Here is a 119,136-nt window from a genome sequence, read left to right as displayed (position 1 = left end):
AAACAACTGCAGCAAAAACAACACCAACAACAAACACAGCAGCAAATACAACAACAACCTAAGTCCGCTCCCAAAAACACAGGAGCGGAGCAAAAGAAAAAGAAGCCAGCAGCAGTGACAGGCCCAATGGCTTAGGGCCCATCGACTTCAGCTAAGGCCAAACAGCAGCAACAGCTACAACAAAGGCAGCAGAAATAGCAGCAGCAGCAGCATAAGCAGCAACAACAGCAGCAGCACCAGAAACAACCACAGCCCAAGATGGAGAAGATGCCCCAATGAGGACCTACCGGGTTGACATGCAGGACTTGAAACAGGTATGTCAGTCGTTCACTAATGGCAATTTTGTTATAAATATTTTGAACGAAAAAGATAAGCGGTATTCGGTACAGTGGCACTCGGATAACTATAGAGGTTGCCGTAAGGTCCAACAAATAAAACAAAAAACAGGCCACTCAAAAACCCGAAAGAAGTCGAACAGTTCGACAGGCTCCAACACAAAAATTCGTGGATGCAAAATTCTCTTACGCCCAAATGGTGTCAGGGAATAGGAACACGAGACAGGCTCCACCAACGGTTTCCGCCAAGGCCCCAAGGCAGGGATGCAGCCTGACATTCTAGCCTTGTTGTTGAGCATTCAATGTCAACTAAAAGGCCTGCAAAGTCAGATAAACGAGCAAGGCGAAAGGGATCATCTATTTTCTTTGTTGCCTGGTCTGGCGCAATTTAGACCATAATGGGCGCACTGCCGGAGACGCGCCTTAAAGTCCTAGCTGTGAATGTAAATTCACTGAAAAGGATTGAACGAAGAGTAAATATGTTCCAATAGTTGAAAGACTACAGTTCCGATGTGTTTATGTCTTGCGAAACTAAGCTAAGCCACAAACACAAATTGACTCATACAAATTATAATATCGTAAGAAGAGACCGGCTCGACTCCACTCAAGCACTCAAGGCTGCGGTGTCACTCTCTTTATACGAAAAGGCATAAATTATAAAGTCATATGTATACAACAATGAATTTCGAAAGCTCAAGACGCAAGAAGTATGCGGCTGGAGCTTACTCACTTTGCTTCAGAACTCGAAATTTTTTTTAAGGGAACTTAAACTGAGCTTGGAAGAAAACTGTTTCATCTTGGCCGGTGATTTGCCCGCAAAATATATCGTATCCAAGAAGCGGCTCCTTTCTGGATCTTTTGCTGTACGACACTAGAGTGACAGTAACAGACTTCGACTAACTTCGAAACTGCTTACAGACTGGCTGCTGTAATGCAGATTCCGAATGAACGCGTGGAGTTGTAGGAATACGTTGCAACGCACTATTAAAATTACAGTCAGATATGAGGGCTTCGTTTCACCAACTCCCTTGTGAGATAACTTCGTTCGAGTGAATAGTCCCACCAAACATCAGGCATGTACAGAAATTGATTAACATTTACAACAGATGGACGATACAAAAAAACGAACGGCCCAAATGGACGCTTACAGAAACGCGACTATTGACGCACTACGTAAGCACAAGAGTCGCTTACTGAATAGATCCAGAAGAAGCCATCTTCGACGATGACTTCTATATCATTGAAGATCCGAAAGAAAAAGTTGAGGCGGTGGGATCTGCCTTCCAGCAAGTGTACAAGGTGAATATTAGCATTCGCCCCAACCACGACCTGGAAAACAGAGCCCTACTTTATCACTTTTACTTTCGAACTGATATGACACAATGGCGAACTGAGAACCGCGGTTTCATGCGGTTCAATGACGATTCCTTGGCAAATGCCATAATCGCCGAGCAAAAGGGAGCAAGGTCCTTGTTAGTGACTAAGGTTGAGCTTCAGCTCAGCTTCAATTCAATAAAAAATAAAAAGTCAGCAGGTGTCGATGGTATATCCAACGTTGTACAAAGACATTTACCGATGGAAACAATTGACATTTACACCACACTCTTCAACAATGCACTGAATAATGCATATTATCCAGTGCATTGAAAAACCGCTGTGGTTCATCTTCTACCGAAAAAGGGAAAGGACAACTCCAACCTGTCAAATCTTCGGTCGATAAGTCTTCTTCCGAGCATCAGCAAAGTTTTCGAAAAAATCATTAATAGAGCTCTGACTTAGTTGGCTGCCGACAACAAAATAATTTCGGATAAACAGTTCCTGTTCAAGTCGAGTAATGACAAAACGACAATGCACAAGTGCTGTTCTGGTTGATTTGGAAAAGGCCTTTGACACCGTATGGTTAGATGGTCTTTACCTTAAACTGAGTAGGCTTGGCTTCTGCCAAAACATTCTCAATTAAAAATGGTCAAGAACAGGCAGCTGTAAAGTCATCGATTCTCTTCAGCATTTACACCAGTGAGTTGGAGGTAGTTTTGCAAAGGCAATTGCGTACGCCGACGATCTTATTGCGTACCGGCCCGATCAACAATCAAGAGGGATACGTGGAAGATGGTCATCGTTGATCTTCACGGGCAGCAATTAGCTTTCTTTCTGACGAAACGGCTGTTTTTTAGCAGTCGGCTTGACCCCAGACTGAAGGTAATTTGCTACATTGCCTCATATGGCCGATGATCGTTTATGGTTGTCCTGTGTGGTTCCACGTTGAAGTTTCCCGGATAGAGAGAAGTTTCGGGTGTTCGAGCGGCAGTGTTTACGACGCTGTTTCGGCTTATATCGAACAGCCAAATCCTTTTATGTGCATTGCTATTCCAACGAGGTCGTATACAACTGGGCTTTAATCAACAGAATTGACAATTTCGTGATAAATCTCGTTCGAGGTCACATTGCAAGAGCTATGTCTTCGATCAACGATTTAATTTTCGGGGCCGTCCTATCAGAACAACGAGTATTTTAAAAGTGCACGCTTGAGCAGCTTCATTCTATCAGAGGCATTCCCCTTTTTAGTTAGATGCGGTCTCATAAAGGATATTTTGGCAGTTCCGCTATTCTACCGCGTCAGACTACGAACTGTTAATAGGCGACTCTTGTACAATCGCGACGTCATGACACAAGGCGGACCAGAGCTCTTTCGGTTCAGTAGGGCTGTGTCCGAACGAAACCGAACTGATAGGGTGAAGCAGGAGAACTAGTTTTGGTGGCTTCAATCGGCACTTGATGGTTGGTAGTCGGGATGGGGTTTTAAGCCTTGGCTGGCTTACATACTTCTTTTATAGTTTTAGGGCTTAGTTTTAAGTAGAAGAGGCCTTGTGGCACAAAAAGAAATAGGGAAAAAAAAATACAAAAACAAAATAAAAAACATTAAACAAAAATGAAATAAAAAAAAATTATAAAGAAAAAGATACCAAAATATGAAAAACAAAAATATTAGATAGTTAGATTTGCTGCTGTGGTTGTTCTAGTTTTAAGTAGTTTATAGGTAAAAAAGGTAGTTTTAGTTTGCTTTAAGTTTTATATTAAGGGCCTTATTGAAAAAAATGGCGTCTGCAGACGAATCCAGAGGTCGTGGGTTCGAATCCCGTGTGGAGTCGACGAAGAATATTATTGCTTTTTTTCACTATCGAGCAATTTTTGATTTCATCGATTGGGAAGTGAAGCAAATGGTTAAGGGGAAGGAAGCGTGGGCTACGAAAGATACCTCTGCCAACACATCAGGCGATATTACAGTGTTGCCAGTAGCAGAACCACAGGTAGCGGCGGACCTCCAAGGTGAAAGAGAACTGGTGCAGGCCCTGCAAGACAAACAGGCAGCCATCAGCCAGTTGGAGCAAACCCTTAATAAGTTCAAGGAGGAAATAGAGCCCTTTCTCAGTGCACTTAAGCTTAAATAAGAGGCGCACCGACAGGAAGAGGCAGCGCTAAAGCAACTGCAACAAAAACAACAGCAGCAAAAACAACCACAACCCAAGCCCGCTCCCAAAAACACATTAACGGAGCAAAATAAAAAGAAGCCAGCGGTAGTAACCTGCCCAATTGTTAAGGGCCCATCGACTTCAGCTAAGGCCAATTAACAGCAACAAGAACAGCTACAACCGAGGCAGTAGGAGTAGTAGAAACAGCAACAGGAGCAGCAGCAGAAGCAACAGAAGCAGAAGCAGCAAAATCATCAGCAACACCAGAAACAACCACAGCCCAAGATCAGAAGGTGCCACCAATTTAAGATATGTTTAAGATTGAAGTAATAAAAATGAATTAAAATAAAGTGGTGTCCGAAGATAGTTGCAAGGTTCGTGGGTTCAAGTCCCAGGCGGAATCGACAAGAAATAATATCACTTTTTTTCATAACAGAGTAATAGTCGATTTTATTTACTGGGAAGAAAGGAAAATGGAGAACTATAAGAAAGCAGGGGTATCGAAAGATAAAAAACTGATTCCATTGAGTATAGGAGGAAGCCTCAAGATTAACGTGGTATCACAATGAGCCATTAAACTGGCCTTAGTGTGTCCGTTTCCATATTGGACAGCCACTTTAACCTAACCTAAACTAAGGCATGATATTGAAAACGAAGTTTTATATAAGCGGTTCCAATATTTTGTTTTTTGTTTATATTACTAAAGCTAAAAACCGATTCCCTTCAATTTCTTGATATTTGTGTAGATTTTCTTGTTTTGTAAACAAAATTTCAATTTTATTGAATGTTCAAAATAAGATTTAATAGTGAATTAATTCGACGCTAATATCTTAAATTTTTAAAACGATATTTGATCCTGAAATCCAATTTACAAACAGTTATCAGTGTTTTTTATTTTTTTTATACACAAAATTATCAATAATAATCAATTCAATTGTATATGGCATTTATTAAACGTTATTTAAATAAAAGTTGATGTCAATACTAAAGTAATAGTTATAAATTATATTCATATTTCTACATGGAATCGGTTTTTGTGATCTCTGATATGGATAGTTACACTTTGATAGTCAAATGTGACCACCACCAAGCTTTCCGGATTTGTAAAGTGATTTCAATTCAAATTGATTAAACAATTCTTAATTAGTGTTGGTTGTCAAGTTAAATTTTTTAATTGGTTCTAACAAAATATTGAAATAAAAATACCAAATTTTCTGCAATGGGATTATACTTTTTCTTATTTTTTTTTTAAAGTCAAACATTAGAAAAAACGAAAAAAGCAAAGTTTAAGTATCACTAACATAATATATAAGTTATCCAACCCCTTTTCTTTCAACTACAGTTCACACAGTGTTACCATTAAAATACATAATAGCCATCTACCTGTCATAATGAAAACGATAAGGTTTAGATTTAAAACATATATTAATTAGGTATTAAACAAATTACACAGAAATACGAACTGCAAACTTCGAACTGTGGATGTTCGCATATTTTGTCTTTTCTTTCACTTGAGATTTATTTCTATTCGCAGACAGCGAGGAATCGTCAATTTATAATTACCCTTTTTAACAAACAATACAAGAGTGTTATAAATTTAAGGTTAAGCGCGAAAAATTTATTCGTTGCAGTGTGGATGGTATGTGGAATGCGAATAGAGCTTGACAGTTCGCAGCAACCTCACGGCAATTCGTTACTACCAAATTGTTTTTACAAAACAAAATGCAAATTTTATTATCATAACGTAAGTGTCAATTGGTTTCTTATAATTTAAATATGTTTTTGTTTGAAATTGACTTTTTGAAAAGTGTAAAATCACGTTTGTTCGTCCATTCGTTCATTCGTTGTTTGTTCTCATGTGCAATTCCCTTTACACAGCTTGTAATAACAAATATCAATCTCTCATGTTCAGGAAATTTGAACGAGAGCTTCTGTTTGGAGTCACATTACGTAACATTACGTTATTTCCTTACGATTGACAAACGAATCGTGAGGTTGAAACTTCATTGTGATAGCATGCATTGAATTCATTGAACGTCTGGCGAATCCGAAGCAGAAGCGGGTTTGTGTTTCAGCCATTATAAACTAGATGTTCGTTTTACTTGTTAACAAACCAAGATGGCTACCGAGTGTTTATGTCTTAATTAGAATGTTTTTGGTCATGAGTATCTGTGTTATGTCGTACATTTTGTTGGAACATTGCAATGTTATAAATTTGTGACGGTTTTGTAGATTGAAAATTGTTAAAAGATTATTTTATTTTTCCTTATCAAGCCAAAAAAACTTCTAATTGTTATATATAAGTTTGGAACATTAAATTTCACTGACAATGCAGATATCTACTTTTTTTCTGTCAACTATAACATTTGCGGTAGCCAGTATAGTTACGGGAAATGCATTTTGTAAAAAAAAACAATTTTACCCATCGGTTGTGTACATTACCAAGTCCAATACTTCGATGGCAGTAAGTATTTTTGTCAGGTCATCGAAATTATGCACAGTGCCGAACCTGGCACACCAAGTATTGAAACTTTAAACCTATGTACTTCTTAAGTATTTACAAACATGTTGTTTTTCCTTCGAGTCGGTGGTATATATTTAAATATTATCGTATACATTTCATTTCGTCGGGGAGCCTGTAGTACCCGTGGCATGATGGTTAGTGCGTTGGACTGTCATGCAAGAGGTCTGGGTTTAATCCCTGCCTGTGCCACCTTAATTTAAAAAATATTTTTCGCGGGTACTGCCTCTGCGAAGAATTGACAATTCCTTCAAGAGTAATTCTTGTCATGAAGAAGTGCTTCCTCAAATTAGTCGTTCGGAGTTGGCCTAAAATTGTAGGTCCCTTCCATTCCTGACAACAGTACTCGCACACAGGAATGGTTGCGAGTTGTAAGTCACTAGGCGCTGGTTCACAACGGACTGTTGCGCCAACCAATTTAATTTCGCCAACTTCTATTTGAATATAATTAACTCAAAACTACAGGTTTATTTTTTCGCAGACAATTATGAAAGTATCAAGGGTATTAAAATGCCCTGAAAACTAACAGTTCTGTCAAAAACGGGAATATTAGTTTCATAAGAAAAATAGTTTAAAAATAAAAATGCATGGAAATTACCCTAATAAAAGAAACCACTAAATCCAATCGAAAAGCAATTTGAATGCAGAGATTAGTAGAACAATGAATAGATTCGGAACTCAAGCCAGTTCGTCCTCGGATCTTAGATGCTCGTGAAAGAAAAAAAAAGTTCGACAAGTCAAACCAAATCAAAAAATTACATTAACGCAATTTTCTGCTAAAGAAAGAATTAATAATTTTTGAAAAAGTTCTCATAACGGTAAAGAGATTACAAGACGAAAGCCTATGATTTCGAAAGTGAATTTAAAAAATCAATAATTAGAGTACGTGATGAACAAGTCAAAGAGTTTCTGGGATGACGTTGTCTTTTCTGTAAAGAGAAGATTGAATGTTTTTCAAAGTAATGTCCCTATACACTTGTGCAAGAAAATAACCTGGCACCTATAGCACAAGAAGGTGTCGGAGAAGCTATTGTAGGGGGCTGCATTACTGCTGCAGATGTGGATCAGTTGGCTTTCATTAAATTCATCACGGACAAACAAATTTGTATTAAAATTCAAAGAAAATTATAAAAAGAGCTTTACAAAGATAAACAATTCAGGATTGTCCAAATTCCATTACAACAATGACTTCAAACATACGGCTTAAGATTGAAAACAAGGTTAGCATAAAACTCCACAACCACTTTCAGACTCACTACAGTATCCGGGTTTAAATCAAATCGTACTTTTTTTTTTTGTATAATTCAATTAAGAATGTCTATTGTGACTATAACTATACTAACAATTAAGATTGTGATATAATTATTATTTTCATAATACATACTTGAATTTTAACTTTTCTATTTGATACATTTTTAATACGGTTTCAAAGTTTAATTTATCTTTTATTACAATGATTTGGTCTGATTCATATACAAATGTATGTATACATTCCAAATTTAAGGCATATATTGGAATATTTCTAACGTTTATTGTACAATTAATAATATTAATCATAAAATTTCCACTTAAAACTAGATTTCTATCATATTAACCATTATTTACTTTTTTTTGTTTTAAGTCTTGCAAACTAAAAATTGTATTCCATGTTTAAAATTTCAGTTTTATTATTTATTTTTAAAACCATCAGTTACACAAATATTAAATTCGCTAGCTTAAATATCTATTTCTTTAAAATCATTAGTGGGCATTGGCATTATCATGTTCAATTGACTTTGAAAATAACTTTTTGGTAATTTAAAAGATCTATGTTTATTTTGAAAAAAAAAAAAAAAAAATTAGAACCTACAATTTCTATTCCACTGTATGTATGTCTGGTTGTAAAATACTTTGTTTTGCTATTATCTATTTATCTTCTAACTTATTAAGTTTCGAAAGTTGGTCTGTTTTAAAAAGATAAATTTGATTGGATATCATCAACGTTGTTGTAAGAATTTGTTGTGAATTTTCTTCTTTTATGACTTCATTGAAATTTTTGACGTCTTCCATTATTTTTTGATTAGATTTTATTTGTTGAAATTTTATATTACATTCTTATTGTTGATGTCAATTATCTTTAAATATTCGACAATATCCTGTCTATCTTAATCATCCATTGTTACAAATAACCATTTCTGACCTGTTGCTATAGCATTTTCTTTTTTCTAAAGTTTGAAACTAGAGCTTTCACTTTTGACTTGGTGTTTATAATTTCTATTTTGGTTTAATTTCAATGTGTGTAAGTTAACTTCGAACCCTTCGATCGTTTTAACAATTTCTTAAGGATCTATAACATCAACAATTGGTTGTGTTTGGTCATTTTTTTATATATATTTGAATAGTACCATCATGAAGAGAAATTAATGGCATGACGCCTGCTGGTGGAAGGCTAAAATAATTTGGAATCTACGTGGAATGCGACCCACAGTGATAACTTTCTATGCTGTCTGTCGATTTATTGTGCTTAACACTTTAACAAAATATTCAAAACAATATTTTGTGTGCCATAAATAATTTGAAGTCAATATCTTCCTTCCTTATCCTTATACTAAAGTCGAAAACAATTTTTTATCAGTTTTTTACTGTTTTTTTTTTTTCACTTACTTACTTTTGTGTGTTTTAATTTGTATATTTAAAAAAACTGACTTGAGTTTTTATAAAAAAATTGATGAATATCTAAATTTTCAATTCGATAAATGTCACCCATTACAACAACTTCCTATGGGAAAATAAAAATAATTTAATAATTACTCAAGTTAGTTTGAATGTAGGTTTTTGTAAAAATTTAAATTTTACTTAAATTTACAGAATATTACGTTTTAACTGCTTGTTCCATTTACAGTCATTATTATCAGAAGTTTTAATTCTGAATTTTTTACAAACAATGAATTTTAATTTTAGTTATGAAAATCAAAATGTTATTTTAGTTTACGTTAACATTTAAATTCAGATGACAGCCAATATTTTAAAATAATTAAAAACTGAAAGGAATGAAATGTTAACTGAACAACGTGAAAATTATGATTTCACCTTTTATTTTTACGTTTATTTGGTGTATATGTACTTGTACATATGTACATGTTATAGGAAAAACTTCTTGTCGTTTCAACAATATACAAATTTGGAAGGAATTTCATTTTAACCTAAGTTAATAAATGAGCATTATTATTATTAGAAATTTTATTTCTGTCTAAGTTAACTTTAGAACGTCAGTTGTGACAAACTTCAAAATCATTTCAAAAAATATAAGCAAACAATTAAAATGACATAAAAATATGTAAATTGAAATTTACGTGTTTAAGTGCAGTGTCGATATTCGATATTTTTGACATTTTACATATTTTTGTTGCACAAGTTATTTTCTAGTTATATCATGATCTACAAGGTCTAGCTAAAAACTTTATTGTTGTGTATACCATATAAAAGTAACAGCCTATAAACACGAATTTGCCACAAAAAACACGTAATTTGTATGTTCACTTGGGTTTTTTGGTTTGCAATTCAAAACGTTCAGTATTACCTTGAGCCTCATTATAACTTCTGAATTGACTTCAGTTATTCGAGCGGTTGAATCTGACTTGTAAAAAGATCTTTTCCGTCTCTCATAGTTGAAAAGAACTCGTGATTATAGTTGTTTTATCGTTAAGTTTATATATTATTGGTTTAATATCTGCTATTTGAATTTTAATATTATTGACTGTGGTATTTATGATGTCAGTAGTCTCTTTAACAGAATGGACCCACAGAAATGAACTGATGATAGGCGCGGGTTCCTTCAATATCCACCATTTGTAGTACTATTGAGTCTCTCTGTCTACCTTTATACTAACATATTCCAAAATAGTTTTATCGTTAAATTAATAAATTCTTAATCCTTATCGATAAAAATAACTGAGCATAATTCAATCGTACCTGTAAACAAATGCGTTATTTAAAATTGTGTTACAGGATTTAAAAAAATAGCTCTAAAACTCTTCAACATCTTAGGTACTGCAGCTTATGATTAATAGGGTATATGCAAAATCTAATATAATGGTATTCCAAATGGTGCAGGTTGGACCGCAAAAGGAGAAACCTGGAAATATGGAGTAGAATTGGGAGTAGTCAGGGATTATGTTTATCTGGAATGGCTCTCACGTTTAATTTGAATATGGATAAACACCTCAAAGCCAAGGCTGATGCTGCTAGAACGGCTATTCGCTCGACCTGGAAGGATGTTTTCAATAATAACAACATATCAACAAACGCCAAATATGAAGTTTTTAACGCAACTGTAAAAGCAGTTCTGTTTTATGGAGCACAAATCTAGGGGAAAATTTGATTCGATTCTTTCTTAGAAAAGTATTTCTCCTCCTTCTAAGTACGCCTAAGTATATGTATAATTTGGAAACAGGGCTTTCGACACTCTTTGAATCAACATTGAAGCTGAGCGCAGACTATTTGATACAGGTGATTAATATGGATCGAAACCGATTGCCAAATATTATGTTGAGAAGTGTCATGCGTCAAAAACTAGATTCGACAAGGATTGGATTGATCTTGCTGCAAATTGTGGTATTATTCTAGAACGGAATGGATACACTGGTCTCCAGATGAAAAAAGCACTGTACGAGGTTATCCAATCGATCGATAAAAATGAAAGGAACACATTCATAGAAAATTCGAGAACATCTACGGAAAGTGACATTTATTCGAAACTTAACTATATTCTAAATGAATATAATTACTTTAGGCTCAATTTTTCAAGAAAAAGTGTTGAAACTATTTTTAAAGTAAGAAGTGAACTTCTCAACCTAAATTGTATGCCACACTGAAACGATTTGGTTAATATTTGCTCCTTATGCAATATGGGAGAGAACGAAAACACTATCCACTTCATCGGTGTATGTCCAATATTAAAAGAGCTAAGGAGACTCTTTTTTCGAAAAAAGCTATCGAAGCGACAATGAAATAGTAAGTTACCTATTGCTGATTTAAAAATATACCACCGAGGCGTTGATCTATAGAAGAAGATGAACATTTTTAAACTACCTTTTGTTTTGTTTTTGTATCTACAAAGTCATGTTTTTCTTTGGATTTTATAAATAAAGTTAAAGTAAGCAATTTTCATTTCCAGTAAAGCAAGTCACAACTAATCTCCCTTTTGTTATTTAATTGAATTAAATGTAATTTTTTTTCTATACAATTTGAAGTAGATAAAGTGTGCAAAAAGTAGTGTTTCCAAAAACATTAAATTAAACAATTAAAAAATATTTTTTTTATCATCGATCCAAAAAAAAAACAAATTTACAAAATCAAGATACTCTATAAATAATTCGTTTGAATTTAGTGAAAAAGCAAAAAATGTAGAACTAAGTCCAAATGATGTTTTAGTTTTGTTTGATGCAGTTTCATTGTTCACTAACATCCCCGTTTAACTGGCTATCACCATTGCCAAAAAGAAATGGAATATGATAAATAAAAGCACAAAGATCACACAAAATTTATTGAGATTCTGGACTTGTCTATGGCTATCACCATTGCCAAAAAGAAATGGAATATGATAAATAAAAGCACAAAGATCACACAAAATTTGTTGAGATTCTAGACTTGTCTTAAAGAAAACAATTTTCTTAAATACAAAGACACTATCTACAACCCACTATCTCCGACTAATGCAGATCTGGTTTTATACCACGTTTTAGATGAATGTTTAAATAACATTGAAGAAAAACCGGCGTTCATAGCAAAATATATTGACGACATATTTGCAATAATGGATAAAAAAGAAACATTGACAAAGTACTAAAAATTCTGAACGGATTCGACCCAAAAATTAAATTCACTATTGAAAATGAGTTAAACAAAACAATATCGTTCTTATATATAAAAATCTACCGTGAAGAAAATCGTTTGCTTTTCGACTGGTATAAAAAACCAACAGCATCTGGAAGACTAGTTAATTTGCGATCAAACTAAGCATGGCATAATATCATCAATACTGCGTCCAACCTCGTAAATAAAATTATCAAATTAAGTTATGTACGATTTCACGTCGTCAACGAGAAAAAAGTCATCATAATCTTAAGTGATAATAGTTATCCTTCTACCATAATTCGAAGTCTACTTTGAAAACACAAAATGCAAATTCCACGAGAAAATATTGATGAACTCGTTAGAACGCACCACAAAACCTAGGTTTACCTCCCAAATTTATCCGTCAACTTCAAAAAATCCATTTCCAAAAAATTGGCAGAGGTTCGCCTTGCTTTCAAATCAAACAAAACACTTGACCAATGTTTTACTAAACATAAGACCAAACCTGACAAAGACGAACAAACAGATGTGATCTACAAAATTAACTGCAATGGTAAATCAAATGAACCGTGCAACCTGTGGTATATTGGGACCAGAAAACAACTTCTTAGACAACGCATCTCGAATCATAAGTCCGACATAAATCTAAAAAAATCTGAGAAGACAGCCCTGGCCAGTCACAGCACTGAAAGCGGTAATTCTCCAAACTTTGAAGGCGTGGAAGTTCTACAGACAGAGAAACAAGTTCCGAAACGATACACGTTAGAAACATTACATATTCTCAATAACAAAAACAACATGAACCGAAAACAAGACACACAAAACATCTCTGCTGTATATTGCTCTCTTCTTTCTTCTAAAATGTAATTTGTGCTTTATTAAATTTAGACTTAATTTCATTTTATTTTGAATTGTTATTAATTAATACAATTAATATAAAATTTTATTTTTTTTCCTATTTTTCTTGAGTGAGTAAACTTAATTGTATTTGTATTCCATTGATCTAACTAAGATTATTTGTATAATTTGTTTGTGTTAAGAAAGTTCCCCTGAAGAAGGCACCAATCCCTGCCGAAACGTTGGGAACGTTCATGTAACTTTATTGTTTCATTGCAAAAACTACAGCGACCAAAAAAGCCAACCGTTAAATCCTTTTTTCCACCTCTGCCTCAGTACTTACAAAAGACCTATTAACATCACGCTGAGTTCTTTCGATTATGTCAATGTCATTAGCATATGTAAGTAATTGGACAGACTTTTGAAAAGTAGTGCCTCTAGTGTTGACGTGAAGCTCTGCACCATTCTTTCAAGTACGATGCTAAAGAAATCTTATTGACATCGAAATGTTCTGTTAAGTTGTTTCCAAACTTTCTTGGGTTTTTCCAGAATCTGCTTTAATGTGAATATTTGATCGACTGTAGAATTTCCTGGTCTAAAAAACCCCCTGTTACCAGGTTGTTGACGATGGGCTTTAGAAGTTCACATACTACGTCAGAGAATACTCATGCCTCTATAGTTTGTGCAGTTTAGAGGGTATCCTTTTTATAGAATCGGGTAAACAATACTGAGATTGTATTCATCGGGCATGCTTTCTTTCGACCATAGCCTTTGAATTCACATCTAATGTGAGCCAAACGACTTATATTGTAACTTAAAACTATATATCAGTGCATTCATTTTCCTATGTCTTTAGGATATTTCCATAGGAAAACATGTGTTGACACTTTTTTTTTGTAACGAATAATATTTTAACTTAAAACTGGGACAGTGAATTTATTGTACAATGGTAATTGGGCTTTGAATATTCCCATGGTAAAACAAGACGCCACTGCCAATTCATCTGAACTCAAGCAGGCGTTTAAAGAAGAATGGACAAAAATTGTATGCGAAGTCACCAACTAATTGATATAATCTTCAATAAAATACATTATTTTATGTTGCTCTCTGCTGTGCTACGGTTGGTTGTTGTTTGTTTTGCTCCATTAAAAGAATCTTGGTTTCTTCTCGAAACAATTGTGAATTAACTTTAAATTACTTTAAAAGTGTGACAAAAATACACAAACCACCCGCAATCCTCCAGCAACGTCGTCGCTACATACACTCATCTTAATGTCTTCTTGCACCATATGCCATCAAACTACGGACTACTTGATTGATTCAATAATATGTCATGGCAACTGTCGACTTTCATATCACATGAAATGTATTGACGCCCCTTATAATACTATTATAGCTTTTCAAGGAAAGGAAATCTTTTTACTATTTCTGTGACGAGTGCGATCCGTTTGCACAGATTAACATTACTCGCGACATAATACAAAATAAATATAATCTAGAAAAGCTGCATAACCAATTACTTCTTACCGAAAAAGTTGACAAAATAACCACTTTGTCACCAGTACAAAATATTGAGTCTCATAATAACGAAGTCGAAATGACTAATAGTGGATCGCTAAATGACACCTCATCTTTAAACCAAATAACTGACGAAACTGACACAATTCACAACATGGATTCTCATAGTGTCGAAAATGAAATGACTCATAGCCAATCGCTAAACGATGCAGCATCATTAAAGCGGAAAATTGACGAAAGTGACGCCGAATATAGTGAATCTAATCCCTCAACGAAGAAGCCTGCCAAGGCCGCTTCTCCCTCTGCATCTGAACTCCCTTCTCAACATCTTCAATCAACTCTAACCTTATCAACATCTTCTGTCCCGATCAAAGCAAAAGCAACTTCAATATCATGTTACCTACAAGCTCATTTTCAAAATAACCGAAACCGGGTATCCCTAAAGTATGCAACAAAAAGAAGGCAACACTTAATAGCTGGTAGCAATCGTTGCAGATACGGAGGCGGTAAAGTGGAAATGTTGGTTAGGAAGCTTAGGTGGAGTAGATTTTCTAAGAAGCAACATTTCCACTTTACAAAAAGAGACCAATCCGCGCTGATTCAGAAGCGTGAGATAAAAACTGGGAATCGTGTGTTGGTGAAGTGGAGAACCATCAACGGGATAGGAGCTTTTCTCTATTATATGAAAACGGGTAGTCCGCAGGTTGGCTAGGAAGCCTAGACCTTTTCCAATTTTAAAAGCCGAAGAGAAACATCAGAAACATAAAGAGCAGTCTTATATGACAAAAATTAAAGTTGTTACCAATATTAGTTTCATATTCTAATTATTTTAACTAATAAACGTTAAAGTTTTTTTTTACGTGAATTTGGTTTCTTTTTAAAAAAAAAATTACATTTGGTGTGCAAGAAATTGAAAAGGAATTAATTATCCACCCATCAAGGTAAATGGCGACATTATTTGCAATTTATATATATATGTAATATATGTATGCACGTAGATGCATACACAGAACTACATGCATATAAGAATCTGCATTTTGTGCTTAAATTTAAAAGAAATCATTTTTTTTATCAAGCTCCCGAAAGGTATCCTGAAGGATAAAATACCTATATAAATGTTGAATGACAAAGAATCAACAGGATTGCATGGCCAGATTTAAAATCAGCATTCAGCACACCCCAAGCTATAGAAGCCCGGTAGCCTAGAGTGTCTAGGCGCCGACAAAAACCCCACCGTTAAACATAAGGCAGTTCGAAGCCGATTAATATAATACATATAGTGTTTTTTTAAAGTTAAATTTTTTTTTGTTTTAAAATTAAAAAAATTTCTTAACGAGTAAATTAAATTTGTGGTAACATCATTATCATTAATCAATTACGAAAATCTTTTGATTTGATACGTTCCGCGAAACGTAATATAAATTTTTTTTTGAAGTTAATAAAAGTGAACAATATATGTATATACGTACATATATGCACCTTAATTACCATTCGTCGACCCAGCCTTCCAGCAGCAGTGGCCACTACAGCAGAAGAACGGGGTAGGTCGATTATGTTTCCTTTTTACATACTATATACGAATTAAAATAAAAAAAAAGAAGATATACGTTCCTATATATAACTTCAAACAAAAGGGGGGTTCCGCATAAAGGGGAGTTGAAATAGAGTTTGAAAGAACAAGAAGTAAAAGAGATCTTGAAGATCCAATTTTTGTAATAAAATCGAAGACGATTCTTATCGAATCAAGGATAGATTTTGTTTGATTTTCGTATGATTGCCACTTAATTTATTTTGTTATGTAAAATTAAATACAAGATTTAAAGTAATAAATTAATTTTTGTGTTAAATAAAAATTTAAATTTTGCTCCATGCATATAAATATATATAAATACAGTTTATAGATTAAAGCCTTTAAAAATTTAAATTTCTAAATAAAATAATTTGTTATTTAAAAAGGAAAGCTATGGAATTTTTATGAAGCCTAAAAACATGAAGATGATGGCTTAAATTTTGTTCTAAAGGGATGAGAGAGTAAGGGGAAAATGGGGAAGAAGTGTTAAGGAAAAGAAGCCGAGGAATGGGGTTGTTCTTAGCGAGGAAGACAACCAGGTAGGGAGGGTTAAGGTAAATATCTCGCGCATCACTACCACCGGGATGCTAGACTGGTATTATTTTTTTGTGATGAGTCCTGGGTCGAAGAACCTTCGAAACCGCTGAGCTACGGGTTCTATTAAGCCAGTCACGACCCCAAACAGGCAAAGCGGCTCGTTACAATCATCAATAGAGCCATTACTCGCAAATGCAAACCCATCATCATCAACGTTAGCAAACTCATTGTTATTTTCATCCCTTCCAAAGAAAACTCATCTTAACTCACCTATCTCATGTGGTTTGAAAGTAGTAGAAGGTCATCGAACTTTATTTTTATCTAAACTTGCCCCTTCAACAAACGCCCTCGATATTAAAAACTTTATTTCGAACAAGACTGATACGTCGCTATTAAAAGTTGAGAAAATGATTCATCGAAACCACTCGAAATATGCATCTTTAAAGATAAGAGTTCCAGACTCAATCTTCCACCTTCTAAACTCAACATCGCTTTGGCCGAAAGGGATCATAATACACGAAATCGAGAATAAACAAAATAATAATATAAAGTCGTCATCCTTTAACCCTTTTCAAGAGATCCGGACAATGCATTATTATCGAAGAGGCAGATTAAACAAGTTTTGATTTATTACCAAAACGTCAATGGCATAAGGACAAAGATCAATACGATCTATAAAAATATTAACAATCTACAACATGACATAATTACTCTTACAGAAACATGGCTAAATAATTCCTTCATAGATACCGAACTCTTTGACTCAACTTACCAAGTTTTTAGACGAGATAGGCACCACTCGTGGAATACTATTCGCGGTAAAAAACTACCTTATATGCACTTTGGTTGATACTTTTGATTTTTCTGACGTCGAAATGCTATGTATTAAGATCAAATTGGAAACAGGTTATCTCTTTATCATCTCAGTATACATACCTCCAAGATCTACCAGTTTTGTCTATGAAAATTGCATGCATTTAACTGAGAAGATCCACGACCAAATGGAACGTAATGATGAACTGCTCATCGTAGGTGATTTCAATCTTCCGAACCTCAACTGGACAAAATCATCAGATTTCAACTATTTTACACCTATCAGTCCAACGAGCACCAATGAATTCACAATTATTGATGGTTTAGCTTCTTGTGGACTTGTTCAATTTAATGGAGTTGCCAATCAATACAACAAATATTTGGACCTAATATTTTTCTCCGACACGATAAATACTGACGTAGCTGTATTTCCAGCCGATGTTAAACTAGTAGAAGAAGACCGTCACCATCCAGCTTTAAATATATCACTGAATATAAATGTGTGCAATATCCCTAATACATCAAATGAAAAACTTGAATTCAATTTTAAAAAATGTAACTTTAATGAACTAACAAACTTATTGTGTAATGCTGACTGGAATCAACTGCTCCTAAATCGTAATATTGATGACATGTGTCTAAATTTTTATAGTATTATTTTTAACTATTTTTATAAAACTACTCCATTACGGAAATCTCGCTATAAATCTATAACTCCACCATGGTTTGACACTCAATTAAAAAACTTAAAAAATAAAAGAAATAATGCATGGCTAAAATTTAGTAAAACTAGAGCAGAAGAAGACTTCAGGATTTACTCCGAACTTAAAAATATTTTCATTGACTACTCCAATATTCTTTACTCTGACTATATTATAAAAATTGAAAATAAATTGAAACAGACCCCAAAAAACTTCTGGGATTTCGTGAAAAGTAAAAGAAAAACTGACGGTTACCCAAACTCTATGTCTTTTAATAACACAACAAGTCATGATTCCCAAATAATTTCAAATATGTTTGCTAATTTCTTCAAAGATGCTTTCGACGTACCTCCTTCTTTTCGAATTCCCGATTCGTTTTTTCCAGCCCAAAATTATCCTCACCTTAACTCACTTGACTTGACAATATGTGAGGATTCAATTGTTCGTTGTGTCTCAGAACTTGATGACTGTTTTCACCCTGGCCCTAATGGAGTACCATCATGTGTTTTAAAAAAATGTGTGTCTCATTTATCGTACCCTCTGTTTGTTTTGTTCAATGAATCTCTTAGAAGCTCAGTTTTCCCACTATTATGGAAAAGTGCATTTATAACTCCAATTCATAAAAAAGGGTCTAAGAATGAAATAACGAATTACCGGCCGATCGCCAAACTTTCCGTTATTTCCAAACTATTTGAGTCCATTATCTGTAAGATGTTATCCTTTAATTGTAATTCAATTGTATGTGAAAATCAACATGGTTTCGTCCAGAATAAATCAACAATTACAAACCTACTTCACTTCACTTCTTTCTGCCTTGACTCTTTCGAAGATCGTAAACAAGTAGATTGCGTATTCACAGATTTCAGCAAAGCCTTTGACAAATTGTGTCACAAGACTTTAGTCCATAAACTTAAGGCCTTAGGGTTTAACGACAAATTCTTGACGTGGATCGCGTCTTATCTCAAGAACAGAAGTTATAGCGTTATATTCAGAAATGAATTCTCCGACCAATTTTACGTCAACTCTGGTGTTCCACAGGGTAGCCATTTAGGTCCTTTATTATTTTTCTTGTATATAAATGACATCCGTAATAAAAAACTCCTCCGTTTTAATATACGCTGATGACATTAAAATTTTCAAATCTATTAGTTCAATTAATGACTGCTCACAGCTTCAAGAAGATCTTCATAGTTTTAGGGAATGGTGCAATACAAACCGACTTTTATTGAATATTGACAAATGTAAAACTATGTGCTTTACACGCAAGAAAACAATTATAGATTATAACTATTTATTAGATTCTTCCTCCCTTTGTAAGCTTTCCGTTTTCTCTGATTTAGGTGCTATTCTTGACAGTTAATTAACGTTCTGTGACCATTATAACTTTATAGTTAAAAAAGCTAACAAAATTCTAGGTTTTATTAAACGTTTTTCTCGTGACTTTCGTGACCCATACGTCTTAAAACTTCTATATGTATCATTTGTAAGGCCAATACTTGAATACGGCTGTGTTATATGGGCACCATACTATTCAGTCCATATTGACAGATTTGAAAGTATCCAAAAAAGATTTATGCGTTTTTGTCTTCGTTTTCTTCCGTTTTCCCAAATATTTACACCACCTCCTTATTCTCAGAGACTTTTGCTAATAAACCTCCCTACACTTTCACAACATAGACAATAGCCGCGTTTTATTATCACCATGATCTGATCCGGATCTTGGACTTACATGCATTACAACAACAACACAAGATCCTGCTTTGTGTTTGGATCTCAATTTGAGATCCAAAATTTAATTCTTTTTTCACAACAAGGAGCGCTCTATCATTGTGATTTCACATGTAAATGTTGGTATCATTGCAAAAAAATTAAATAAAACCTGTATTGCCATATAAACATTTCAATTTGACTAAAATAAAATATTTTTTCTAAATAAAAAGCGAGAAGCTTTATATTTATTTATTTGGTATATAATCCATGAAATAATTAGATATTTTAACGAAACTAATTAAGTGGTGAAATTCAAATAATTAAGTCCAAAAAAATGTATATTTGACATAATTTATGGGTATTATTTTCCCCAAAAAAAAGGAACACAAAAAAAATCATTGAGCAAAATGTTCTATTACCAACCCTGCTTTAAATGTCAAAAAACATAAATAAAATCGAGAAAGCTGCAGCAGAAAAAAATGTTGAAAATACTTTTACATGGGAATTTTTTGAAATCATTCTTTAAATTGAAAATGAACTCAGAACCGTCTGAGTTCTAATTTATGTCACCTAAGTGTTTCTTACAACCATTTTTAATTTAAAGAATGATTTCAAAAAATTCCCATGTAAAAGTATTTTCAACATTTTTTGATTTTTGTGATTTGCACATTTTCAGAAGTTGTGGAGCTACAACTGCAACTTGAATCATCATCGATAAGATTCAATAGGGATAAAATTGAATTGTTTGATTCTTCGCTTTCATCGCTTTCAAATAAAAACTGCAAATTATAAAAGTTTTTAATAGAGAAAAGAAATAAAAATTAAAATGAATACTTCGATCAACCACAGCAGCTTCCATTTTGGGTATTTGTTTATATTTGTTTTGCTTCGAAATGTCACTTTTGAAAGAACGAATTTGACACTGCTACCAAACTTTAAATAATAAAAAATATGATGATCCAATGTTTTATTATCATGATCTGATCCGGATCAGATCACGGTGATAATAAAACGCGGCTAATATCTCCAAATTTGTTTTATTTTTAAATTAATTAATGGTTCTATTATATCCGCAACAGCTCTGAATCGTCTAAATTTTAGCTATAGCCAAACTAGCATAAGAAGACAGATACCTTTATGTCCGATCTTTAGCAGAACTAACTATGGTATGAATAGCCCTTTAAATAAATTGATTTCAGTCTTCAATAAATTTTATAATTTAATTTCATCTGTTAATGACAATGTTAAAAGTAAACAATTTAAAGAAAGATTTTTTAATTTGTTATAATATTTATTTATTTCTATATTAATTAAAATTTTAAATTAAAAATTATGTAAACAGCTATAAGTTTATATTAACGTTAGATAATTAACGGATTAAATAAATAAATAAATAAATATTTTTGTTCTGTACAAAAAGTACATAATTAAAACTGTCTTAATCATTATGAATAACTTCCATAAAAAATCAATAGAATCACCAAACAAGCACTAAATCACCACAGTTAGCTCGTGGTGTATCAATTGATATTGACTTATTTTGTCTAAATATTTTTGGTAAAATTTCCGTAAGAAAACCAATTGAACAAGCAGTTAATATAGTCGTGGTAATCTAAATAACATACAAATAAGGTGGAGTAACAGTACGTTGCGAACTAGGGCCTAGTGACATACAACTCTCAACTGATCCTGTATGCGAGTATAGAGGTGACCTACAATTGTAATTCTAATCCGAACGGCTAATTTGAGAAAGCACTTTTCATGATAAGAATTACTCTTGGGGGATTTGTCACTTCCTCGCAATAAGCATTACCCGTGAAAAAATACTTTAGATAAAACATACTAATTTCAGTAATATCGTCATGTATGGTTTGGTCACCGAACAACCCAAGTTTATTTAATAACTCTTGTCAATAAAATAGACTTCAAAACATGGCTCAGCTCAACCAATGAACGATGTACTAATAATACTATTTTATAATCCATTTTAATTCTTACCCAAATCCCTTCGAATATCGAAATATATGTAATATTCTTAAAATCAAATATTTATTAAAACAAAATTCTTCTGCTTTAAACAGGTTATCTATGTGCAGTTTTTTGTTATGGTCTTTGTGTTTGGCAAATTGTTGAGAAAGGTAAATATAAGTTTTATTGTTAATGCTATTTTTATTTATATTTTAATTATTATTTTTATATTTCGGGAGTCGAATTTAATATCTATTTTTGGTAAAACTATTCAACTAATATTTTTCATAATTCTTCATAATAAAAATATACAATTGAAACTTGTAGATCATTCAAAAAAAACATTACTTATGTTTCTAAACTTTTCGAATGAAGATTTTCCTAACTCAAAAAAAAAAAAAAACAGATATTAAATTGGACACCTGATTTATTGTAGATATGTAAAGTTTTCTTCTTCTTCTTCTTAGAATAGTTTGTAGATTTGTTTTGCTTAATTTTACAAGCTTGCGTTCCTATTTTACTTACTTTTATTATTATTATTTATATTATTATTACTATAACTATTTATATTGCTATTATTACTATTTATATTATTATTGTTTTTACATACATTACTAATTTTTTTTTTAATAATTTTTTTTTTATTTAAAGATATTTTTGGGAACATTAAGGTCAACGGAATTTGAACACTTATTAGAAAGATTTTGGTATGCCTTAACGGAAACATGTTTGGCATTTACTGTATTTCGAGATGATTTCAACCCACGCTTTGTAGCCTTATTTACGGTATTACTATTTCTCAAATCTTTTCATTGGCTAGCTGAAGAAAGAGTTGACTTTGTAAGTACAGACTGAATCAAATTTAAATATATAAATTAATTTACATTATAATTTAAAATTTAAGAGCGCAAGCTACCAAGAGTAGACTTTGCGTTCATATGTATAAAGTAAAAAATAACTATGATTAAATGAGTGTATGCGTCAAACATATTTTTGATCATATATTAGATTCAATTTTTAGGGGAGTACAGATATTGACAGAGGTGAGTCCCTTTTTGATTATATCCTTGGTACTAACCTCTTAGTAAGTAAGTAAGTTAATACCAATATGGATGAAAACTCTACTCAATTGATATTTCGAAATTATTGGAAAACTTATAAAGGAACATACTAAAAAGAAAATTCAATCAACTAATCCAGTGATGCAAAGTTTAAAAATACAGATAGCTCGTTTACAATTTCAAGTGAAGTATCGCTGAACTTAATACTGGATACTCACTGTCCACTAGGTCTGAACACAAAAGACAAGCTGCAATAGGCTCTCAACAGCTTCGAACCATTTAAATCTGCAGTATCAGATGGCATAATACCAGACGAATTACAAAATGTAACATACATAATTGCACCAATCCTTGAGGAAATTTTTACAGCTCTCTATATGTGGTCCATATTCCCTTGGCATGGAGAAAAGTCGAAGTTGATGTCGAAAGCGCTTTTAAAAACGTGGACACATATGCACTAAAATCTCTGAACGTTGAGAGTTAGCTTGGGAGTTTAGTTGCCTGGATGCGGAGGGTTTCAGTGTGATTTTGTATATTTTAAGCATCTAAACGCTTTTGAACATTTTAAGGTACAAAGCTTGAAAGTTAAATTGTTGGTAATTGATATTCATCAAATTGAAAACAAATCATACTCCGAAATATCTCCGTTCAAAACGTTGAGCATTGAGCATTTGTGGGATATTCTCGCAAAAAAAAAAAATACGAGCCAATGTTATTCGTAACAAGATTGCGGGCTCCAACAGAAGATGAAGGGGAAATTGCTAGCCTGAAACCACAATTGGCCCTTTGTTACAGACGCTTAAGGCTAAACAAGAGGCCCGCAGACTTAAAAAAGATCAAGAGCGGGCGCAGAAAATGTAGCTCCAGGTTGTTAAAACGTGCCTAGGGGTGCAAAAAAGGAAAAAAGCACCCCCATCAACCTATAATATATAAGGAGTGGAGTTACGGTACAGACTACACCAAAGGCAGCCCAACCAACCGTAGTGCCCACCCCTCCGTTTTACCGAGCCAGCTTTACGCAATTTTAAGGTTAATGGCGCGCTACCGGAGAGGCCCTTAAGATTCCTTAGTGTGAATGTAATTTCACTAATTAGGGTCCAACGTAGAGCTTACTTGTTCCAATTGCTTAAAGACCAAAATCGTTATGTGTTTTTGGCCAGTGAAACTAAGCTGAACCGGAAACATAAATTGACGCACAACAATTACAATATCGTACGAAGGGACCGGCCGAACGTACGAAAAGTCATTAGTTGTAAAGTTATATACAAAAGTGAAGTACGCAGATTTCAGCTGTTTGAGGCATGTATCGTGTGTATTTCTCTCCATCAGGGAAAGCCTATGTATATCGCGTCTTATGTACCGGAATCACCTCAGTCAGCTGAATTTATAACAGAGGTCGGAAACAGTGCTTGCAACTGAACTCGGAAGAGAACTGTTATCTCATGGCCGGTGATTTGAATGCTAAACCTGCAGATTTTGGAAATCAAATATTAAGTTATATATAAAATAAAAAATAATGATAAAGATACCAATTTTGTTTTATTTTCTTCTTTTTAGATTAAGTTATTGTTATTTAGTATTAAAATTGTTTTTTAGGCCGAAAGGCAGTAGTTATAAGATAAAGGATTAACCTAGAGCGCCCTCATAGGGCCGGTAAGATATTTTTAAGTTTTTGATATATACGATAGTTTTTTAAGAATTTTTGTCTAGCTTTAGGTTAGGTTAGCTTTAAGATTGTTTTAAAATTTTGATAAATTGAGAAAAGAAGAAAAAAAGGTACTATCATTAAGAGGAACAAACGGCCTGGCGCCTGCTGGTAAGAGGCTAAAAGAATTTTGTAATCTATACGGAATGTATTGTGGTATGGTATGAATTATAGAGAATATGAAAACAATTAATTAAAATAAAATAGAACGAATGCGTACAAATTTATCGAGAACTTGAAGGAGAAAATGGAAAAAAGGACTTTTATTGGAATTTCTTATTTATTTTCTGTATAATGTTTATTTTGCTTTGTAGGGAGTAGGCAAAACAAACAAACAGAACGCTGCTAGGAAAAAATATATTATAGGAACAAATATTTATATAGCACTTCAATACTCTGGCACAGTATAAAAATGTAATTACATTTTTTCTAATCATACAGTTGTTATAATGGACGTGCATCTCAGAACTTATTTAAGTTGATATTAATAATTTATTTGTTACTTAAGTTAGTTTTATAAGTTTTTGTGAAAATTAAAATTGTACTTAAATTCACATGATATAATGGTAACTAATTCAATTCAATTTGAAGTAATTAATTTAAGTAATTTTTATCATAACACTTAATTTATTTTTTTATTATTAAACTATAATTTTAGTTCACGTGTATATTAAATTTCTTGAAAAATTAAAAAGCCTATTTTTAACCAATTTACGTTATAAACATAAAAATGTTATTTCAGTTCACGTGAACAATCAAATTTAAGCTAAAAGCAATATTTTGAAAGAATTAAAAACTGAAATAAATTAAATGTTAAGTGAACATCGTGAAAACTATAATTTCGCCTATTATTTAGTTTATATGTACATATATTTAATAGGAGAAACTTCATTTAGTTAAACCCACCCAAACCCACGGCAAAAGATAACACCTTGGTGGAATACAGAGCTTGCAGAGCTACGAAAAGAAAAAATGGCAGCTTGGTAATACTTTAAAAGACATCAAAACCAGAGCAATCTCATAGTTTTCAAAAAGGCAAATGCCAAATTACATAGGCAACTCAAAATAGCTAAAGCAAAAAGCTTTGAAGAGTTTACTTCTACCATCAATCCTAATCAGTTGAAAATACCAAATGTATCAATTTCAGGTCCAACTGAAATCGGGAACTACATAGCCCACTGTTGGCCTAGTTATTCAAACGACTGCAATTTTACAAGTGAATTCAAAATTTTGAAAAACAACTTCATTTCCAACCAATTTGACAACCGGACAAGCGATCCCAAAGCTCTAATAATTGAGAGAGATATCTCATTAACAGAACTTGAATCTTCCCAATGGAAGCTAAAATAACATATTAAGTACAAGTGTCATTCCCCAAAGCTGGAAAATAGCTTCTATACTTTCGATCCAATATTCCGGAAAGGCCAAACAATTGTTTTGGTATGCAATGTCGAAGCAACTTTTAAATATACACCAAGTAGCATTCAAATCAAGGGTGTACAGACGCTCTTCTATATATAGATAACTACATTTCCAGAGCATTAAGCTCCAAAAACCATGTGTCTGTACTTGCTTTAGACTTCGAAAAAGTGTTTGACAGAATTGGTATACATGTTTTCTTATATAAGCTCAAAGAATGGGACGTTGGTCCCAAGATGTTTAATTATGTAAAATAATTCCTCAGTAACAGACTATATTGCATCAAATCCAATAATACCTACTCCCCCACATATCGACTTAAAAACGGAATCCCCCAAGGATTTCCTTTATCAGTCGTTTTCTTCTCAATTGCTTTTCAATATATATGCGATATTTTATTAAAACAAAAACTTTTAAATTACTGCCTATATGCAGACGACGTTCATATAATGTGTAAAAGCAACAAACTAAATGATATGAAGACTTTGTTTACTAATGCTCTTTAAGACATTTTAGATTGGGGAATTTCCTCTGGTGCTAAACTCGCATTGCCTAAATGTAATATTCTGCACGTATGCCGAAAACATTCCTGTGATCCTCCACCTTTTTTTCCTTTTTTCCGCAAACACAATTACTACTCATTTTAAAAGTTAGAAGTTTTACTACTCCAAAATAAAATTGTATATTTAAATTGCATGGATTCCTTTTATTTGACTATAAGAATAGTTGATTAAGTTTGGCTAGACAATTTTCCGACGCTAGCGCAAGTCACAAAACTCACGAGAGTGTTTGAACGGGACCAAACCGAAACAAAAAATGTTAGATAGTTAGATTTGTCGCTGTGGTTCTTCCAGTTTTAAGTAGTTTATAGGTAGAATAGGTAGTTTATATTAGTTTTATGTTTTATATTAAAGACTTTATAAAGAAGGATAATTTTCTAATAAATACAAAAGTAAATAAATTTTGATGAAAGGCATTAGAATTAAGTATTATTGTTTAACTTAGAGTGTCCGTAATGGAACCTGTAAGTTAGTTGTAAGTTATGGTTAATTAGGCTAGTTTTATGAATTTTTGTTTACTTTAAGATATGTTTTTGACTGAAGTTATAAAAATGAATTTAAAAAAAAGAGTGCGTTGGACTGTCATGCCAGAGGTCGTTTGGATTTGGCTTATAACTGTAGATTGTAGGTCCCCTCCATCCCTGACAACAGTACTCGAACACAGAAATGGTTAAGAGTTGTAAGACACTAGGCCCTAGTTCTTTGAACAGTGCGTTGAATATCGATCACCACTACACCTGATGCTCATCGACTTCGAGAAGGCCTTTGATAGCGTTAACATGGAGTATAGGTGGTTAGCTTTGCGGAGGAAAGGCATCCCAGAAAAACTAATTGGTATTATTAAAGCAATATATAATAGATCTAAGTATCACGTTCTGCACGATGGTAGCGGAGTCAGACAGGGCTGTATTCTGTCGCCAATACTGTTTTTGTTGGTGATATGCGATGTACTGCGCGCAGCTTTGTCAGGTAGGATCAAATGGACTTTGACATCATTTTAAAGCACTTGCATTACGCTTACAATGTTGCTTACTCTCTCATAGGACCATGGATCTCCATCAAATGATAATCGAAGGCGGAACCTAACAAGACGTCATCTGCCGCATCAGCAAAGCAAAAGCGGCGTTCGGTATGTTGTGGAAAATTTTTAGGAATAACAATCAGCTTAAGAACAAAGCTACGACTGTTTCGCACAAATGTCAAATCTGTGCCCCTTTATGGGTACATCACTCGGAAGGTTACTTCAGCCATTACAAGAAAGCTGCAAACCGGTTTTTGGCCAAACCGTATATCAATAAGGTCCTTTATAGAAAGACAGGTCATGAACCTGTTAAGTACGTTCCCAACGGATGGTCTGAAAGTAAGTAAGCCCTAGTTCTCAATGTACTGTTACGCCACCTAATTGATTAATTGTTATGTCAGATGGCTAAGAGTGGTATTGTAATTACAAATTTGTTAAAAAGCTATTAAATTAATATGATGAAGAATGAATTTGAGACATTGCCGCTTGGGAATGAAATTGAGGCCGTTATGTTTGGTACACCGTCAATCTACAGTAATGACGATCGATTATCCATAACTAAAGTTAGTTAGCTTTGTTGCTTATCAAAACTATTGAAAGGTGGTCGCGCGGCATGTACTTACCGTACTGATTTAGACGAAATTTTTGAACTCATTTCAATTAATTTTTATGACAAAATTTAATGATGAACTCCTGGCAAGTAACTCGACAAAAGTCTTATGTAGAACCTACATCGTTCAACTTAAAAATGAAACCGTTTTAATTAATAACAAAACGATTACGAGCTCAAAACCCACGGTCCTACAAGCTCTCTTACCTATTATGAAGAACATCACAAACGAAGAACATACAAATGTTGTTGATGTTCAGTTCGTTCATAGCCTTAGTCTTTTTAATAAAGAACGTCTTCGCAATCAAACTAAGAAAATCCACAACTCCACAGTTTCGGATGCTGTGAATCTGCTAGTGAAAAAGGATACTCTGATTGTTTGGGAGCTTAGTACGAGTATTAATTTGATAGAATCAAAATAATAAAGAAATAGCCAAATTCGAGCTTACCAACATCTCAAAACCATCCGTTTTATATCCAAATAAGAAATAGTGTATACTACTACCTCAGGAACCCAGAGTGGTCTAAACAAAAAACACAAAGGAAGAGTCAAGAAAGCCAGAGCTGCTTCAAATTCAAAACTTTTTATTTGTAAAATCAAGGTAGAAGATGGGGTAAATGGTAGTAGATTGAAAGGAGGCCTGTAATAGTATGGGGAGCAATCACCTTTTATCCATATTCTCCTGACCTAAACAAAAAATTCTACGAAGTAGGACAGTAATAACGAAAAACCGAAGAGATTATTGAAGCCATAAAACGATCCTGGTCCCAAACTGACAGCACTCTATGAATCCATACACTACAGGCTTCTTGATATAATTAACAAATCATTAGGCAGCACACATTACTAAAAATATATTTAATCCAGTATTTTCCTAAACCATCAGATTTTTTGTTATTTTCTTTACTAAAATGTGACACAAAACAAAGGTACTTTTGTTATTATTGTTAAAAATTTTGGATGACCCCCGATATTTCACGAACCAATTACGCAAGCGACTTTAATGAAATTGAAATATTTTTCGAACAAGATATGATAATTACTAAAAAATAATTGTACAGTTAGTTAGTAAGTTTTATTGACTTTAAAATATACAAGAACAAAACATTATGTTCTTTATTGTAAGATTACACAAGTCTTTAAATGGTTTGGCCGAAGGCCTTTCACCAAACGGACATTTTTTTTTAAATTTATATATACGATTAAAGTTAATTAGATACAATTCAATGAAATAATTTTATAATTTTTTAAGCTGTAAAACCTTAAACATTTTCCTCAATTATTCTGGTTCTATAGCGAAGAGCGTTCAATGAGTATTCATACAGAACCAACCTAACTTATCGTACATCATGTTGCCGACTTTTTTCAGCAAGTCATCAAAATTCAATATAAGCACCTCTATACTTTCTTCTGCTGATATTGAAAAAGTAGTTGAGCATTCAATTTCCAGTTTCTTAAACTCTTTAACACACGAAACTTGAGAATTGATAGCTTGTGTGTGTACTATTCGCGGAATTCTTTCTTCACCCATCGCCAAAACTCTTGACACGTAGTTAAAATGTAATTTAAGTGTGTTTAAAAAGAAGGGTCCTATTCCTGTTTCAAGATGTAACTTATAGTTGGGCGTCGTACTTGGCAACTTGAAAGTACTTTTAATAAAAAAACGGAGGAACTTTTCCACAGCTTCAAACGATCGATATCCCCATAGCGCTCCGTAAAACAGTATTGCAATTGGGGTAGCTCGAAATACTTTGTGGTTAGCTATGTGCGAAAAGCTATAACTTACAGTGCAACTTCTCCACACAGAACACATAGCATGCCTTGCTTCCGATAGTTTGGATTGTAAATGTTTTTCTAGATTCAAGTTAGATGCAATCAAAACTCCCAGATACTTGTATTCCTTTACTATTTCTATCGGTTCCTTGTCACACGTTCACTTCTCCATGTTTTGCAATAAATTTGAAGGCTATTCATCATTAGCTGCATCCTGTCTATAGTTTTAGCTAGGAAAACTATATCGTCCGCGAACATTAATCCTAGAATATTCTTTCCTCTTATATCTATACCACCTTTCACTGTAATTTATGTATAAGATAAAGAGAAGAGTACTTAAAACGCAACCTTGCTTAACGCCCATTGACGTACCAAACTGTGAAAGACACTCTCTTCGTACATGGCTGTAAAGACAGACAGTTTAGTTGAGATTCCATATTTATAAAACTTGTAAAAAAGTGCTTCCCGGGGAATTGAATCAAAGGCTGCTCGAAAATCCACAAAAAAGCGTCTGTTATATAATACCGAGCCTAGGATCTTTACTGCTGTATTTAAAAATGAGATGCCTCTATAATTTGCTGGATCTTCAAAAATACCTTTTTATTGTAGCGGAAAAATAATTGCCTTTCGAAAACTCTCGGGGATATCAGCGGTGTCGAAAATTCTGTTGTACTCCAAAGTTAGAAGCCGTAATATATCTGGTGTAATTTTTTAAAATATTCATACGGTTTCTATCTTCCCCTGGTGTTTTATCCTTTTTTGCTTTTACAATAACTATTTTTATCTCATTTTGGGATATAGGCGCATAAAGAAACTCATCAATTATTAAAGGTGGTGCATATTGAAGCGTTGTGTGAAGTGTTGAGCAAACTTGTAAAATTGATTTTCAATTGTTCAATATGCAGTACTGTAGCCGTTGGAATCTTTTTTCCACTCAAGTCTAATTGCTCCATTAAGTTTTTCGCGCTGTTTACCATTTCGATGTTTTTTCATCAAAATTTCGCTTTTTGCTTTAAAAAGATATTTGAAATTTTTGTTCGCTGTCGCATAGAGGATTCTAAAATTGATGTTATTGGTCGTTCTGAACAATTTCAAGTACGCTCTCATGCAACCACTTTTGCTTTTTTGCCAAAACCTACTTTTTTCCCGATGTTTTTTGGGGCGCTGCTTTCTTGGCAATTATTGTTAACATGTGCATGTCTAGATTAGATAGAACATTCAAAGTTATTTGAATTTCGAGCTGTCTGTTTAGGTTTCTTTGAAATAGCTCTCTGTAGCTGTCTTTCCTTTGAAGCTTTGGAAGAAGAGTAATGGCAGGTTCAGTTGTCTCCATACAAGGTGTTTTTATTCTAAAAGATACCTCTAACTACTATAAAATTATCAAAAAAGAGGAACCAATTTTCAGACAAAAAATAATAATCGATCACAGAAACAGCTGTTCCGCAAATGAAAGTGAGTTCACCATTGCGATCACCTTCACAGCTTCCATTCAGAACTCAACAGTCCACAGCATCTGCCAGCTCAAGAATGTTGGTCCCTTTTGAATCGCACACCTTTGATTTACGGTCGCAATGGATATGGGTTGTGTCTACTTCACTATTAAAATTATTTTGCGATATGCCTATTCTTTCGTTAAAATCACCAATTAACATAAGATTTGCTGGTCCCAGCACATTTATAAGGTCTCGTAATTTGTCAAAATCGCAATGCCAATGGCTGCAGTTCAAGTAGATTAGAACAACCTAAAAAATACTCTCTTCTATTTTGATTTCATATAATCGGGATTGCTCAATATTTTTGAAATTGATTGCAGCGTCTTTAAGTCTCTTTTTATACCCGAATAATTCACCACCACTTCCTCTACCAAATATGTTACTTTGCACAGCTGGTATGAATTCAATTTCGTAGCTCATATAAATATTCTTAAAACTAGTTTCGTCAAAAAAAAATAATATGTGTTTCTTATAATATAAATAAATCAAATTGCTTAATATAACTAAAAAATTCAGTAAATAAACTTTTGTTTCTAAGCGCCGCGACATTATAGCTTATGATTTTAAGTGTTGAAACATTTAAGTTTGCCTTGCAGACGGATTCTTCTCAGTTGGATGAAGTACTGTGTGAACATGCACTCACAATTTGTCCATTAAAATGGAGAACAAACAAAAGGGAAAAAACTTATCGCACGCACAAGCAAAACCTCACACACCAATAACTCGATTTCCCGATTCAGGTTTACAAACAAATTTTTGATTCAATTCACCTCTTTCAGTGGGATTGGATCGAGTAATCCTATTTCGATCTGATATACATAGGTCTATACGGCGCTAAATCCTGATTCAATTCGGATTCAATTCTCCTGGTAAACGCGGTAATACTGTTAAAGAATGAGGAATCTCCCCCATCAAATGTTTTATTACAGCCAAACTGTCTTTATTGCTCCTATTCTTGAGCCCAAGCGATTCATCCCATGTAAAAACAGCGTCTTCTAGATACAGCCTACCGTCTCTTACGAAGATTTTCATTTTAGGTTTTGACTCGCAGAGTACCTTTATTATGGATACCATCTTACTTCTTTATCTGGCATTATGTGTTGAATCTTCGTTGATACTTATTTTTGTTCCTTTAAGTTTCTCCGCGTTTCGTAAAACATTTAAAGCTGTTTCTCGTGACTTCAATTTGATAACAATTACTACAGTGGGTGCGTTTTGGTGGTTTATCTGTGCGCGGATTCAATTTCAGTGTTGTTTTCATTTCCGTCGAGTAGTCCAGCGCATACGGTTTTGGCTTTTTCAACTGGGTCGATGTGAAGATCAGTAAGCAAATGTACTACTAAATTGTCTTCGACACGTTTTTGTAAAGTCGTTCAATTTGTGTCTCAAGTAGTCAGTAAGCACATTGATTCCATAAAGCTGGTTTGACGAAGAAGTAGAACCACTAGACGAAGAAAATAATTTTCAGATAGCTATTATATATGAAATTGATTATCTTGTAAATATATCTATAATTTTTAAATAAAACGCGATAGTTTCATTTTTTTTCTAAGATTTCTTTATTCAATAAGAACTCCTCGTGAGCTAAAAGAATAGTTATGTATGTTTAAGGATAACTCTTAATAAATAACTGGACTGAATAACATCCAGTCGTATTTATAATCTTAATTCTTATGTTCTATTAATAAGTCCTAATCTTTTAATGCAAGTATATTGTGACTGCTGATAATGATGTCCGTTTGGTCCCGTATTGGATATAAGATTGTGTGGATCGAGAACATGTGGTCGTTATCTTTGTTTGGTCACGTATCTCCAAAATATTGACACTTTGGATTTGGGTGTTGGCTGCAAGAGCGATAGCGATCTTTTATCATCAGTTGTTGTTGTTTTGTGTTGAAGTGGTATGGCATTCTTCCCTTATATAAGGATCGCACATGTTTTGGTGACATGACAGATGAGGACAATGAATGAGACTGCACTAAAATTCGAAGAGCTTGATGCTAATAGATCTGCATCTGAAAATCATTTATATGTGGAAATTTTTGTAATTTCAGAAACCTATAATCAAAAAAGCTTGTAAATCTCAGGGTTCCTAAGCAATTAAGATAAACCGAACATAAAATGATGAATTTCCATTTTAAGCCCTTTTCACAGACAAAAATGTATGACTTTTTTACAAAGTGGGATTATTTTTTTCTTTATAGAACTAACAATATTGTATTTACGTACAATTAAATCTTTGCTATGCACAATGTCAAGTCAATTAAAGAATAAAAACTAATATGTGATTAAAAATAATTTATTTAAATGAAATATGCATGTAGTACTACCTATGAACTCCTATATTCAATTCATTCCACATACATGACTAGTTTTTGTTATTGTATAAATAATTTTGTGTTACTTGATCGTTGTTGGTCAAACATTTTTTTTAATTTTTCCAGGTAGCTCCAAAAGATAAATACAATTGTTTCTAGCATATATATTTTTACTTAATGATATTTTTTGATCCGCTTAGGTGACATTTTTTCAATTATGTGAACCCCACACTATGTGGTAATGTGAAAAACCGGCTTTGACTGTGACGTTTTGTAGTTTCTCTTACACGGGTTTTACTATATTTTTTATCTTAAATCATTGCAATATTTAATTTATTACAATTTTGTGATTTAAAAAATTGGTTTTCCATTTTTGTTTGCAGATGGAACGCAGTCCAGTTTTAGGATTGGTATTTCATGTGCGAGTTTTAAGCTTACTAGTGATTTTGGGTTTTATGGACTATTGGCTTCTTCAACATGCATACACTTCAACAATAAATCGTGGACCGACTGTACAGCTGGTGTTTGGATTTGAATATGGGATACTATTGACAGTAATAGCAAACATAGGAATTAAATATTTGCTACATGCTGCTGAAATGCAAACAGAAAATTCTTGGGAAAACAAGGCTGTATTTCTTTTGTATACAGAACTTATAATTGGACTTATTAAAGTTCTCTTATATGTGTTTTTCGTAGTTATTATGGCTAAAATATACGCTTTGCCAATGTTCGTATTTCGGCCAATGTTCTTTACAATCAGGTGAGTGTTTGTTGTTTTTTATTTTGTTATAGATATAAGTTGTTTTAAGAGGAATGGTGAAATGAATTTGATAATATTAATGAACAAACCAGAAGACTCACATTTGTTATCACACACTTTTATTAAATGTTAAAGTTTGTTACATAGCATGCTTTTCAAAATCATATTTTATTGGAAAGTTTGTCCACAATCGGCATTATCTGATTTTATGTCAATCAACCCGCTTACGGTAATTTGGTAAGCCAACCGATAAAAACTAGTCGCTACAATACGAAAGAGAAAACCTATTAAGAAATCGACTATCCGCAAACTATACGTAGGTATAACTAGCGTGGGTTGTGTCGATCTTATGAATGTAAACATGGGTAAAACAAAACTACCACAAGAATTTGGTTATGGTTAAAACCATTTCGTTACTTTACAAAGACAAAAGGCTTAAAAAACGACGTAAAGAAGAAGATGAGCGAAAAACTGTCTATAGACGGTTTTCCATTATTTTCACATCACACTTCCAGGTGAAATTGTTTGGACAAACAAACTTCATGTTTGTATTTTCCAGCCTAAAATCATTTAAGTTACAACATTCTTGTAAGAGAAAATCTTGTTAGTTTTTCATTTGTGTTTATTATTACAAGTATTTTAAAGCAATTAGCAGCTATTGCAAAAGAATTACTCAATACATTTTAAAATCAATTAATTTGTATCTATTTCCAGGAGCTTTAAAAAAGCCCTAAGTGATGTCATTATGTCAAGAAGAGCTATACGAAATATGAACACTCTCTATCCAAATGCTACTCCCGAAGAACTACAACTATCAGATAATATATGTATAATTTGCAGGTAAGTAAATACATTTTCCTTAAATGCTAAATTCAACACAAAATTTATATTATTATATAAGATTCTGTAAACACTTCAAAGATATTTTGTTTTTGGATAGAAATCTGGGAGCGCAACAATGTTTTTACGAATTTAATTGACCTTTAAATAGGTGTTTGTTTAGGTGTTTGAACGTTTGTTCCTATTTTGTTTTCGAAACATTATAAAATTGTATTCTAATCGAAAACCCTGTACATCACATAAAATATCTTCTTCGTTAAGTTCTTCATCATCTTCTTCATGGTCAATATGAATATTAGCGTCTGTTTAAATGACAATAATTTACAACAAGTGTATGGAAGGAAGAGAGAAAATTTGTGTATTTACCTGACTCATTAATGTTTGAATGATTCTTAATTAAAACTTCGCTGACCGAAGTTGGTAACTGGTCTCCTTCAACCAATCTTAACTTTAGTTCGTTGCTAATTTTTTTACCATCCACCACTAGAAGAAGAGAGTTGCAACGAGCCGATTGCCTGTGTGGGGTCGTGGCTGGCATAATTGAACCCGTTGCTCAGCGGTTGCGTAGGTTTTTCGACCCTGGACTCAACACAAAGAGAAACTAAAGCCATCAGTCTAGCATCCCGATGGTAGTGATGCACGAGATATTTACTTTACCCTCCCTACCTGGTTTTCTTTCTCGCTGAGAACAACCCTATACCTTGGCTTCTTCTCGTTGCCCTTTTTTTCTTCAATTTTCCCCTCACTCTCTCATCCCTTTATGCAACAAAAACTTAAACCATCATCTTTGTGGTTTTAAGTTTCATTCAAATTCCATTTTGTTCTTTTAATAAATAACATCTCTTAGGATTTAATAATGATGACTTAAAATCACTTAGTAACAATTAAAAATAATTATTAATATGAAATACTGGAAGAGAATACTATATCAGTTTTCAAAAAAGAGTTTTGACATTTAACGTAACGTTATTCACTTATCTTTTAGTACTTTCACACAGTTTTACTAAATATTTCTAAGTAATCAAGAAAAAATATACACAAAATCTCAAAATATTCATCTTTAAAGTACTAATGATCATGAAATGAAGAACAATAACAATATACCTGACACAGGACTGACGAAGAAGACGAAATTTGAGATTATAATCAGGACTTATGTTTTTTTGTTGGTAATTTCGAATATCAACAAACTACATTTTAACGAATTAAAGTCTAATATAAATAAATATAAATAAACTTAAGATTAACAAAAAAAATAACGAATCACCATAGGACTGACGTGTTAACTGGCTTAGCTTAGGACTGACGTTTTAAAAACTTATTGTCTTTTTTTTAATAACTTGTATTCAAAATGAAGAACTGAAGTTGGGTGTCTTAATAAAGGTCTTTCCATTGTTTTAAAATAAATTGAAATCTGAATAAAATATAATAAGACATTTGTATATATTGGTTGATGACATCGCGTTACACAACTTTTGTTTAACCACCCATAAATATTTGTATTTTTTTTTTGTATGCCTATTCTACTTTAAACTAAACCTTAAAACTATAAAACAAGTATGTAAGCTAGCCAAGGCTTAAAACCCCATCCCGACTACGCACTGTCAAGTGCCGATTGAAGCCACCAAATCTGGTTCTCCTGCTTCACCCTATCAATTCGACCCCGTTCGGGCACAGCCCTACTGAACCGAAGGAGCTCTGGTACAGGAGTCATCTACCCACGGTTCGTCGTCTGACGTGGTAGATTAGCGGAACTGCCAATCTATCCTGTATCAGACCGCATCTGCTTAAATATAAGCCTGTACAGTGTCGTAAACTCTGGCGCTCGAACACACGAAACTTCTTCATCTGGGAAGGGGCAACGTTGAATCACACAGGACAACCATAAACGATCATCGGCCGTATGAGGGCCATGTAACAAATTACCTTCACTCCGGGGTCAAGCCGACTGCTGTAAAACAACTGTTTCGTCAGAGCGAAGGTTTACGTTCCCAGAACACCCTAACATCACATTATAATTATACAAAACACCATACAAAACTGTAATGCTAACACAAGATACACATCAAAGTGCATATCAGCATATTTAAGTATAAACAATTTGTGTCAGCAATAATAAGGCAAAAGAAATATAAAACTAAGACAAAAGAAACATAAAGCTGTATAAAGCATAAAGGATTTGAATGGGACTTCATCCCAAAGTAAATTCTATATATCTGGTGTCAACAAAAATAAGACAAAGGAACTATGATCTTCAGTCAAATAGATTTGCTGACTTAACATTTAAATAATATAAAAAGGGGTTGATCAGTTCAATGCGTTGGCATTCATTCATTCAATTGAGTTCAGTTCAGTCATATTGATCTTCCCCCGACCCAGGGTAAGGCATTTGAAGATTTTATTTTTTTTACATTGTGTAATGTGTACTTTATTAAAAGTTTAATTCGAGATCGTCCTTACAACTAAATAGTTAATACCGGAAATGAATGAACAAATTCAAACCATACAGTGTACCAGCATCATTGAAAGCCGATATAAAGTCAACACAACCAGAAGAAAATTTCAACCAAGAAGGGGAATTAGAAAATAAGCTAAAAAAGGCAACTATAAATATTGAACCATTAAAACTCAATAAAAATTAGCCAAATTTTAACGGCAGAGTATGCAACATTATTGTATTTATAAAAAAGGTAGACTTTATAATGAATGTAGTAAGCAAATATAATGAAGCAACGAAAGAATTCAAAATGAACGAAATTAAAGGTAAAATCACAAATAGTGCACTAGAGGTATTATTACGGGGTGGTGACCCAAATAGCTGGCAGGAAATAAAAAAATTATTATCAAGAAATTTTGGTGAAAAAGAGTCCTTTGTAAAATTAAAGGAATTAGCTGAAAAAGTCTATACCAAAAATATAACTCAGTTATATAATAATTCTATTAATAACGAAGCGTCATTATTAGCAACATTTTGTGAGAAAATTCCATCAAATGCTAGTTCGATTATTATTAATCATGGAATACAAACTTTAAGTGAAGCCTTTTATAAATTAGAATCTTGTCATTGGACAAAAGAAGGGAATGAAAATAATTATGAAAAAAATATTAGAAATCAAAGAAATGAAAGTTACACAACTAATTCTAGAAATTATAATTACAGAAATAATAATCAGAATCGGAGTCAGAACCTTAACAGAAATAATAATCAGAATCAGAGTCTGAACTTTTATAGAACTAATAATCAGAATCAGAACTTTAATACAAAAAATAATCAGGGTCAGAACTTTTATAGAAATAATAATCAGAATCAAAACTTAAATAGTAATAATTATCAAAATCGAAACCATCAATATAATGGGCAACCAAAAGAAATTTGTCCAATCAAAATCGAAATCCCTTTGCTATACAATTCCAGAACCAATGGAAGTAGATCATATTACTCAGTATACACCAAATTTTCGAATAAAAGCCTTAACAGACCTTTACTCTGCATAGATATTCATATTCTCAGTAAAAACCTTAGATTACTTGTAGACACAGGAGCAGCGAATTCTATCTTAAGTGAAAATATATTTCGAAAGCATTTTGAAACTAAACTAGACAAACCACATAACATTAAAACATTATACTCAGACAACTTAATACATACCAAAACAATTGTGCCATTACCAGGTTAATTTACTAAAAATGAATCATAAATGGAATTTTAAATTGCTCCAATAACGAAAAGTACATTTGGTATTTTAAGAAATAATATTCTTAAACCATTAAAAGCCGAATTTTATTTCCCCCATACTGTGAAAATAAAAAATATAAAAAACCGTTGCTCTCTAAACCCAAAGATTATCCTTTAGATAGTTAGATTGAAGATTTATCATGCAGGCAAATAAATTTATGTAGAACTGATGTAAATTCAGAAAGTTTTTTTGACAAATTAATTGAACTTTATTTAAACGCAGAAGAAAAGAAAGCTTTAACTCAAATAATCAAGAATAATAAACATTTATTTTATAAAGAAGGAGATATTTTAACTAATGTAAAAGAAATTACTCATAAAATTGAAACGAAGGATAATAAACCAATATATACACGATTATATAGATATCCAGAAGTGCATAAAGAATAAATAGAAAGGCAAATAAATGAAGTGCTAGAACAGCCTTTTTTACAGCCAATGGACATTACGAATTTAGTCGGATGCCATTCGGACTTAAAAACGCACCGGCAACTTTTCAGCGAATGATAAATCACGTCTTAGAAGGACTAATAGAAAAAATATGTGTTGTTTATTTAGATGACATTCTAATATTTAGCACACCATTAGAAGGACATACTTCTTCAATAAATAAGGTATTTCAGAAACTTAAGGATAATTTAAAAATACAGATATATAAATGCAAATTTTTCAGTAAAAGTACAGAATACTTGGGACATGTCACAACCACAAATGGTATAAAACCAAATCCAGACAAAATGAAAGCTATCGATAAAATACCTATTCCATGCGCAACTAAACAAATAAAATCATTTTTGGGACTTACGGACTATTATAGAAAATGTATCAAAGATTATTCAAAAGTAGCATTGTCTATGACAAAATACTTGAAGAAAGGTACAAGGATAAATATTAAAGACCCATAATATATAACAGCTTTTAAAGAATTAAAACTACTCATTTCTAGCCACCCAGTTTTAAAATATCCAGATTATAATAAAGAATTCGTTTTATCAACCGACGACGCTTCAAATTGTGCGAGTGGATCAGTTCTTTCACAATCAAACCACCCATTACGCGATGCATCTCGAACCCTCAATGAACATCAGAGTAGATTTAGCACCATTGAAAAAGAATAATTAAGTATTGTATTGTCAGTAAAATATTTTCGACCATATCTTTACGGACGCAAATTTAAGATAGAAACAGATCACAGACCTTTAATTTGGTTAAGCAACCTTAAAGAACCTAACTCAGAGATGGAAAATAAGTTTAAACGAATATGACTTTGACCTAGGAAAAGAAAATCGTGTAGCAGATTACCTAAGTAGATTAGAAGTAAACGCAGTTAATAAAATTGAAGATACGTCGTTAACAACAAATCATAGTGGAATAGAAGAAAGAAATGATCATATAGGAATTTTAGAATTACCTACAAACATGTTTAAGCATCAGATAGAAGTTATAGAATCAGATTAATAATTAAATTAAAAGATGTAGGCGATCATTTTACTGAAGCATTAAAGGAATTTTTGCCCAATCACGGAAAAGTGGCAATTTATTTTCCAAGTGATAATTTATTTTGCAAAATTCAGAAAAAATATGTTGAACTCTACAGCAATCAAGGTAAATTAATATTACTAGGATGCATTGCGCTTTTAAATGATTTAAAAATACAGACGATGCATTGAATCTAATTGGAAAAATTCATGAGAAATTTAATCATAGAGGAATACAAGAAACATACCTTGAATTCAAAAATGAATTCTATTTTCCGAAATTAAGGGAATTAAAAAGAAGATACATTAATAACATGTCAGACAGCGAAACATGATAGAAGCCCGGAGAAAATAATGAGGTTTTACATATGAATATATATATTCCAAGTAAAGATGTTTACTTTTTAACAATTAGAACATATTAAACTTAAAAGAAAAAGTAATAACAGCAGGTAGTGTATATTAGGGTGGGCCGAAAAAACAATTTTTTTTTTATTTGATTCGCAATACCTCACAAAAGTTGTTAATTACCTATCTGAGTAAAACTCTGAAAAAAATTTTCTAAATAAAAAAATATCTTCCGTTCGCGCATTCCATTCAAACTTTTGAAAAGTTGCGAAAATTTGCTAGTCTTTGACTTTTTTTTTTAATAACTAAATTCACTATTATCAAAACGCAATAGGTCCTAATGTTGAATTTAGCGTATAAGAAACCTATAAAAAAAATTGAAATCAGTAGTTTTTCAACATTAACTGACCGCGCAAATCGTGTAAAACATGGTATTTTTACAACTTTTTGCTTAATTTTGATCAAAACTAGTTATGATAAGTACCGCTTATTTCAATCTCCCACCGAAGCTGCGGTTTGAACAGTTCATATGGTCGTATTATAAAGTAATCATCGAATGTAAAAAATCATGCAAAACCGGTTTTCGCTCGGGCAAAATTTACTTTACGCTGGTTACTCTAGATCATATTATGATCTGTTGGGGAAAACCGGTTCTTCCCAACTCTCCCCACTCTTCACCTGAGTGTTTCTCTTTCTCGTTTAAACTTCCTTCCTCAATTATCTACCGTTAACCGAAGTCATATTTGTAAACTGTTTCAAGTTCGTTTTCAACATTTAGTGAATTTTGGTAAAAAATGTCGTCTAAAAAAGTCACTACAAGAAAGGATTTTGAATGCCCGATTCTTGGTAATCCTCGAGATTTTCCAAAACATAAGCTCCCCAATTACGAAGATGTCTTATTGTGCTGCTTCCAAGTAAGGTATGAGATGTCACTCTACACCAACAACAAAAAAGTGAGCTTTAGTGAAGTAGCTAATACGGTTGATACAAAGATAATGAATTTGTATTCAAAAGCTTCCATTCCTTCGGTGACCAAAGAAAGAATAGTGCAACTTATTAATAAGTACCATGATAAGTACTACAAAATCAGAAAATCTTACCATCGTGACATTAAAAAAGCCGATTTCAAAACAAAGATTGACGATTTCAAACATGATTCTGCCTTGCTTTTTGATATGGCTGCGTGTAAATGTCCAATTGTCGTGAACTGCACTTGTAAGAAAACTAAGTTGAGTGAGTGCAAGTGCACGATTTCAATAAACTGTCATTGTGAGAAAGCCAACAAAATTCCAGCTATTGAATTACGATTTATTTATCTACAAAGAAGGTATGGTTTGGGAAAGATTGGGTCGTTGGACTTGCAGAAAACACACAAATTAGCAAAACGGCTTGACAGAAAAACCAAGAACATAGAGCAACAGCCAAGTACGTCGAGAGGAATAATTAAGGAATCTGACGAAAACGTACAGTTTATAAATGTGGAAAAAGATTCTGATAGTGATGATGACTTTGACTCATACGACCCTCCAGTGTGGCACCAAGCTATCAAAAAGAAAAAACCATGGCAGATGAGGATCAATCTTAAATCAAAATGTCTAGCTAGTGATCGTTTTGGAGTCTCTGATCGAGCCACGGCCGCGATCGCGTCATCTTTCCTTCAAGATTTTGGTATCATTAATGACACAGACACTTCCCAAGTTATTGACAAAAATAAAATACGCAGAGGAAAAACTCAAAACAGAAATTTTTTGCAGTGTCAATCGATTGAGAAAGCATTACATGGATTGTACTTTGATGGGAGAAAAGATGAAACAATAGTAATAAAAGAAATTAATTCAAAACGCTTTCGAAAAACTGAGAAAGAAGACCACTATTCTCTCATTCAGGAACCTGGATCAAAATATATTGGCCATGTTTCTCCCACTTCAGGACTCTCCAAAGACATAACTTCTTCTATAGTTGCCTATTTGGCTAAGCAAGGGATTTTCCTTGAAGAACTTGATGTGATTGGGAGTGATGGAACGGTGATTAATACAGGTTGGAAAAAAGGTGTCATTCATCAGATTGAATTGCACGTTGGGAGACCAGTGCAGTGGGCTATTTGTCTGCTGCACTTCAATGAGCTACCGTTCCGCCACCTTTTTCACCACTTGGATGGAGTTACCACAGGGCCAAAATCTTTCAGTGGACCAATTGGGAAAAAACTGGTTTGCTGTGAAAAACTACCGCCGGTTCAATTTGAGTCTGTGGATTGCCCCATACCTTTTATAGACAGAAAGGTCCTGAGTAAGGATCAAATGTACCTACTTGACATTTCTGTTGCCATCAATACTGGTACTATTTCAGAAGATTTGGCGGCCCGTGATCCTGGCCCCCTTTCACATTCAAGTTGGTTGACTGCGGCTAATCGAGTACTTCGATTTTATGTAAGCATGGAAATACCTTCTAAAGAAGTTAAGCAGTTAATACATTTTATTTTAAAATGCTATATGCCTCTGTGGTTCAAAATTAAAAACAGCAAAAAGTTTACAGATGGTCCGAAAATTGTTTTTGAAACCATCAGAACATCACGGTATCTATCTCAAAACTTGCTGCAAGTCATTGACCCTGTGATTGAGCGGAACGCATTTTTCGCTCACCCCGAAAATTTGCTTCTTGCAATGATAGTTGATGAAAATAGATACATCAGAGAACTAGGGTTGCGCCGAATTTGCAAGGCACGATCGCTTATGAAGGGAAAGCCAATTCGAAACTTCAACACTCCGAGGATAAGTTTTGTTGCTACAGACTACACCGACATGATTTGTTGGGACACATTTAAACTTTCTCCTCCTCCCCTTTTAAGAAGGATCACGGATGAAGAAATTAAACAACTGATACACTCTGGCACACCTCTGGCTACTGATTTTGACGATTTTCCTTGTCACACACAAGCAGTAGAAAGGTGTGTAAAGCTCGTTTCTGAAGCTTCAAAAAAAGTGTGTGGAGTAGACGCAAGAGATGGCGTGATAAGAACCACTCTCCTGTCACGGTCCATTATGCCTGAATTTTTAAAAAAATCAGACTTTAAAGTGCAAACTATTTAATGAATTTTTTTTGTTGTTTTATTATTTTATTTTGTTCTAATCATAGTTATTTGAGTAAGCAAATGTGATATACAAAAAATTGGAAAATCGCTCATTTTTGTGAAAAATTGTAACATTTAACTGCTTTGCGCGAACGTTTAACAATAAACATTTATTAAATTCGTTGTTTTTTTGTTTTCTTCATGCCTTAAACTCATCATTAGGACCTATTGCGTTTTTATAATAGTACATTTTGTATTTTTTTTTAAATTAAAGAAAACAGCAAATTTTCACAACTTTTCAAAAGTTTGAATGGAATGCGCGAACGGAAGATATTTTTTTATTTAGAAAATTTTTTCAGAGTTTTACTCAGATAGGTAATTAACAACTTTTGTGAGGTATTGCGAATCAAATAAAAAAAAAATTGTTTTTTCGGCCCACCCTAGTGTATATAACTGTACAATACATTCAACGACATTAAGAAAACCAATAGATTTTATTCAAAACAGAATAATGGTAGAAGATTTAGAAGGGATAGGAAAAAGAATCCAAAAAGTTAAAGAAGATAATATTAATAAGAGCAATCAAAACAAAACAGATTTTGTTGAACCAATTCTAAGTAAAGACTTATACATTAAAGCAGATGTAGTTATAACAGCAAAGAAAATATCCGCAAAATATAAGAAGGAAAAAGTAGAAAAAATTGATAATAAATATTATGTGAATAATAAGAAAATACATAAAACAGATTTCAAGAGAAAGTATAAATATCAAAACATTGATAATATTAATTTAATCTCTTTACAGCCAATATGAAAATCGTAACCTTAATTATATTGTTCGCATTAACTATAGTGGAGTTAATGACTATTCTCATTAAGTGCTTTTTTTTCTATCTTGCGGCCTTGTAGCTTAATCGATGCTTTGCAGTGTTGTTTCCTGCATCACAAGTGCTGCAGAAAGAAAGAAAGACTAAAGTTCGAGACAAAAAAATTTCTGTAAAATGATTCCTTTATCAAAAAACTATGTTCTTTGTTGTAAGGTCACATTTTTCAATACACAGCTTGTGCATTTTGGATACGCTCAGAAGAGGAGAGAGATGTTTTTTAAATGCGTTTTTATTTCTGGAATAATGCTACTCTTCCACAGGAAACTCCCCTATGTGTTCGCATATGTAGGCCCTCACTTTGTCCGAAACTTTAGTTGCCCGAACAAGATGTTTTCCTCTTTTGTCTGGTGAGGGAACTGGCTTTCCAGATCTGACCTTTTGCTGAATTATTCTCAATTTTCTTAAACCTATTCGGAAAAGAGAACAAAGAGCAAACTAACACTCCCCAACTGATTTTTCAGGAAGATTAATGTGATATTCATAGGTTACGTTTCTTTTGCTTCGTTTTGGAGATTTCAGTTGAATGCTCCTAAACAACATTGCATTTTTCGAGTTAACATCTTACTTATAAAACTCACAAGCATTTCTTTTCTTGCGCTCAAATCGATATTTTGTGAACAGTGATAGCGACAGCCCCAAAGCAAAAATCCCTAAAACATTTGGCGCCAAACATAATTTCTTAGATATACTCGAAATATGGTGAATCCATGCTTAAAGACTTGAGATGAGTAGAATGAGCAGGGTTCGGACTTCTGATTAAAAATTTTGAAAAAAACCGTAGCAAAAATTAGTTTTCAAAGAATAGCTAATCATTACTCAATCATTTAATTGAAAATACAATTTAATCCGAATTTGGCAGTTTCTCGTAAGAGGCAGTACCCGTGAGAAAAACTTTAGATAAGCAGGGATCGAATCCAAGACCTCTGGCATGACAGTGCAACGCACTAACCATCATGCCACTGGCACAATATGTAAGTTAAGTTAAGGTGGCGCTACAGTCCTGTGTGAACTAGGGCCTCACCCAACAAACTTCTCCATCTAGCTCGGTCCCTAGCTAGAGGTCTCCAGTTTCGCGCTCCAAGTTGGATGAGGTCACTTTCCACTTGTGCGCGCCACCTGATCCGCAATCTTCCTCTACTGCGCTGTCCTGTGGGTGTGGATTCCAAGACTTTCCAGGCCGGAGCATTGGTTTCCATGCTCTCTACGTGACCCAGCCATCTTAGTCGTTGGACTTTTACCCTTCTGGTTAAGGCTACGTCGCTGTACAGCCCGTACAGCTCGTCGTTCCATCTTCTCCTCCACTCCCCTTCGATGCATACGGGGCCGTAGATCACACGAAGAACTTTTCTCTCTAACCGACCCAAGGTGCTTTCATCCGCTTTTGTCATAGCCCATGCTTCTGCACTGTATAGCAGAACGGGGATGATAAGGGTCTTATATAGCAACACTTTGGTCCCTCGAGAGAGGACTTTAACACTCAATTGCTTTCTTAGCCCAAAGAAACAGCGGTTAGCAAGAGTTGTTCTGCGTTTGATCTCAGCGCTGGTGTTGTTTTCTGCGTTTACAGAGGAGCCTAGGTAGACGAAGTCCTTGACTACCTCAAGGTTACGTCTGTCTGGTTACATTTTGACCAAGACGTCGGTGTTGTATGTCCTTTCTAGACGACAGCATGTATTTTGTTTTGCCCTCATTAACCGTTAAACCATTTTTGGCGCCTCTGCCTCAATACTCACAAAAGCCCCATTGACATCACGCTGTGTTCTTCTGGTTATGTCAATGTCATGAGCATATGCTAGTAATTGGACAGTTTTTTGAATGATAGTGCCTCCAGTGTTGACGTGTGAGCTCTGTACTATTCTTTTAAGCTCGATGTTAAAAAATCACATGACAGCGCATCAGTTGTTTCCAACCTTTATATTGAGCAGCGTAAATTCTCCATGGTCATCCTGCACAAACGGATCAGGTTGTTGACGATGGGCTTTAGACGTTCACATATTACGTCAGAGAATATTTTATAGGCGATGTTAAGTATACTGATTCCTCTATAGTTGGTGCAGTTTAAAGGCTCTTCTTTTTTACAACATGTATTGGTTTACTATTTTTTTCAATATAAAAAGGAAGTAGAACTTGAAAAGCGAAGAAGATTCTATACCGAAGTAATCTACTTCTTTAAAATTAAAATCATTTTGAAGAAAATGCACCGCATTGTATCAAGACCTACACATAAATGATGAAAACCAACAGTCATTTATGGCGATTTAGATTTTAGGGATTTCGTTTGTGGATTCTGGGGATTTTGTTTTTGGAGATTTTGTACTTGGGGATAACGAATTTGTGGATTTTTTAATGTGTGGAGATTTTGGTTTTTGGACATTTTCAACTTGAGTATAATGTCGGTATCCCATAGCGATAGTTTATGCTAGGTTCACACAAGTTTCCATTATTGACTATTTTTTGTTCATAACAACACCTTTTTGAGAAATATATTTCTTACCTTGTGCTTTTATCAAGTCAGCTTTTCGTTTTTTCCATTGGGTATGATGTCACAGTGGTACCCGTGGCATGATGGTTAGTGCGTTGGACTGTCATGCTAGAGGTCTTGGGTTCGATCCCTGCCTATGCCATCTAAAGTCTTTTCACGGGTACTGCCTCTTGCGAGGAATTGACAAATTCTCCAAGAGTAACTATTGTCATGAAAAAGTGCTTTCTCAAAATTAGCCGTTCGGAGTCGGCATATAAACTGTAGGTCCCCTCCATTCCTGGCAACATTACTCGCACACAGGAATGGTTGAGAGTTGTAAGTCACTAGGCCTTGGTTCTCAACGGACTGTCGCGCCACCCAATTTATTTTATTTTTATTTTTATGATGTCACAGAAGGGGCATCAGTTTCAGTACCTCTGTATTAAAATTTAAGTACCTATACCTAGGAACTGTACACAGGGATGTTTTCATATTACTTTGACATTCTTTCTTATGAGTTGTATTTGAAAATTTACGAATTGGCGATTTTTCTTCGGGGCTTTCCGTTAAAAGTATTGGGTATGGTTTTTTTTTAATAACAAACAACTGAGAATAAGTTTTTCTCTCCGGTAGCTTCTTGATTCGTTTTGAACATCTGCATCATTTTAAACGAATACGTTACACGTTAAGTAAAAGTCAATTAAATTCACTGATTTAGTTCAATAAATTGAAATAAATACCGGGTGACTTGTTTGAGAAGATTGTAAATTTGACAATTCGCAAATTAAAAATTCCTTACTGCTGGTGGGGGGAAGTATAAAATAACGAACTGGTATGTTGCCGTTTTAATAGCAAGTGAAGTTTATTATTATGAATTTCCTACTTTTATACAAAATAAATGCTTACTGAACTATTTTCAAATAAATTCAATGATTTTCAATGGTGTATGCTGTTGCGTCGCGGCGACGACGCGTTCGGTGCTTTTTGTTAGTGGTGTCATATTGGTTGGAATATTGCTGTTGTTGTTACAACGCAGTGCTGTTTGTGGGTGGTGTCATCTTTGTTGCATTGTTTCTGTTGTTGTCACAACATGCCGGGCCACTCAGACTGGAGACACAGAGAAATCGATATCATCAAAGGTAGCATCAGTGATTGATGGTTTCTTTCTTACTGTCTCAGTTCCTTTTGTTCGCTTAGGTAGTTCAGGTCTTCTTCGAACTATGATAACCACAATAATGAGGCAGATTATAACCAGGAACCCAGCAGATCCAAATAGTGAATACTGATGAATTCAGTGGGTCCTGATTTCTTTCAAAATATTTTCTTGACTTCTTTGAAGCTCTTTTGCCTGTTTCATGCAGGAATATTTGACTTTCGTAAGATCGGTTGTTGTTACTCCATTTAAAAAATCAGCGAACTTAACTGCTCAGAGAGGTTGAATGATGGCAAAACTGAAGATTTAAATCTGCTTGTTATGTATCAAGCAGTTTGATGGCAGCTTCATTATCCCACAAACTCTTAATATAGTAGGTATTGAATCTAAGTCGCAATTGGTGTTAACTGTTGTAGAATTTGGGACACTATAAATCCAAGTGTTCTGTTGATGCATATCAATCATGTATAGTGGAATATATTTTACAGACATGAATCTATTGGTTGTCGATTGTTTTGAATTATTTTCATTTCATATAAACTGTCTGAGTATCCACCTGTGTATAGCGGGTGTTGGAGAGTCCACCAGTAAGTTTCAAATGGCTATTCCTTGCAAACGCGAAAATTCTTCTTTGTTAATTGGATGTAGTGGTTTCTTTGTAAATTTACCAGCAAATAGTTTGATAATGGAACGATGCAAGTGAAATTTCCATTGTTGAAGTTTAGGACTGCGAGCACCTTATATAACTTAAATTCTTCGTTGTATAGCAAAGGTAAGGTAATTTCCATTATAATATTGCTACCATTTGCCCTTCTTCTCAAACTTAAGGTTTTATATAGTTGTAGGATTGATTCGTGATGCCTCTCTCCAGGAATCATCAATGTCCGGGGGATATTTTCATGAATTTTCGTTAGTTCGTTTTTAAATTGTTGCACTGTAAGGATAAGTGGATGTATCCCTCCAGAATGTGTTGAGAGCAACATCTCGAGTAATATGTTTTGAGTCGATTTATAATTTATCATTATAAGGATGGCATTTAGAGCTGCTGAGAAAAACAATTTCAGGTTTTCGTACCTTTTTGTTTCGTTTGTAAGTTTAGAAACAATTGTACTTAATAGCTGAATTTCTCGCTGATTTTCTAATTGTTCCTTTTTAAAAATGTTAACAGTTGACTCAATAATTGTCGTCTGATTTTTCAGTAGGTCTATTATCTGTTTTTCATTTTCGTTTGCCGTTGCAATTGTCTCCTCATACTTGTCAGCGAATCTTTGATCAAGTATTCCAAAAAGTTCGTTGGTCACCGTTCCAATAAAATCAAATGGTGACCGTTTTTGTCTTCTTGCCGAGTCCTCATTAACATGAAGAAGGATTTCGTTGTTGAAGTTGATGTTTGAATTGAATCAACGTTTTGTCACATAATGTAATTTGACTTCAACAAGTTCTGTTGATCCGCAAAATAATTCCATTGAGTAAGTTAATTTTGTGAAAGTTTCGTACTCGTTCCAATAGTTTCTCATGTTGAAAAACAAAATCATTTTCCAAGAACTAGAAATTAAATTGGCTTGTCCCACATCTTCAAAATAAATTCTTGGCTGACTTTGAAATGGTGTGATTTCGACCTCAAGCTGACGGGTTGGGGGAAGGAAGTAGTCAAGCTCAGCATTCCGAATAGTATGAATAGCCAAAAGAATGGCTGAGCTATATTCGTTTATAAGTTGACTTGTTGGACTTGTGTTTCTTGTTGTTCATTTTAGTGATGGTTTTAGTTAAGTGATGGGCCTTTAAAAGTTCGAACGAATTTTTCGGTGCCAGATCTTCCAAAAATCTTGAGTAATTTTTTTTGCCATGGAGATCGGAATGTTTTATTTTCGTCTATAATCGTTTCGGGCACTGCATTATAAGCAGTTCCTATCAACAAATGTCCAGGAGTTAGAATTGTGGTGTCATCAACATCGTTTTCGGTTGCCGTAAGTGGTCGAGAGTTTAAACAACTTTCTATTTGTGTCAGTTCTTTAAATGTAAGCATGGTTTCGCCAATTACTCTTTTAAGATGATAATTGGTCGACTTGACACTTGATTCCCACAGTCCTCCAAAGTGGGCTGATGCGGGTGGTATAACGTGCCATTCAATTTCGTCTTTCACTCTTGATGATGCATCTTCTTCATGACGCTTGTTGATTGGATATTGTTTCCGTTTAAAAGTGGGTTTTAGGATAGTAAATTATGGCTATTAAGAATAAGGTTTTTCGTTTTGTGCGCACGGTATCCACGCTTGTGTCCAAGCTGACCTTAAACTGGAAAGTGTCACTTAAAGGATTCCAGTGGATTCCCAAAGTTTTTATTGTCTCTTCCTTCATGACGTCTATTTTCTGTTGATTTTGAAATTCGATTGGTATATGCTTAAGCAGTTTTTTGTTGTTAGCAGCCCATTTCGGAGATGAAAACCTGCACCACTTGACCATTTAATTGCTCTTGAGCTTTGCACTCTGCCGTCGGGACATTACATCATCGACATAAAAGTCATATTTGACTATTTCTGCAGCGATAAGGAACTTCTGTTCCTATTGTCAGGTATGGAGCAGATGCCGTTCCATAAGTGATAGTAGTGAGTTTATACTCTTTAATGGGTCGATCATTAGAACTTCTCCACAAAATTCTCTGATAGTCTTGGTGGTCTTCGTGTAGTTCGATTTGGCAGTACATCTTTTCTATGTCTGAAGTAAACACGTACTTATGTTTCCTCTATCTTGTCAGAATTGTTGTAATGTCGTCTTGTTGTTTTGGGCCAACTAACATTAGTTGGTTTAGACTTTAGACTCACTTCTGTGGTCGATTTTGCCGACACATCAAATACAAATCTTAGTTTTGTTGTTATACTTGTAGGTTGAATGACGGCATGTGCCCCACCTCTAGTAACTCATTTATTACTTGTGTATATTCAAGTTAAAGATTCTGGTTCTTGTTTAGTTGAGTTTCTAATTGATTTAATCCCGCCATTGATCGATTTTTGGATACGCCTAGTTGCATTGTTTCTTGGTTGAATGGGATTTGCTATTGTGATTGCTTGTCATGCCGTAAGCATTTCAAGCAGAGCTTAGCTTGTTTGGAAAGCTTCCATCTTTCTTTTGTTGTTGCACTTAAGAATTTTCGACATATGTATATCAAATGTTCGGCTTTGCAAATGGGGCATTGGAGATGTTTTGTATCGATGTAGAAGTTTCGAAGTGTATGCTTCGGTTCATCAAACGATTTGTTTTTCATCTTTGTGGAAGCAAGGACATTAAGAGCTTGGTAACGTCTTCCTAGAAAGTCCAAAAGTGTCTTCAGAATTGGAATTTTGTTTGGTTCTGCTAGTCCCATGATGTTGTGGCGAAACCCATGTTCTTAAGTGCTGCCAGTACTTGCATTAAGTTCCCCAAAAACGTTGCTTGTCCAAATAAAATATTATTTTAATTGCTTTATTTCTTTTTTATATTTGATTTAAGTTCTAGTAGTTCTACAGATAATGTGGAATTGCTTCCAAGTTATGACCTGTTGTTTATGATTTTCTTATTAGACTAACTATGTATACAGAAATTTTAAAATCAGAGACAAATTCGTATACAAAACTAAATTATCTTTTTGGAAAAATAAATTGATGACAAAGATGCTCGGATGATAGAGAATATCACGCTTTGCATTCAATGCAATAAGATATCTTGTTTATCCCAAAGTTTTGAGGAGAAGAAAGAATAATCTATACGTTGCAATAATACAATACAACGAGATATGTATATCTAGTTATTTTATTAAATTAAAGATACTGTTATGGATATGGGGTGGTAAGGTTCATAACATTTGATGGCATCAAAAATGTTTTTGATCGACGTTGCTTATGGTATGTTATTTGACTGTCCAGCCTTAAACATCTTTTCTAGATGAATAGATACAATTTTTCTTTCGTTATTGTAACAGATTTTTAAAATTTCCCACGCACAATTGTAGTTTTCACTTGCATAGGTTAGATGTTTGATTAGATGGAGCGCCTCTCCCTCTAGATGTGTCTTCAAATATTCTATTTTTTCTGATGTGGTGAGGCTACTTCTATTGTGTATGATTGTGGAGAAAAGATCACAAACTGGTTGCCATTCTAATAAATTTCCTTTGAAGGTCGGAATTTTCAGCCTCGGAAGCATTGATTCTGGCTTCGCTTCTTTCGGCTTGTTTTAATTGTTGCCATTGACTTAATTTGATGTCATTTGGTGAGGGAATCTATTAATGTCCTGTTTAACACCCTTATACTCCTTTTTTGACACGTCCGGTACCTTCAGATCTTCCTCTTATGCATTTGATCTTCATGCAGCTCGGTAATGTTTCGAAATTGCTCAAGTAAAATTTTTTGTAGGTACTCATGTATTTACTTAGAGTAGTCATAGAAAGTTTGCTTAAATCCTTCCAGGTTTTCAACTATGGCGGTGACTTTAAGTCTTAGATTTTTCAACTATTGCGTCTGCACTGTCTTTGGGCTTCCTTCACTTTCATTCCTTTTTTCCAGTTCTGGGATAATTCCATGTAATTTTTTCTTAAGTCCTGTGAACATCGATTTCACTAGGTTATATGTATCCCTTTGCATGTAAGGAGTGTCTTTCTTTACTGTTGACACTATTTTTTGATGGTTTGAGTCAAACTCAGGCCATAGTGCACTCAGACGTTGGAGTCTTTCTTCTTTGTACCTGAGGGTTTTCCTTGACGCTCTGTCCGTATCAACATTTCTATTCAATGTTTCGATATCTTCAGCCAAGGTTTTTTGCTTGGCTACAATGATAAAAACTTCAGCTTCGTCCAACATTTTTATTTTGTATGTATGTATTGTTTTTATTTATTTAATTTATTTGTATTGTAGTTTTATTTTGTATAATAGCTTACCTTGTATTTATTCGTAATTTGTAAGTATTTTTTCTTGATTTAGATAACTTTTTGTAGATTTAAAATATATACCAATGTCAGGTAACGCTTCACTGTTTCTTCTTCTCGAAGAGCAAGTGTAAATTTGACAATTCGCAAATAAAAAATTAAAAAATAACGAACTGGTAAATTGCCGTTTTAATAGCAAGTGAAGTTTATTATTATGAATTTCCTACTTTTATAAAAAATAGATGCTTAGTGAACTATTTTCAAATAAAAGAATGCCAAAATTATTTTAATATAAAAATTTATATGATACAATTCAATGAAATATGAATATGTTCTTGTTAAAAGTGCATGCCGTTGCGTCGCGACGACGACGCGTGCAGTCCTTTTTGTTAGTAATGTCATATTGGTTGATATATTGCTGTTGTTTTTACAACGCAGTGCCGTCTGTGGGTGGTGTCATCCTTGTTAGATTATATTTCTGTTGTTATCACAACATAGATTTTTCGATTCGATTTCGAAGATTTAATGGCACAACAATGAATTAAAATTAATTATGTCGTCTACAAGAATTTAATAGTAATAATCTATTTCACTTATCAACCAATATTCAAAATAAGATACATCATCATAGCAAGTGCAGGAAAATATCCCTTATGAATTCACTACTATCACACATGTGTAAAATATAATGGTTTCAAATTGTGTGTAAAACTATACAAAATATAGAGCCATCATTAAGTCATCTGCGCAGCAATATCCAAATTAGAAGTTGTCTGTTTTAATAATATGTGTCTTACCAATATTGTCGCAAACTACAGTGCATTCATAGTTTGATGAATTTTTCATAAATAAACGAAAATAAATTTTGAATAAAGGTGTTAACTACGCACATAACACCTTTATTCACAAAATTAATAATTCAGATATCATTATTTTTGTGTAAAAAGGGCTCAAACGCATTAAACACATTCATCCACACAGATTATTACCGAAGTATTTATATTTAACGCCTTCATCTTTGGCTGAATACGAATCTATAGGTGATTTAAAATAAAAATAACACTTAACATTGGTAAATTAAAATGCTTGTTTCCAGTTTGTCCCTTAATTGTATGAATTTACGAGTAAAAACCCATTCTAAAAATTGTGTCCTCTTTCTATTAGTTGGTAGTGTATGATCAATTATTCCTTTGCATTTATGCTTGGATCTTAGAGAATGAATGCATGCAGAGCTTGCGAAAGGCAGCCAAATAGAAAAATTGGACCCAATTAAACCGTGTTTGTGTTAAAAAAAACTAAGTGATACCATTATCGTTCCGGTTTATTGCTGTTTTTAAGGACTTGTGTTTACGCCGACGTTTTTTTTTTTTTATTTTTTTTTATTTATTTATCTACAAGCGATTTGCTTAACAGATGCAATTACAAAAAATGTTTACTTATTTATTTAAAATATAAACTTACACAATAATTCAATTTTAAATGTATCTCGAGATAAATGAAAATCAAAAATAACACATACTTCATTGAACGAGGAATATTGGTTCGTGATATTGGTTCATTTTTTCAATAATTTGTTTTATGCAGTTTTTCAAAAAGGAAACAACTTGTTCTTTACTGTCTAGATGGTACATAAATGGAAATCTTAGAAAGCAAAAACGGACTTTTTATATGATAGCAAAGTATATCTCTCACAAACATTACATCATGAATTTTTCTTCTAGATTCTAGAGATTTTATCCCGAGCAATTGGCACCTAGCTTTATAGTCTGGACTAAAATTCCAACGCATTTTACGAAACACAAATTTAGTAAACCGCCTTTATACCTGTTCAATTCTATCAGAATGAACTCTATAGCATGGGTTCCAATTCACATCAGCATATTCGATTGTTGACCTAACTAGTGAGGTATAAAGGGTTAGTTAAACATATGGATTCGTAAAATCCTTACTATTCCTTTTAATGAAACCAACAAGGGTGTTCGCCTTATCCACAATGAAATCTGTATGCTTTTTTGGAGACAAAGTATTATTAAAAATAACGCCTAGAACTTTGATATTGTTAACTTAAGTCAAAAGATTCGATTCGATTTTATATGGAAAATTAGGAGCTAATGCAGATTTAGAAAATTATATAGCTTTGCATTTTAAAATATTAAGTTTCAAACTGTTCAAAGAACACCTCGTAGAAATATGGTCCAAATCTTGTTGAATTCTTACACAATCATCAATGGTTTTAATTTTAAAGTACAGTTTTAAATCATCAGCATATAATAGATAATTACAATTTTGTATTATTTCAAATATATCATTAATATATATTAGGAAAAGTAAGGGGCCAAGATGACTCCCTTGCGGAACGCCGGAGGTACATTTTATACTTCTCGAAAATTTGTGGTCAATAATTACTCGTTGAGTTCTGGTTTCTAAATACGAAGAGATCCATTGAAGCATCTAAGAATGAAAACCAAAATATTGAAGCTTTTTCAGTAAAATAATATGATCTACCGAATCAAAAGCTTTACGAAAATCGGTGTAAATAGCATCTACTTGACATTTATTCTCCATTGCATTTAGGACATATGAAGAGAAAACAGCCAAATTAGTCACAGTAGACCGACCTGATACGAAGCCATTTTGTGACTCAGATAAGCATTCCTTTATCATAAATTGTATTTTATCTTTAACCAAACTTTCGAAAAGTTTGGGGATGGCTGAGAGCTTGCAGATTCTCTATAATAGATTTTTAGAACCTGCCTTGAATATAGGAACAATAAATGCTTCTTTCCATTCTGGTAAAAAGAACCCCATGGACAATAGGTTAGGTTATAGTGGCTGTCCAAGATGGAAACGGACACACTTAGGCCAGTTTAATGGCCCATTGTGATACCACATGAATCTTGAGGCTTCCTCCTAAGATCAATGGAACCAGTTAGAGTCCCTTACGAAACGTGAGAGGCTGATTATACTGATATGCTTTAGATCGTTTAGATCGTTAAAGAAGAATTCTCCTAGGTAATTATTGCGTTTTCGAGCTAGAGCAGGGCATGTGCAGAGAAGATGAAGAACCGTTTCTTCCTCTTCCTCGTCCAAACAGCTTCTGCAAAAGTCATTTGAGAATACGCCTAGTCTCGTGGCGTGCTTTTCTATTAGACAGTGTCCGGTTATGACACCTATTATAGCTTATATGCGATCTGCTTAGAGAGAGCAAGCACCTTGAACGTTTTAAATCCAGTGTTGGCCAGATGTTTTTTGTGGCTTGACACGTGGTGATGTTGGTCCACCTGGTGCCTGCCCTCCTCGCAGCGTCTTGCATTAGTAGCAGTTTACAAGTAGCGATTGATATGCCAGTACTTGCCAAACGTGGTAGGATGGGCTGTACTGTACCGTTCCTGGCGAGTTCATCTGCCTTACAGTTACCTGGAATGTCTCTATGGCCCGGCACCCAGCAAAGGTGAATATTAAACTGTTGCGCCATCTCCATTAGAGATGCTCGACAATTATGGACTGTTATAGAGTTTGTAGAGACAGAGTCCAGAGATTTGATAGCGGCCTGGCTGTCGGAGAAAATACGGATATCAGATGTTGATATCACGTTTTCTTTGAGCCAAGACAAGACTTCCTTAATCGCCAAAAGTTCCGCCTGGAACACGCTACAATGATTGGGAAGGCGGAATGAGAGACTTAATTTCAGTCGTTCAGAGTACACACCACCACCAACCCCTTCTTTGGTTTTTGAGCCATCTGTGTAAAAGTGGATTGACTCATCCTCTAAGAATGTCCTATCCTCCCAAAAAGATCTTGTAGGTATAGAAATCTGGAAATTCCTGTAAAATTGTAGTTGGGGGATGGTGTAGTCTGTGTGCTTTGGAATTGATTCTAAGAACCTTACAATTACGGAGTTGCCAATGTTGTTGTTAGTCCACTGCGACGAAGCATTGGGGCGAATAGCCGAGCTTGCAGCTATTTGTTTGCTAAACATGTCAAGAGGTGTAAGGTAGAGCAAGGTGTCCAGTGCCGCAGACGGGGTCGTGCGAAGCGATCCTCTTATACATAGGCAGGCTGAACGTTGGACTTTATTTAACTTATCCCTGTTTATACCTTTCTCTAAAGCAGGCCACCATACTGCCACACCGTACGTTAAAATCGGTCTGATTACCGATGTGTATAGCCAATGCGTGATTCTGGGCTGTAAACTCCATTTATTACCAATAGCTTTTTTGCAAGAAAAGAGAGCTACAGTAGCTTTTTGACTCTTTCCTGTACGTTTCCAATTTAGTTTTTTGTCTAAGACAAGACCTAGGTATTTAGCCTCGTCTGAGAATTTTAATTGGATTCCTTTAATATAAGGAGGGTTGACAAATGGAATTTTGTATCTCCTCGAAAATAAGACCAGATCGGTTTTGTGTGGGTTAACACCCATTCCACACCGATCAGCCCAAAGTATTAGTCTGTCTAAGGCATTTTGTAAGAGTAGCAACGTCGTCCGCATAAGCTATCACTCTGAAACCCTCCGCATCGAGACTAGTTATTATTTCATTCACCACTAGGTTCCAGAGGAGAGGGGATAGAACACCACCTTGCGGTGTCCCTCTACTAACGAATCGTCTGCAAGAAGAGTTGCCCAGTTTTGAGTTAATTATTCTGCTAGTAAGCATTAAATGAATTAACTCCCGAAGCGAACTATCTACGTTTAGAGATGTCAGTGCAGATGTGATTGCAGATGTGTCCACGTTGTTAAAAGCACCTTCGATGTCAAGGAAAGCAACCAAAGTGAACTCTTTATGATGGAGGGAATATTCGACGGTGCTTACCAAAGTGTGTAACGCTGTTTCCACCGATTTACCTTTACAGTAGGCATGTTGAGACGAAGACCGAAGTCTTGTATCGATGCGTGTCCTTAAATGGATATCAATCAATCTTTCCGGGGTCTTAAGAAGGAATGATGATAGACTTATAGGTCGTAGATCTTTAGGATTGACTTGGGAGCATTTACCTGCTTTAGGTATAAAAACAACTTTAACTTCTCTCCATGCCGAGGGAACATGGACCAGGTAAAGACATCTGGTAAAAATTGCCTCTAGGATTGGTGCAATTATATCAGAAGCCTTTTGTAAATCGACTGGTATTATACCATCTGGTCCAGCAGCTTTAAATGGTTTGAAGCTGTTGAGAGCCCATTGTAGCTTATCCTTTGTGATTAGACTTTGTGGATATGTTGAATTTGTACTTGAACGTATAAAACGGTTGCAAGTTTCGGTAAGAGAACTACCAGGAAAGTGAGTGTCCAATAATAAGTTCAGCGATTCATTACTTGAATTTGTCCAGGAGCGGTCTGTATTTTTCAAGCAGCTTGGCATAGCTGGATTAGTTGAAAGAATTTTCCGTAACCTAGAGGCTTCAGAAGTTTCTTCTATCATGCCACAGAAGGATCGCCAAGAAGATCGCTTGGATTTCTCTAGTGCCTTCTTGTAGATTCTTAGGGATTCTTTGTAGGAGTCCCAATGAGAGGCTAGTCTTGCAGCTTTGGCCCGGTTGAAAAGTTTCCTGCATTCCTTTCTGTCAAGTCAAGCTCTGAGGCCCACCATTGTGGTTTCCTCTTTCCTCTTATGTGTATAAGTGGACAAGCAATTTCTAGCGATCTGTTCATAGCTGAGGTAAGGTCATTGACTTTGTTGTCAAGTTCGTTAGCGTTAGAGGAAGGACTAGATAGTCCAGGTTCTAGTAAACTCTGTAATGAGTTTCTGTATAAAGCCCAGTCAGTTTTCCGATAGTTTCGAAAAGTCAATGGACTCGGGTTATCATCCACATTTATATTGAACTGGATATATCTATAATCAGAGAACGAGTGTTCTTTGGATACTTTCCAGTCCAAGATCATATGGTGTATACTATCTCAGACAAGAGTTATGTTTAAGACTTCTTGTCGAGTTTTAGTTATGAAGGTTGGTTCATTACCAACATTACTTACTAAGAGGTTAGTACCAAGAATATAATCAAAAAGAGACTCACCTCTGTCGTTGATATTCGTACTGCCCCATACAGTATGATGAGCGTTAGCATCGCTCCCAATAATTAGGCGGATCCTTTGCCTTTCCGCTTCAGCGACGACTTTCTCCAGAGTTTTTCCAGGGAGAGGGCCAAGGTGGTCATGCCCAAGATACGCTGATACCAGCCAGAAACTTCCTTTGGTTGTTTCCAGCCTGGCTACGGTGGTATCTTTGTCACTGAAACGATGGAGTAAAAATACATTAATGCTACGTTTCACTAGTATGCAAGATCTCCATGGACAATAAGTTGTTGAACAATTTCAACAGAGGCAAACAAAGAGAATCACTACAATTTTTACAAATGCTAGATGGTATTCCATCGGCACCGCAACTATTATTTATTTTAAGGGTATGAAGCGCTACTGAAACCTCATCGAAAGTCAATTCCATTTAACCAATGTAAACTTTTTCTTCCAAGTTTGAAACAAAAGTGTTAATTGGGGAGCAGTAAACAGACTCAAAAAAGTTCCAAATAAGTATCAACATTTGATGAATTGACTCCTTTATAACTAACATTGTGAGGAATCCTAGATGACTTTCTTTTAGAGTTTATGAAAGACCAAAACTAATGCGAACAGCAATTATTATGCCACCAAGCTCAAGTGAAGTTTTGCACCGATCAACACGAAAGACATTGTTAAAAATATTTCTGTGGATAAAATTCTCATAATCGGAATGTCCGCACTCAGAACTCATTTCGCAAAAATAAAAGCAATAAAATAGAATTAAATACGCGTCTGACTTGAACTAGCATCAGAATCGAAAATTAATAAAATTGTACGTTTTTAGGCTGCGTTGTTGCATGTTTTTTCTGTAATTTTTATAAGTAAGAATAAAATTGATTAAGACTCTGGCCAATTTTAAAAGTATTTTACGTACGGTCCGACATTGGTCTCTAAGCAAAAAATTTTAGATTTTTGAATACTGTCAAGGCATGTACCGTACCCATTTTTACTGACAACACTGCATTTTGGTGTATTTCTAAAGTCTGAATATTTTTCTTTTAAGGCTATAAAAAACTTGTACCAACTGTTTCTAAAAAAATAAGCAAAAACTAAATTTAAAATATGAAATGATTATGAAATGTATATTTTAAGACTATGTCATATATATTTTTGTCGAAATTTAATTAAATAAATGTTACTTTACAATATGTTTTCTTGAAACTGAATACGAACTTAACTTGGTGAATATATTTTTAGGGAAGACATGATCGTCAATTCTAAGAAATTACCATGCGGGCATATTTTCCACACAAGTTGTCTTCGTTCATGGTTCCAACGTCAGCAAACATGTCCAACATGCAGACTCAACATTCTCCACAACAACAACATAAGTGCATCTACCCAAAGAGAAAATCCAGCAGGTTTTATCAATTCACAACTTATTGATCATTTAAGAAGAAATGAATCAAGTCGTATGTTACTTTTAAATTCAAAACATATTGTTTCTTTTACATAGTTTATAATTTTCAGATAATACAGCTGTTCCCACTGTTGACAGAGCAGCAATGCAAATTCCGCAAACCCCTGTGGTCATTCCCACACCCGTACCGTTTCTTACTAATTTTTCAGATCCACCTCCAACAATGCCAACAAATTTAAGTTTGTTATCTGATGAAGAGTTGAGAACTTTGGAGGGTTCCGAAAGATGCCATATTGAAGAGCGCTTAAAGGTACTTTTAAAATTGATGTTATTTTACCTTGCTAATGTGTAATACGACCAACTGCTGAAAATGTATCTCATTTTACTTAGCGCACGGTGACATAAAATAATACTGATTTTCATATTGAATCCTTATTGCACCATTACAAAGGGAAATAACTTTAATTGGGAATTACAATGTATCAATTTTGTTTTAATGACGTTTCTTGTCTAGCTTATCATTTACCTAGTCTGCTTTAGGCGTTTTTCTTTTGTAGTTCAGACAGAGCCCGCACTTTCAAACAACAAATTGTGTTTCTTTTTTACCTCTGAACGTTCAGATCTTCAATATATGTTTTTTTTCTTCGTTCTGATCGTGTTCATGGCTTGTTCAGAGCGTGCTTTATGAGCTTTAGAATAAAATAACTGAGCAGACCGAGTTGAATGCTGAACACAAGCATTTGACAGGTAAAATTAAAGAAAAAAAAAATCTAACAATTAAAATCGAGTTAGTGCAGAAGGAAATTTTATAGCATATGTGTTTCAAAAATAATTCTGAACGCGCAGAACAAACTTTGTTCAGAGCATGCTTGATTTGCTTAGGCAACAAGGGTGCAAAATCGAAAACATGAGACGGAAGGAAATCGACCCTGTTTCGCGTGGGTAAAATTATCGGTACAACTATTTGACATTTTTCTTTTCTCTTTTCCGTTTTTTTACTATTCTGCTTCATAAAGTTTCGTTTTTCGAGAAGGAAACATCTTTGTTTGCATTTTTTATAAATCAATTTCGTTGTTTTTCTTGCAACGATTATGTAAGAAAAGCATTAAATACATTTCAAAAGAAAAAATTAAGACATACCAAACAAAAACAAGCCGTCAAGTACCCTGGTTAAAAAAGGAGATCGAGGAATCGAATCGAATTTGTACTGAGATTTCGATCCATGTATACGGCGTCAGTTTATTAAAGAATCCAATCGAAATGCAATCGAAATAACATTTGGTTTTATTTCTACGAGTACTGTGTTGTGATTAACTTCTATCTTTATAGATACAAAATAAAATATTTAGTTTTATAATTCGCATAAGGAAAAAGAAAGACACACGCACACAAGCAAAAACGATTCCCCCATTCCTGTTTAAAAAACAATTTTCGATTCGATTCACCTCGTTTTGTGAGATCGGAGCGAGTAATCCTATTTCGATCCGATCCCGGTATACCTGGATACGGCTAAAAATACCCCATTGAACAAGAATCTCAGATTTGCCTACAAGCTACTGAGAACTGAATGTTAGAAAGTGCGCGTGAAAAACCAAACACATTCTCACATTTAGTCTTCAGGCCCATCAAAATGCTTCATTTTAAGTCCTCAGGCCTATCTAAATACATCATTTTGGATATTTCATGGCCTTTGTTCAAAAACGAAACGATCCTAACTAACAGAATCTAAAGTGCTGTCATGGTCTTAAATTGGAAGATTTGTATAGCTTTCTAATTTCCATCCAAATAAATGTTGTAAATGCATATTAAATAAAATAAAATTGACCAAATACATATTTAATGATTTGTTAGTGCTGTATTTTGTTTACTTATAGTAAGTGCGGCAAATGTGGCCGATAACGGTATTTCCCAAACCGGAAGCCAGAGCGAAAAAAAAGTTGCATTACGAACACGTTCAAACCGGTTTAGCCTCAGTCTTTCATGCTTAATGTGGCGCGAAGGTTGTGAAAGATATACGGGGCGCTTTGTTTTTTTTACTTTGGTTGTAGTTTTTTGGTAATTTTTCTAAAGGTTTTTAATTGGTAGAAGATTTGTACAGAAAATACTACGAGAAGCAAATTTGTGAAGTTCCATTGCCAACTTTATCTAGTTCAGATTCCTTAATTAGATTAGTATTTTCATCATTTAAGTAGTTCGATAATTGCAAGGCCAAATTTTAGTTTTATTTATTGCAAGAATATTCCTGATTTTTTTTTTCTTTGAGGGACTATGTTAGAGTTAGAATTTTGTTTGTAGTTACATTTTGTAATACAAATTTGAGGGAACCATGTATTAAAATTAAGTTGATTTGTTTATAGAATCTTTAAGGAATGAAATAGGCAATATGGTTACACACAATACCAAATTACTAACTAAACTAGTGCAATAAATAGATTTAAGTAACTTATTTCATTCCAGTATGGGGAAACCCAATAGCGAAAATATCGGTAAACGCGTCAAAATTCATATTTCTTCACTAAATAATGTTATCTTCTTACGCATACAATTTTTGTATGTGAACATTTCTAGACTTTTTACAATGTTAACAATTAAATATGTTATGCAATAATTGGCTGTTATTATTGCTAAAAGTAAGAAAAACAGAAACATGTACGTAAGACTCATTAATTTTGTTCATTATTAGCAGCACTTTTACTAAACATACCCTTCAAACAATAATAAATGAACTTGAACTTTTTTAAGGAATGAATGAAAATTTTATTTTGCGTTAAACTATGGGAATTCATAAAAAAAATGTTTGTACGTCTACATGTCGATTACATGATCTATTGAATGAGTTGTGCATGAATTCAGAACGATTTTAAGACGTTTTCATTTTGTGATATATGTCAAAATTTGCATTTTATTTGCTCTGCATTTATTCAATAGGTTCGGTATAATCGTTCTGATTATTTTTAATAACTTTTTTTTTAATTAAATATTTATTAATCAAAATTTCAAGCTTAAATCATTTAAAACAAACTGTAAATATACTTGGATTAATTAAATTGATACAGATTTCAATTACTTGCAAACAAACATTTGGGCCGTTCATTTACGAAAACTTATTTGAATTCAATAAATTGCGCTTAACGAACGCATTTTTGATACAATACTCCGAGGTAAAATATGAAATTTAAAGAATTTCGTAGTGATTACTTTAAATTATTGAATTAATTATATTAAACTGATGTTGAACATGATTTTTTCAAGACAAAAATGTACATTGGTTCGCTATCAACAAAATTACTGCAAATTTAAAGCTTAAAACTGAGTTTTTCATCGAAAAAAGTAAAAAGAAAAATCTGAAAAAAAAACTTATTAACCTACCCATTTTTTTTTTGCTTTGCAAAGTGCCGCTATCCCAACGCATCGTTTTTTTTTTTGTTTCTTTTCACATCTATTCATGCACTAATTGTCAACATTACAAATACAACAATGTAAACAAACGGTTTAAAGAGTAAAACGTACGAAAGATTCCCTAATTCCCTTCGCTAAATTCTGATTCAATTCCGATTCAATTCTACATAGACCAACACGAAAATGAAAAATAAAGAGAGCTTTCAAATTGGATTCATGACTTTGTGCCTGTCTATGCGTGTTGTGTCCACAACGTTGTGACAACGCTGTTGCACAGTATACACTGTTGTCAGATTGGTCATCTGTGATCAAATTTGGTCATTATTTTTCCACTTGGTCAGATGGTAATTTTTTATTCCATTTGGTCATATTTTTCGAAAACGAAAAAAGATGTTCGACAATTTGAGTAACGAAAACGTTTTTTTAACGTACTTACTTGGCTAAATAAAAATAACTGTTAAACTCATTGAAGCAACTTTGTGTAAATAATAACTTTATTAAAAATATAAACTCTTGATCTGAATTGGACTTAGGGAACAGAGAGAATTAATTACGCATTACACAAGGCGTACAAATTTTCGAAATCGAAATTAATGTAAAAACTTATATACTGTGATCTCATGTTAAAACGCTTTGTTTTTATATATGTCGTCATCTATATTTGGGTTAATCTAATTTAATAAAGTATGTAAGGGATTTTGTGAGTTTATTTGTACGTAATAAAAAATAAATGTCATCTGCATAATATGGAAAATATGTTAAACAAAATATGATGAATTCAGTAATCTGTGTATACAAATTTTCCGGATTTGAATTATGTTGGTCATTTTTAAATTTGAACACAAACTTTTTTCAAGTGGCAACCGTGATAGTATATAAATGCATTTCGGTCGGTAGTATTCTCAAAATTTCGAACACAATTTTTTCAAGTTTGTCGTTCCACAACACAAAATGGAAAAGGGGTCATCAGTAGCCACAACACATGTAGACAGGCACTTTGGTTTTAACGTGTAATAGCGTTTACAACAGCGGACGAGATAACATAGAAGAATTCGAGGAATGCGCATGCATCTACATATATTCATCGTGTAATAGCAGATCTACCGAAACACACAGCGTTTTTGTTGAAGAAGCTACTGTGTACTCTCGCCTTTCTTTCTAAAATATGGACGAAGCTGCTGTAGATGTCAAACGAACAAGTTGCACCATCGCGGCGACTTCCTCATAGCGTTGTGCACTCGTTCGGTCTCGCTAAGAACAAAGCTTTTAATCATTGCAAATTATTAAAGTTGTTTTCCCATTTAAAGTATATTTTACTATGAGCGAAGCTGAAGATAATATCAGTGATGACGAGCGTTTCAGAAAGAGGAGCAGAAAGTGAAGACATTGGTTTACGTTTCTTCTATGGATCAACGGATAAATGATCTAACAGACCAGGTTTGTCAAATTTCAAACTTTCTATTCTAGACGAACTGAGTTGGAAATTAAATTTCAAAAGATCATTCCTTATTTCAAATCAAGAATTGACATCTTCATTGACTAATTTTAAAGGCAGTAGAACAAACGTCCGAGACAAAAACTCATCATCCCACGGGGGGCTCTTAACGAGATTATTGTGCCTGCAAGCGTTAATGAAGGTCGAGATAATATACAAAATAAAAGTGACACATTTTCTGGCAACAGAAGCTTCAGATGCAGGGTAGGTTGCTCAACTGAGTGAAATAGTGTTATCAGGTCAGAAAAAATGGTACTGCAATTTAAAGCAGGTTTTAGTTCCAAAAGACGCACATATTCTTTTGCAGTCAGACAATTGAGCTCTGATTGCTTATATACGGAATGAAGGATCGCTAAATCATTGAACCTTCTAAGCACATCAACTCTTTCATCTTTTCTATCCGCTCAATGTAACAACATCTGCTTTTTACCATCCATCTTCCAGAGTTAACAGACTGTCATGAGTTCGTTCGACAGTCTTCTTCTTCCCCAAGCAACAGTGGAAGTTAAAAAAAAAAACCGGATTACCAGAGATAGGTCTTTTTGCTTTAAAAGAGGCAACAGTTCTCGACAATTATGTATCGATAGACTGCAAAGATCAGGCCGCAGCATACAAAAATGCTTTCAGCCGGAATTGGGATTATTACCTATGTTGTATTTTTTCCCTCCGCCCAACATAATGCCAAGGGTTCCAGCACACTTATACAAATCTCGGGGAAAGTATTTAATTTTGTCATCAGAATAGGACCAAGCCTTTTGGATGTCTGACCTTAAAGCTCGGGCGCTGGAGCCCCCATCAAAGGTCGGATTCACTCTATCTTAGAAAATAAGGGCATTGGTGCTTTACCACAAACAACTATTAGATGACATGTAGAAAACTGGAGTGCAAAGAATACATTCCGAAAATAATACTAATACAAAAATACAAACGCTAACCTAAATTCAACTTTTCTTTTTTTAAACTTTGAGCTAATATAATTATAAAATGTTAAGTTATGTTAAATTATAGTCTCGGAGATGTTATTTGTTCTAAGTTGAATTATTAAAAAAAATTCATAATAACGTCTGGGCAAGTACCTTGCTGGTGAAGACGCTACGAGGAAATGACGGCTATGGCGCGGCTGATATGTTTGACATCTACAGAAGCTCCGTGTTTACTCCACATATTGCATCAAAATGGATTTGATTCTTAGAAATTTAAAAGCCAGTGCGCATCAGCTTCTTTAAAAACGACGCTGTGTGTTTTTCGGAAAATAATATGGGTTTTATTATTTTCTAAAACTAACACTTATCACTTTTTTCTGATGGTATTTATTTTGACTTTATTCTTGAATCAGAATTCGATATTATTTCACTTTCACAGAGTTTAAGAAGGCAGAAATATGAAAATTGACTGTATTTCGCTGTTTTAAAATTAAATTTAGACGAATTTTGAAAAACGGAGTTATTTTTTCAGCGTTATTTTAATTTATTTCATGAAACCAACGAATAATAAAAAATCTGACTTCTACCAAATGGATCGTTTAACTATTGCACAATGCATACAAATTGTTAAAACCTTATGCACAAATTGTGATTCTTTAACAGTCACATATCGTGCTTTAAGAGGAGATTATGGTTTACATAATCGTCCAACTATGCAAGTTATTGGCAACATTTTGAAGAAACTGGACTGCCACACAATTTGAGCGAATATGGCTTTATTGCAAGAGACAATTCCTGTCTGCGAATTTTCTCATCGTGCCGATACCAACTGGCCATCAAGATTATACGATTTGACACCACTTTAGTTTTTATTTCTATGGCTAAAAAGAAATAACATATTTACGTTTACTCCTGAAACCGCAAATGGATAACCCTGTATTTATAGATTTCTATGATCTAAGCATTAAAAGGCTTTTCATGAAAACTAATATGCGACTTGCTAGAAAATCTCTATATATATTATTAAAGAAGTACCTGATAAAGAATTTATTTCTAGGCTGATAAAGTGCTGGTCAGCGGCATAAGAAGTGGGCAGCCTTCGCACATGTCATCGGTGGTAAGCCGCATTTTCTTTTTATGGTAACACAATAGATTGTCACCTTTTAGTATGCCTTCCATTTTTCATTGGTTTCTTGTTACCAACGATTCACAGAATGGTATGCATATAGTTGAGTCTAAACTGGATTGGTTAAGTGTTTTACCTATTCTCGCCAGCTCATCAGCTCTCCCGCTTCCAAGTATATCGCTGTCACCTGGTACCGAGCAGAGTCTTATGTTATACTGTGAACTTAGAACCGTAAGTTCTTATCGACAGTAATTGACAAGCTTCGATATGGTTGTTGTGGTAAAATGGGTTTTAATGCAGCTTGGCTATCAATAAATATATATAGATATCAGCCTGTGATACTTTGAGATACTTACCTTGAAAGTCGCTGCTTTAATCAGAAAGTCTAAAACAGTTCGCAAGATTGAGTGTCTCAGAAAAGAAACCTGCTCCTACTCCACTATTCGTTTATTGTAAGAAGGTTTATTGAAGTACAGACAGGGTATCATGTACTCTGTGCTTACATTGTTCCCTATTCAATCCTGTAGCATCTGCGTGTGTGCACCAGCAACTATTCTATCTCAGGTAATAAAAATTCAATTTTTGTTTTTTAAAATGATACCACAAGTTTTTAGCAAAACTGAATTACGTCCTAAGGTTCCTCTATTCGAAAGCATAAATGCCCTTTCAATTGTATATTCCGTATTATGAAACAAACAAAATTAATTTACTGGATAAGTAAGAAAAGATCGTTCTTAGGTTTTAACAAATCCCTGCTTTCATACAAATTTGTCAACAGTTAAGACATGAAATTCTAGCTTTCCGTTTCTGAATTCGTGGCTTCTGCCACCAGCTTTATGCATCTAACGACTGCTTGAGTGCGTAATTGGTATTTGGATAGCTCTTTTCAGAAACATTTTCTACTAAAGCGCGTAAATTTTCATCTGATATCTGATATTATTATATTATGAAACCCATATTATTAGATCTATGCAACCATCGGCACTGAAATGAATAATTAGGGTCTTAAACTGTGGGACGTCATTCATTTTCCGGCCTTCTATTTCCGTTCTGTTTTTCAAAATCCTTCCATGGCTCAATTCTCGAACACATCTTTGACTATCAGCTAACATAGAAAGTAAAATATTTTCTAACGTTTTTGGTTGATAAGCATCAAATACTTTTTAATTTAGAAAAATAATTATAAAAGGTACTTTTTTTTCATTCTCTTCATAAAAAATATGTAAATATAAAAAAACAGCAATTTAATTTGCTTGCTATAGGTATATTTTCGGATGCAAACAAAAAACTTATATTTCAATATTTTCAAAGGCAAAACAAAAAATTTAAGGACTTATGACTTCGACGGAATTGTTTTTTGAAGGGAGTTATGATGAAGTTAATGCAAGTCAGCAACTCAATATACGCAGAGCGTTACGTGAATCTTCAAACCTTTAATTCTTGCATTGGGTGATGAAACTTTATTGCAGATTCATTCAAAACTTCAGGCTTAAGCGATATTGAGGAAAAACTTAAACCGATCAGCAATCAATTCCAAATGTAAATTAAAATTCTTTTTTTTTTGCACAAAGAAATTTTTTCTTTAGTGGCAAAAAAAAACAACGAATACTTTACAAGTAAAACGTCAAAAAAAAAATAAATTAACTTTTGATAAATAGTCACAATCAGCCTAAAATTACCAGTTGATACCCATAATACCAACATATCAAATAATTGATAGAAATTATCGACTATCAAATTGAAACTCCTTATAAGGCTGTTATCCAGTAAGAAACAATATCTTAGGTGGTAGTGCAAGCTTAAGTGTATGTGTGAATTTAAGTCAAAGTATAAGCCTATTTTATAGTAGAGGAAATTCCCATAAAACCATTACAACTGTCTGTGCACAACTCATAACTCATCGATTACAACCTGGTAGTACGTTTCATTTTTGTATCCAAAATGATCTGTCAAACCAAAATTAAGGCATTTTTAACATTTATGTATCACCTTGAAAGATTATACATTTTTGATTGCGCAATAAAAAATAGAGAATCTTTCCAAGCCGCGTGGAAGAATTTTAAGTGCGGCAGAAAGGTCAAAAATCACTTCATCGAAGATGCGTGAAATCGCTAGAAAAATAGGGAGATCCAATAAAATTATTATTCCTAACTTTTTCAAGTTAGGTGAAAGTTATGGAAAATTGCCAACCACGCGCAAAATAACAAGCTTACAACACGTCAAGTTCGAATGATCTCGCGTGAAGCCATGCCGTAAGTGAGCATTGGAGGGGATACTACTACCCGTATTCTACAGAGGCACAGTGTGAGCACTAGGAAGACTAGAGAGGGTTTAAGGGGAAGAATGCAGCTGGCTATTTCACTAGAGCATAAACCGTTATAATAACGGTAAAAAAAGGTGAGACTAGAAACCTTACGACGATGTTTAAGCGAAGTAAATGAACTTGTGATGATATTATTACCTATCAATTTAAATGCTCTACGTTCAATACTATCCAAAAGAGTTATACCCAAGCATTGGAGGAATATAAGTCTTGTAGATAACAGCCAGATCAGAAGATGTAAAACATTTCTTGCATTGCCTAAGGAAACCCAAACATCTTTGCTGCATTTTTTGGCGATATCGCTTATGTGATCGTTCCACAAGAGCTGGTTGGTGACACACATACCGAGAATATCGACATGTTCAGTCTCATTTATGCAAGTGCCACCCATGGATGCTGGCAAGGGGGGTATATCTCGCTTTAACGATGCAAAACAGCATTGGGTTTTCAAAGCATTAAATTCCACGCTGTTTTTTAATCCCCATTGGACAATGCTGATTAGGTCGGAATTGAATGAGCTTATCATATTTTGTCGTTGGAGTTCCCCATCCGAAGAAGAGGGATGTGAGTCTGAAAACGAATAAGAACAACTAAGAGTATTATTGTCAGCGACACAATATATTAGATTATAAGTTAAAGACCGGAGATCATTTTTAAAAATAAGAAAGAGTAATGGAGATAAAACAGAGCCCTCGGGCACACCAGCATTTATATTAAGGATTTCAGACTTGAATCCATACAATACTACTTGTATTGAACGATCCGAAAGGTAATTACTAATCTAATGAAGATGGAATTCATGAAAACCGAAAGCACGTATTTTCGATAAGGGAGTCTGATACCAAACCCTATCAAATGGTTTTGAAATATGAAGTGCAATAATCTTACTTTCTCCGAAGCGATGTAAAGATTTGCTCCATTGGTTGGTGAGATGAACCATGAGATCACCAGTGGACCTATTGCTTCGAAAGCCGTACTAACAGTCATTAAGAAGCTTTCGATATTCGATATATTTCTTGGGCTGATAATTAATCTGCGTTTCCATGACCTTGGAAAGAAGGGAGGTAAGCGCAATCGGTCGGTAGTTAGAAGGTGATTAAAATTTGCCTTTTTTGGGAATGGGCTGGACAAATGTAGTTTTCCATCCTCTCGGGACGAGACCTGATAAAAAAGCTTACGCCAGCGTTGAAGAACACCTCTTCGGAACAATAGTGGGGATACCATCCGGACCAGCGGATTTATGTGTGTTTAGATCTTCAAGGACTTATGTACGAGTGCGGGTGTCATTGACAACGAGTGCAAAAACCGAGGAAGAGGAAGAATTCCTCATGTTTTTTACAAATGACCAACAATTTTGACTGCCTTTGGGACATTGCAGTATTTTTTGCCCTAATTTTTGGTCAGCGAAGATCTCAATACATTTACTAACAAAATTGACAAATCCACTAAGCTGAAAATGTGCATCATAACATAAGATTATTTTTTGTTAAAAATTGAACATCCATTGTTGCCATTTCTTCCCACCATTCTGACCATTGACGACGCACAGTGGCCCGTTTATGCAAAACTGCTTGCAATATTCATTTTTCGAGTGGGTCTATAATGCAAAACTTTTTAGTTCACTGAATTCAAAAATTATTCAATTTTTGTTATAAGTGTGCCTTATAGAGCAGACCAAAATTAAAGCAGGATCATAATGTTCAAAGATTTTCCTTAAGCTATAAGACAAAAGTGAAACCAGCTTCTGAGGATAAAAAAGAAACTCAGTAAATTGAACTCAGAGATAAGAGTTGTTATAAAAGACGACAAGATGGTTATAAATTAAAAAAAAAAACCTTTAATGGAGCCAAGCTTTGTGGCATTCAAGTGATAATAAAATAATTGAATGCTCGGATTAATAAGGTAGCGGGAAGAGAGAACATGTTTGCTAGTAACCTCACGCAATAAAAATTAACACTAAACAGTCAGTGGTTTGACGATGATTGCGAAACAGCTTTGCGAAACAGCTCGGGTGGCTGAGAGCGTTTCAGAGACATACCTAATATCTTAAAAGGCCTTACATCGAAACGAAAAAAAATCACAAACTTATCTGCCAAAAGAAAAAACTTTGTTTCTGAAGGCGAAAATTTACGAATCAGCGTTACACTATCTTAACTATCTTTCAATGTGTTAACAGATCTATTTCAATAACTTTAGCAAAACAAACGATGCTCCAATGTTCATTATGCTTTGCCCTTTTTTGTGAACAATATCCAAGATGCTGATATTTTTGAAGAAGAAGTACGTCCAGCAATAAATAAGCTCAAAGATGGAAAAGTCGATAAGATCACGGTTGTGGTTTTAAATATAGAACTATTGAACTCATTCTAAAACTCACCGTTATATACAAAAATACACGACAAACCGAATCAGTTCAAGGAGGCGATTATGTTTCGAATTCATAAAAAAGGCGATATTTTTGATTCAGAAAACTGAATCATAACAAAATACTACAATAATAGCAGGCGGTTACTCTACAAACGATAATATATTAATTTTGAGAAGCATTGCGTGTACTCTTTCATAGCAGAAACCTTATGCCCTTTTTTTTCGATTTCAAGGCTGCATTCGATACAATTGATACGGTTATAGAAAGCTTCAATGACTTTTTTGTGATACTATATTATAAAAATTCACCATAAGCTAGCTTAGAGCTTACTTTGAAATATGCATTCAACTTGAACTGTTATGTTTCTGATCTTTGGTTCATCAAACCTTTATAGCATTAAACTTTAAAACATAGGCGTGTGGCACAGTTTGAAAATTGCAGGTTATTTATATTATAATAAAATATAAAATTGTAACGTCCCGGGAGTTAAATAACATTTGACATGAATTTGCATATTTGCAATTGCGGACCGCACGTTTAATTTTTCTCTTGTAAAAAATGTATTTATTTAACATTAGGCATTTATAAACTAACAACCTTATTATGAGTATCAATTTGATTGTCGATAATTTCTATAAATTATTTGATAAGTTGGATAAGGGGTATCAACTGGTAATTTTAGACCGATTGTTAATATTTATCAAAGGTTCGTTGCGCATGAGTTTTATTTATTTTATTTGACGTTTCAAATGTGAAATATTCATTGTTTTTTTTTTGGCCACTAAATGAAAAATTTTTTGTTCGAAAATGTAGTTGCTCTTATAAAAAATGACTTTGTTTCTTTATGTGGTATTTTTGTATTTAAGAGCAGGATAGTAAGCAATGTTTTCTACACTCAATTGGTACCTTCCTTGGGCAAAGAGTTTTAAAACCGCTGGATTACTAACTTTTGAACGGTTTACGTTTTTCATCAATATCGTTTAACAACTCCAGGAAGTCTTGTTTGGAAAGCCAAAGTTTTGAACGAATCTGCAATGAATTTTTATCAGCCAATGCAAGAATTAAAAAAAGTATCTTATAACATTCGTTCGTCAAAATCTATTGGTTGGAATGCATGCGAAAATATATCTATAGCAACCGAATTAAACATCGTTTTTCGCTGTTTCTGTATACATATTTGTAATGGTAGCAAACCCCAGGTATATATTTTATTCTATGAAGAGAATGAAAAAAACGTACCTTTTATATTTATTTTTCTAAATTAAAAAGTATTTGATGCTTTTCAACCAAGAATTTGTGGATAGTATAAAAATTGATGTGTATCCACTTTTTTTTGATATCCGTTATACCAAGTATGTCAAAAAATCAATCACAATAATGATAAAATTCACAGTTCATCAACAAAGTTGATGGCCATAATGCATCAAAAATATTGCTATATATCAAGTATCTAATTGATAGTTGATATATATAAATATATTGAAAAAATGCAGGAAAATGCTAAATGTATGAAACAACCAATTAAAAACCTTTACCTTAAGTCGGTTTTTTATTCTCCATGTTTAAAAATAATTTTTTTGTATAAGTTTTTTTCTAAGCTCAATGAAGCCAGTTTGGGTCCCCTACGAAACGTGAATGAATGATTATGTTAAAATGATTGAGATCGTTTAGATCCTTATAACCGAGCTAGAGCAGGGCATGTAAAGGGGAGGTGAAGAACTGTTCCTCCTCCCCTTCATCCATAAATATCCTGCAGAAGTCATTTGAAAATTCTCCTAGCCGCATGGCGTGCTTCCCTATTAGACAGTGCCCAGTTATGATTCCGATTATCGAACTTATATGCGATGTGCTTAGAGATAGCAACCACCTTAAGCGCTTTGAATCAAGTGTAAGCCACATATGTTCCAGGCCTTACACGTGGTGATGTTCCTGATCTTTGCCTTTTTTATAGCGTCTTGCAATAGTTTACATGTAGCGATTGGTATGGCCAGCATTAGCCAAACGTGGTAGAATGGGTTATTCTTTGCCATTTCTGGAGAGTTTATCTGCCTTACAATTTCCTGGAATGTCTGTTTGAACCGGCTACAAGCAATGGTTTCCCGTTTAGTTTTTTATTTAAAATAAGACCCAAATACTTAGCCTCGTCTGAGAATTTGTATTGGATACCTTTGATACAGGGAGGGTTAACATTAAAATTTGTAATTTCCTCAAAAATAGAAGTAAATCGGTTTTGTATGGGTTGACACCCAGTTCAAACAGATCAGCCCAAAGTATTAGTTTGTCTAAGGTGTTTTGTAAAAGCTCTTATACGGTGTTAAGATTCTTTCCTGAAATCGCTATAACAACGTCATCCGCATTGCAGTGAAGCACTATCTGCTAGTCAGATATTAGTGTAAATGGTTATAACTCCATTCTTACGTAGGAATTATGGTAGACTTATAGGTCGTAGATCTTTATTGGTGACTTGTGAACATTTTTCTTCTTTGGGTATGAAAACAACATTAATTTCTCTCCATGCCGATGAAATATAAACCAGATATAGAAAGCTGTTGAAAATTCTGAGGCCTTTTGTAGTTCAACTGGTATTATCACATCGGAGATTAGTATTAATTTGAGCGCATTTGATTGTTAAAGCTGCGGTGAGTAGCAACTAGGGAATTGCGTATCTAGTAACAAGTTCAGTGATTCTTCACTTGAAATTGTCCAGGAACTATCTGCATTTACAGACAGCTTGGCATTGCTGGATAAGTTTAAAGTTAATTTTCATAGCCTAGAGGTCTCGGATGTTTCTTCTATTGTACTACAAAAGGACCGCCAAGAAGATCCTTTAGATATTCTTAGTGCCTTTTTATAACTTATAAGGGATTCCTTATAAGAATCCCAGCGAGAAGCTGTTTGTGTAGCTTGGCTGGGTTAAAGAGCTTTCTATAAATTTTCTCCTATGCGAGTCTAGCTCTAGGAAGCACCATTGTGAATTCCTTTTCCTCTTTTTTCTGGACGCCCGAAATTTCAAATGAAATGAAGCCTGAGCAGTAAACTCAATGGACCATCTAAATTTGGAAATTCCCAGTCTTCGCAATGCTCTCACTTCATCTGCGCAAAGATTTTGTAGACAAGAGAGCGATTTGCCCTAATTGCCTTAAGCATAAGCACAAGGACGACCATTGCTTTATTGGAGGCTGTTTTAGATGCGTAGATACCCCACGGCACAATATCCCTTTACCTTACGAAAGAAGTGCTGAAGCCAACCAACGCAGCGTTCTCATGGAAACATGGGGTTTCCGAGCTTTCCAAAACCAAATACATTAGTTAAGTAAGAAGAAGAAAGTTTTGTTAACGATCGATATCGTAAAATTTTATATACAAGCTATCACCTGAATTTGATCTCAGATAAAATTTGAAAGTACTAGGTCTTCACCGAACAAACTTTTTCATCTAGCTCGGTCCCTAGCTAGATGTGCAGCCGCTCTTCACTTGTGCATGCCACATAATCCGCGGTATTCATCTATTGCGCCGTCATATGGGCGTGGATTCGTACACTTTCCACATCGGAGCATTGTTTTCCATGCGTGCTACGTGACCCAACCATCTCAGTCGTTGTATTTTTATCCTTCTGGGTAGGTGTATGTCGCTGTACAGGCTGTACATTTTAACGTTCCATCTTCTCCTACACTCTCTTTCAATGCATTTGGGATCGTAGATCACGCGAAAAGCTTTTATCTAGAAACGACCCTAAATGCTTTCTTTCTGCACCGTACAGCAGGATGGAAATGATAAGTCGTTTCTAACCTTTATGGGGCAACCCGAATTATCCATGGCCATACTGCACAAACCGACAAGTTTGGCAGGGGTTCTCTATATAGTTTGTCCCTGTAGGTACTGTCATATGGGGCCTTGAAATCGAATAAGAGATGGCGAGTGTCGATTCGATGTTCTTGAGATTTTTCCAGAATCAGCCGTAGTCTGAATATGTGATCGACTTTCCTTGTCTAAAATCACACTGATAAGAACCTATAGAGTGAGCTTTACACGTTTACATATTACGACAATGAGTATTTTAAAAGCGATGTAAAGAATACTGAATCATCTATAGTTGGTGCAATTTTGAAAACCTCCTTATTTAAGTAACAGGCAAACAATACTTCAATTCCGTTGGTGCATGCTCCTAACCGAACTATCAAGTAATTAAAGCGGCATTTATCCTCAGCTCTATTGTGATGTTTCTACTTTCGTCCTTGCAGCCTTCTGTTCGAGGTTTATGCATTTTAAAGAGCTACTGACACTGGTGAACAAAACAAAAACTTGAACTAGTATCTCGTGCTCTTTTTCCGCTCTTTTTCCAACTTAAGTTTTTTATGATCACATTAACGAACGTTCGTTTTGCTTTGTATACATTTTTTTTGTATTCTTGGCATTTTCAATAAAATTTGTCTTTATTTTATTCTCTGATGCTATTGCTAAAAAAATAAGAGCAAGTTGTGGTGTGGAAGTGTGTGTGTAGAACGTGTTATGCTTTCCGTACCTTCACTTATTTTGGTACGCCACAATGATTCCATCATCGGTTACTTATTTTCGATTAAGCTCTTGAAGTTTCTCACGGTATCGTTTATTTACTGTATTAGCACTCATTTTCAATTTGAATATTATTTATGTACAATGTTGTTTCACTTTTTTTTGTTTTTTTTTTCATACACAGTCAAAACCTATCTTTTGTATATAGGGATGTGAGCAAACTCAATTTTAACTAAAATATCACAAAAATGTAAAACTAAAAAAAAATAATGGTCTGATATTATCCAAAAGGAGTTTAGCCAAAAGCGATTAAAGTAAATGTTTATGAAATTGGCCATTAGTCTAATAAAATTTCTGGCTTCTGATATAATTCCACCAATCCTTGAGACAATTCTTACCAGCTATCTTTACCTGGTCCATATTCCCTCGGCATGGAAAGAAGTTAAAGTTGTTTTTATACCTAAAGCAGGTAAATGCTCCCAAGTCAATCCTAAAGATCTACGACCTATAAGTCTATCATCATACCTTCTTAAGACCCTAGAAAGATTGATTGATATCCATTCAAGGGCACGTATCGATACAAGACTTCTGTCTTCGTCTCAACATGCCTACTGTAAAGGTAAATCGTTGGAAACAGCGTTACACACTTTAGTACGCACCATCGAATATTCCCTCCATCATAAAGAGTATACTATGGTTGCTTTCCTTGACATCGAAGGTGCGTTTAACAACGTGGACACATCTGCAATCACATCTGCACTGACATCTCTAAATGTAGAGAGTTCGCTTCGGGAGTTAATTCATTAAATGCTTACTAGCATAATAATTAACTCAAAACTGGGCAACTCTTCTAGCAGACGATTCGTTAGTAGAGGGACACCACAAGGTGGTGTTCTATCCCCTCTCCTCTGGAACCTAGTGGTGAATGAAATCCTAACTAGTCTGGATGCGGAGGGTTTCAGAGTGATAGCCTATGCGGACGACGTTGCTATAGCAGAATTACCTAAGAGAATTCTTCTTTAACGATCTAAACGATCTAAATCATATCGGTATAATCAGCCTCTCACGTTTCGTAAGGGACTCAAGCTTGTTCCATTGAGCTTAGGAGGAAGCCTCAAGATTCATGTGGTATCACAATGGGCCATTAAACTGGCCTAAGTGTGTCCGTTTCCATCTTGAACAGCCACTATAACCTAACCTAACCTAATAAAATTTAATTTTTACTTGCAATCCAAAATAAATTTTAAAATTTATAAATTAAATAGATAGGAAAAACAGACAGTTTTATTTTTTTAGTTCTTTTTCATAAAATCAGAAAACCAAATCAGTTTAACGTAATTGTTCATGCAACTAAACTCTGAACTTAATGGCTCAGGGGGCGGCGCGGCGGCTGTCATAAAAAGAGGAAATGTTTAATTTTGTAAATTGTATACTGAATAAAAAAAATGAATATCATATTGATATCATTAAGAAGAAATTATTACTTTATTGGATAGCTCCATACTTTCTTTATATGCTTTTTAAATAAATACCATCGTGTTTTTCTATTTTCCCTTTGGTATGTTAACTTCCAATGGTTATGAAAAGGAGATTCAAATTTTCACTAATTAATGTGAACTTATCAGCTACATCCAATAAAATAAATCATAAATTTACTTTCTTTATTTGATAATCTGTTACTTTATAATTTTCTCACCCAAACTAAAAAAAATACAATTTTAAAATATTTCCACTTTTGTATCCCTTTTTTAGGTTTTAGGAAATATCAAACTATTACTGGAAACTTCCGTCGTTCTTATGAACCAATATACTTCGGTAAGTGATTACAACTCTACCGCAGAGCTGGAAAAAAAAATTGACCTAGATGATGTAACATTAAACATCAAAGTACGGACGGATTCGAATGATTCCAAAACTTCTGAAAATAAAAATGATTTAGTTTTATCGAATGCAAGCGTAAGTGATGTGAAAATTGAAGACATTGATGGGGATGATCTAAATATAGTTAGTACTGATGCAGATGAAATTAATTCCCCAGCCTTAATTGAATTGCGGAATAAAAGAATGAAGTTTTTGGACGGCACAACACATATACAATCTGATATTTAAAATTTATATGAATAAATAAAATTATTACCAAATTTTTGCTTCAGCTAATTAAGGTCTTATTTGTTATTCACATTAAAATAATTCCCCTGTGTAAGTATTTCATGTAATACCTTTTCCTTGCTTAATTAGAATGTTCTAAATTTGGGTAAAATTGAATTTAAGTATTTCATCCGTAGAAGATTAATAAATTAAATATTTTATTAAAAAAACAACAGATTTCCCATAAGCAGAGGTAAGGTTTCTGATGCTCATATTTTTATATTTAAAAGTGTTATAAGTGTTATAATAAACTTCTGGTGTGGATAGCGGCACTGCGCCCCGAAAGTTGCAGGCATGCACCGAGTACCACCAAATACGGAATCACATCTTGATGGATTCTTTTGTATGGATATCAACGAAGTATATAAGTAATAACCAAATAATCCTAAAAACTTAGAAAAATTAGAGATACTTGATCTCACTTCATATTTGAATTCTCTTCCATCAATCGCACATAATAATATAATACATATGCTTGCGTTCATACGAGTACATAATGACATATATATTTAATGTCATACGTAGTGAAAGTCACCGGACCGCTCCTCTAATTTGCCGGATCGCTTTGATTGTACTTTAATTTGCTCAATGCAAAAATCTATAAATGTATTATCATTATTATATTTCGTGTTTTTTGTTCATAAACGTACTTAATTAATACGTTTGATGGGTATAAGCCTCCCCACGTCATCTTAGACCTTCTTTTTTTCCGTACATAAAAATGCTCCACTAGGATGAGTAATGACTATGTCCTTCATTGTTGGATATAACCTCTATAAAACGGAAAGTAAACAATAATTTTTGTTTTAATAATCGCAGCATATTTGGATCCAGAATTACCGAAAAGCTTCGATTAAAGTGTCCTTGTCAGTAGAATGTGCGGCTGTTGAGCATGGTAATTTTTTGTATAGCTTTTTTAATGGGTTTTTAATTGGTGCGGTATTGTGTTTGATATATTGTTTCCCGCGGCACAGTGGTGCGAGAGCGGAAAAAAGTCTTTTTAAGAAGTTACATATATTTATCCTTTTAAATTTTATGTTTAAGTACTCTTATATAACCCGAGCGTATGATTTAAAAGTATTTTTCAACATATATATTGTATGTTCTGATTTACAAGCCCTCAAAGTTGAAAAATAATTTTACTCAAATCGCGAAACGTATTTTCAACAAATTTTGAGATGTTTTTTTCCGAAGTTCCTTTAAATAAATTCTCTAGCTTCTTAAATAATTTAATTGGTCTATTTTCGATTATCTAAAATAAAAAAAAATGATTATTTATAAAAGATACCTTCTATAAGTAGTCTGAAGCTTTTTTTTAAACTTTTTGATTTCAAAAAAAACTCCAAAAGACTCCAAGAAAGTAAGTATGCCAGCATATGCTCCATGCATTTATGTAAAAGCACAGAAAAAATCAGCTGTAGATACGTGCAGATGTGGAAGTTATGATCAAAAATGTTTCACTGAATCAGATTTCAAAAAAACTCCGTTTTGACGGTGGTGTTTACCAAAAAGTTTGATTTCTTCGTTATTAATTGTCAGAATGAACTGGTTAAGCCCATTATTTTAAGAAAAAATGTCAAACTTTATTTTAAAAATAAAACAAAATTAATACATTGACACAGGTCTGAGAATTTCGATTTTTGCGAAACCATTTATTTCTGCCCGGAAAATTTTTTCAACTTTGAACTCAATTTTCTTGGAAAGAACACACGAAAAAAAAAGGATTAGGGATAATCCTTTATTTTTTTAGTTTTTTGCTAAAAGTAGGCCAGGTAGAAATAAAAAAGGTGTTATTTTTAAAGTTTTATTGCTTTGTTTTTGTTGTGTATTGCGTAATTTTGTATTACCTGTTAGAATAAAATCTCTTACTTAAATCTATATATATAAAGGATTAAATTAAAAAAAAGTCAGTATTGAGTTATTGACCATTTGTGCAAGGTGTTTAAGAAAAATGTTTACTCTGATCAATCAATAAGTGAAAGTGAAGTGAAATATAATAACAAATATACATATAGTGAATAGTGAATTCAATACATTAAAATGCATTCAATCGAAATTCCTTATTCGGTGTTGTGTAGTGAACTTATCACTAATGGACATGATGTTCAAAATCTTCTACCATATTTTAAAAGGGAATACCCCAACTTAATTTCTGAGCAAATAGAAACTGTGCTGTCAAAATTAAATAAACGTTTTGTGCCTCATTTTTTGAGTCGATGGAACGCAGTTCATAGAAAAAAAAGTCATTTTGAAAAAAAATACACTCATTGGCTCGAAGGAGTTTTCGAAGTAGAACTAACCCAAAGTGTATTGGCTGAAACGTCAACTAATATGGGAAGACCACGAAAGAGTTTTGACGAATGCTGTGATCGAGCTAAAAGGTATAAGAGGGACGAAATTAGAAATATATTTCCTCAAGAAGAGATAAACTATGCAGCAACATCAGAGAGCTTTTCCTGCTCACAATTTGATCCGGATAAGGCTCTTGCATTATTTATACAAGCAGAATTGTCGAAACGCCAATATGAAGTATTAAGACATGCCCTAAAAGATGAAGGACATGATGTTTTTCCACCTTATATTAAATTACTGGAAGCAAAAAAAAAGTGCTATCCTTTAGATATAAGCATTACGGAAAGCTCAGCAAGTGTGCCACTACAAAAATTGTTAGACCACACTGCAACAAGGTTATTAGAAGGAAAGACATCAGAGGAGATATCCAGAATTGAAGGACAGTCTTTAACATTGTACACTAAATAGGGATGTGATGGTGCCTCTGGACAACCACAATACAGTCAAACATTTGACAATGAAGAAACTTCGGACGCTAATATGTTTATGACATCTTTGGTACCAATGCAAATGGCTATGGAGGATAACAGGGATATTATTGTGTGGAACAACGATCGACCATCCTCTACAAGATACTGCAGAGCCATCCAATTTTCTTTTGTTAAAGAAACTGCAGAAATCATACGAAACGAGAAACAAAGAATAGATACGGAAATCAGTAATTTAACTCAGACGATAATTCAAATAGGCGAACGTCAGTTTACAATCAAACACGAACTCATGTTCACAATGCTGGACGGGAAGACAGCTCAATCTATAACAGAAACTCCTGCAGCTTCTTCCTGTTTAATATGTAATAATATTTTGTTCAAAATAAAAAGTTAAGATTTTACTAAAAAAAAAACTTTTATTTAAATATAACATCAAAAGCCTCAAATTTTAGAAAAATGTCAATAACTTTTTTTCTAATAATTTTTTCTTGACCAAATATATATAAGACTAATCTTAACATGTATGCCAAATTTTATTTAAATCCGTTGAACCGTTCAGATTTTACAGACTTTTTTCCGCTCTCCCATACAAACCGAACCACTGTGCGGCGCCGCATGCGGAAGTAATGATCATGAAGGGTTGGTTAGTGATGTTGAGGATCGTAAATGTTTTCTTGGATTATAATAGAAGTGAGGAACAGGCGGCGGCGGGGTATGTTAGGGTAGTTTATCTGTCGGTGTTGATGATGTAAATACAATAATTAATACAAATATGTGTTTGGTGTTTGGGGGAGTGTGAGGGATGATGAGGGATTTACCGTTGGATTGGGAAGAGTTTAAGGAAGATGTGTGTGAAGTAGTTTTGGATATTTGGAGAATTTGCGGTGAATGCATCGTGATGATTGTGGGGGGTGTGTATAATGTGTTTGGTGGTGGTTGCTACCTTCGGTCGGTCGCGTCGTCGTGGTGGTCGCCGTCATGGTCGTGGCCGTCTTTTTTGTATGTAGTTGCGAAGGATAGGATAAGAATGTATTTTAGAAAAAAAATAATAATTGTCAATAAATCAATTTTTTAGAATGAAGTGATCCGATGTATTGGATTTGTTTGTTTAATTTTCTGGCATAAACTATAGACAAAGAACAATTAATATTTTATAACTCTATCCCTAACCACTCGCTGAACCTGGAATAATAAAAGCATTGCGTTGCGTACCTAGCCTAGCTCTCGTTTCAAATGAAATCAACACGATTAGATTTGTTCTAATGTTTTTTTAAAAGAAAAAAAATGAATTCCGTAACGGGCCAAATTGTTATTAAATTTAAATTGATATCTGAAGACAAACGATTTTTTAGGATGAAGCGATCCGATGTATTGGATTTGAAGAGAAGTAATACAAAATTCTACAACATTAAGAATAATGATTATGTTGATATTAAATGCCTGTGTTTGCATTTGTCAAATGGACAATAGATGGGAATATGTATTTATATGGCGTGAGCTTATACATAAATGGGTGTTTCTGTTCATAATTTTTCTTTTGGTGTATGGAAGATTTTTAAAAAAGGATTGGTTAGTTAAACTGTGAATTTTGTAGTGATCAGTAGAAAAATGAAATAAGAATCCAAAATAGGTTGAATAAATTTGGTATGGTTAAACCATTAAAAAGTATAAACGATCTTCAATCCATTACCTACTTGATAAAAAATGGAAAGAAAACTCTTACGAAACACGGTCCAAAAATTCTTTTGGAAATGGTGAGTTTTAAGGTATTTTTACCTTTTTTCACTTTCAGGTAGGTAATCAGGGTATTTTTTGAAGGTTTCTGAAGCATCAATTCCAGGAGGGCAAACAAAACTTGAATTCCTCCCACCCGTTGAAGAAAAAGTAAATTATAGAAAATTTGTTTTAAAAAACAAAGAAAATATAGATAATTTTGTTTTTATTCAATAGCGTTATATGAGGTAGTTTCATCCACTGAAACAAAAGTAAAGTGGTTCAACCTGAAGGCCAACGAAATAGAGTTTAGGATTAGTCCTATCCAGAGCCGACAACATGGGTAAGAATTGCAGTTGAAGAGGCACTTAAATTTGCATTTCAAGGTGAGGGGGCCATGGACAATGTTGGAGTGACGTTTAATTGAAAAGGATTTTCCAAGGAGAGTGGAAGTGGTTGGGTGTATTTTAAGAACGCATCAGAATTTAAAATCGAGGATTTATGGGAAATGATGCCTAAAATATTTCACAGTAACTCGGAAGGATTCTGCACAGCTACTTTCGAATTAACGTTTACTTCCATAAAACTACCTTCAGGTAGAGGGAATACCCGCAAATCTCATTCCAATTCATATGGGGAAGAATGCCTTAAAAAACGTGGAATCATATCCATCAAAAACAAGGACAACTTGTGTTTTCCCCGAGCCTTAGCAACAAGAACGGAAATATTGGTTAATAATGCCAATTTCATTGTACCATTAGTTGGCTGAAGTATAAAAGAAGGATTTCAGAGATATCTAGCCGATTATATAATTAAGGTTTATGAATATGCAACAAAAGGAAGGACAGTGGGGATAGCAACAGATGAACCAAAAAGAATTAATTAACTTCACTACAAAAATCATTTTAATGTAATAATTTTATTATCTGCTGCATTCTGTTGTTCCAACTATTGCGAGACATGCCATAAGCCGTATGATAATAGAAAAGCACACAGATGTATTAAATCTTGTCCACAATGCCACAAAAAAACTGGTAATGAGATTCTCTGTAATCGAAATTTTCGAGGTAAAATATGTTTCGACTACCACAAATCTTCAGGACAACAATCTATGTGTGATAAAGTCAAAAGATGTCTAAATTGCCTGAAAACTACTGAAAAAAGTGATCATGTGTGCGGTGAATATTTTTGTCATACATGCAAGATATAATATGTCCCGCAAAATCACTAATGCTATATGATACCAAATACAAGAAAACCAAATTTCCACAAATGTTCTTACATTTCTTATGATTTTGAGAGCTGCGAAGAAAAAGAATCAGATTTCTCTCCATTCAAATTACATAAGCCTAATTTGTGTCTTCCAGAAAAGATGTAATTTATGTATTGCCATATATAATCTGCATTTCTACCAGCAGTGTAGTTAAAGAAATAAAGAAACAGTTGTTGCCGGAGTCAAAGTTGATATATTTTGCGAGGAAACTAAACAAATATTTGAAATTTTTGGGTGTTATTATCATGGTCATCGTGAATGTCAAAAGTATAATAGGAATGAACCTCTCACTGTTAATAAATTTGATACTTTAAATCGAAGGTTTGAAAGGACGTTAGCAAAAACAGCTCGTTTAAAGTCATTGAAGTATGATGACATCGAAGAATGGGAATGCCATTTCAAAAATAAGTTATCTCTGTTTAAGGACACGGACCTTGAATTTTTAAGAACACATAATCTCGTTAAAAAATCTCCGCTCGATCCTCGTGAAGCTTTTTATGTCGGACGAACTGATAACACATCTAGCTACTATCAATGTACGGAAGGAGAACAAATAAAATATATTTATTTATTTGTTCCTTATATCCTTGGGTTTGTAAATATGGAAAATTTCCCATTGGACACCCAAAAATACACACAGATTCTTTCGAATGTTCATATTTAAAACTTGAACAAAACAGTAGTTTAATCAAGTGCAAAATACTACCTCCGAATCAACTATTTCATCCTGTTCTTTCTATCAAACAAATAACTGATGTTAACCTTGTGCAGTTCTTGCAGCGATAAAGTGTGTAGTGATGATATCTTACAATTTTCAAAATATGGGAATATGATATTATACAGTATGATAAAAATACAAATTTAAGAGGCTTATTTGACGCTATGATAGATACATTTTCAAAAATTAAACAAGAAGCGTCGGGGTGGCCTGCGGCCTGCAGCTTGTATAACGGAAGAAGATAAGCCTAACTACATTACTAATTTAATCAAAATTGAAAATATCGAGCTTGATTATTCCGAAATAATGAAATAATAAAATGAAGGTAAAAGCTTTTCGGCAAAACTTATTCTTAATTCATTTTGGAGTAAATTTGATCAAAGAGAAAACCAACCCCAAAAATCCATTATAAATAATTCTGCTGAATTGTATGAATTAATCGGCCCTATCGAGGTAATCGAGCGGAATTCTCTCCGATTTCCTCCGAATCGGAGACATTTTGCTTCAAGGTGGTTGTCCCATCAGCTGATCGGACATTCTCTCCGACAAAATTCAACGCATGCAATTTGCATGCGATGCTTTGCGATGAAGTACTTGTTTTGTTTTATTCTTGACAGATACAAACAAACAATTTTCCGAAGTCCTCCGACAAGTTCTTGTTGCGGAAAGTGTTTTCTTTTTTTAAAATATAGTTTTAAGAACCAAACAAACACCATGAAGGCTTGTGATATTTTTGTTTTCAAATATATAAATTTATTTTCAATAAATGTTTATGCATCAAAGTTGAGTTGAATTATTTCATTTCAAATTGTAGCTACTTGGCTTCGAAGCAAATTAGTCTGAATTTCATGAATTTCTTTTTCCGTATTGTTTAAATCTTCATGCTCGAAAATTTCATAACTTGAATTAAAATGTAAACATATGTTGTGTAAAGCGCAACAAACGTTAACGATTTGTGCAGATTTCAAAGGTGCAAAGTGCAACTGTCTTGCACCTAACAAGCAACGAAATCTGCTTTTCGATAATCCTATTGAACGTTCAACTGAATTACTAGCTCTTCTGTGACATATATTAAAACGGCTCTCTGCGCTTTGCGGTGTAGGAGTCCTGAATGGTGTCATAAGCCAGGGCTCCAATGAATATCCTGAATCGCCTACAAAAAGAAACAAATTCAGATGGTCTGTATCGTTGTAAAAAAAATGTTTAACCAGCAACCAGCTATTTCTTGTACTTAAATGATTTCTTGAGAAATAACATCGTTCAAGACTCAAAGAAAAAACATGAGAGTCGTGGTTTGCTCCCTGGTAGTTAGCATTAACGGCTCTTATTCGACTGGCCAACTGAACATTGAAAATCTTTTCCAAAACCATGTTAGTAGTTTCCCTCGGCAAAAAATCTGAGGCAAGCTTCTAATTTATGTTCCGGAGTGACACATCAGACCGATGATTTGTTTTGTATTTGTGTTGAATCTGCTCCAAAACAAAAGCAAACGCATTTTTATTCAGGCGAAAGTTTTTCTTGAATCTGGAAGAGAATCTTAGAATTATTAGAAGATACGAATTAGATTAGAAAATAAGTTTACTTACGCCGCGTCAGATAGTTTACTTATATACATACATAGCTTTCATTTCGCAATGTTCTCCTATTTTCTCTATTTTGCGCCCTAATCTCATTTGATTCAGCGTCCAAAAATAAACCAACACTATCCGTTGCTTATTATTATTGCTTGTATTGCTTGTAAATAAATAAAACTTATGTTTCAACAGTTTTTTTTTCAAATTATTCTTTTTCTTTGACTCTTCAAATGGGAACAAGTTCCGCTCCGACGGTTACCTCGATAGGGCCGAATAACAAATCCTTCCGTGAACGTCTGTTCAATATTTGCTGTGAATGAAACAAATTTGATATTGAACAATCAATACAAAAAAAATCTGCTTAGCTACTGAACACAGCTGAAATGAAACCAGAGAGAAAAAACTAAACGAGAGAACCAACTTCGACGGTTGCTCTCTTTTTGCCAACAAGCTGCGATTTGCACATAAACTTGCATATGTATTAACTCCATGTAAAAAAAATGTGAGGAACGAATACTTATGCAAGAAGATGTGCATACTCCCCACATTAAAAGAAAAATGGCGGATGCAGTCAGCTGTTCAGAGGTGTTGAAAGAAGCTGTGACTGCTGCACCACCACGTTGAAGCACCATCTCTATTCCCAGCATCACTAGCCGCTGTTTCAACAATCTTCCACACTTGATTCTTAAATCGTTTTGGCATTTTGTTTCTTATTTTATATACACAATGAAAAAATTTGTGTTTTCCTTATTTTATTACATTCAATTATAATTAAATAATGGGTTGAAATAAAATATAAGAGAAATTGTTTTGTTTTCTAATTCTAATTCCACGAGAAATGTCAAATGTCTGAAGTTTTTTCTCTCAAATTTCCTCGTCTCCGTCCCTTTGAAACCACTTACTCTAATTTTTTTTAGCGTGTTGAATTCGTATCGGTGTATACGTGTTTTCACCTCGAAGAGCAGAGAGAATTGAGACATTTGAAATTTCTTTCTCTCTCTGGTTTTTACAAATTAATTCTAGCAAACAATTTTCGTTTGTCAATAAATTACGGTAAACGTTATAATTGTAGATCGTAGTGAATTTGTTTTCCTTTTCTCTTTCTTTGAGTAACAGAAATAACAAATTGACGGTCTTTTTATTAAGTCTTTACTTAAATCACTAAGTTTCAGAATTTTGGAAATGTCATGAGTAATGTAATGAAAATAAACAACGAGTACACACAAATAAAATAGGAATGGATAAAAGAGATGAGTAAATAAAAATGTTTTTAATGTTCCTGCGTTGTTTTATTTTCATGATCCATGTTTACATTCTGTAATTCTCATGCATAATTATTCGTTGCCCACATTTTTTTTATATGGAGTTAATACATATGCAAGTTTATGTGCAAATCGCATCTTGTTGGCAAAAAGAGAGCAACCGTCGGATTTGGTTCTCTCGTTTAGTTTTTTTTCTCTGGATATGACTGACGATGACGAACTAGAATGCTTCGGTGAAGGATGTTTCATAACAGAAAATGTAAGCGGGGGACCTGAGAATTATGCCTACAAAGTCTTAAGCAGAAAGAAAAACCTAATCGAGAGAGTAAAATTTCCTCGTCTCCGTCCCTTTGAAACCTTTTACACTCATTTTTTATAGGGTGTTGAATTCGTATCGGTGTATACACGTTTTCACCTCCAGAGCAGAGAGAGAGAAAAAACTTCAAAACTTTAGTTGAGGGATTGAGACATTTGACTTTTCTTTCTCTCTCTGATTTTCACAAATTCATTCTATAGTCTGTCCGATAAAATTGGCAGTACAGGCCTTATGGGAGAGCTTTTTAAAAATCAGTGGCGCGCTATTTTCTACACCATACCCAATTGAAGGAAACTCCTTTAAAAAGTTTAATAAAACACCCATGAATTTTCGATGGCATCCAACGTAGATCCCACAACGACCTACCTGGCACACACTTGAGCATGCACTGATTTTGATAAATGTGCTGCTTTTCAACCCTCATTAAATCACACACATTCAGAGTTGCCTTTTTCAATTTCTTAACTCATTTCGTATTTTTTTCTTACATTTTCGATGGGTTTCTGTTGAGGAGCTTTTGCTTTGAGAGCTTTTTTAAAAGTTCTTAACGATGAGTGTTATCGTGTTGTGTTTTGACTTTTGTATTTCTTTTAAAGTTCTGGAAATCAGTTAAAATGCAGTTATAAAAATCAAAGCCATTTTATTTGAGGAAGTATATTATTTGCGTAGATTCTTGTGCCGGGCGGTAGGTTTGTTCATTTTGCGAGTTATTTTTGTGCATTATTGTAATAATTTAGTTGTGCTGTTGTTGTTCTATTGTTGTGTGGTTTGTTTTTTAGTGTTGTGCCTTTGTTGTTTTGTTTGTATATTATCTTTATGATTTTGTGGTGTTGTTTGTATTTTATTGTTGTGTTTTTGTTGTGTTGTGCAAATTAAAAATGGCTTCAACATCAACAGGCTCAAAGGACTTGAGTGCCAACAAAAAAAAAGATATAGTTGAGGCGACAAAAGCTATTTGTAAGAACCTGCAAAGCAAAACCGAGGCTGTAAAGCAGGTTGTTGATATTTTTTCTGTATCTGAACGAACAGTATACAGACTTCTGAAGGAAAACAGCACCAAAGGCCACAACTCACCACCAAAAAAGAAAAACCAATCTGGTCGCAAAATTAAAATTTGATGATTTTGATAAATGTGCAATTAGACAAATAGTTCACCAATTTTTTTCAAATAATGAATTACCGACGCTTGACAAAATCCTGAATGAGGTAAAACTTAATGTCAACATCAACAAAATCAGCAGGTCTTACTTGCACACGATTTTGACAAAAAATCTTGGCTTTAAGTTTGCCAGTCGCCAGCGAAAAAATGTATTATTAGAAAGAAATGACATTATCGCCTAGAGAAGGCGATACTTGCGTGAAATAAAAAAACTTAGGGAACAAAACCGCAAAATATATTACACTGATGAAACTTGGCTAAACGAAGGGCACACAAAAGAAAAAGTTTGGCAAGATCCGTCCATATTAACACCTCGGCAAGCTTTCACGGAAGGTTCATCAACAGGTTTGCGTGCACCATCGGGAAAAGGGAAGAGGCTTATAATAACGCACATAGGAAGCTCCACAGGTTTCGTAGATGGCGGACTCCTATGTTTCGTTTCTGGAAGCAGTGGTGATTATCACGAAGATATGAACGCCGACGTTTATGAAAAGTGGTTTAAGGAAACACTTACGTGCCTGGATCCCAACTCAGTTATTGTCCTGGATAACGCATCATATCATTCACGAAAGAAAAACAAAGCTCCAACTACAGCAACAAAAAAAAAACGACATAAAGATTTGGCTCCGGTCAAACGATATTTCTTTCGAGGATGATATGGTGAAGGCAGAGTTGTTGAGCATTGTTAAGCACCATAAAACCAGGTATGAAACATACGTCGTTGACGATATGACCCAAGCTGCAGGACACGAAGTGCTTCGCTTGCCTCCTTACCACTGTTAGCTGAATCCAATAGAATTTTTTTGGGCTCAAGTAAAAGGATTCGTGGCAAGTCGAAACAAGTCGTTTAAGATGACAGAACTAAAAGGCCTTTTCGAAAGTGCAATACAAAACGTGGACGCTGAAAAATGGCATTGGTGTGTCCAACACGTTGAGCAGGTGGTTGAGCCAAAAATGTGGGAAATGGACGTTTTTTCGGAAGATGCTGTGGAAAGCTTCATCATAAATTTAGATGAAGAGAGCAGCAGCAGTAACTACTCTTCGGATTAAAATGTATATATTTATATGTAAATATTATAAAACATGAATTGTTATTTATTTTTGTTATGCTTGTTTATTTTATTTTTTTGTTATCTTAATATTTATGAATACATTTTTTTTTGTTTGTTTTTTATCAAAAAGGGATTAGGCCTACAGGGGGTACCCTTCAAAAACGCGCCATTTATCTTACCTCTTGGTGGTGTGGAAAACGATAATTTTTATTTCATTTTCATATATAATTATGAACAAAATGAAATTTCAATGTAAAAAATAAGAATGGTAACCCTGCAGTTATTTTTTTTAGCTTTTTCAAATTCAAAATGCGCATTACGGCAACCCTGTAAGAGCTTTTTTGAGAAAGGTACTTATGCGTAGGAAAAGAGTGCGAACGAGATGCAGATATCCCTATCTTCCCTGTACTGCCAATTTTTATCGGACAGACTATAGCAAACAATTTTCGTTGGTCAATAAATTACGGTAAACGTTACAACGGTAGATCGTGGTGAATTTGTTTTTCCCTTCTCTTTCTCTGAGTTGGAGATAGATGGCATTAACAACCAAAACAAGAAAAGATGTGTTCAGAAAGAGTGTAACAAGGTTAAGGTTATTTATTTGTATATAATTCATTCTAGCAAACAATTTTCTTTGGTCAATAAATTACGGTAACCGTTATAACGGTAAATCGTGGTGAATTTGTTTTTCTCTTTCTCTGAGTTGGAGATAGATGGCATTAACAACCAAAACAAGAAAAGATGTGTTCAGAAAGACTGTAACAAGGTTAAGGTTATTAAGACTAGACTTTATTTGTATATATGAAATGTATGTAGCGTAACATTTATTTGTCATGAATTAGCTTCTAACCAATTCACAAATCTTATGCAATTAAAATTGGCAACAGAAGTAACAAGTTGATGGTCATTTTATTTAGTCTCTTCTTAAATCACTTATTTTCAGAAATTTGCAAATGTCGTGAGTTATGTAAAGAAAATAAACAATGAGTACACACAAATAAAATAGGAATGTAAAAAAGAGATGAGTGTTATTTTCATGATCCATGTTTACATTCTGTAACTCTCGTTTTCAATGTTCCTGCAACTATCGTATCGATAAAATTAAGTCGATGAACTCTGAAAATTGAAACAAATCTTGAGTTTTTTTTTTGCATTTTTCAACGGTATGAGCGAAAATTAAACGCAGCTAATAATAAAAAAATAATTGTTGCTGCAAGCACAACAAAACTCTGTCCAAGAATAAATATCGTAGAACAACTCAAATGTATTTTATTTGGTTCGATTTTATTTTCTAGAGAAAAATATATAATATTAGAAATATTTCTTAACAAAAAATACAAAACTTACAATTGGTCAGATTTTAACTTCAATTTTAAACTTGCTTTTAGCAACTAACCAAAAATTCGTCTTTCTTTTAGTTCTAACCTTAAAATTTCGTCGAGAAGAGATCATGCGCGCCCAATGTTTCATAATTGTTTTTCTCTTTCGTTCGAAAGGGAGACAATTATACTTGACATGACAAATTAGAATGTTGCCATTCACAAATTTTATTTTTAAAAATAAGACTCGATGACATTCCGGGGCCCGTCTGAGAACTAGGTCCTAGGATGAAGACTCCAAGTCCAACACAGCGAGTCTCCCAATAGAACGCTTATATTTTATAACTCCGTTAGATAGTTTCACGTCAGCCATTCGTGCAACTCCATCTGGTCCCGGATAAATCTCAATGACACGACCTAAATGCCAGGCTGAACGTATTTCGTTGGGTTCGATTACGATTACGATGTCTCCCATCTGAACGTGTTTCGTGTCTTTAAACCACTTTGACCGTCTGGTGATAACAGGCAGATATTCGCGGTACCAGCGCCTTACTAGCTGAGCCATCAAGTGCTGGCATCGGCGACTATAAAGTTTGCTGCAAAAATCTGCTTCCGAGAATATTCCAGGGGCCGTAACGTCTCGATCATCTTCCCCGAAGAGCATAGAGTTCGGAGTAAGAGGTTTCGGGTCTTCAGGATCAACCGGAATGTGTGTTAGCGGGCGTCGGTTTATCTGGCCCTGAGCCTCCATGAGGGCGTTCCGCAAAACATCTTCTCTAGGAACGAGACCTTTAAGGACGAAATCGATGCTCCTTTTGATAGACTGGATAAGACGTTCCCAAGCCCCGCCCATCCATGGAGAATAGGCCGGGATAAAGCGCCATAAAACACCCTCCTGCCTTGACGAATATTCACAGAGGGAGACTTCCATCTCTTTAGCATCCTTATCCAATAAATTTTTTGTACCCACAAAGTTAAGACCGTTGTCACTATAGAAATATCTGGTGACAACTCGGTTAATAAGGAAACGTCTAACAGCCATCGTACATTGGTCCAAACTTAGGTCGTTCAACAACTCTATCTGCACTGCTCTGAATGTAAGGCAGGTGAAAATCATACCGTAGCGTTTCACAGTACCTCGACCAAATTTTACCAACAAAGGGCCGAAACAATCTACTCCAACATGAGTAAAAGGTCTGGAGTCAAAGGCTAAGCGAGCTTTGGGAAGCTGCCCCATTAGCGGCACAGCCGCTCTTGCCTTGAGGCGTTTGCACATAAAACATGCCTTTCGCACTCTCTCAACGGCTCCTCGAATGCTGATTATCCAGGCGCTTTCACGAATGTCAGAAATAACAGTGGCAGTTCCCATATGACAGTTCTTTTGATGATGATAATCGATGAACAAGTTGACCAGTGGATGTCTGCTGGGTAGTATTGCTGGATTTCGGGATGAATACGAAGAATTTGCCTTTTGAGCCCTCGAACTAAGTCGTAATGTACCATCCTCGTCAAGAAACGGCGACAAACTCAGGATAGAGCTTGAAGAGCCGACCTTACCACTTGACCTAAGAAAAGTGATATCACTAGAGAAAGACTCTTCTTGGATCTTCCTAAATAACCAGTCTTCGGCTTGACGAAACTCACTAGGCGTAACAAAAACTTCTCTATCGGTTTTCTTTCTCTGAAGGATTCGTTTGAACCGTAGCAAAAATGCAATGACTCTGACGGAGGAAGACCATCTGGCTTGAAATCTGGCGGATAACAAATTATATGCACCATAGTAACTTTTTCGATTATAAACGTGGAGCAATAATAAGGTGCCTTTACTATTATTTCTCACAGAATTGCACGCAGTTATGCAAGGTGTGATGGGCCATTCCTTGAATGAGAGTTTTAGGAAATCTGGACCTTGGAACCATCTTGTATTTTGATCTCCCATTGATGCCTCGAATCGTTTTGTCCCATCATTGGCCACGTTATCTTTAGAGCCGATATGAAACCACTGACGCGAAGAAGTGGACTCTAGAATTTCACCTACTCGAGATGCAACGAAGGAGGGTAATTTACTGGTGCAATTGATCCATGCAAGCACAGTCTTCGAATCAGATAAAAACAACAACTCGTCAATTCTAATAGTATGTGACTCCTGAATGGTGGCTGCCAATCGAACACCCAGCACAGCAGCCTGTAACTCCAAACGAGGTATCGATAATTGTTTTACAGGTGCAACTTTGGCCTTCGCCATGACCTGTGCAACTTTAACATCATCATTGCGAGCAAAACGAAAGTAGGCCACTGCGGCAAAAGCCTTTTCTGACGCATCGACGAAAACTATGAGACTTACTTTACAATCGTCAGGGTTCCACATTACGTAGCGTCGAGGAATTCTGATATTTTCGATTTGCTTTAGATCATTTATAAAGCTCAACCACAAGCTTCGCAAATGAAGTGACACTGGCTCGTCCCAATCATACCCTTCTCTCCATACTTCTTGAAGTATAATCCGTCCACGGATGATGAACAATGATACAATACAAAGAGGATCGAAAATCTTCATTATGGTCTTAAGCATCTGTCGTTTTGAAATAACAGCATCCTCGGCTAACATTTCTTTCATTGTCTCCTCATCCGAAAGTTTGTATGAGAAGTGATCAGTGGATGGATGCCAAAACATACCTAGAACTTTAGAAAAGAAACAATCGCTTTCGTTAGGATCAATGCTTACCAACTTAGAATTGACATAACCCTTCGGCATCTGGTCCAAAAGGCCACGACTATTTGATTGTATGCCAACGAGATCAAAATTCATAGTGTGGCAAATACGAATAGCATCTCTCGTAACAGAAATAGCTTCTTCAACTGAGTTATGGCTATTGAAATAGTCATCGACGTACGTGCGTTTAGTCAATCCATCCACGGCTTCTGGGCACTCAAGTTTGAAAAGGTTGGCATGGTGATTTTTAACATACTGCGCGCATGTTGGAGAACATCTAGGGCCAAACATCATGACCTCCATGATGTAAACAGTCGGTTGCCTAGAGGTGTCTCCTTCCCGCCATAGAATGCGTTGGCACTGCTGGTCTTCAGACTTTATTCGGATTCTGTGGAACATCTCACGCACATCGGCGTTCACAGCTACTTGCCGTTCCCTGAATTTGAAAAGTCCAGCATGTAATGGGACTAGGTTGTCTGGGCCCTTCATCAAGTGGGTATTTAACGATATACCATTGACTTTTGCAGCCACATCTGCCACACATCTGGGTTTTGGTGGAAACTTATTTGGATTTACAATTATAAAGGTTGGCGCGTACCAAACCCGAGGCCAATCCTTCTCCAGGTCTTCCTTCGAGGCTATTCTAGCATAACCCTTAGAGATCAAATCACGAAAATAATTGTTTTGCCATTCCAGTAGATGAGGCTTCTTCCTTAAGGACTTCTCCAACCCAATAAGACGTTTAAAAGCCATATCGTAACTGTCAGGCAGTTTTACGTCATTAGAGTCCCACAAAAGGCCGATCTCATATTGCCGGTCTACCAATTTTAATGACCGTTCCATTATATCAAAGGAACGACTGACTTCTCGACTTCGCAATTCACCCTTTGGAGGCATGACACCAAACTCCTCGGTGGTAAAATGGAGCTGAACAAGATCGTGAAGGTCAACTTCCTCCCTAATAGCATAATGGAACATGAGGTTCATAGATGGTTTCGAAACCGGATTCAAACTAGACAAATTCATCGATGGAACTGATTTGCCGTACACGATCCAGCCTAAGAGAGTCTTTAAGGCGTGAGGTTCTTCATCCTTGCCATGACGCTGACCATGGCCTAGTAAGAATTTTGCTTGATCCAAGCCAAGCAATATTTTCGGACGAGCATTCACCAGATCAGAAAGTGGGAGACCTCGAAGATGGGGATATTTGCTTTGTAAACTGGTAACATCAATAGACTGACTAGCAAGTCCTAAATCCTTGATGGTGTAAACATTCTCTAATACATACCGCTTACGACTCTTAATGCCAGACACAGACAAAGAAGTACGTATAGAATCTTCAATCCGAGACATCCCTTTCATCCACTGCAACGTTAGTTGTTCGGGATGTCCATCCAGCCCAAGTTCAACAAAGAGATCCTGCTCAATCATCGACAATGATGATCCATCATCTAGAAAAGCGTAAGTATCCGCAAACAAGTCTCCATTACCATAAATCCTTATTGGGACTATCTTGAACATGATTGAGACATTGGTTCCAACATGGGATGAGTGGAAATGCGGTTGTGGATTGAACGGAACTGCAGCTGAATTTAACTCGAAGTTGCTGCCACTTGATGTCATGTGCAGCAGCGGGTGGTGACGTCGGTTGCAACCGTCAGTACCACACGATCTTTTTTTCCCACATGCTTTCCACTGGTGTTTCGATGGGTCCAGGCATGTGAAACATACAAAGTTCTCCTTAGCGAATTTCTGCCTCTGATCTGGGGACAAAGCTAAAAACTCTTCGCACTGAAGCAAAGAATGTTGTTTGTGGCACTTACAACATGGGCTGGTTGACGCAGATGAAGAAACAGGTTGATGTAAAAGGACTCGAGAAGATTTCGTGATAACAGCTGACTGTGATTTTTTTTGCTCTGAAGTTCTACCAGGTTTCATCAGATCAGGAGGTAAATCGAGAACCCTTTCCGTGATAAACTCAGCAAAATGTTGAAAATTAACTCTTGACAATACTGATTTTCTCTTTTGCCATTCTTGGTAAAGCCCTGCACCTAACCTAGAAGCTAGGTTAGTGAGAACATATCCATTTGTGAGGTCTTCTTCTCTATTCATCGCTTTGATATCTGCGACAAATCCGTTGAGCTTTACTGCCCATAAACGAATCTTGGGATCACACTTCTAAGTGAGCTTCGGGAGGTTTAATAAATCCGAAGTCAAGTCGTGAACCAAGACGTCATAGCGACCAAACATGGTGCGGAGTGAATCCATTATCGCATCAGCATCAGATGAGTATTTGAGACGGTCGCTTACAAGTTGATAGGCCTCTCCCTTTAATGCCTTACGCAAACGTGCAACATTTTCTTTAGAGCTGTATCTCCCCTCGATCGTGGTACATCTAAAAACCTCTTCAAAGTAAGGCCACTCTCTTTTATTATCACCTGCGAAATTCGGCAGCTCCTGCACATTGTTGCGATTTAATATAGTAAGGAGATTTGCCATATCTTGGTCTCGAGAAAAAGTATCACTTCCCCTTGTATGCTGATCGGATGTTTCTTGCAACGGTGGTGTAGGCTGGTCTGGTTTCTTAGAGAGAGTTTGTCGTAAAGGAGTAGACTGGTAGTGTCCAATCGTGCTGTTCAAAAGTGCCTGATGATTAGCCTGGATCTTTTTAATTATTTCTAACTTGTTCGTTTTTGAAGCGTTTAAATTCGATTTTGGAACGCTGATGGAGTTAGAATCTACGTGATCATTGACGATAGCGACCTTTGACAACTTCAACTTGGTCTCCGCAAGTTCAGCACGCAACTCCAAAAGTTCCTTGTCTCGATGAGCCACAGCAGCTTGCGCCACTGCAGCAGCTTCTATGATTAAATTAATTTCATCTTCGAACTCATCTACTGTGGAAGCGGCTGTTGGCAAAGAATCTCTGCGACTTGGAAACACACCTGAAACTTCACCCTCTTCTCGTAGAACACAATCTTCCTCCTCACAAAACCAGGGAGTTATTGTGTCGTACTTGCTGGGATCAAAATCGTGACAGCTGTAATGCCACCAGCGCTTACACCTTTCGCAAGATACCATAGAGTCATCATCTGGTAGACGACAACTGGACAAACTGCAACTGTGAACCATTTTCTCCGTAACAAATGGCTAGGAAAAACTGTAGTGGTGATCTTTTCCTAAGAAAATCGGTTGTGGAATAGGTACCACCAACAATTAAAATAAAATGGTGTTGCTGCAAGCACAAAAAACTCTGTCCAAGAATAAATATCGAAGAACAACTCAAATGTATTTTATTTGGTTCGATTTTATTTTCTAGAGAAAAATATATAATATTAGAAATATTTCTTAACAAAAAATACAAAACTTACAATTGGTCAGATTTTAACTTCAATTTTAAACTTGCTTTTAGCAACTAACCAAAAATTCGTCTTTCTTTTAATTCTAACCTTAAAATTTCGTCGAGAAGAGATCATGCGCGCCCAATGTTTCATAATTGTTTTTCTCTTTCGTTCGAAAGGGAGACAATTATACTTGACATGACAAATTAGAATGTTGCCATTCACAAATTTTATTTTTAAAAATAAGACTCGATGACAATAATAGTTATCGTGCTTTCAGAGTTTTATGTTTCTAGGTCCTAATTCTCATTGGACTTTTGCAACATCTAATTTATTTTACTTACGTAATGATTAAAACTGGCTTCAAATAACTAACTAATATTTCTCTAAATGCGTAATTTAGAATTGTTTCTAAATCTACATTGTTCTAGAACCTAACAAGAGTAAATGATTTCACTTCATATTCGAATGATATTACTCCCAAACGAGCTCAACGAGATTAAAAAAAAAATTGTTCATCCACAATTTTGAATTTTCTTTGAACATCTCTGAACAGCTGACTACATCCGCCATTTTTCAAAGGTGGTCGCAATTTTTCAAATGTAGGGAGTGTGCACATCTTCTTGCATACGTATTTGTTCCCCAGCTTGTAGGCAAAAAGAGAGTATACGGTTATAACCGTCGAGTTGGTTCTCTCGTTTAGTATTTTTCTCTCTGGTCTTAAGTGGAAAAGACAACACTGAAGAGGTTAATTCCAAGGTAAAGTGATTATGCTTAATTTACTCAGAATCAAAAAAAGTTAATTTTGAAACAATCAAAGAAGCCGTTCTTAACGCCGATATGCAGAAAAAGGGATCATCAAGTGATAACAAGGAATCAGTGTAACAGTCAATTTAAGTAAGTTTGTTAACCTCTCCGGTTTCTGGATTATATTCTAATACACGGTCATGAAGAATAAGGCAATACATAGTTGTTAAATTGGAACTAGAAGTGTTGTTTTAAGTTCAATTTTTACATCCACTGGTCCTGTTTTAATTGATTCATTTTAACTTAATACAATCGAGGATTGTCCATCGTAGATCAACTCGAAACAAGTTATTTTTGACAGCACGTAATTTGAGACGAGTTCCATCGTGACTTTTACTTAAAAAATTATTGTGAACTGTAAATGAAATGTGAAATGAGTTTTATTTGAAATTATTTCATTCTAGTTGCAATTTTAAGTGTTTTTCTGAGATGTTTTTCTTTGATTTGGAGAGTGAAAGTGAAGGCGAAGAAGTGTCCTGTGGTAAAATCAAAAGGAGATATTTGAGACATAGTAGCAAATCTTCGAATTGAGTTAAAATGTGTTAATGTTCAAAAAGAAAAGAGATCATGTATAACATTTGTAAAATAATTTTTTTTTAGCTTTGTGCAGGAATTTAGAGTCAAAAAGAAATGTTTTCACACGATAATTAGCTCATTAGATCTTCCAGAAGACAGAGGAAGAATATTAGTTCCACCAATTCTACAGCTTTGAGCAACATTAAATCTCCTTGCCAATGGGAGCTACCAAAAAAAATGTGTTGCAAAGTATGGCACCGACAAGAATTTCCTGGAAAATAAGTTTTGTCCGCAATTGATTAAATTTTATAGCTCTTTTTTCCAATGTTAAAGATCTTTTTTCGGAGGATTGTGGAGGGATTCAATCAGTTTTTCTCAAAGCATATTGCTATTTTTCCTGCCATAGGCAGTTTTAAGGATTATCCTAGCTAAATCAACTTGAGAACTCATAAAATTGGTCAAAATCTCAGTCTGTTTTTTATTTATTGACAAATCATTTTGTTTTTCCATTTTTCTCATACAAAAATCACTGCCGACGATAACTAATTTCTGTCGAGTGAAAACTTTTGTTTCAAACGTCTATTTGAAGTTTGTGTGCTGCTTAATCTTGCGAAAGAATCGAGGACACTCGATTGAACCAAAATGTGTGTTGCCAATGCTCGATTGTATCGACTTAACTCGGTTGTATCAAGTTACGTGCTGGAACCCCTGTACATTTCATAGAGAATGGCATGCTGGTCTAGTTTATATTTAAGATTTAAATCTTCACGAGGGTACGATTCAGAGTTTAAATGTACCTTTACATTGCTCACTTCACAGTGCTCAAATTTGCTTACATCCTTATCGTTTTGATTTTTCTATTCGTTTGTAGAGCAATAATAACATATCTCGGTTTCTCAAGTTGAGTTGAAATCTTAAGTGTCCATAAATGATCAGTGTTAGTTGGAAGTGTTGGATATTCGTACATTTCCCAAGTTCGAAAATGAATTTGAATTGAATTTAATTGTATTTGTTTCAATAATAGGGTACATCATGCGTAGTACCCGTGGCATGATGGTTAGTGCGTCGGACTGTCATGCAAGGGGTCTTGGGTTCAATCCCTGCCTATGCCACCTTAATTTAAAAAAAATAAAAAAAAAATAATTTTCGCGGGTACTGCCTCTTGCGAGGAATTGACAAATCCTTCAAAAGTAATTCTTGTCATGAAAAAGTGCTTTCTGAAACTAGCCGTTCGGATTCGGCCTTAAATTGTAGGTCCCTTTTTATTCCTGACAACAGTACTCGCACACAGGAATGGTTGAGAGTTGTAAGTCACTAGGCCCTGGTTCACAGCGGACTGTTGCGCCATCCCATTTGATTTGAATATAATAATATAATCTTGTTTGAATCGGTAAAAATAATACGCGGAACTTCCCATTGCAATTTGAGAATTGATAGTTTTATTTTCTCTTTTTCTGTAGTATCATAAGCATTCTCATTACTTTGATTACAAATTAGAACCAATTCATGTAGTGCGTTTACTATAATTCTCTTATAGTCTTCAGCAAATTCCAACAGATTCTTCAGTGGTACACATAAATTAAAAGTACCCGATACAGGTGTAATGCTGGAGTTTCCAGTTCATGAAGCATTTTCTAAGCTTATACTTTCATTCATATCAAAACAATTAACAAAAAACTTACTTTAAAAATCCGAAACCCATTGTTTTGTTTTGCAAAATTAATTGTCATTTTTGACAGGTCACAAAAATTCCAGAAGTTTCTTTTTACCCCAATCCCCCATTTTGCTTCTTTTTCAACATCAACATCCTACCTGAAACACCCTCAAATTTTAATCGAGGTGAACTCTCTTAAATTCGAGGCAGACTCTCTCAAATTCGCTATCGGTGAATATATGTGAGGGGACAAAAAAAGCAAAATGGGGGATTGGGCTAAAAAGAATCTTCTGGAATTTCTGTGACCTGTCAAAAATGTTTCGGATTTTTAAAGTATTTTTTTCTTAATTGTTTTGATATTTAATATAATTTAATATTTTTCAGACCAAAAACCTTAATAATGAAAAGAGTATATACAAGTTAATTTCATTGATCAATGTTTTTAACTACAGATACTGCCCATTGTGTTTGTATGTACTTCTCAACGGCAATAGCTGCCGCAGGCGTTGAAGGCGGAAGTGTCACCATCAAAAGCATTAGAAACAACACCACCAAGTCAATGATGCAAGTGGAAGTTATGCCATGTAATAGTCGACCGCTAAATAGTCTGGTCAAATTAGACCAAAAAATCAGTAAACCCACGACAAATTCAGAGGAAGCTGAAAATTCTTAAAATTGTTTAAATTATAATTATAAACATTGTCTTAAAAGTCCCAACCGATCCCATGTAAGGAAAAAATTTTAGCGGGGTAATAAGGTCCAAAAAATGAGTTTTTCGCGATTTTCTTGAAAACGGTAAGTTTTATCGCAAAATTACCCCAGACATAATTTGTAGATCAGGCAATTTCCTATAAAAAAGGTATCAATAATTTTTTCCCTAAAAGCCACCGCTTCTGAGATATAACGATGCAAAAAATTGCAAGCGTCATAAAGGCACACGTTTCCACGCCACCTCTGAGGTAGTGTACTTAGCGCGTTTTTTTTAACGTGGTTTCCCCAATAGGCCTATTCCACAGGTCTGTTGTGATTAGATTTAGAAATTAATAGTTTATTCGTCGGATTCGGAATCGTCAATCACTTCTTCTTCTTTTTCTTCTTCTTCTTCTTCTTCTTCTTCTTCTTCTTCTTCATCCTGACTATAGGTGAATTGTGTTAAAAGTGAAGCATCACATGTTTCTTCGTCAGTATTAAATGAATCCTCTGTTGTTGGTGATTCTACATTAGAACAAGACTGGCCTTGACAATTCGTACAAGCCAGAGAACAAAACAGCCCAACTTTTTTGCAACCACATTTAGCATTGCATCCTTTTTTACAGTTACAAAAGATAGTGTTGAGCAATTTTTCCGGCGCAGGTTGAAGCAAAGTCTGAATTGGTTCTAATATATTATCGACCAAATTCCAACCCCAATCTGTTGGGTTTAGTTGATAACCAAGCCACACTTGAACTTGGGAGTATACCCGAAGAAGATGTTGATGAGCAGAGACTGAGGTTGGAGGAAAACAAGCTAATTGTACTTGTTTCTTATTTCGAGTATTTTTGACAAAAGATGCATATCGAAACTTGTCTAAGCAGGTAGTTTTTTTAGGAGCTCCGTACATACGAAGAAGAAAGTGAATTCCGTTGGTAATGACTTCTTCTGGAGTTGAATTACATTTTTTAAAAACTTCAGCAGTTGCAAGTAAGTCTTGCTTTTCAAACATTTTGAATACAGTTGTTTTACCCCTCCTGTAAAATGCACATGTCTCGATTTATTTCAATGTTAAAAGAAAAGTTTACTGCTGAGAATATACTGGTTAAACAAGCTCATAACGACGCCGATGTACTGATTATCGAAACAGCAATAGAACAAGTTAACATGACAAATATAACGATTGTTGTGGGTGAAGATGTAGATTTACTCGTGTTACTCACTGCTCGAAGTCCAGCTGAAAAAACTATTTTCTTCTTAAAACCAGGAAAATCTCAAAATCAATCAGAGTTTTATTCATCAAAAAGTTTGTCGACTTTTGCAAAGTGTCGAAATCACATACTATTTTTACACGCCATAACTGGCTGTGATACGACATCTGCAATTTTTAGAATTTTCAGCTTCACCTGAATTTGTCGTGGGTCAAATGTCTAAATTGACCGGACTAAAAGCTCTTCTCCATTAATTGTGTAAGTACGTATGGAAACATTCATATCGCAGTCATCTGGCTTAAACTTCATCTTCTAGGTGTAAAGAGTACTACCATTCGGCAGTTCTGCAAGAGACGCAAGAAAAACAAGAATACAATCGCAGGATGACTCCAAAAAATGTCCAACCTTGACTGTAAGTGAGTTCAAATTTTAAATCTACAACGAATCCATTCATTTTGCTCCTAAGGATCGCACTGGCTTAACGGTGGCAATCATTCGGAGGCAAATGAGCTGGCCCGACAAGAATTCCCAAAAAGCCAAACAGATTCAGATCAGTCTCTCGGCAGCTACTGACGATGTCGGCGAGGTGAATCCATCGATTTTCAGACAGATAATCAACATCAAAAAAAGTAAGTCAACTTCCATTTCAGATTTCCTTATATAACGAAAGTTAATTTCTTTATAGTCCCGACAATTCAGCAGCGTCATGGTCAACCTGCCGATCAACCATTCACAGTGTACAACCTCTATTCGCAGTGGAAGCGATCTCTGGGTTGTCGATAACGCGAGCACAATGTTATCAAGCCGGAGTACCAACCAGGGCATTGCAACAGTGCGCGAACATCAGTGTAAGTGCGAGGCAGCGGCTACTGCTGCCGCCGAACCTTACACTACCTACATAAATCATTGGTAAGCCTTCTTAAAAAATGAATTATAAATAAATTAAATACAAAATAATCTCAGCAGTTTTGTATGTACTATTTTAGAATTCCCTGCAAAATAGAAGCTGAATTAAAGGAATTCTTAATGCCTATTGAATCACCAAAGCTTCTGTTTAGAAGTAACTGGAATCGATACAAGAATGCCCCTACCAACTACCCTAATGATGTTCCAAGTGTTGCTGCGCAAATGGTAGCGACCCGGCAACCTTCGCGTAGTGAAAATGTCCGATTGGAATTTGCCTCGAAAAAGAATGTCAACCTAAACGACTTAAGATGCTAAATAGTTTCAATCAATTTTAAGTTGATATATATTCCAGAAATGGTAAAATTATAACACATCAATTGGTGACAATTTTTTTGACCAGAAGCCTCATGATGGCAAGACTACTTCAAAGTAAGTTTCACATTAACAAACAAAACTCAAAATCACTAATTGATGTTTTTCTTACAAATCAAAGCGAAGCTTAGTCTATTTGACTTCTGCCGTTCAGTTGATAGGACGATATGCTTAGAATCTCATCCATGATTAGTGAAGATTCGTTGTGTACCTAGTTTTTAAATGAAGCTTTAATTTTTTTCAAAATTGTTAAATTGTGTATAATTTTTGTTTGTTTAAAATTCAATTCCATTATAGATTATAGGTTTGTATATTACAGCTAGGTTCCCAAATCGAGTAAAATTAAATATAAATCTTAATTCAAAATCAAGTGAAATTGTTTTCAGAGTTCTATCATTATTTGAAATGTATCAAAAAACATTTTTATTGACTGTCATAATTTATTTTGTTTTAATCTTTTAATTGGTTTAATTTTGTTTTGTTCTTTTAATAAAATAAACATACCAAATATGAGTGCTGTAAGTTACACTTGAGCCACTTGATCTTCCCACAACCATCACCACAGCAGCCAATTCCACAGATCCGTTGTGCTTATCCAGCATATAAATAAACAAAAGACGAAACTCTATATAGAGGACCACCACAGAAGAATGAGATACATTCTTCGTGCACAAAAGTGATGAAGCAGCATAAAGATAACAAAGTCTTCGCCCAACAATAGAACCGATCATCAAATCATCAGGGAGTCATCATCCAGCATTCAACGAGAAACGTTGTTTCCATTTAATAAATTTCTTTTTTAAAAACCCAAACTCGCAAAAGCATTTTTTAATTGGCGCAGTCGGTAGGATAAGTGAAATAAAATTATTAAACGAAAATTAATAATAAACACTTATCTAGTGATCGTAACCGTGAAACCCAAACGTATATTGGAACACGACGTGATACTTACAAAAAAAAAATAATAAAAATTGCGCACTAAAAATCAGTGAAAAACATAACAATTCAAGATCCGTAAGGACATATATTGTGAATTCTCGCAGAGAGAGTGTTTTATTGGTTTGATTTATTTAAAAAAAAAAAAAAAAAAAAAAAAAAGAAGAAGAAATACGAATAAAAGAACAGTGAAAGTGAAAAAAAAAAAAAACAAATCAACATGTCAACTAATGACGAATTACCACTAACTGTAGCAGAAGAAAAGGAGCAAGAATTTTTGCTGAAAGAACTCCAGCAAGTACCACCTTTCAGAGGTGCCTCGGAAGACAATTTGGCACTCTTTATATCTGCGGTGGAATACCTGATGGGAAAAATTATTGGACAAGCCAACATCATTAAAGCTACCTTCACCTTACATCACAAAATACAAGGAGAAGCAATAAGAGCATTAAATGCTCTCACACACTTAGCCCCATGGAGGGACGTTAAAAATAGTCTGGTAAGGAATTATAGTGTAAAAGAAAGTTATTTAAAACTAGCTCAAGAAGTAGGATCAGTTCAAGAAAGAAATACAAATAAATTGTATGAAAAATTAGATAGTTTATTACAGAAAATACAAACTAAGGCACAGCTCGAGCCTAATTTTTTATATACCCAAAGCAACAATGAATTGTTAATACTAGAAGCTTTCAAAAGTAATTTAACTTCTAGTCAGAAAGCCATAATCATTGCAAGTAAATGTACTACTATGATGCAAGCATATGATTTATTGGAATCAAATTCCATGTTAAATAATGACTATGTAAAAAAACCCATAGATACGAATAAAAATTTCAATAATTACATTCCTAAACAGAATCATTTCGTACCTAGATATAATAACATGAATAAAAATCCCAATAATGTTCAAAGAAATAATAATTTAGGAATGAATTCAGCTCAAATAAGGACAAATAATAATCAGGTCTTAGGTAACCACAGACAGAATCCTTTTAGAGATTATAAATTCGGATTCCAACATAATAATAATTACCAACCTCAAAATAGAAATTATCAAGGTCAAAATAATAATTATCAAAGTCAAAATTATTATCGGAACCCTAATTATAGTAGACAGATAAGACAAGAACCAATGGAAGTTAATCGTCTTACCGACGAACAAAATAAAAATAGTGAAGAAGTAAATTTTATTCAAGGGGGTCAACGACACTTGCTGTCGTAGAGCTAAATGTACAACAAGAACATATTAAAGTCTTAGTGGATACAGGATCTACTATGACCCTTCTTGATAACAGAAAATTAAAATCCTGTAAAAGAATAATATTAGACAAAGAAATTAAAGTTAACACAGTAAACTCTCATGTTTACATAACCGAACAGATAATAACTAATTTACCCGTAGAGTTTAATGAAAAAGCCACTATGGAGTGGAAACTGATGAATTTTGAAAATAAAAGCTTTGACGCGATCATAGGATCGAATTTTTTAAACGCTATAGGAGGAATTGTCAATATGAGAGATAAATACTTAGAAATAAATAATAATAAAATTCCTTTTTGTAATTCGAAAATCAAAGAAAAAGAATCAATCAACTCAAATGATCAATGTCCTTTTCCTTATAATGAAATTCATACAATGGAATATAGCTCAGTAGAGATAGGTGAACTTTTACATACAAATCTAAATAAAGAAGAAGGAAAGTTATTAACAGAATTTTTAAGAAAAAATAAAGATTTATTTTATACGGATGGACAAAAGCTTAGTGCAACAACACAGACTACTCATAAAATACGCACAAAAAATGATACTCCAATATTTACAAAAATTTATCGCTATCCCAAAGTACATGAGATAGAGATAAATAAGCAAATATCTGAAATGTTAGAAAACGGGATAATTAGAAAGAGTATAAGTCCATACAATTCCCCAGTATGGGTAGTTCCGAAGAAAACGGATAATTCAGGGGTAAACAAATGGCGCATGGTCATTGATTACCGCAAACTAAATGAAAATACGGTTGAATATAAATACCCACTTCCTAATATAGAAGACATACTTGACAAATTGGGACGCGCCCAGTATTTTTCAGTATTAGATCTCGCTAAGGGATTTCATCAGATACTTGTTGATATTAAAGATATCGAGAAAACAGCTTTTAGTGTACCTAATGGTCACTACGAATTTCTAAGGATGCCATTTGGATTGCGAAATGCTCAAGCATCATTTCAATGCATGATGAACGAAATTCTGGAGGGATTAATAAACAAAATTTGCGTAGTTTATATGGATGACATCCTAATATTTAGTACTTCCTTAACGGAACACATGATTAACTTAACCAAAATATTTGAGCGTCTAAGAAAATATAATTTAAAAATTCAGGTAGACAAGTGTGAATTCTTGAAAAGAGAAACTAAATTTTTAGGACATGTGATTACTAAAGATGGATTGAAACCGAATGACGAGAAAATAAAAGCAATTCAGAAAATTTGTATACCTAAAACCACAACAGAAATAAAATCTTTTCTTGGTTTAACCGGGTATTATAGAAAGTTTATATCGGACTATGCTCGTACAGCGTTACCAATGACTAAATATTTGAAGAAGGGAACGAGAATAGATGTTAAAGATTCCCAATATATACAATCGTTTGAATCTTTAAAGAAAAATATAATGAGTCCCCCAGTATTAGCATACCCTGATTCCAATAAAGAATTTGAGCTCACTACCGATGCATCAAATTATGCGATTGGTGCTGTATTAGCTCAAGACAAACATCCCATAACATATATTAGTAGAACCTTAAATGATCATGAAAGAAACTATTCAACCACGGAAAAAGAATTATTAGCCATAGTGTGGTCCATTAAATATTTAAGACCATATTTGTATGGAAGGAAGTTCCAATTAAAATCAGATCATCAGCCTTTGAAATGGTTAAAAACAAAAAGTATAGGGAAGGATATTTCTGGAAGATTACAGAGATGGATACTTTCTCTTGGAGAGTATGATTTTGATATAAGTTACTTAAAAGGATCACAAAATACAATAGCCGATTATTTAAGCAGAGAAATAAAAGACAATGAAATTAATCATATAGATGAAGAACAGGAATTAGAAACTCGACATTCTAAAGAAGAAGAATTATTAGATCATTTTGTTATTATAGAAAAAGCTGTTAATTCTTACAAACAACAGATAATCGTTAATCAAGATTATCAAGGAAGAAAAATAGGAATAAGACGAATAAATGGAAATAGAAAATTAGTTGAACTTTCTCCAAATTTATTAGAATCACCAAGTTTCGAGAGAAAAATTAAGACAGTGTTAGAACCAAAACAAACAGGTATATATTGTGAAAACGATGCAATATACAATAAACTACAACAAAAACTTATAAAACTTTTTGATAAAAGTCTTATGACATTTCATCGATGAAGCTATTTAGCTAAAGAAATGAAAACAGAAGAAGAAACAGTAGAACAAGTTAAATTATATCATGAGTTAGAGACCAGTCATTCTGGCATAGAGGAAAATTTTACTGGATTAAAAAGATACATTTTTTTTCCAAAATTGAAAAATATAGTAACTACAGTAGTAAATAATTGTGCCATTTGTCGTTTAAATAAATATGACCGGCATCCAGTTAAACCAAAGTTTAAATTAACTGAAACCCCTAGTGACGTAAATCAAATTGTACATGCAGACTTATTTTTCTTAAATAAGCTACCATTCCTTTCTACAATTGATAAATTCAGCAAACGTGTCACATTTACTTCAATCCCAAATAAAAATATAGAAAGTATACATACAGCATTAGTGCAGTATATTTCACAACATGGAAAACCAATCAAGTTTGTAATGGACAATGAATTTGACCAAATTTCTATTAATACTTTATTTAATGATTTAAACATAGAAAGACATTTTACAACACCTCATTCACACACAGGGAATAGCCCTATTGAAAGAGCACATAGCTCAATATTAGATAAAATACGATGTCTAAAAAATGGAAAACAATTATCAGACCTAGAAAAAATTAATATTAGTTACAAAGCTGTATTTTACTACAATAATGCTATTCAAAACATAAGTAAGAAAAAACCATTTGAAATCCAAGAAGGAAGAGTAGATAAAAAACAATTATACGAAACCTTTAAGGAACACAAAGAAAAGAAAATATCTCAATTAAATAAAAATAGAGAAGATACGGAAAAACCTAAAGATAATGATTATGTAGTTAATCCTGGAAGAAGAGATAAAATCTTACCAAAATTTAAGTATAAAACTACAAAAAGAGTTCATCCTGTAAACATTCAGAAAAAAGAAAACAAACTAGGCAAATTTCAAACGACATGTCAGAACAGGAACGAAGACACAAATCAGAAAATAAAATTGCCTCTACAACAGAGTCAGTATCTCAAAATACTTCATTGAGTGTAGAATCGGAAAATATACCTCTCGCACAGTTAAAGTGGAAATTAAGAAAAGAATAAATCATGAATTTTTTATCCTTTCTCACCTTAATAACATTATTAGTTACAAAAATTAAAAGTGAAATAATAATAGAAAATATAAATAACCAAGAAGGTTATGTTAAGATTAAATTGAACAAAGTAGACATAGTAAAAGATTTTGCCCATATTGCACATAGAATAAATATAACAAAGATAGAAGAGGTTTTAAATTTCGTAGAAATAAATATATTAAAATTAAAAGAAGTTAATATCCCGACTGACATTTTTTCTGAAATAGAAACAATAAAATCAGAAATAAAAAGTGTAACAAATCATAGACAAAAAAGAAGTCTTTTTGATATAGGCGGAAATGTATTGAAGTTTTTATTCGGAACAATGGACGAAAGTGATCGAAAAAATATAGAAGAAATGTTAACGATAAATAAGGAAAACAATCACGAACTAATTATCAATGTGAACAAACAAATTGAAATTAATAATAAATTTAGAAAAACTTTAAATGCCATCGAGACAGAATTCAATGAGATGTTAAAAAATAATTTTGTTAATGTAAAAAAAGAAAGTGTTACTTACGTACACAGATTAATTATACTAGAAATACGAGAAAAATTGAATAAAATAAAACAAGCAATTGAAAAAATACAAAATAATATTCTTTCAAGTAAATTAAACGTTATGGTTGGCTCAATGTTAAATACAGAGGAAATAAACCGATTTAAAATAGATTTCAACAAATTGAAAAACATAAAAATATCAACAGCTCTGTTTAAAGATGAAATTATTTTTGTAATAAGTATTCCAAATAACATATTGAAATTAAATAAATATTTTGTGACAAATTTACCAAATTCAAAACAAGAAATGATAAACATAAAAGATAATTATGTAATAATGTACGAAAATAAAGAATATAAATATGAAGACAAAGAATTAAGAAATTTAAAATATTATAAAAATTGCTTATACTATACAAATTGTACCAAAATAATAAATAAAGAATCTAATAATGTAATAGAATTAGAGCAGGGAAAATTATTAATAAAAAATGGAAATATTGAAATAAAAACAAACTGCAATGAAAAAACGAAAATGAAAATACGTAATAACGTATTGATTAATTACGAAAATTGTAAAATTAATATTGAAAATAAGACATATATTAACTTAATAAATTTAGAAGAAAGATCTACGTATCTTGATAACATGGAATTATATACAAATCTTGCTAACATAAGTGAATATAAAGAAATTAAATTAGAAGAAATTGAAAACATAGATTATATTCATGAAAAAATTTATGATATCCAAAGACATTCATATATATCATATTTTATGCAAACTTTTATAATATTGTCAATTATAACCTTAGTAATATTCATATGTAAAAATAAACTTCACAACATTTGCTCCAGGAGTAGCAACAATTTTAAGGAAGGGGGAGTTACACTTGAGCCACTTGATCTTCCCACAACCATCACCACAGCAGCCAATTCCACAGATCCGTTGTGCTTATCCAGCATATAAATAAACAAAAGACGAAACTCTATATAGAGGACCACCACAGAAGAATGAGATACATTCTTCGTGCACAAAAGTGATGAAGCAGCATAAAGATAACAAAGTCTTCGCCCAACAATAGAACCGATCATCAAATCATCAGGGAGTCATCATCCAGCATTCAACGAGAAACGTTGTTTCCATTTAATAAATTTCTTTTTTAAAAACCCAAACTCGCAAAAGCATTTTTTAATTTGTATTCATTTCTACCGTTTTGTAAGTTCAAAGTTTTAAAGCAAAAGTATGATACAAAAAAGTTGCATGCTGATATTGGCGTAAGTAATGAAAATTTAAATACAAATTTTTTGCCATTTTTTAAGATTTTTATTGTATTACCGGATTAATGCGACGGATTAATAGAAACGGTTGCGCGGTATCTTAAGAGATTTGCGACTCGTTTTGGAAGGTACCTTTCAAAGATCGGCTGGGAAAGATTATGATGTTGCTATGGGTCGAAAGTTTTGTCATGTGTCTTTAAAGTTTTCGAGAGTTTCATAAATTTGGATAGTCTCTAAAAGCCGTATATGTATGGTACGAGTATTTCACCTAGCTATATATAAAATTAAATTACATACAAATTATAATTCATTAGTTATTCGCTATATTTAAAAGCTTTTTGATGAATATTAATGATTGTTTGTGTATGTTATTCAATACTTGCCATTTGTAGTCGATTCAATTTTAAACTTACTTTGCTTAGTTAATCGTTAGATGCTTCTTTTGAAAATAAATATTTTTTTCTTTTCAATCTTTCAATTTACAATGTGTGCATTTATTTTTTATTATTAAACATAATATATTATAACATAAATGATAATAAATATACAAAAATAATTATAATGAGGTTTTAGTTATAGAACAATATAAGCATTTATACACTACCCATGAGGTATGCTTTTCAATGCGTTAACCGATTTTTTGATAAGGTGTTCGGTTTAACCGGTAGGCCTATTGCACCATGCTTGAAGAAAAAAATTTTAATACTTTTTATATATACTATGATTAAAAAGTAATAAAAACAATAAAATAAATAAATAAATAAAAAAACAACTTAATATCTGATATCACAGGTCGAACAAAAAATTATAAAATCCATTATTGTGAGCATTTTGTTCCTGAAATTAGGCTATTTAATTCTTAAATTTATTAGTCTAATAACAAAGTGAATTCTAACTCTAATAAAAAATCTAAGAAGAAAATTTGGGTCAAAGCAAGAATAATAGGGATCAAACTGAAGAGCTTAAAAAAAGTATTCTGCATCTCCTTTCATATGACACAGACTGGACAAATGTTTTACAAACACATTGTCCAGATGTCTTATGTATTCCACAAACTCGGGGGGGTGGAACAACAAGGTTCCGGTTGTGGAAGCTGACTCTCACTCATTTTAAGCACTAAGCTTTTGACGTTGAAATTTATATTACCTGGAGTTTTAGGCCAGGTTGAAATAAAATCCTTAAGAGTTGTTTCGGATGGAAGATCCAACAACGGCTTCGAGAACCTATGTGCAACAGGATTCTAAACTCTGCACTATACGTACGTCCCTGAGGAGGCCTATCAAAATTTCGAACACTATTATCTACTATTATTCTTTTATCTGCTGGCAACTTTTCTGAATCTAAACGCAAAAACTCGACTTTTTTTAAAATTTTTCTATTTTCAGGGACAAAAGCTCACAATCTTTAGAGCGGATTGTTTTTTCATGCTCTACTTGCATTTCTACAATTTTTTGTTTCAGCTCTATTTTTTTTCCGCATGTTTACCTTTTTCGGCGTGTTGTTTCTTAACGCGGAGCATGTATCCAATATCTTGGACACCAAAAATTTCATCCGGGACAGCAGCAGAACAATCTTGGGCAACAGAATCTGGCACAGCCCACACAGGTAGACGCTTGCTTTGCTTGGTCTTTATAATGCTTATTGCATACTCTGTGCAACTTTTTAACTGTGCCAGATTGAGATTAGCCCTCCAAATTTCTCTACTGGGGTTTTCAAAAAATACAAATTAAAAAAGGAAATATAAAGGGTGTCCCAAAATTAACGCAAGATTTGAATTAAATAGAAAACGCCGTTTTTTGTCTTTTGATAGTTATATTTTTATTGACTCGTAAAGTACATAGGATAGGGTTATGTATGGAATAACACATCGGACAAATGTTCTCCACGGCTTTGCATGCACATGCGCACTCTTTTGTTGAAATTTTCCATGAGCATTCTGCATAAATGTGGCTGAATTTTGTTGATGCAGCGTTAAATCTCCTCCTTTAATGCACGGGTGGTTGTGGGCTTGTTGACATAGACTTGTGATTTCAAATAACCCCATTAAAAGAAGTCTAATGGTGTTAAATCACACGATCTAGGAGGCCAATTTTGATCACCGAAACGAGAGAGTACACGAACTGGAAATGTCTCATGCAGTAATTGAATTGTTTCACGGGCTGTATATGACATGTGGCACAGTCTTGTTGAAACCACATATTGGACACATCAATATCATCCAATTTTGGCAGAAAGAGCTGTGTAATCATGTCGTGATATCGAGCACCAGTAACAGTCACTGCTTGGCCAGCATCATTTTCAAAAAAATATGGCCCAATTATGCCTCCAGCCCAAAATCCACACCATACAGTCACGCGTTGTGGATGCATTTGTTTTTCGACAGTCACATGTGGGTTCTCCGAATCCCAAATGCGGCAATTTTGGCGATTGACAAAGCCATCAAGATGAAAATGTGCTTCATCGCTTGTATGAAATTTTCGAAAAGCAGCCGCCAAGCTTTTACTGTTTTTGAAATATTCTTCAATAATGAAGACACGTTGTTCTATCGTGTAACGCTCCATTTTTAATAACCCTATACTGTTAGCTGTCAAATTGCTTTTTTTTCAGGGTTGCCAACACTTCACTGCACAAACGGCGGCAAATTCAAATCTTGCGTTTACAAATGTGATATAAAAAAACTTTTTCTTATGAATTTAAATTTTAAATGTTATTTAAACCCGATTTATTAAGCAAAAGGCTTGTTTTATGTTTCTTAAAAGTACTTTAAAATTATTGTGGATTATCACTACTTTTGGTAATTATTTGTAATTAAGCCTTAAAGTCTTAAAAATTAGGAACTTATCTTTGGGAGGAATGGTAGTCAAAACACTTTAGGACACACATTCTCTTCGATGTAGGTTGAGGTAGTAGGTTGGTTGTTGTTGGTGTGGATTGTGGTATAAATTGGCGAAAAGAAACGTTCCATTTCGTTGTCACTAAAAATTATTAAAATGTTAGACGATTTACTTTGGTATTGATGTAATACTTACATGTATCATCAGTTTCCATGTTCATGTTGAAGATATGTTGAAGATTGTTCTAAAGTAAAGAAAAAATTGTCAGTTTTACATTAGTTTTCTGTTTTATGTTTGTCAAAAATTATAATCTATTTAAGTAAAAAGTTATGAAAAAAACCTCTTAACTCCTTTGGGAGGCACATTCAAATCCACAGCTTGTCCAACCCGAACGCACCAACAAACCATATTTAAAATTCCACTTCAATTTCAGTCCTGTGATATTAAATGACGGTTGCCCGACACATTTTCCAACACATAAAACTTTCGCACATGCTGACCTGGGTTTCGTTTCACCATCTCTGACCCTAATATCATACGAAAAAAGCTAAGGCGAGTGCAGGACCAGACACTGTAAGTGGCCCTTGTGCCTGTCGGTTAGATGGACCTATTGTCGAGCGTACGTACTGAAACCAACCACAGCCACAGTCGCAGTATAGTTGTAGTAAAGGGCGAGAAATGCAATTCGCTTGGCGACAAGTTTATGGTTCATGTAATAACATCATCCTCGTCGTCTACGCTCACGTATACGAGAGTGCTCATTTCCCTAAGTTCCAAAATTAATTTTTCTTAAAATATTGCATTCATTTTTCAATTTTTGAATTTCAACGGATCTCTTTTTTGAACGGCTGAGTTCACCTCATAATTTTTTCCCCACGGTTGAGAAATGTGGGCACAAATTCCATAACGATTACATTCATAATGGCTTGGTCCCATAAGAAATGCACGGGACAACTAACACATGCTTATCCTTATGGACAAAATCCTCTCAATTTAGCTTAAAGGCCGAAAGAGAGCAAACCCATTAAGTCGGGACTATAGATAATATATTTCCTCTATGTCGTGCCTATGAATCGTCTTTCTACGAGCCGTAACTATTGTTCTCTTGCTGGTTGGTCTGGCTTAAGCGCTGTCGGTGCATTAAAAAAATCCAAAGTTAAAATAAAAATTTCATCTTCTGTCCCAAATTTATTATGGGTAAACTCTAATTCTAATAAGAATGTTGATGATTTGCCAAAAGGAAATTCTGGACTTTTAAATGATGTTGCTTTAAATACTTACTAGATCTCTTTAAATACTTACTAGATCTCTTTCATTATCTGCGTCAATATTGAATATTGATTGACAAGAATCAATCTAGTTTACCTATGTGACGGCTGATGTTTACAATACTGTGCCTATGATAGGTTCAGTGGATGACGATAAATCGACTACGAATGGTGAAGCTTCTTCTTATGAAGTTGTTGTTGCTGATGGTTTAGTGGATGACGATAAATCAGCCTCTAATGATAAGTCTTCTTCTGATGATAGTGAAGTTGTTGTTGCTGTTGCTGCTGCGGGTGTCGTTGATGCTTATTCTGGTGCTGAAAGGGATGTTTTTGCTGGTGTTGCTGACAGTGGAAGTGAAGGTGTTGTTGTTGCTCATGACGCTGTTGCTGCTGCGGGTGTCATTGATAATGTTTCTGTTTCGGAAAAGGGTGGTTTTATTGATGCTGTTCATCCGGAGATTGGAAGTGAAGGTGTTGTTGTTGCTAATGATGGCCAAGTACAAACAAGGCCTAACCAAATTGGAGGAACAAGTTTCCTTGTGAGGCATAACTTTAAAATTGCTAAAAAAGTGGTACCATTTAAGGAGTTTTCATTCATCTAAAACAAACTGATGAAATAATTGATTTTATTTCTACCAATTTGTGCATTCACCCAACTTCAATATTTTGCCATAGGCTTGAAAACCGCACTCTTCCGCATCAAAATACAATAAATTTTAAAGTTGGAATCCCATATGCGACTGCAAAAAAAGTCTTCGACGCATCTTTTTGGCCTATTGATATTAAAATTCGTCCGTTTGTGTATATTCCAAAAAACATACCTGCAGAAATTGGTCAACAAATGTAACAACGGAAACTAACTCAGCTTTAAATGTATATTACCATAACGCTAGTGGAATTCGTACTAAGTTAGCTCAATTGTTTAATCTCACTTGCCATTCCGATTATGACATTATCATCATCACTAAATCTTGGTTATACAGTGGAATTTCATCCACAGAAATATTTGACTGTCGCTTTTACAATGTCTATCGTATTGATCGGTGCAAAACTTCACTTGAACGTGGTGGTGGCATAAGAATTGCTGTTCGTACTACACTTTCCAGTGATGAAATTACTATCCCTGTTAAAGATATTGAACAAATCTGCATTCGTGTTAAGACTGGTGCAAAACATCATCTTTATTTTATAGTAAGCTATGTTCCTACTAAAGTAGTTTAGATTTATATGAAACGCATTATTTCGAATATGCGTTTATTGTGAACCAGGGCCTAGTGACTTACAACTCTCAACCATTTCTGTGTGCGAGTACTGTTGTCAGGAATGGAGGGGACCTACAATTTTAGGCCGAATCCGAACGGCTAGTTTGAGAAAGCACTTTTTCATGACAAGAATTACTCTTGAAGGATTTGTCAATTCCTCGCAAGAGGTAGTACCCGCGAAAATTAATTTTTTTTAAATTAAGGTGGCACAGGCAGGGATTGAACCCAAGACCCCTTGCATGACAGTCCAACGCACTAACCATCATGCCACGGGTACTACTACTACGATTACCAACAAATCGAAGCCAATTCTTATGTAAATTAATTTAATTTTTCAAAAACTAACTTCATTGAACTAGGAAATTTCTCTTCTGACATTGATTGGAATATTGAACTAAATCTTTTTGACTTAGGACGCGATTATAATCGTTTTACAAAAATTTTGTTTATGGGCTGTATTCTTTAATCAATTTGTCCCGCGTGTACAAAAACGGAAATCTTTAAAACCTTTATGGTATAACAAAAGGCTTTTGCACCTTAAAAATAAAGCATTAGCGAAATTTAAAATAACAGGACACCACACTGATTATATGGTTTTTAGTAGCCTTAGACGGGATTTTTCAGTATTAAATAAGTTCCTCTACTGAAATTATATTGTGAATATTGAAAACAACATAAAAAATAATAGCAAATCGTTTTGGTCTTTCATAAACTCTAAAAGATAGTCATCTAGGAGTCCTCAAAATGTTAGTTATAAAGGAGTCAATTCGTCAAATGTTGATACTCATTTGGAACTTTTTGCTAATTTTTTTGAGTCTGTTTACTGCTTCAAAATTAACACTTTTGTTTCAAGCTTGGAAGAAAAAGTTGACATTGGTTCAATGGAATTGACTTTCGATGAGGTTTCAGTAGCGCTTCATACCCTTAAAATAAATAATAGTTGCGGTGCCGATGGAATACTATCAAGCATTTGGAAAAATTGTAGTGATTCTCTTTGTTTGCCTCTGTTGAAATTGTTCAACAACTCATTGTCCATGGGTTTCTTTTTACCAGAATGGAAAGAAGCATTTTTTGTTCCTGTATTCAAGGCAGGTTCTAAAAATCTAGTAGAAAATTATTGAGAATCTGCAAGCTTTCAGCCAACCCCAACTTTTCGAAAGTTTGGTTAAAGATAAAATAGAATTTATGATAAAGGAATGCTTATCTGAGTCACAATATGGCTTCGTATCAGGTCGGTCTACTGTGACTAATTTGGCTGTTTTCTCTTCATACGTCCTAAATGCAATGGAGAATAAATGTCAAGTAGATGCTATTTACACCGATCTTCGTAAAGCTTTTGATTCGGTAGATCATATTATTTTACTGAAAAAGCTTCAATATTTTGGTTTTCATTCTGAGATGCTTCAATATAAACCAGAACTCAACGATTAATTATTTACCACAAAGTTTCGAGAAGTATAAAATGTACCTCCGGCGTTCCGCAAGGAAGTCATCTTTTATGATGATTTAAAACTAGCATATTTCTACGTGGTGTTCTTTGAACAGTTTGAAACCTAATGTTGGAAAATGTGAAGCTTTATCATTTTCCAAATCTGCATTAGCTCTTAATTTTGCACATAAAATCGAGTCGAATCTTTTGACTAAAGTGAACAATATCAAAGATCTAGGCGTTATTTTTGATAATACTTTGTCTCCAAAAAAGAATATAGTTGGTTTCATTAAAAGGAATAGTAAGGATTTTACGGATCCATATGTTTTACTAACCCTTTATACTTCACTAGTTAGGTCAACAATCAAATATGCTGATGGGCTTAGGAACCCATGCTATAGAGTTCATTCTGATAGAATTGAACAGGTCCAAAGGCGGTTTACTAAATTTGTGTTTCGTAAAATGCGTTGGAATTTTAGTCCAGACTATAAAGTTAGGTGCTAATTGCTCGGGATAAAATCCCTAGAATCAAGAAGAAAAATTCATGACGTAATGTTTGTGAGAGATATACTTTGCTATCATATAAAAAGTCCGTTTTTGCTTT

The 119,136-nt window shown here is 34.2% G+C and overlaps 2 protein-coding genes across 2 annotated transcripts; one reads left to right on the top strand and one right to left on the bottom strand.

Moving 5' to 3' along the window:
- The first annotated feature begins 5,970 nt into the window (after positions 1-5,970).
- LOC129938394 (E3 ubiquitin-protein ligase HRD1) lies at positions 5,971-79,117 on the top strand. The gene is made up of 8 exons (XM_056045928.1): positions 5,971-6,269; positions 21,929-21,985; positions 22,467-22,655; positions 34,160-34,539; positions 35,254-35,379; positions 60,652-60,866; positions 60,925-61,124; positions 78,713-79,117. The coding sequence occupies exons 1-8, from the start codon at positions 6,135-6,137 to the stop codon at positions 79,067-79,069; spliced, it is 1,659 nt and encodes a 552-aa protein (XP_055901903.1). The 5' UTR covers positions 5,971-6,134; the 3' UTR covers positions 79,070-79,117.
- A 13,443-nt stretch (positions 79,118-92,560) lies between these two features.
- Positions 92,561-97,102, bottom strand: LOC129944558 (uncharacterized). The gene has a single exon (XM_056054083.1). The coding sequence runs from the start codon at positions 97,100-97,102 to the stop codon at positions 92,561-92,563; it is 4,542 nt and encodes a 1,513-aa protein (XP_055910058.1).
- Between the last annotated feature and the right edge of the window lie 22,034 nt (positions 97,103-119,136).

This window comes from Eupeodes corollae, chromosome 1 (assembly GCF_945859685.1).
Source record: "Eupeodes corollae chromosome 1, idEupCoro1.1, whole genome shotgun sequence".
Lineage (NCBI taxonomy): Eukaryota > Metazoa > Arthropoda > Insecta > Diptera > Syrphidae > Eupeodes > Eupeodes corollae.
Note: the sequence above shows the minus strand (reverse complement) of the source record. Positions and strands in the feature narration are given on the sequence as shown.

Excerpts from the sequence above, each read along its gene's own strand:
- LOC129938394 (XM_056045928.1), top strand. The coding sequence starts at position 6,135 with ATGCAGATATCTACTTTTTTTCTGTCAACTATAACATTTGCGGTAGCC. Across the intron at positions 35,380-60,651 it reads AATATATGTATAATTTGCAG|GGAAGACATGATCGTCAATT; the intron begins GTAAGTAAATAC and ends ATATATTTTTAG. Across the intron at positions 61,125-78,712 it reads ATATTGAAGAGCGCTTAAAG|GTTTTAGGAAATATCAAACT; the intron begins GTACTTTTAAAA and ends TCCCTTTTTTAG.
- LOC129944558 (XM_056054083.1), bottom strand. The coding sequence starts at position 97,102 with ATGAATAGAGAAGAAGACCTCACAAATGGATATGTTCTCACTAACCTA.